Source organism: Papilio xuthus, unplaced genomic scaffold (genome assembly GCF_000836235.2).
Source record: "Papilio xuthus unplaced genomic scaffold, Pxut_1.1 DF825928.1, whole genome shotgun sequence".
In the NCBI taxonomy this organism is placed as follows: domain Eukaryota; kingdom Metazoa; phylum Arthropoda; class Insecta; order Lepidoptera; family Papilionidae; genus Papilio; species Papilio xuthus.
This window is the reverse complement of record NW_013532721.1, coordinates 5,112,337-5,226,934: the sequence shown is the minus strand read 5'-3', so window position 1 is coordinate 5,226,934 and position 114,598 is coordinate 5,112,337. Positions and strand designations below refer to the sequence as shown.

The 114,598-nt window shown below is 35.4% G+C and overlaps 10 protein-coding genes and 1 long non-coding RNA gene across 13 annotated transcripts; 1 reads left to right on the top strand and 10 right to left on the bottom strand.

Moving 5' to 3' along the window:
• Positions 1-1,040: 1,040 nt before the first annotated feature.
• Positions 1,041-39,985, bottom strand: LOC106125076 (uncharacterized). Its single transcript, XM_013322158.1, has 19 exons — positions 39,965-39,985; positions 39,343-39,507; positions 35,799-35,879; positions 35,535-35,720; positions 34,693-34,821; positions 34,180-34,257; positions 32,623-32,691; positions 16,665-16,819; positions 12,875-12,993; positions 8,163-8,330; positions 7,519-7,617; positions 6,390-6,491; positions 5,731-5,835; positions 4,882-5,010; positions 4,291-4,368; positions 2,948-3,090; positions 2,250-2,480; positions 1,994-2,170; positions 1,041-1,878 (listed from the first exon to the last, which is right to left on the bottom strand). Exons 1-18 carry the CDS (start codon positions 39,983-39,985, stop codon positions 2,027-2,029), a joined length of 2,202 nt encoding a protein of 733 aa, XP_013177612.1. The 3' UTR covers positions 1,041-1,878; positions 1,994-2,026.
• Positions 29,172-31,053, bottom strand: LOC106125405 (myb-like protein W). The gene is made up of 2 exons (XM_013322592.1): positions 30,846-31,053; positions 29,172-30,367 (listed from the first exon to the last, which is right to left on the bottom strand). Exon 2 carries the CDS (start codon positions 30,321-30,323, stop codon positions 29,538-29,540), a length of 786 nt encoding a protein of 261 aa, XP_013178046.1. The 5' UTR covers positions 30,324-30,367; positions 30,846-31,053; the 3' UTR covers positions 29,172-29,537.
• A 1,261-nt stretch (positions 39,986-41,246) lies between the features above and the next one.
• LOC106125572 (uncharacterized) lies at positions 41,247-42,810 on the bottom strand. The gene is made up of 2 exons (XR_001228273.1): positions 42,563-42,810; positions 41,247-42,364 (listed from the first exon to the last, which is right to left on the bottom strand). It is a non-coding gene; the product is annotated as an uncharacterized LOC106125572 (long non-coding RNA).
• A 9,476-nt stretch (positions 42,811-52,286) lies between these two features.
• Positions 52,287-55,329, bottom strand: LOC106125527 (uncharacterized). Its single transcript, XM_013322764.1, has 6 exons — positions 54,820-55,329; positions 54,520-54,658; positions 54,270-54,364; positions 53,728-54,016; positions 53,549-53,640; positions 52,287-53,318 (listed from the first exon to the last, which is right to left on the bottom strand). Exons 1-6 carry the CDS (start codon positions 54,881-54,883, stop codon positions 53,131-53,133), a joined length of 867 nt encoding a protein of 288 aa, XP_013178218.1. The 5' UTR covers positions 54,884-55,329; the 3' UTR covers positions 52,287-53,130.
• An 87-nt stretch (positions 55,330-55,416) lies between these two features.
• Positions 55,417-63,099, bottom strand: LOC106125528 (uncharacterized). Of its 2 annotated transcripts, none has more exons than XM_013322765.1 (9): positions 63,003-63,099; positions 57,835-57,932; positions 57,541-57,605; positions 57,053-57,153; positions 56,798-56,877; positions 56,643-56,713; positions 56,358-56,541; positions 56,184-56,269; positions 55,417-56,039 (listed from the first exon to the last, which is right to left on the bottom strand). In XM_013322765.1, exons 1-9 carry the CDS (start codon positions 63,018-63,020, stop codon positions 55,885-55,887), a joined length of 858 nt encoding a protein of 285 aa, XP_013178219.1. In that variant the 5' UTR covers positions 63,021-63,099; the 3' UTR covers positions 55,417-55,884. The 2 variants fall into 2 exon arrangements, with proteins under 2 accessions (XP_013178219.1, XP_013178220.1); XM_013322766.1 differs by having other exon boundaries at positions 55,417-56,036.
• A 4,075-nt stretch (positions 63,100-67,174) lies between these two features.
• Positions 67,175-75,129, bottom strand: LOC106125429 (uncharacterized). 2 transcript variants are annotated; one of them, XM_013322628.1, is made up of 5 exons: positions 74,954-75,097; positions 71,015-71,064; positions 68,017-68,431; positions 67,678-67,798; positions 67,175-67,515 (listed from the first exon to the last, which is right to left on the bottom strand). In XM_013322628.1, exons 1-5 carry the CDS (start codon positions 75,017-75,019, stop codon positions 67,325-67,327), a joined length of 843 nt encoding a protein of 280 aa, XP_013178082.1. In that variant the 5' UTR covers positions 75,020-75,097; the 3' UTR covers positions 67,175-67,324. The 2 variants fall into 2 exon arrangements, with proteins under 2 accessions (XP_013178082.1, XP_013178081.1); XM_013322627.1 differs by lacking the exons at positions 67,175-67,515; positions 67,678-67,798; positions 68,017-68,431 and adding an exon at positions 69,252-70,589 and having other exon boundaries at positions 74,954-75,129.
• On the bottom strand, positions 68,816-69,137 carry LOC106125430 (uncharacterized). The gene has a single exon (XM_013322629.1). The coding sequence runs from the start codon at positions 69,114-69,116 to the stop codon at positions 68,877-68,879; it is 240 nt and encodes a 79-aa protein (XP_013178083.1). The 5' UTR covers positions 69,117-69,137; the 3' UTR covers positions 68,816-68,876.
• Positions 75,130-78,645: 3,516 nt separating the features above from the next.
• On the bottom strand, positions 78,646-79,957 carry LOC106125075 (uncharacterized). The gene is made up of 2 exons (XM_013322157.1): positions 79,918-79,957; positions 78,646-79,605 (listed from the first exon to the last, which is right to left on the bottom strand). The coding sequence occupies exon 2, from the start codon at positions 79,603-79,605 to the stop codon at positions 78,646-78,648; it is 960 nt and encodes a 319-aa protein (XP_013177611.1). The 5' UTR covers positions 79,918-79,957.
• A 1,089-nt stretch (positions 79,958-81,046) lies between these two features.
• On the bottom strand, positions 81,047-82,088 carry LOC106125238 (uncharacterized). Its single transcript, XM_013322347.1, has 2 exons — positions 81,991-82,088; positions 81,047-81,835 (listed from the first exon to the last, which is right to left on the bottom strand). Exon 2 carries the CDS (start codon positions 81,833-81,835, stop codon positions 81,266-81,268), a length of 570 nt encoding a protein of 189 aa, XP_013177801.1. The 5' UTR covers positions 81,991-82,088; the 3' UTR covers positions 81,047-81,265.
• A 1,767-nt stretch (positions 82,089-83,855) lies between these two features.
• Positions 83,856-86,016, top strand: LOC106125231 (cytochrome P450 4c21-like). The gene is made up of 8 exons (XM_013322341.1): positions 83,856-83,942; positions 84,164-84,349; positions 84,439-84,626; positions 84,761-84,815; positions 84,979-85,201; positions 85,280-85,428; positions 85,510-85,689; positions 85,778-86,016. Exons 2-8 carry the CDS (start codon positions 84,202-84,204, stop codon positions 85,951-85,953), a joined length of 1,119 nt encoding a protein of 372 aa, XP_013177795.1. The 5' UTR covers positions 83,856-83,942; positions 84,164-84,201; the 3' UTR covers positions 85,954-86,016.
• A 251-nt stretch (positions 86,017-86,267) lies between these two features.
• On the bottom strand, positions 86,268-89,444 carry LOC106125217 (cytochrome P450 4V2-like). The gene is made up of 10 exons (XM_013322325.1): positions 89,230-89,444; positions 88,923-89,012; positions 88,599-88,709; positions 88,341-88,526; positions 87,979-88,175; positions 87,859-87,910; positions 87,300-87,477; positions 87,060-87,211; positions 86,704-86,910; positions 86,268-86,553 (listed from the first exon to the last, which is right to left on the bottom strand). Exons 1-10 carry the CDS (start codon positions 89,390-89,392, stop codon positions 86,390-86,392), a joined length of 1,500 nt encoding a protein of 499 aa, XP_013177779.1. The 5' UTR covers positions 89,393-89,444; the 3' UTR covers positions 86,268-86,389.
• Positions 89,445-114,598: the final 25,154 nt, after the last annotated feature.

The following is a 114,598-nucleotide window of genomic DNA, read 5'->3' as shown; positions in this document are numbered from 1 at the left end:
GTCAAATATTTTATTTAATTACGTTCCTAACTATATTTTACTTTTAAAAACAAAACAATTTTTAAAAAAAGAATTTACAAAACTTTCAATGCTATAAAATAAAAATGAAACAATTTCCATTGTATCATAATTATCTTGTGCTCTTTCGAAAATCAAAATTCAAAATTCGAAAATAAATAAAAATATACATTTCATATAAAAGCATTATTAGACGCAGAGTGATTTTTACTTTCTATTCTATATATTCTAAACAGTTGTTAATTTCTAACCGTAGGTTTACATTGTTGAAACACCAGCAAAAACATGTCTTGACAAGAGGAATGATATTTGTTTTTGGTTCGAGTGTTTCAGCAGTGAAAATTCACGTTAAACATGTAATCATTTTTGTTACTTACAAGCAATGTGACTTATATTTTCGTCTATGTATATACTGATTTCATAATAATACATATGTTATATAACTTTAAAACTTCAAGGGGACGGTTTAAGCTTGTCAAATTAAAGGTAAAAAAATAAAAAATGATATAAAGGTTATGAATACATACTTATTTGGGATATAAAATATTACATATTAGTAAATAAGGAAAATAAAAAATCTATTATTATATTTTTAGTTTTATTAGGCTAATTGTAATATTAAGAAGCCTAATATTTAAATTTAAATAAAATGTTTCAATTGGATGGATTAAATTAGTTACTTCACTATTATAAACAACAATAATTGCAAATAAACAAATTAATTAAAATCGAACTAATTAATTAAATTAAATTTTAACTTATAGGAACGTATACAATTAAATTACGTTAGCAAATTAATTAATTGGAATGTATAAGTAACCTACAATATAGTGCTCTATACATTTATGATTTTTTTTATAACTATTATTATTATAATATTATTTAGTTTAGTCATTTGATATCATATAAGTCCTTTCAAAGATCTAGGAAATATTCTTAAAACATAAAGAAGTGTGGACGTTATATTATTTTTTGTAATATTAAAACTTAACAAATATATATTTTTAACAAAATGTGTTTTGGATGACGTGTGAAGTTAAAAAGGGAACAAAACATATGTGTTCTACTTATTACGTGTTTATAGCTTTGTGTTTAGTAAAAATAATTTTGGTTATCTTTGCAAGGTTTTGAAATGTAAATGATAGGCCTATGATTTTTTAGATAGTGACTTTAGGAAACATCCTGTGTGTGCAAATAGTTTGGTTAACTGCAATATTTTTTATATTACTCGTGTGCTCCATGAAATTATTATATTTAAAATGATATGTCACAATATAATTTCCTCATATTAATGCAATGCATAAAATTGTATGAAGAGAAAAAATCTCTAAAGTCAAAAAAAATCCATCTCAAACTGCTACATTTCTAAATAAGTTTTTGAATTTAAGTATGATACACATATCATAAAGTTTAAAAAAGGAAGTAAATTGAAAAGTACTTTTGGGTGGGTCCAAATTTAGTTCCTTGGGGAACACCGCATGTAACTTATTATTGGTAATTGTGAAGCATTTTCTAAAGAAAGAGTTGTTTTACGAAAAGCAATGGTCGATCACGTGACATGAGCGGACGGCGGTCATTGTAGTCGTAGTCTTCTGGAGCGACTCCGGCGCAGGGCAACATTCTCAAAGGCCTTGTAGAAGACGATGCACCGCATCTGCGGCATTGACTTCGTCTGACGTCTAATGGTCTTTGCCACCACCACACGCCTTCCATTTCGTCGTATACCTTATTAGATCTGCAACTATCGTAGGTGTCCCTCGACCAGAACGATGATTCGCTGTCACAAGGAGTTACTGGTGCGCTACGGGTTGGCTTCGGTTCGTAATTGGAGTTAATTTGTTCTGTGAATGATCCGCGTCGCTGAAATTGAAAAGTAGATTTTAATTAACATATTATGTTACATTACATTACAGCCTTATTAATATCTACGAACAATTATATAACTTTCTTCTGTGTTTACTGTTTTATTACTTACTTTGGTGAAGTTAAAATGAGGCAACTTAAAGCGTCACACTTCCTGTAGGAACTTGATGGGACACACGCCCTGGCGGTTGTCACCGGATCTGATCATGACCATGCCGTCCACTTCATCTCCCACTTGGATTACGATCTGATCGCGCAACAACATCAATCCATTGTCACCATCGGATACCTGAAATTAAAAATATTCCTGTTAAATTAATATGTTTATAATATATTGATAACAGCGTCTAAACTCTTATCATACTTACTTGAAGATTATGAGTAACTTGCAAGGGTCTCTCTCCAGCTTGAAGCTTAGTGCAGTATTTAGATGGGAAGTATCCGATCTTTCCCAAGCACTTGCCCTTCCACCAGTCAGGGTCTGATGTATCGATAACCGTCACTTTGTAGCCTGCTTTTAGGTCTAGTTCGTCGGCGTGTCGCGACTTGAAGTTATAGAGTATCACGTACAAATTCGTTGGTAAGAGCCGCTGATGCTTCTGTAATTACAAAATTGTTATATCAACAATCAATTTTACAGCTAACTTTAAATCTATAGATTACGTGAAATTTTAGGTTATAAAATCTCTAAAATTATCTAGGGGTTTCAAGCTGTGGTTCAATTTATATTATGCATAGCTCACCCAATACCAATTAGAAGTGCTCTTCTGTAACAATTATCAAATCATAGCATATATTATTGTCGGATGGACAACTACGTGAAAGTATTTTGTTCAGATTTATATTTTCATGACAAGACCGCAACATGTTTTACCTATACGATTCTTATTTAGTAGTTTAGTAATCAATTGTTGAAAAATCATTAAGTCATCATCAAATCATTATTATTGAAAAAGTTTAAATGTCTAAAACCCATTATCAGAATCGTTCGATGGTCGCTAAGCGTTGCTAAAGATCTAGTACGACGAAACTCATTAATGGAATGCTTAAATTTTAAAGTATTTACACTAGGTTGCTTGACTGGCGAGGGGCAGGGACTGGCGCTGTTCGAAGAGAGGCTCTTGTCGGGCTCGTCGGGCAACTCAACACTGCTCATGCGACCACCGCGTGCGCTCAGCAGCCGCCGGCTATGCACCGGGGATGACGGTGCTGTGGGCATTCAACAACTCTCCTACATATACTTTATTTTCAAGTGGTTTCATGAACTTACCTTTTAATACGTCATTGACGTATTTAATGTGTGCTATTTGTCTTGAAAGAATTACACTTTTTTATTTTTTTTTAGAAGTCAACTGCTTGATGTGTGCATACAATACCTATTGTTTCTGAATACTTAAGTATTTAGTCACGAGCTGCTTCATGGCTCGAAAAATAAGTTAAATGCTATTTAGAATGTTAACTAATAAATAGAAGCAGTTTAAACTGAGGTTGTTTTCCATGTAGTTTTATATATATATTTTTTACGTATTTCGTACGGCAAGAGTTTATTTGCAAGAACAGCGTGGTCAAGTTTTCATAGACTGTTTTTAAGATACATCTATTTTAGTAGTTATTTAATTTTGTCTCTGTGGCATCGTTTTCAAACACTGCATATTAAATATTGTTTTAGAGGGATACGTAGAATTAATAATTGTGGTCTTTTACGATAGTATACCTTTTTATCCAGTCTATGACGATTTTTCCGCAGTAGCAAAATACGGAGATTACTCACCAAGTATAGCATCAAATAATTTTGAAAGTTTTTTATTACTTGTGTCGTTTTGTTATTCCATTTAAGAAATTTTATCTTTGTACATACTGCGCATGTTTATAGTTACAAATTATAGCAAAGAATATCTGACATAGCATATTTGGTAACCTGTTTACAAGTTACGCTTAATAGAACACATGCAACATGCCCATAACTTAACCAGATTACGACTTATCTCTTAATAATAACGGCGACCAAACAATGTATATTAATATAGCGATAAAGCAGCAAATGGAGCAGCCTTCGCATATCGTGTGTTTAATCTAGTTACTGCCCAATAACTATAGCGGTTGGTTTAACTAAAGTTTGATAGCGTCCATCGTAAATTAGTTTGAAAACTGTTACAAACATTGTTTAGTCTTACCTGTAATAATATAAAAGGTGCATAGAGCAAAAAAAAAACTATGAAAAATGAGATTTCTTTAGAATAAATCTCTGCATATCTTAAAATTTTACACCGTAACAGACGTGGTTAGACTAACATTATCTTTACAACAATTTAATGTTGTTTCTTGTTTAAATTTATGTTATATTGGAATCTCTTGAAAGGCACCTTTTACATTATGACACATAAAAAAGAAAAAAAAAGAAAAACGTACATGATTGCGAATAGTTATATATGGTGCGATAATTTATTCTATTTGAACCGTATCTGTTAAGATTCGCTCTTCCGTTACCTAGAAAATAATAAAATTAAGAAAATAACATGCAAAAATCATAATAAATTATTAAAAAAAATGTGATTACGAACATAGGAACACCAACAACAATAGGTTTAGGTGCGCCAAGGATACATACTGAAGACGAGGAGATTGTGAAACATTAAGTTTTATCACATTTAGAAGACGAAATAAGCACCACTTGATTGAACACAATAGCTATACACAGAGAAGCTAAGCTTTAGGTAGTAGAGGTGAGAGGAACACGTGGTCACAACATCGCATTGTTGACAACAATCTATTAACGAATTCAAACGACCTTTAAAAATTAAATCAAAAGGCAAACGTCTTTCAAAATAAAAGCAACAGTAGTTAATGTTAAGTAAATTAATCGCGGATTAATAAAATCAGTTAATTTTTAGTATCTTAATTTGCCGCCATTTTGTATAATGTGCGCCATTTTGCGCGACATTAGCGTCATGTTATGTTTAAGGTCGTGTGAACTCTTTGATGAAATGTTACTGATCGTACAGAGCACTCGGCTGCCCTGCGCGGGCTGGTCTCGCGCCGGCCGCCGCCTGAGCTCGCCGCATTCTGGTGAATCCAGTGACAGACTCTTCATCCTAAGGTTCAACTTTTGACGTCTCGGCGAATGAGGAGCTACAACATTCACGATGCATTACGAAACTTACCAAACTTCAAACTATTCGACACTCAATTTCCAAGAGTGTAATGAAAATGATATCTGCGGTGATAATATTTATGATTTTAATACATGTTATATAATTTATAATATGACACTATGAAATTTAAATTAATTTATTCTTACATGACTTGAAAGTGTAATGTTTATTAATTAAATTTATCTTTAAAATAAAGTGACGAGTGTCTAAAATATATAATATTGTATGTAAAATAATATAAAATGATGTCACGAATATTTAATTGGTAATGTTAAGAACCTGAGGTACAGTATAGTCAAAACACAATAAACAATTTGGGACAAAACGTATTCGTATCATCAATTCAATTTAATATGAATAAAATAATGAACATCAAAAAGTGTGCATAAGCTTTGCAAACCAAAATGCTGTATATAAATCACAATAATGAGTTAAAAAAAGAATTGCATATTCCGCATATCAGAAACAGGTTTCAATCAAAACAAACTACGCAAATATTCTACAAGATTCAACAATGAAACTGTTACTACTGAGTATTGAGTCACGCTGGTACGTGATCGGGCAGGGTTGTGGCGGAATGTGACTGTGAATGATGTATTTGTACAAAATGATCTCGCTTATGCAACGATTATTACGATCAAATTAGGTAAAACAGTCTACGGGGAAATCGATAAATTTGCCGATATCTTTTGTGTACCGGGTAAGGGACTGGTGCGGTCCGTCTGCCTCAACATTTGGGCACTCTTCGAATTCCTCATTGAACCTGTGTGGACAAAGTAAACGGGCACGGATCGATCAGTATTTCAATACTTTTAACTTTAATTGTACATTTATGTTCAAAACCTATTTATCTTATATGATTTATGGTAAAAATTAAGTAAAACATATTTGTTGCTCAGTGAATCATTAGTTCCTTCGTTAACTGAGGGCATTATGAATGTTTTGAGTTATTCTGTTACTGGGATCAGAAAAGAAAGACGCGCTGTTAGTACCAGGAGTTAATAAATGCAAGAGATGTACATTGCAAATAAGTAATCGCCAAAGACAAACGCATGCGATCCACAGCACGCCTCACCAAGCCATGCAACCACTTACCAAACGCCCAAAGGAAACAGGCGCATAAAATTATAATGCATTGTGCATACGGCGGGGGATTGAGAAAAAATCTATTTTGTTCTGATTTTTATTGTAACAGTAACAATTTACATATCACAGAACGCGGGGCGTTTCGGGGTATTTATCATTGAAATAACTAAGAAGCGGCAGTTGCCTCTGAGTCAGTGCTCTGTCACGTTGACCGGACTATGTTAATGCTCTCGCTTTTCTGGGGTAGCTACTAAAATCATTTTTTCTTGCGAACGCTGGCCGTCGGCTTGAGAATCGAGGGCGGCGGATCGCCGTTCTCTTTAACGAAACAAAGGGGCTGCCCGAAAGGTCGCGTAGTTGTCTCCTCCGATTCTGCAAAGATAGCCCCCAAGAAAAGAAATAAATAAATAAAAAATAATTACACCAAAATAAAAAAATAAATAAAACAAACACATAAATAAAATAACGAAAAGTAGTGGAGAGGGATCGACAATGCACAATGTCTCGCCGCGACTGATCATGAAAGCCCAGAGGCAGGACAGGGTCAAGCAACTATAGTGCGGTTACCTAAATGTCGAGCTATATCTATGTTCGCTCCTATAAACTAACATGTCTATCGCGTACAGAGAAAGAAATAAAATTAAACCAAACTGAACACACAACGAAAAAGTATCACTGGAGCCATCAAGACAGGGACAAACAAAGCTGAGTTGGCAGTTGTGAGACAGAGAGCGATGCGCTACAGTCGTGGGCGCGTACTTTCCGGCAGAGAAACGGATCGGTGCTGCGGCGAGCCGCGACGCGACCTCGAGCCCCACATGGACAAACTCTTGACGCCGGCGAAGAGCCGCCGCCGCACGCCGCCGTCGGGCCGCGGCGCCGACGCCCCTACGACAAGCACCGCTCAGTACCGCCCCGCGCGCCCCGCCCCGCTCGCCCCGCGCCCGCGACCCCGTCTCAAGTGCGTGCAAAACTCGACACTACTGGAAACTCGTGAGGTGAGAAGCTGCCGGCCGCGCGGGTCGCAGCGAGCCCGCGCCGCACCTGAGGTGGAGGTGGCGGGCTGTGGTGCCACGGCCAGGCCGGTAGCGGGCCGCGCCGGCGAGCGCGCTCCGCCCGGCTCCGCAGGCGCAGACACGCGCACGACCGGGCCGCCAGAACCCACCGCCCCAGCCGCCCCGCCCGGCTTCGCTATTTCGTTGGCGCGCTTCAGAACTTGGTAGGTCTGATCCACTTCCTCCTCTGAGCATCGAGCGAAATGTTAGTCGAGTCGCGACGGGTGGGCGAACGTGTATATTAGTGGGTGGGGTAACTGTTCGCCGGATGCGAATTCTAATGTTAGTTCCACGGATGCTGGACTAATGTGCAGGGTATCACGCCTCACAGACTGATACTGTACCCTCGTCGTAGTAGCTATCGAAATCGTCATCGAACTCGACCGATCCCTTGAAACAAATCTTGGTTAGTCTGTGTCCGGGCAGCCGGCCGTCCTCCGCCCCTGAATAACGTCAACATAACTTCCGACGTGTAATTTTAATGTATGTGTCGATGTTTGTTCATGTTTCGTACTTCGAGTGGTGAGAGCTGTAGCACTAAGCAGTGTGTAGTCGTTCAGAATGTTCTCTTATGTAAGATACAAATGATGATGATCATGGAATACATTTATTATCAGAATATTGAATGTATATTTTACGTGTAAATTAAAATCATGTTATGTTATTCTTGAACCGCACTACACATTGAGACAACAATGAAAGTGTTTTGTGGATTATTTAAAAGGGTCATATCATTTATCAATGTAGTGTACATTCTGAAATTTTAGAAGAATTATTATACACATCCCTATTACATACATTTATATCAAAGTTTAAATTACGATATGTTACCTTAACGTTCTTGATCTAATATACGGCTACTAGTTTTTAAAAATAAGTTACATACTGTAGATTTCAAAATATTATTCGAATTAATTAAAATACATGGTATAAATATTGAAAGTGTAACACGAGTACAAATGTAGATCTCATATATATGGACACTTACTTTCTTCATCGTATACTGTGTCTTGTACTCTGTGCGACTCTATCTCTGAGGTGCTCTTCTGTCTACGCAGGAGCCTGGACTTGGTCTGGCATTTGCCGACCTGCGGCATGCAGTCAGTGTGCACGTTCATCTTGCATATGCGGCAACGAAGACCTTGACGAGTATGACCTGGAACAACAATAAACGTTTTAAGATCAATGTACGCTAACGAAGTTCAACTTCAGACGTCTATGAGCAGCGATTCGCTATTTAATGTTTTAGTGGCTCCCTTGTTTAGCAACTTTAATACCAATCTTTGTTCTCTTTTTATTCATTATCTTTTTCACATTGTAATTTATGGTCCAATCATTTTATAACTATTCGGATCTTCCAAAATCTTGAAAGGTAAAAACATTAGGATATGTTTAATCTTAAAATACAAACTATATAAATTAAAAGTAAATAGATATTATATTTATCCTAGAAAATTACAACATCTAAAAACTTAGACAACATTTTTATCAATAATGTACTATATTAAATTTCATCCGACGACGCTAAGCACGCATAGCATTTTATAAAGGCGTGTCGCTTTTGTCTACTCGTACTGCAGTTAATTTTTAGCCGCAGTGTAAGTTTAATGCGCAAAATACAACAAACAAATTGCATTAACTTACGTAAATCGAAAATCTAATAATTAAGACATATTTAAACATAGCAAATAAAAAAAAAATGCAAAATGAACACAAACTGACTTTAGCCGTTGTCCACAAACTATTAGAAATGTATTTTTTACTTGGAATCATGCTAATCTTGTTTGTTTGAAGGTATCTCCGGAATGGACGAACGGATTTTAATGAAATTTGGCACACATGTAGAACATAGTCTGGAAGAACACATAAGCTACTTATTATGTTTATTTTAATTCCGCGCGGACGGAGTCACGGGTGATAGCTAATTGATAGTAAAAATCTGTATAGAAAAAACACAAATTCACTTATTTTTTGTTTGATCAAGTTATCTACATTTTGTTCTTGTATTTTTCTTCAGTCCTAGTTTAACTTGAATATTCTTCGAACTCGGATTTATAGAAAATAGAAAAATAATATAAAGTCAATCTTGTTTACTTGGATTGGAATTGAAAACAAAATAGACTAAAGTTAATTTACGACGGAGCCTCGAGGGCGAGATCTAATTACCCGTACTTTTTCTCTTACTTTGAATTTTATTCCGTTTTGTTAAATTTTCATTTCATAAATTTAACCTTACGATGATGAACTGTAGTATGCAAAATACTAGCCGTAGCCCACAACTCCGTCCGTACAGAATAAAAAAACAGAATTAGTAGCCTATGTGTTCCAGGCTATGCTCTACATCTATGCAGAATTTCGTCGAGTTCCGTTCAGCCGTTCTGGAGATACCTTCAAACAAACATCTATCCATCCATTCGTTCATCCATCTAAACATGCGCATTTATTAGTAGGTTATGTATTCCAGACTATGCTTTACATCTTTGCCAAATTTTATCTAGATACCTTCAGCCATTCGGATTTACCTTCAAATAAACATCCATCCATCCATCCATCCATTCATCTAAACATTTGCATTTATAATATTAGTAAGATTGAAACTCATAGAAATTTTTAGAAGCAAAATCTCGCAACTAAAAGTCAACAGGCTTAAAATTTAATGAGTCTACGTCTTAACTTTGTAGCATGTATCAATTCTTTAAGTGGAAATACCTTTTACAGAAAATTTGTTATTAGTCTGAAGAAGAGCTCTTATATTAAAATTCATTTTATATTTTTGATGCATATTTCATTACAATATCATATGTGAGATACAATGATAACGCCCTAACGCTTTCGTAACATAACTAGCTTTGTGTTTGCTACAAAATTTTTATAAATTAAAATTGTCTATGTTTGCGATTAGTTAGTAAGGAAAGTATGGGAAGTGGAAGTGGACTTTCCGGATGAGGGGATGCATGGAAAGGGAAAATATTTTCTTTCTGTGCATCCTCTCCTCCGTCGATTAAAGGTATATATATATAGGAACGCATATGCAATTGCGTATGTCTATGGGCAACGGTCACTTCGCTATTTCAGATTCAGGTGGCCGCTCGCTCGTTTGCCACCTTATAATATAAAAAAAAAATAGTTAAAGTATATTTTAAGACTATATGTTTAAATTAAAAATATTTATTACGGTTTTAATAAACTCTGTTTTTGTTGTTACGATTTTGTTTTTAATTTATTTTTAACAAATCATTCAAATTGGTTTTTAATTCGACAACTTCAACGTTAATTTTAAAAGGTCACAAAAACGGATTTACATAAAGTTGTACGTTAAATTTTCTCTAAATTACCAAGTCTTTTACGTTATCTCTGACTGATATTTAATATTGATAACGAAAGTTAATTAATTGTATATTTTATATTTATGAAAATTCCGAGAACATTACAGGATTATGTGTGCCACATTGGCAATTAGTCAAGATTGTGATCGATGCCCTCCACTTTTTCTAAGCGACGTGCTACAAAATCGTTAGCAAAGTTTCCACTGGTCGACCTACATTGTCAGTGACCCGAGTGTTCGGAAAGTTAGCCCGCTGATGAAAATTACATTTTAACAAATGAATTATTTTAAACCCTTCAATGTAATATTTCAACGTTCTTTTGTTGTTCTTAATTCTAATAAAATTTTATTTGAGATAGACGAGTAATTACTTAAGGTTTCTTATAACAGAGATACTGTGAAATAGCATTTCATGTTCAGTAATTTTCTTTCCATATACAGAATTCAACCATGATGATATGAAGTCAACCAACCCGCACTTGGCCAGCGTGGTTGACTATGGCCTAATCACCCTTAACTTAGGGTAGGCTCCGAGCCCCTCGGTGGGGACGTATAGTGAGCTGATGATGATACAAAATTATTTTTAAATCATAGAGAAATTCAAATCTTGCCAACTATATATTAATAGTACCGTGGAACTTTAAGTATTTTTTTAAATTAATATATTCATACATCTATTAGCTGTAAAATATTTTTGTAATTCTTCTTTTTACAATGAAATCTGAAAAAAAAGATTTCACTAAAAAGTTATTACGAATAAGACATTTTATGGTTGAAAGGTTTAATATTTACGCCAAATTTTATATGAATTAGATTAGATTATATTAGATTAGTCACATCTCTTATTATATTACTATCTATCATATAATACTATCATAAACTTTGAACTAAGATCATTATGGTTTTGAACATTTAAAAAAGTTTAGTAAATTAAAAACAATTCTTTAAAAAACCGTGATCTTTTATAGATAGTAATTATACAAAACGGTAAAATACAATTAACAAAGGACTTTATAAAGTTTTTAATTCGTAGTTATAATTTAGGTTGAAATTTTTGAATTCGAAAACTTTCGCTCTTTGCAAATTGAGGCGTTGTTAACAAAAGTTCTGACGAATCACATCGATTTTGAAAGTTTTAGTCAAGACACTAACAGAATTTTCGCTGGTTTAAAGGTTGGGTTTTAACAAAATCGTGCCAGCCAGCGATTACGGCTTCCTTATTATCTTTTATTACAGTAAATATATTTACTTCTACGAGTTAAAAAAGTGATTCAATAACGAGTCTAATGACCCTGAATACGACATAGAATTTGTATTTGGAACAACAAATTACGATGTTCTTTTTGTTTCAATTAACGTTAATGATTTCGTTGGTCATTAAAGAGCAATTAATGTATATTTAAACACATGTCACGTAATTAAGTATTACTTATTAATTCAGAAAATTAAGATATTTATTTCTTTTTTTTAAATGATACAAATGTAGCGTAATTGGAATTTTAAGCTTTATTTGAAACAAAAACGCGGATTTTTAAAATATCTACGCGTCATTAGTCATATGCTACGCGCTACGGTACTTAATTTACCGTGGGTTTCTGAGACCGAAATCCTTGTTTAAAACATATTGTTATCTCTGTTTTGTCAATGATAATGACAGGGATGACGATATGTTTTATACAGGCATTTTGGGTCTCAGAAACCAACGGTTAATTCTGAAAGTTATCTATTCAAGTGAATAGGAATGTAATATTTAATAACATAATATATATTTTTATTTGCTTATTCTGCTAATAAATCCTATCAAATAAGCTTAGAGAAAGCTTAAGCCAAAGCGTGGAGAACGTACAATCACCTAATCTTTATTCTTGCCCTTTGACGAGTGTTAATACCATCGGCAATCAGACGATAATACCAACCCACGCAAAACTAACTATAACGTATTTCAAACATACGTTTACTACATTCAGAGTCTTACGGATACTTAAGCGATCCCTTATTATAGATTCCATTTTAAATCTAACCTAAATGTGTCCTATGGTGACCATTTAACGACTCTACAGTGGCCGTGTTGTAAAGAAAAACCAATCCTTTAATATAGTCCATCTAAAAGCGTCAATCGTTTCTAACGTCGTATATGCGTTGAAATGATAAAGGTCAGTAACAATGATTTATATTACACTAAAAACTATTCAATTCCCTTTAAACAACAACACCAAAACATAACTATCTTCAGGGTCCTTTAAAAACCATACTTATCTCTATCTCAAAGTATGACAACGTCTTGGATACTTCCCTTGCGTTGCGGATGACTGTAGACGGCGTAGATCATATAGTTTGCCACCTTGTTTTTTATAAAATAAACATCGATAACCTACCTCGTAAGACTTGTGAGCAAACGTCGCATGGTGTGATCTTCTTGTATGTATACTCTTGGAAGTTGTGTGCTTCTGAGTCGGCACCGGAACGCATCGCGTCACGAGCAGCTCCATTCCTCCTAAAATTGTAAAACTCCATCAATATTTATAACATTTCTTAATTGATTTGTACACAATAGTTAAGTTAGATTATGCGATGATTGGTAACTTGATAAATTGCCTTTTAATCTATTATACTTTCAGAGGTTAAAACAAACTTTTGTACCGTGGATGTTCACTGTCGAGACACGTATAGAAAAGTATATTGTTTTCCTTTTCCTTCCCTTTGATAAATTTGAGACAGCAATATGTTTTTCTACTGGAGTTACAACAGTGACGACCAACAATTACAATCAAGTGTGTTTACACGGGAATGCAAGCAGTTAAGTCTCAGTATTGTTAGTATATTGGTAATTTATCAAGTTGGTATTTTCCACAGTCACAATAATGTTTAAATACTAATATTCATACGTCACAAATATTGATCGATGACGTCACAAGGTCAAGAGTACGGTGTAAGGTGAACGGCGTTCACCGATGCCTGGCACCAGTAGAAATGACCCCGACATTGGTAATTGCATAGCTGCAAACTATCCAGCTACTTATATTGCTAAATAAAACTAATATACCAACTAAATCTAGCTCGATATAACTTAAAAAGTGCTTGAATACAAAATAAAAAAGCTATTTACTAATTTATTATTTTATTAAAATAATTTAGGATCTACTAGTGATGAGACGAGCTGGAGTTTAAATAATACGTATACAAAATTATTGAAACAAGGCGATAAACCTACGGGGTTGTGTTACCTCATTGCCATGACTGTAGACACCGCGTGGTACATTTGATTTTTTCTTTATTGATGCAAAAAGAGAGAAACATCGTAATGAAAATGATGATTGTGATTGTACAATTAAAACAAGTGCCAAAGCATTTTTTTACAGATTTAAATAATTTCACAGCTTTTAGAATATATTTAAACATTATCCACGTGTTTCGATTCCAGAAACATTCACGTAAAACATAATTAACTACTCATTTCAGACAATCAGAGGTGACATATTGTTATGTTTTCGGAATGGAAACACGCTTTAACAATAACATAGACTAAGTCAATATTGTGTGTTAAATTAGGACTGTCGTAATTAAATGTAATGTGTCCTAGACATGAATACTATTTTATTTAAAAACTAGCTGTCACCCGCGACTCCGTCCGCGAGAAATTTATAAAAAATTGTGTGTGTCCTTCCAGACTATGTTCTACATCTATACCAAATTTCAGCACGATCCATGCAGGCGTTCTGGAGATACCTTCAAACAAACATCCATCCATCCATTCATCCAAACATTCGCATTTTTAATATTAGTAAGAAGTAAGATATAAAATTTTAACAAAGCGATTGTTATCCAATTCAGCACTCGATATATTTTGAGTAATGAAGATAAATACTTAATTTTAAACACATTATAATAAAAGTGTTAACAAATTCATAACGTAATAATTTAGGAACAAACAATGTTAATGCAATTATAAATAACAGACTACAAGGAACATGAGCATAAATAAATATATATTTGTTTATCAACGAACTAAACATTTGCTTGCTAATTATCTTGTTGGCATACAAATAAAGGTTTGTATAAAGCGTCGCTATTTCGTCGACACCTGAATATTCTAACAGAACTTTCCTGTCTTAATAAACCTCTGGATAAAGGAAACACCGAAGTTGATTTGCATGTCCTTTAATGAAGTATTCTAAAAGTTTAATTACAATTAATACGACATATATAATACAACGACTTAGTATTAATAATGATAAGAACGATGTTATCCATTAATTAGTATTATGTTTGGTAAGAGCCTTTGGGAAACCATATCAATAAATAGCGGATTGATGTCTCTAATCTCGTTTGTACTTGAGAATGCCATGTAGACTAGACGTTAAAGTTTTTATTTGTTACATCTTGGGTTCGATTACGATGAATATAAAGTTGTCTGATGTAACAAATTTTAGGATTCGATAATTTTGTCGGGACCTTAAATAGAAATTAAAAAGAAAAAAACAAGATCATATTTGCACATATTAAATTAAATTAAAATGGCGTGAGTTTTAATGGAATATTTATTTTAAAATGTGTTTTTATTTGGATTAAAAAATATGAATACTTTATACGAGGCGTTCGTATCGTGATTGCAAATCATTAGGGGCTATCGTATATTAAAATGAATCTGGTTCAATCAGGGCCAACACGACTAGCCCTGTCGGAAATGTTTGCCAACACGTTCTCTCGTTAATCGCTCGTATAATTTTAGGAAGCAAAATGGTTTCATCAAAATCAAATATTTGTTTGATATTTATTTAAAAACCATTCAATTATGAATCTTCAAAGCGGTTAATATTTTTTTTTTCAGTTGTTGTCAACTAATAAAATGCCAATTTTAAAATTAAAACTACAAAACGGAATTTAAAAAAAATCATGCATTTATGAAATAAATATTTATTCATCTTGGTATAAATTTATACCAAAATTATTTTTATTTATTTATATAATTTTATGGCAGAAATGGATATAAAATAAATCATGTTTGGACTATTTTTTTTTTCTATCATATAGATAAACATGCGATAAAGTTCATCACGTGTTATGAATATGCTTTGAGAATGAACGTTAGAAGGCAACGTGTTTATTCTATTTTTAATTGAAAATGCTTTCCTCTGTTTGAAGAGCTTGTTAAATATCTGATTGAAATAAGCTATTACAACTGTGCCATATCAATAAACAAAATAAAAGTGTATTATGCCTAACGCGAATATTTATTTTTACTCAAAACAAGACATTGGTTTTTTTCAGGTAATTAATAGGTTATTTCCTCAAATAAAATCAGTAATCGTAAGTTACAAATTCTGAAACACATATAGTCGAAACGTTTACTTATATGTATTTATATTTAACAGAGGCTTTGCTTTAAAAAAAAAGGGAAAATTTTGGCGACCATTCATATCGGGGACAAGGGGACTCGTAACTATAAAAGGGAGAGTCCCGTTCAAAGAGAGACGTCTGGTCAAGTTAATTATGTCCGACATTTACATTGAACCATTCCATACAATAGTAATTTATTTTGATAGTCAACTTTTAATTTACAATATTGTTTAAATTGTGGACAAAGAAGAACGCAGCAAGTTTTTTTTTTATAGGAGAAGGGGTAAACGAGCAACGATTGTAGCGGTTTCCAATATACCACCGCCGCACAAACATCCGCATCCGTAGCAATCAGAATAACGGATGCGCCAATCCATATAAGGATATAATCATAAGCAATGGATGAGAAATAAATTAGATACCATTTTATAGTTTGAAGGCGACTTTGGCGATCTCTTGTGTCGGAGGCCAAGACCCACTTTGGGTCGATGCGCCAGAGGAGTAACTTATAATTTTAAAATAATAATTTTATTTTATCTTTGACAACTAAATGCTTATTTCCCTTTACTTCAGGCATAGACATTTTAGGCATTTTTTTAAATATGCATAATTAAAAAAGCGTCGTTACAGGCCGTCAAGCTTTTTATGCGGAGGTGAACAGCTATTCCGTGTCTAAATTAAGTCATGTATCTGTATTTATAAGTAAACTAAATTAATAAACATTTATAACATAATTTAATTATTATCGTAATTAAAAATATTTAATTGTATAATACAATAATTATTGTGGTTAATATATGTTAAATAAGTGTAGTCTGTATAACTTACTTGTCTTGCGGGCCGGGATGAGGCGGCGGCGCGCTGGGCGGCTTCAGGCTGCGGAACGCTTTCAGCCATTTGTTCTTCATGCTGCCCGCTGACGAAGTAGACAGTTTGCGGTCCACCGCAGAGCTACTATCAGCTTTCGCAGCGAAGAGCTCCCTCTGTGAACAAACAGAATTTTACTAGAGACCGCATAGTAGTAGAGCGTGTAGTATTCAGTCATTTATCTGTGTAAAATTTAGGGAGCTGGATTTGACTAATTTTTTCTTTCATTGTTGGTATTTAGGTTTTATTTTTCATTGATTGTCAGAAGTTTATAAATAGTTTTAGGAATTATGGTGTGTTTAAACTCTGTTATCATTTCTTATGCGTGTTATTTGTCTCATGAATAATAATGAATTCGAAGTAAGAATTATATGAAATAAACATTGTTTATATCGCGTGTTTATTAAGCGTTTGTTTGAATATTAATGAGCATCGATATTCTAAGAGTGAATTATTAACACATCGCCACCTTATTATCATGTTCCTACCGACCGTATTAAATTCACTGATTCGTAAAAGCAGATGTTCCTTAAAATATGATAAAAGATAAACATAAAATTACATGCAGAGAACCTGCGAATAACCTGTTTCATATCTTGCGGCAAAGATAACCAACCACAAATTTGTTTATTTAAACACAATTAAGAAAGCAACACAAGCTTCATTATTCCAAGGAATAATGAAGGTTATTAAGACAAATTCACCTTTATTCAGCTACTAACAATAACAAGTTTAAGTTATTTGAAGAAATCGAACTTGTATAATAGTAGAGCCAATAACAATAGCTAACTTAATCTGATTGTGTCTATCGATATAACAACGAACAACTATAAATTGTAGTGCCTTTACAATCTCTTATTTGAACACTAGCTGTTGTATGCGACTCCGTTCGCGCGCTATTAAAAGACTTAGTATTGTGTATGTTTTACAGCTATGCCAAATTGCAACGAGATCCATTTTCAGGAAACCTTCAAGCATCCATGCATCCGTCCAAACATTCGCATTTATGTTAGTACGATTATAATATTAGTAAGATAAATTAATTAAATTTCAAATACAATAATAATCATGGATTTATATTTTAAAACACTTTGCGCGATGATTAATTTTGCAACATCAAATATGTCGTATCTCTTGATGCTGAATTTCAATGCAAAATACAAAGTGCTGTGTGATGAACGACGACAACTACTCAACTCGTCACATCTCAAGAAAATAGGTTCGGAAAGGAAACAAGAAAGCCCTAGAGCGACAAAACGTGATGTTAAATAATTGAACAAAATCGATCTAAAAAGTATTAAGATTATTTGTACCTTATTTTCGCAATAGCATTTTTTAAATAAGCTTCACAATAAAAAATATAATACAATTTCACGAATTAATTTATAAGTAATTAAGTAATTAGAATTTGCAGGAATAAACTGATTTGACTAATAAAGTACTATGTTTCACAGAATGCACCTACGCTACACAATAAACAGTTTTAAGTCAAACTAGAAGATCTAGTAAAAACAGTAATAGTAATAAACAGTTTTCAAGGTGATGAGCAAAACATTTTTCTTTGTCTAGAGGTCAGCAAAAAACCGAACCGCACAAGACCGCGAAGGACTAGAAATGGCCCGCAAAAAGAAATCAGTTATGAAGTCCTTTTGTAAAGAATTGTTACATGAACATAGTACAATTTAATTAAAAGCTAAGTTTACGTTACGATGAAATTCAAACAATTTGAACTTCAATGTATTCGCTTTAAATGGCTTTGCAACCAAAGAATAAATTCTATTCTGTTTTAGATTATTTTCTATGTAAATTAATGTAGTTTTGGTCTTAAGTTTAAAATATAAAAGAAATAGAACTGAAAATCTTTAAGTATATTGTTATCGAAAACATTGAACCAACGTCTTGCCCGATTCCTTTTGGATATGTCTATTATGCAAAGTTCGTAATTTCCATGCTTTTTATATCTCAAGGGTTTTCAATTTTTTACACAAAGGATTTCATTTTGCAAAGAATGCTAGTTGTTAAAGACATTATCTTAACCAGAAATCTTTTTTAATTCACCAACACTATATTATATTTCATCAGCTTTCACATAAACGTAAAAAAACATCGTTTTTTTATGAGCGTTACAGAAATCTCATGGTTTATTTTGTTTTTATTTTATTGTAATTTTTAATCTTTTTTAAACATTTATTTAGTTATAACAGGGCCTTTGTCACAATACGACAATACGGCACCATAATTTTACTAATTGAAATACACCTAATCAACTATATTATTTCTTACATATATGTCAGTTAAACACGATACTGGCCTGTCATTAATTGTGATTGTTTTTTGACTTTATATATAGACCTTAAATAAGTGTTAATTAATGTCGTTAACATAATTTTTTATAACCCGACCTGTGAAGCTTTGTGTCGTGTGTTGGCAATAGTAATCTAGAACATCCAGCGTATACGTATTCGTGTGCATTTGGCATTTCGATTGTCTCATTAGTGTAATTGGAACAGACTACTTCTACGTATCCTCTCGAATGAAGTTCCCCAGTACATTCAATTATACGTTTAGAATGATAATGATTTCAAATTACGAACTGTTGTTTTTCAGAATGTTGTTGCAGTTGACGTCAATTGGACAATGTGTTAAGTTGGTATGCAAGAGAAATTGAAATAATTACTTTAAAATCTTACTAATATTATAAATGCGAATGTTTAGATGGATGGACGTTTGTTTGAAGGTATCTCCGGAACTGCTCAACGGATCTCGCTGAAATTTGGTAGACAACTTATTAAGTTTTTTTTTAATCCCGAGCGAACGGAGTCGCGGACAACAGCTAATCTTAGAATAAAAATGAAGGAAAAATAATACAAAATGATTAATATCTCTGATATAAACTAGAAGACCAAATGTGATTTATATTATATTTTTATCTTATTATGTAAACAAAGTGAAAATATATACTCTTTACCTTGAAAGGTAACGCGAAGCTAAATATGAATAAATCAAGCTTCGTTATATAAGAAAATAAACTTCAAGGCGATACTGAAATCGTAGGAAAGCAAATGGTGTCAGTCATGTAAGTGCCACTTTTCATATTTTACTCTTTATACTGGATAATGCCTGGAAATTGAATCTGAAGACAATAATAGTAGTTGAGTAATGGTGTTAAGAAGTGAAGAGCTTTTAGCGCGGAAGGAAAGAGGCTTTGCATAATCTGATATTAAATTATGTTACTCTGACTTTGTCCCTTACATACTCTTTAAGCAGAGACAAGAATTAAAATTGTGACAAATTGTAATTTAATAGTGATTTTTCGTTTTTTCTGTAATATGTTGGACGTAAACGATAAAACAAATTATTTTATATTATTTAGTTTATATAAAACTAGTTGTCGCCCGCGACTCCGTCCGCGCGAAATTATAAAAAACATAATTAGTAGCTACAACTATGCCAAATTTCAGAGATATCCGTTCCTGAGATATCTTCAAACATCCATCCATCCATATAAACATTCGCATTAATAATATTAGTAAGATTATTATATCACTGACACTCTATATAAAATCTATCGACATCTCTTTCTTTCATTTTCGACAACTGATAATATGTTTTAAACGACGATTTTGGTATTAGGAACCCACGGTTACTTTATAAATACTTGGTATTTTTTTTGATTTAACTTTTCTTTTTAATTATAATGTGGCGAAGGAATAAAGATTAGGTTAGGTTGATTTGATCTAATGTATACTCGTGTAATTACTTTCACGACTAAAATTGTAGACGAAGACAAATTTTAAATTGCACTTTATATCGACTTCAAAACACCTTCAATAAAGCCTTGTTACATCACGAATCAAGATGTTTTTTGTTTTGTCGCGAACAGCGACACAAAGAATGCTAATTGGATTGGTTATTAATCTCGGTGGAAACTTCCACGTCGTCTCAAACTGAAGTGGCGCAGAAGGGTCTCTAGTTTCAAGATATATTGTTAAGTGCCTTATACTAATGAACATTGTTTCTACGATAATACTAATGACATGTTCAAAGTCTATGGTAAACTTTGTGAGGTATAAGATCTAGTCTCTTTGATATATGGCCTTGTAGAATATTGTCTATGTCCAAGTAGTACTTCACTGTAGATGCACTATATCCATACATTTTGTTATACAATGAATTATTTATTAATGAAGTTGCAGGAGACTATTATAATATTATTAAACTAGCGGTCTCCCGTGACTTCGTACGTGTTGAATTAAAAAAAAACGAGTTATCAAAATCAATATATTTTATGTCATCCGGGGATAGTGTACCTCTCTATTATAACAGCGAAGGACGTTTTCAAATCGGTTTGGGAACCTATGAATGAAAAAAAAAAATCAAATCTTTCCACTTTATAATAACTTTTTACTTATTTGTACATTTATGGACTGATACTTAAATTTTAATAATTTAATCATTTGTGTAACACAAAAATGTATATCACATGGCAGACAAGAAATATTACTTCTAGCAAAGTGCAATAATTCTGTTCAAAGGGCAGTGAATGTTGATGTAATAAAATTAATGAACGTAGTATATTTATATAACCATAAAAATGTTAATGAACTAGATTTAAGAAAATACCTAATAGAATGCTTAATTTAATGCTAGCAAAAAGGACGATTGCGTGACCCTGTACTTCCTTTGCAAGTTTTAGGGCAGGCTACAATTTCATTTTGACCACGATTAATCAGAGCCTTATCGGCGAATTTAAACTCTGACCAACTAAAATGACCTAGTTAGAGATAGGCAAACAATAATGGTTTTCTATTTGATATTTAAAAGAATGCTTTTAAGACTCGGGATTACTTTAAATATACATAAAGATAGACGCCTAGTTTCATGTCAAGCACAAATAAATGCGGGGTTATAAAGCTTCTTATCAAAAGTGAATGGGTGGCGGTGAAACGTTATCTGCGATAACATTTCTTTTATTCGCTCAGTTATACGCTACCGTTCTTTACTTTGTTGTCCCCTTTGAGATTTCACCTTTATAAATTAAGTCTGGACTTAATTAAAAATAAAAGAAAAATGTAAAATAAAAATTAACGTTCATCTCAATTATAGGTCTGGTTTTAAGACACTATAAAATTTAAGATTCATTCGAAACAATTTTATATTCAAGTACGTCGTCTCGTTCGATGTTTCGTCTTCTTTTAAGACCAAAGAAATGAAACTGTATAATTCCTTTGTTGTCTGTTTACTTTGTGGGTGGAAACCCTGAAGGAGAATACGTTTGAGACGTGTAGACGCGGCAAGGTAGTTTACTTTGTGGCAGATTGCTTGCTACCTAATGTGATAAGTCAGGTCGACTCGACGAAGTCAATCGATTTTATTTTTACGACGCTTCTTTCTAATCTTTTGCTATTTTAGTGTATTTTGTATCAAAGGTCAACAACATCTATGAATATGATTTATAACCAATATGTAGTTTTCCCTAGACATATAAACTAAGAGTGTTATTTGCGATTCACTTGAGAATTTTCGCAAACTAAGGTCGCGTCTGTAGATTTACTTCAAATTTCCAACTCATGTTCACTGAGTAGGTAGACAAATAGATTCTCAAAGCTCGTTATATGAAGTACTAAGATGCTACAAGTTCGTTGCTGTTTGTTGCAAATAAAAGGGAGGAATCGAAATAATAGAACAATAATAATCAGAGTTTGCTAAGTTAATGATCATCACAATCATGCATTTGGTAGACAGAGAATTTCGTCAATTTAGTCAAAAAGGATACTACTAAAAGATAACAAGACAATGGTTACAGATATTTTTACATATATTAAAGATTGTAAGACAAAAATTATGTCCACTTTGTAGTTTTAGATGTGTTTTCTTCTAAATAATTAACCCGCAATAACAACACATATTTACTTATGTTTAATACAATAGTGAAAAAAGCCTTGTCCTTGTATTAGATTAATCCCTTGAGAAAAGAAAACAAATATAATTTGAAGCTTAAATAAATAAATTTCATCACAGTCGAGATGAAATTGCGTAGAATTTTTCTTAGTTTTCCAGATAATACGGATGATAAACAATTTTCCCGAGCAAGGAGGCAATTTGCAAGAAATACTAGTTCCTTTAGAAAGTACGAACACGTGTAATCAGTTCAAGGTTTCCTTGTTGCCAATGTGATTTTTCTTACACTGGAAACTGTAGAGGCAAAGAGATCTTACTAATATAAATACGAAAGTTTAGATAAATGGATGTTTGTTACAAGGTATATAGCTAGAACGGCTGAACGGATCTCCTTGAAATTTAGTATAGATGTAGATAGTCTGGAAGAACACATAGGCTACCAATTTTTTTTTTTAAATTCTGTGATACATAAAAATGTATTTAATAACAAAACAATTGATTTTTATATAACAATACTTTTACTTGTTGCTAACTTTTCATAGTAAAACTATAAAAAATATGCAATATTAATTAAACGTGTCTAGTATCTTCAAGGGTTGAGACCTTGTCGTTATCTAACCTTCGCACAGTTAACTAACTTCACTCAATGTTAATGAATACATGTCAGTTAAGACGTACGGTGTAATGGATGGGTAGAAAATATACGACCATCAGATTCAAAGTTCTTAGGTCATAGATAAGTTTATAAGCCTTAGTTGGTATATGGTAATACTTCGTGAGTTCGGCAGTTTGGCAGGAAAATGCCAAACTAATAAACACCAACAAACGCGCAGTCAGCTTAAGTCGCAAGCTAATTAAGAAGGTTAAACAGACATTTGGTTAAAATTACGAGTTACGAAATTGTACTACAGTAACGCTGAAAGCTAAACGTTTGTTACAGTTTCAAATTACACAATAAAATTTATTTTGAATGCTACCAATTACAGCCAAACGTTATGAGTCCAATAGACAAAAGAAAAACGTCGTATAGATGCAATTATTAGGAACGCGGCTTCCCATTTATGTTTCGGTTTACGACACATCCTTATTTCGTCTGTAGTACGATTAAAATCTTTAGGAAGACGATGAAGCCGTAAAAGTCTGTCGTGTTTAAGAGCGCCTATCTTCAGCAGTACCGTATCAGTGCAAGACAAGTATTGCCCTTGACTTTTAAAACCAACTTATTAGCTGAATATAGGAATAAATCGTTGGCATATTTACGAAGAAGCCATAGAGGAGCATATAGTGTTTAACTTGTTGCTATACTGAAAAAAATAGGGTTAGAAATGTGCACGCCAGGTGAGTCAATGGCACTAAAGAACAAGAACAATATTTATTATTTAAAAACCTTGAAATCATTAATTTAAATTAAATATGGATTTTTCAGTTACATAAATTAAAAAGTACATAGTAAAAAGACAAACGTCTTGGATAAATCATGCTATTATTTTAACGCCACTTCACCTTTCTCTCGTCCGTGACGAGTAACGCTGTTTCTACGACTGTATGTTACTATATCTTAAGGGTATCTGTCTAAAAATGTAATTATTTGAAAGAGTTACATCTCACAATAGCATAATTAGCAAAGAAAAAAATAAAACATTTTACGATTAAAAAAATCCTATGCTCCACCGTTCACCAAAGCACTCAAGATCAGACGAATGGAAATTTAATTTGACAAATCTAGTAAAACGAATTTGTATTCTTTGTAAGATGTTTGTTGACGAAATTTAGCTAATTTATATTCCTCGAATAAGTTAGAAGATTGCGTCAAAGAAATAATTATGCTTGCGAATGTTGTTGAATAAAGTGATTTTGTATACCCTAAAGAAATCAGAATGTACTTAACACGAAAAGATAACATTTAAGCTTTATGTTTTCTTTTTATTTTACATAGCTACTAGCGTACCCGACAGACGTTGTCCTGTCTACACGTCTTTAATTTGAATAAACTAATATGAAGTTAATATTTGATGAAAATTGCGAATCTAAGCCATTCCCAGATCCCCTTGAACACACACAAAAAATTTCATCAAAATCGGTCCAGTCGTTGGAGAGAAGTTCAGTGACATACACACTCACAGAAGAATCATATATATAAAGATTAGAATAGCAAGCGTTGGCCTTTGAAGAAACTATGGCAAATCGTCGTCTATTAGTTTACCTTGTCTAAATTTGTAGGTATGTTATGCTCTATAACATATTAGGAGTCAGATGGAAATTAAGAATTAGTATAAATATTTGTAGGAAATTGTTACATACTACTTTTAGTTTTTTAGTATCTTATTAATATTATAAATGCGAAAGTGTAGATGGTGGGATGTTTGTTACAACGTATTTTCAGTACGACCGAACTGATCACGTTGAAAAAGTGCGGAGTAAAATTTGGCTATGAAATATAATATACAAATATAAATTCATTAGTTAAAACAATGGAGACGGAATTGAAAATACGAAGTCAGACAACCGCTACGTTATCGGTGTTTTAATTAAATATTGTTTAGTTATAAAAATATAAAAATTCGGACATTTGCGCCTAGTAAATAGTAGTAAAAGCAAGCAATTTCGTTACGAATAGTTGTTGAAAAAGCAGTCGTGGAATTTTTTTTCTTAAACTCAACATGCCATATAAAGCTAAAGAATACGAAATATGAGTATTTTCTTGTAAAATTAAATCGCATGATAAAATCTTTCTTATATTTATAATTGTAGAAAATCGATTCTACAAAGAAGTTGACCGTAAAGAACTTTTGACTTGGTCCTATTGTCAAGGTGACTGAGAAAGCCGCGGCAAAACTTTGGGAAAATATTTAAAAATTGGTTCTCGGCTTGCCTAGTGGAGACCAAAAGAAATTCAAGTAATTAGGATTCAAAAAATTAAAATAACTTTAGTATAAACACAAATATGTACAATAATGAGCACCTTAGCTCATTTTAATTATTGTGGCAACTAGTAATAAGGTATAAGAACTTACATCATTGAAATAGGCTTGTTCCAATCTCTGTCGATTTTTATTTTTACTGTACTCGGGCAGGCTAGACTGGCGTCGCATCCGCATCCTCTGTTCCCTTTCCATCGTCATGAGATCGGACTTTTGGGACAGCACCAGATAATGCAATCGATGTACTAAATCCATTATGTTTTTTTTAATATGCTTATTCAATTAATTATAAACATTAAAGGGATAAATGATTATAAATATTTTTATAGAAAATTAATAAAAATTTAATAGAGATAAAACTCTGTAAAAGTTAAAAACTAAAAAGTAACCATAATTCAACAGTCACATGTTGTAATTAAGTTAACAAAGGAGTATGCTGATAGATAGATTCACGTGATAGAGCGAAGCTTTTATAGCGCGGCACGCGTCCATCTGAAACGACGGGCGTGATACGACTGCCGTTAACGGCACTGCAAGTTAGCGACGCGAGCCGCCGGATGTAGCGTAGCGGATTTCTGGCGTCGCCCGGCAACCGTTTTCTAACAACACCTAATTTTTTGATTGAAAGACCTATATGCTTTAGGTATCTTACAATTCTCTCCACAAATGAAAGAGTCTTTATTGGAAACGACCACACTAACTCACGGTCGATTTTATAATGACAATAGAATTAAGGATTTACTAATTATCAATATTATATTTGTTTGTTAACTATTAGGGTTGGGTGATAAATGTTGACAAAACGATGAGTTATATAATAATATTCTTTTGTTCTCTAATCGGAGACAAACAAGTAGGTTGGAGTTAATTGGTTTGACCTTAATCTGTTTGATATAATTAAGCAGCCACTAATGTATTTAGTCTATCATCAACCAATAATACCCCACCAACATACAATTGGAAGACTGATTTCACTTATCTTGTAGTTCAATTCAATAGTGTAAATGAAGTACATAAATTATTAAAAGCTAAGGTGGAACACGAAAATACAGTGCAATTTTCGTACTGGCACAAAATCTATCGTAAATTCCAAAGTCAACAGAACGAATGGCCTCCTTTGACACATTCAAATGGAGTCAGCTGGTAAATAGATAGCTCCGCAGAGGGAACTAAAACGGTATACGCATTCTGCATTTAAAATTGGGATGGATGGTGGGGATATAATGTACAATTATTTAGAGCTAGTAAACTAATATACATATTCAACTTCAGATGGAGCATAACTTTCACTGCTGGGAGGATAAATTAAAAAAAAACCTACACAAACTGTCACCCCACACGTAGACCTCTACGCGACAAATAGGCATTGTAATGTAAACAAAAGATATATAAGTATGCAAAAGATAGTTTGATTTTCATTTCATTTAATTCAGTACTGTTAAGTCACATTCATTGTTCCTTTTTTGATTTATTTTCATGAATATAATATATTTAGAAAACATTGAATGTCACTTTCCCATTTAAATTAAAATTAATAATCTATGACTGCATAAAACGCTTTATTATAGAATATACTCAAAAAAGAATAATTTAGCACTATAAAGAGTTATGACGAATACGATTTTGAAGTTTACTCCCTACATCCACTGCATGTATTTTGTGCCGATGTAATGTCACTCAGGGGAAGAAGAGGAACCGAATGCAACGACATTCATCAAAATCGGTTTAGTCGTTTAGGCTCTAGCTGTAATCTGTCACAATGTAATTTACATACATACAAACCCATATAGTACAAAAAACAAACTTACATACGCGCGAAAAACATTAACATATTGTCAGTCGGGTAAAAAAATACAACGATATAATCACGGATAAACTTTATAGAGGAAACATATTATGTTTGACCAAAAATGTCAATCTACTAATAATGCTTATAACAGCCTAAAAGATAGTACGATTTTGTAGGACAATGTTACCCATGAGTAGGTATACGTATACTTTTAAGTAATCACACAAAACAGCAATAGTAATATTTTAGTAGTATTAAGAAGTTTATCCACTGCTGAAATATATGAAAAAATATAGACGTCACTTTCATTGTCCTTGAAAAAACTAAAGCAAAAAAAAAGAAAAAAGAATCACACGAAAAAACCAAATTAACTCTCAATAGAATAATAAACATATTTCAAAACAAATACAAATATTTGTATCATAAATATACATAATTTTCTAGTGTATTCTACTATGATTATTCGTATAGGGGCATAGCAACAGTCCGAAAGCCGAACATGTTGGCGTGTGGTAAACAAATTAATTCAATTAGACTAATTAAGAACTAATATACTAAAAGGTACATTTTTTTCTAACTGTGGATCCAAAACAAAAATACTAGTATAAAAACAATTTGTCATCCTTTTATTTAAAGAGGATGGTTGACTATATTTATTTAAAGCGCCAATATCTAATGAATGATTTTAATGCGTGGTTGCGGCATCAAATGGCGGGCATCCGACTATTGTCGTATTCGATTCGAACCCTATAAACATGAGCTTAGTTGAAATGGTAAAAGAAATATTGTAGCGACAAAAATCCCTGGTTTGGCTATGGAATAAGTTCAGTTGAAACTCAAGGTCAACTCCACTGAACTTCCAATGACATATAAAATGTTATGCTATCATTTCATATTAACAACAAAGATAGAAAGGAGGAAATGGAGTATTGAGTCAAAATGAAAATCATTAGTTTTAAATTTGTGCATAATAAAATATAGGATAAGATAAGGCAAAGCCAAGCAGTACAAGCGAACACTTGTAACAAGTTTTGGAAAACAAAACAAAAGGAACAAAAAAAAATTTAATAAATAAGTAACTGCCAAGTGTAATTGTGTTAAATAAAAAAAATATATTCAAGTCATCTTATAATAACAACAACGGAACCTTCTTTAATATTTATTCAAAATTCAACAATCGTTATTTATGCGTACAAGTTTTAATTCATTTAATCAACCATTAAATGGAATATACATGATTAATTCCATAGATTAACAACATGTAGCCACTTCATCCGGAGCACTCAAGTTAAAAAAGGTCTCCGGAGGACCTTTGTTACAAAATTATGTCAAAAATCAACTTGTATAAAACATTCCAATCTAAAAGTTACATATCTATGATAACTTTATTTTCTAGCATGTTCTATCTTATTTTAATATAACCATTGTTTCAATTGCTAAAATACTTTTAACTAAACATTTCGTTGTTTTTGTATAAAAGCATTAAAACAATGTAAACTCAAAAACTTATTCTTTCGCACAATGCCATCACAGAATAGTGAAAAGACTTAACTCTATGTATATTGGTAAACTTTAATAAAATATTTGTTTTTAAATTACTTATAAACATTTTTTTTTAATGGACTTAACATTAGTTATATTTATCTCAAATTTACATAATGAGACCAAATTAGTTATATAAAAATATAAATACATTGTAAAGTATTAAAATATATATTTTTATAATATCAATATTATATTTACATACTCATAGTATAACCCTTAAACAATTGTGCATTTTCCTTTTAACAAGTCATATAAAGCTGCTTGTTTGCCCCCTTCTGTTATAAAAAAAAATATAGAAGATTCAGAAGATCAAGATTTTATAAAAAAAAAATCTTGACATATCTTCAATCATCAGGGCTCATATTTTTTAAAGAACATTAGAATAGAAAATATTAAGTAAATGGTAACAACAAAGATATGTACTTTAGTTATTTAATGGTAAATATTGTGTTTGTATTATTAAATATGTACTAACAATATTAAGGTAGAATTTCATTGCTGTCACACTTGTATTCATATTCACTATTTTAGAATGAAAGAATATGAGCTGATACAAGTTTCACAGCAGTGTAATCCAAGAACATGTCAATTAATTTTAAAGTTTGTACATAAATGTTGGAAGGCAGTTGTAACAAGTGAAAACATAAACTAATAAACCTAAGTAAAAAAAACCTATTATCATGGTTCACTAACTTTTGATTTTCCATTTAATTTTCCTAACTGTCCCAACATTAGGACAGTGTTTATTAGGTTCTCGGAATATATCCGCTGGTTTGTTTCCATTCTCCTTAATTTCTGAACGATATATTTGGAGAAATATTCAAGCTCATTTTCATTACCCTGACTCTTTGTTTCATTGTTATTAAGGTTTCTTTTATGTCTGTTACTTCTAGGACTTACTTGGGGTGACAAAATTTTATTATCATTAAGTTTATTTGAATCATTATTACTTGCATTATTTGTGTTAGTGTGGTTCAAATCATCATGTAAGGCATTAGCTTCCTCTTCATTTAATTGTAATGTTAAATCATCTGGCACGGTAACCATTGGATCATGGTTGTCCGAGAAGAGAGGCGAAGGAAGGAATGATACTTGCTTTCGAACCTTAACTTCTATAGATTTTGGTTTAGTTAACAAAGAGCTTTTATATGTTTCATCCGTTTGTTTTAGATTAGATTCAGTTCTCTTGGTTTCAGAATGTTTTAGTCGATTAGTTAGTTTTTTGCTCCAAAAATTTACTTTAATTTTTGGTTTTGCTTTTGACTTCTTCTCTTGTTTCATTTTTGTTGAAACTTTAGGCAATTTATAACGGACTGTGTCATCATCATTAGCCATACTTTCTTTCTTCGTTTTTATCTTGGCAGGAGATTTATTAGCATTGTTGACGTATTTTTTATTAATTTTATATCGTACAAGGTCATCTTCGGAATGATTACTGTTTCTTTTTATCGTTATTGGTTTCATAATAACCAAAGTGGACTCGTAAAATTAAACAAATTGTATTTCGCCTGAAAAAACAATAAATCAAAATTAGCTGTATTAGTCTAAATACACGGTAAAATAGTTAAAGTTAATACAAATTTTGTACTAAAATAATGGAAAGTTACGATACGTCATAAAATTTCCCGCGCAAATGTTAAATGAATCGTTTGGACAAGTAAACAGGACTTTTGTACTAAACAAACAATTTGAAGGCGCTACTAAGATTTACAAAATTGAATTTGACTTAGAAAATTATTAATTGGATATATATAAAGTTTAATAGATATGCATTTTGAGGTTATAATCATATTATTTCAAAACGCAGCAAGATAATAATGACGTATTCGTTCAAGAGTTTAGTTTGAATATTATAAGTAATTTTTATAGCCTTAAAACTTTACGATCAATCATTGATATCATTGTGTAATTTATCAAAACAGCGTTAGTTATTTACGGTACATTACATTATATAATCATAAAAAGTATAAACACACACAATCTTACCTTGGAAATTGTTGGTACGGATTTCTTTAATTTTCGCTTTGGTGTTTTATTAATCTATCCGTTTTCAAACTTTTACGATCACAACAACACAACATGCACATCCCACTATAGAAAAGCCTAATCACAGATACAGAATAATAAGAATAACCTAAACTGAATTGCCTATGGGCCAACTTCACTTCAGACTTCTTGTCATTTTGTGACGTAAATTAGTTCGGAATTAACACGTTATGGCGTACAAGTCGCAGCGCGATGACGCGGCGCGGGAAAATTGTTGAGCACGGGTTCGCGTCTACAGCTCGCTTCATTTAGCTTCTAGAGTCTAATTTTAAAGAATTTGCTACGGTCGTAGATAATTTTTGCATTATTTGGAAACCTATATAAAAATAGGTGTTAAGTAAAGTAGTAAAAGTATTTTAGAATAAGTTTTATCTAAATATTAACTTGAATTAAAATGCTATGAAAATGAAATGAACATAAGCACTTTACATTTAAAATTCAATTTCATGTTTTTACGATTTACAATTTAATGATACCATATTACAAAAATGCTGAAATTTTTGTTTTATTAGAAAACTGTAAACTTAAGGTCGCAAATCATATATGTATTTGTTTGCATATCATTATATGTTGTTTTTCGAACAAATTTAAATGTTTAATTATATGCTGGAAAATGAAATAAATATTATCTAATTTACTATATATTTTGTTAAATTAATTTTTTCACAAGAAAGAATCAGTTATTTTTAGTACGATTATTTTTACTATGAAAAACTAATACTATAACTAAACCAAAACACACAATGGGCATCTTTCGATATACACTCATCTAAATACACTATATTTTTACCAAATAAATGTTAATTATTTGTACAAATAATACGTAAACAAAAATAACACTTACCATATGATTTTTCATAGAAATCCACCCCATCTTTGCACGGTATTTTATTTTTCTTTTATTATCCGTTTTTGCGAACTAATTATAACTGTTACTGGACGGAAAATAATAGTCTTTTTTGCGAATATATAAATATAATCGAATAGGTTACGTAGTGTGAATTTTTAGGTTATGTTAGTCCGCGAGATCTCTTCTCAGACTGAACGAACTGTAGGAGGCTGTGCGCATTGCGACACAGTACAAAATATCCTTAGCTTAATGTCAATACTGTTGTTCTTTGTTCAAATGAAAAAGAAAAAAAAACAATACAAAAATTGCACCCATCTCCATGGTGATCGTAATTAACTTCGACTGTATGAATAACATTATAATATAAATAATATATAGTAATTTGTGGGAGTAAATATAAGTTATATTTTTCTTAATAATAAACAATAATTTAATGAACATTTATCTACAATGTGGATAAAGTGTATTATTCAGAGCGCATGCGTTATTACCAACATGTTTATTCCTTAATATTACCATTGTCTGGTCACAGCGGTAATAAAAAAAAGAATAATTTTCAACGTTATGGTTAGATTCTTCATTACCCATTTGTTGGGCAAGGAAATTATTTTCTTGTATGACAACTGTGCACGTTAGTGCATTTTTTTTCTAATTATTCGGTATACTTTACTATTTAATGCCAGTATACGCGTAACTTATAAACTGCCAAAGAAAACATTAGTCGTAACAGTTCTACTTGCATATACAAATTAAAACTGACATGTTTCATCTAGTTTGAAAGATACAAGTGAAAATTACTTACAATTTAACATAAGATTTCCATTTAATAGTGGTTTAATAGTTCAATTTTTAAGTAAATACACTTACCTGAGCTCTGACTGCCGCCAAATGTAGCTGAGTTGCTCTGTAGTCGTATTTCTTCAGCGAAATATCCTCCTAAAATATTAAATTTTATAAGTATCTTACTAATTTGGGAAATGCCTAAGTTTGGAAGTTTGTTAGAAGGTATCTCTAGACAGCTCAACAGATTTTGCTGAAATTTGAATTGAGAACATAGTCTGAAGAACACGTACACTATTAATTTAGTTTTTTTTTTTAAATTAAGTTTTTTTATGACTTCGCGGGGACGAAGTCGTAGGATACAGCAAGTATAATACTATATAGTATAATATACTGTTGCTTACAGTTTATTTTACAAAAATGAGCATGTGCCTACTTTGCACAATTATTAAAGTTTTACAAAATAGTTATTCATAATTTAAAGAAGAATTTTTTAATCGTGTTATTATTTTTTTAATAATTGCAGTTTCTTTTTAACATTTATCAATGGTAACTCTATCTAGCGAAATACATGGACTGGTCTTCGTTACGAAATTTCTTGTCAGCGAAATATTTTTGCTACAGCACAATAGATGTCGCTATTAATACTTAGGAATGTACATGTGAAATAAAAAAACAATATTAGGTAATTCAAAATTAAAATATCGTCATCATCATCTCACACATATCATCTTACTAATATTATAAATATGAATGTATAGATGGACGGATATATTTCAAGGTATCTCCAGAACGGCTGCATGGATCCTGCTGAAATTTAGGTGTAAAAAATATTCTGGAAAACTAGTCGCGGGCGAGAGCTAGTCATCCATACAACACATACATAAGGTATGTAATTAATAATTTTGTTTTTATAAACAAAGAAATGTGTTCATAGATAATTAAAGTTAGTTTACATTTTAGTTATTGCTTATTTCAGTCTTATTAGAACAAGTGTAATACATTAAAATTCCTAACTACTCTGTCATTTTAGGTTAGGTCGGTTTATCAATATCGCTAAAAAAAAACAAATTATATTTTGTCACGCAATATGTCATGGCAACAGAATTTGTTCGTGTCTGGCATATCCATAACGTACATTGATGTCTCACAATTTGCATTCAATCTTTTTATTTTAATACTAAAGAAGTGAACAGGAAATAATTTTCGTTGGGTTGGTATTGCTCTTTGATATCCATACCACCATCGAAAATTTTTATTGTGTATACAACCAACTAGCTGTTGCTCTCAATTCCGTATGCGCGGAATTAAAAAAAAATTTCAGTGGCCTATGTGTTCTTCCAGAATATGTTCTACATCTATGCCAAATTCGAGTGAGATCCATGCAACCATTCAGGAGATACCTTCTAACAAACATCCATCTAATATTCGCATTTATATTATTAAAAAGAAGTAAGGCAATCCAGACAAGAATTGTTCTTGGTTTCTAACTTTTTCCGTCGTTTAGTCAATGACCTATCCATTGAAAATGTTATATTAGAATTCAATTATCTTGTGCGTAGAATAGACTAACTAAATTATAATGTCAAAGTCCGCAATCCCCTTTACCTGTAGACCCTTTAAAGAGCTGTTTACATAATTTACCTGTATCTCGTTGACTTTGCTGTAGAGATTATTCTCCAGGTTACGGCTTTGTATGCGCGCGAGAGAATCCAGCCCGTCCTGATAGGATAAAGTGAAATTTTATTAAAACATTCTCTAAGATATCAAAATATTTTTAGTTTTTTTTTAGAAAACATTTTATATGTAACAACATTGCGATTTAAGATTTGAAATTTGTGTTGTGTTATATCGAGTATTAACTATTATACTTTTTTTTAAATAAGATGGAAAATCATAAGTTTAATAATAACAATAGTTGACTAAAAACTGATAATTCCTTGTGGTATTGTATTAGCTATAGTTTTGGCTATTGGCTTGGTCTTTGGGGGAATACTATCGCACTTGCGATACTTAAGAAGGGAATGGAACATATTAAAGGTTCTATTCTTTCATTCTCTCTTTTGACTTTAATAAACAGTGATATATACATATTTCAAATTTATAAATGGGTTCATACCCTAAATTTTAAGTTGTATTTTTGTATGAACTACTGACCTGTAACTGCTTAATCTGCATTTCCAAATCCTGCGCGTCTTTCCTCAACTGCTCGTAGTTAAGTCGCGCCTCCCGTATATCCATGCGGTCAAGCAACATTTCGCCTCGAAGTACTGGCGGCATAGTCTCCTAAACAACACATATTTTAGTAAAAGATTCATTAAAATCGGTTTGTAGGGTAGTTTAATTACTGGAATTTATGCCAAAAGATTAACTGACTTTGTGATCTCATTCGGTCTCAATTGGGAGGGATTTGCAAGGAGAGGGTTTTCTATCCGTTAGATAAGTTGATTCAACAAACATCTTTCACAAACCATTAAATCATACTAAAAGAAAGAATCTAGTTAAAATATCCCATAAACAGTTTTCCTTCATAGTGTATAATAAAAAACAAAATCACTTTCGAATAAGATGGACGACAGAGAAAATTTTACATTCGATTGACTTTTTCCATTTCGTTGATTTGACGGTTTGAAATCACCGAAGTTGTTTCTACACATTTATTTTGTAAACGAACATCAAATAGTTTTTCACGTTGTCCGAGCTTTGTACTTAAATTGTAAATATTCCGACCTCGCAATAACAAAGGCCGAATGAAATTCTACCTTTATTTGCCAATTACGTTTCTGTTTCCTTTTGAATATGAAAATATTTGTTACAAATGAATTTAGTTTGTTTAATGATTTAAAAAATCAGAGACCTTATAGCAGGAGAATTTGATTTGAAATAAGTAAATATAACATTTTATTTTTCTTACAAAGCATTTTTTTCAATGCTACTTGCTATCGAAAGTCGATGCTATTTTAACACAAGACACTTAGGCATAATATATTTGTGTTTACCGCGGGCACGTCGATGGGCGGGTCGTCAGGCTCCGGCGGGTAGGGCGGCAGGAAGGCGCGGAGGGGAGCACGGGCAGGCGGCTGAGCGGTGAGGAGGGCCCTTGCCAGGTGCGCCAGATCCGCGGTGCTCGACACAGCGCGGGACTGCGCGCATAGCGACTCGTAGCGACGCAACTGGTTTGTGCACTGCACACAAACAAAAGAAAAAAAGTTAAAACCAGCTAATTTAAACATTATAAATCTCTTTCTTTGTCTGCTACTTACTCTATCTGTGATAATTTCTCCGCCCTGATAAATAGCTTCACTAACAGCTGCTGTCACGTCGGTCAGTATCTCTTCAAGTTCCTGCAATAAAAATACATTTCAAGTGTCACACTAAAATTATGCAGTAAAGTATCTTATTATTCATAAAGCATCGTATCAGCTAACTAAGGGTGTGATAAAAAAATGCTAATGTAATTTCACGCTTTCTTGATCTATGGTCGTGGCTTGAAAAATTAGTCAAATTAGGGCCTGACACTTTCTTTTAAAGCGGTTTATGAGTATGTTTTATTTGCAAAAAGAGGTCAGATATAACTACCTACATAATAAAAGAAGATGATATGTTGTTTGAAGTAAACTTTATGTTTTTGAAAAACGAAGATGCATGGCTTTTTCTCGAAAATGAGAAAGGAACACCTTTTAACATTGTATGTTGAAAAACTATTATAAATATAAAACATCTCGAATTTATAGCTCGGAAAAAGTAAAATAATAATAATGTATAATAATTCAATGGTTTTTGCATTAGTATTATAACCGGAGAATGAATTACTGAGTGAATGAATGAATGGCTTCAACAATTTCCACAGTTTGTACAGTTAGTACAGTACACCTTTCATGGGTTTAATTAAAATGACTGAGGGCACGTATTGCGTATTGCATGAGTTGAATGAACAGAATACGTTACCGATAGATTAATTGTACAAACGGACGTATCAAATATACGATATAAATTGGAATAGCAAGAGGAATTGTATTTATACGGTTCAGTTTACATCAAAGTATCACTTATAGTAAGAGTTTTATCATTACGTTCTTCATTACTTCATACTTTCCTTGTCTTTATGAACTTTTAAGCCGAATGACTATGGTTAATTAAGGTAAAGGTCTTCCTGCCTCATTTACCGTTGCTTTTTCAGATCAAAATCTCTATATAAAACATCGTAATCACTGTCTTTAATCTTTGACAAAACCGAGATAACTATATATTTTAAACTGACTGAAAAACAAACGGTAAAAATCGGTCATTTTGTCAATTAGGTTATAGATTTCTTGTAATATATGTACATTGAATGACCGTATGCAACAGCAGTTAATTAAATTCATTTGCATAACACAATCCATATATAAGCTTCTACTTGTATAATACTAAAATAACAATGTCTAGATTAATACTGTTAAAAGTTTTACCCTTTGTTTACGTATTAGTGCAATGTCGGCATTGATTTCAGTTTGGAAATGAATTCAGTTTGCAGCTTTGTGTCGGGTCGACTGGCCGCAGCAAAGTTAGTGCAACGTCTGCGGCGGCCTGCTAACTCATTGAACTTTCCTAACTAAGATTGAACAACGACTGGCTTACATACTCCGTGCATATAAAGGAAATATCACAATGTTTTGTTGTTTCATCCTTATAAGGTTGTTAGGAAAAATTGGCAGAGAAAGAGTGGACGGTAAAATAAGACGGACATAGTGCACAGAGAACTGCAAATTTCTCCAACAAATTAAGTTGAAAGTCTCGTGAATTGCAAGAGTTAGTTATACGAAGATCAAAGGTTCGTGTTCGTAGCGAGAAAATCGATGGCCAGTTTATTTATAGGACGTCAAAAAATTTAATTCGATTAAAAAAGCTGTAGTACAAAAATATAACGTGATCTATTAATAGACAAAACTAACGTAGGTTATTATCATTATTTTTGCTTAATTTTTTAATTTCTACAATATAGCGATTTTTATATTACTTAATATTTAATTTAAAATGAAAGAACATATAACTTTTTGCATGATAAAGTCTTGAGAAAGAGTAGAGATATCGTTATGATTTTGAATTCTCTTTATACAAATAATATTCAGTTTTGATGAATTTTCGTCGATATAAATAAAATATTTTCCCAAAACAAGCCATCTTTCAACTGCAAATGTACCTGTTGAATTATACAGCTGTTTGTTAACGTGGTCGGTGAAAATAAAAGAGGAGTGGAGTTATAAATTTTCAAGCCATCCGTATTTACATAACAATAAGTGTTTTTGCACGTTAATAGTGTTGTCGTTACTTTGTTATGTTATTTTTAATCTGTGCAACTATGGATATAGAACACATCTACATAATAATCTAGTAAAAGAACTAAGTTAAAGGCGATATAAAAGGATAGAAAAGCTTCCTTTTTCATATGGAAGACCAGTTTAAAATGGTCTCCGCAGTATTAAATGTTTATAAGTTAACTAGTTGTCGCCTGGGTATCCGCCAGCTATGGATTATAAACTATATAAAATTTTATAAAAATCGCTCAAGATGTTTCAGAGGATTATGGTAACATGTGTGACATGATAATTTTATATATAAGACTAGCTGTCGCCCGCGATTCCGTCCGCGTGGAATGAAAAAAAACTTAATTAGTTCCCGGCAACTATACGAATATTTCTAACCTTTTAAACATTTCATAGACCTCCACGAACATTTCAAGACCAAGATAAGATAACTCCGTTTAGCAGTTCTCAAGTTTTAGCGGGACTAACGAACAGCAATTGATTTTTATATATATAGATTAACATCAAGTTAAATTAAGAGCAGAGACAGGAGAAGGATAACAATGATTAGGAAGGGTGAAAAGACATGGACTAGCAATTTGTACCTGCTAAGTATAAACGGTAAGCTAGTGTTCAAAGAGCATGCCATTCTGTTGGAATCCTACGTATCCTTTACAGTATGCATAACATCCTTGTTTACGCTCTTGTTCCTACATAGTATGTCACATTCGTAACTTTTATTATAATATAATATTATATATAATTTTATTATATTGTTTTTTAATACATAGATATACAATAGTAAGTTTATTACATAAAGTGTTTTACCAGTTGCAGAACGTATTAATCATTTCGATTTTGCTTCGGTATGCAACCCGGAATACTACGCTAGCCTATGATGCCCCATTTATTGATCCAGCACAATTTGTTCCAGCTTAGAATGGAATTTTAATGAACGTGAATATAATCAATTTTAATGGAAATTATTTTTAATTAAAAATTCTTAATAATTTCCAACTATAATTTTATGATTTAAAATTTAAGCCCTTTTGAATAAAAATAACGATTTATTACTGTATAACATAGTTATTCAAATTTTCGTGTGACATTACAATAAACTTATATAAAAACGGCTAAAACACTCACGTATATTCGCCCGGTGGCGGCACCGACTAGCTCCGAGTCCATCGGGGGCCCTTCATCAGGATGAGTGGGATTGGTATTAATTCGCGGACGCGGCCCGTCCTGGGACGGGCCACTCACGCTGATGAAACGCCACCGATGGCTTCGAAACTAGTCGGTGCCGCCACCGGACAAATATACCCGAGTGTTTTAGCCGTTTTTATATAAGTTTACAACATAGTGTTTACAAAATAGACAACGCTATGTAAAATCATACAAAGTTAACTAAAATCCGTTGCGTGCCGTTCGGTGCATTCGGCGTGGGGCAATGGCCGCGTAGCTTAAATTTAACCGAAGTGATTGCATACTCTAGGGCTAAGGTATATTATAGAGATATTACCTGTAGTATTGTAGGCAGAGTATGCTTGTGGTACTGATCTATCATGGCGTTGGTTGCTGTCAGCTGTTGCACGTAGTTATTATGCGAGTCGTAGTACGCTGCCAGCGCGGCCGTGTTCTGATTGTTGCAATAGTTGAGGAACGCAGCACGGTAATCTTGACGACTCTGAAATAGAAACATATTTACAAAGTTAACATAACTTTAGCTATAATTAGTCGTTTCTTTTTAAAAGAAGTAACCCTTATAACACTTTTTAGACGAATACGAATAAAATGACATTTCACTCGTTAACATAACTTTTTTGTAAATGTGGGTACTCTTGAAAATTATTAACCAGTTTGTTCCTAAGATGATACCATATCAAAAAATAAATGGTTAAAATGTATTTCTCTGCTTAAATGTTCCTAGTAACAAAAAATAAAATGAAGTGACGCAATATTAATTATAAGTCCCATTGTTGGGTCACAGCAAACATGTCAATATCGACCATCCAATATTGTCTATTGTTTCGCAAGCGATATCATATTTCATTGTGCCCTTATCGGAAATCTCAATGGTTTTTATACGGTAACTATCAATAAAGTTTTTCGGTAGATTGGTAGAGATTTTAGCTAGAATATACCGCGTTGTTTTTTCCTTTCATGTTCTGAGTATTGGATTTCCATAGTAATTAAGAAATAATATTAATGAAACTAAGCAATGATATACATAACAGTGGTAGAGCCCGCTTTAACATCTTCGCACGAATTGGCCCGGCTCGCCCGGTGAAATACCACGACCACACAGAAGACAGGCGTCAAGTGGAAGAAATTCCGCGTTTCGTCTGATGAGTGTGTGTCCCGGAGGCCTAATTTACTCCTATTTCCCTTCCTAACCTTTTTCTTACAAAGAAAGGATGGGAAGTGGAAGTGGACTTTCCGGATGAGAAGATGCATGAAAATGTTTTCTTTCTGTGCATCCTCTCATCCGTCGATTAAAGGTAGGCAACGCATATGCTATTGCGTATGTCTTTGGGCATCGGTCACTTCGCTGTTTCAGGTGGCTTTCGTTTGCCACCTTATGATATAAAACAAAAACTAAAATTTACATATATTTTATTGTGTAGGGTTGTATTGTATAAATTCAATATGAAATGCTCTATTTGTTAATATACGTTAATGACTGGATCGTAATATTACACTAAGACTCAGTTGTAGTATTTATGGGAGAAATAAATAAATTTACAAGGCTCCCTATTTTAATCCTGTTAACTAAATGGTAATCTTAACTAAGTGACCCTTGGATTCGGGTTTCAACAAATATTTGTTTAAGGCGGAAATCTTATGGGTCTGAATTTAGATATTTCAATAGTCAAATATCTTTGACCCATATCTTATCTTTAAGTTATATTCTTTGAATTTTCTCAGGATAGTTAATTTTATAAAATGGTTGAATATTATTATATGTCCAGTAAATGAAATAAAAATCTTTATGAGAAATGTAAATTATATTTTTTAAATGCCTATAATTTGCTTTATTAATCACTAGCTGTCGCCCGCGAATCCGTTCAAGCGGTATTGAAAAAAAACTTGATAAGTAGCCTAAGTATTCTTCAAGACTATGTTCTACATCTATGACAAATATCAGTAAGATTCGTTGAGCTGTTCCAGAGATACCTTCAAACAAACATCATCTATCCATCCAAACATTCGCATTTATAAAATTAGTAAAATAGCAAGAGTTTTATGATTAACCGTGATATCTTACTTTGAAAAAAAATTGAATTCGAAATTCAAATTCAGCAATGCGGTTGAAGCCTTTAACTTTCGACGACCCTCTCGTAAATGATCCCTTCACTTGACCCCGTTTTGATTTCATTATTAATATTTTTAGCAATTATAACAAAAATTTATTAAAAAAAAAGAAAGAATCACAATTAGGTTTACTATCTTTTTACAAAATAAAGTTTCAGCAATTTTACTAAATTACGAACAAACAATCAACCGTTAATTTACACAATTATTCGACACTACCCACGTTTACACTACGCACTTTGACACGACCTAACGCCTTCAAAGGCAACGAGCAAATGCCCCCTCTGTGAGGTTGGCTGCCTTTAAATAGGGTGTCAAGGCACCTCCATATTTTGTTATTTTATTTTTTTGTCTTAATTTATTTTATCCTTATACGGCCTCTCCTGACCGTGCACCGTCCCGGGGCACTGCTTCATCTTCGTCTCTGGAGTCATCGTGAGCCACGTTCACCTGGCCAACAGACGATGGTCCAGCTTCTGCATCGTTCCTTAATAAGTTTGTAAACAGCCGCCTTGTGTCTCCACTGTTTCAGACTCAGAGTCAGTATCTGTCAAATTCATAATTTGGTTAAAGTTTGATAAACAATAATACGTGTGCCTATCTTTCATCCTTCTCACAATCAAGGCCCCTTCACACTGTCTAACATAACCAGCTAGTTTCCTATCTAACTCATACACTTATAATTCACACATCGACATTCATAATCTCAGTCATACTAAACTATCTACATGGCGGGTGACTCCGCGACAGTCAACCACCACATAACACGACCCCTGCGTGTTTGTCACATGCACAGTAAAGCCCCTGTCTTTACGGTGCATCCGACCAGTCAAAGCCCACCCAGACCACGATAAAGCCCCTGTCTCTAAACGTGTCTGAGAGGACCCGACTAAAGCTTGACCACGTCAGAGCCTTTAATCTCTGAGCGTGTCTTAAAGTGCTAGAGCTCAGCCTGCACGTCATCCATAACTGCCAGATCACAATAGAACCCTTGCCTATATGTGTCTGCAGGAAAAGCTATTCATCCGGACCGCACCTGAGGCCAGCCAGATCCTACCAGATCACAATAGAACCCTTGTCTAAATGTGTCTGCAGAAAGAGTTCTTCATCCGGACCGCAACTGAGGCCAGCCAGATCCTACCAGATCACAATAGAACCCTTGTCTGAATGTGTCTGCAGGAAGAGTACTTCATCCGGACCGCAACTGAGGCCAGCCGGATCGACCATATCTGAACAAAATAAAAGGCATTAGATAGATTTCAAAACTCATTCTCAAAGAACGTTGCACAACTCTCAGGACACCACTATCCTTTCCACAACACCATGTATTGAGCCGCTTGTGTAGTCTTACCACAGGCTCCACTGAGTTCGTATAGATCGTTTTCAAGCACCTTTGTACGGGCCTCGCATACCCGAGTCTAGCTTACCAGTGGATTGGGAGTATTTGATAACAAACACTAAGTCATCAACTTGAAATACTCCCGAAGGGTACCGACGCTGGATGACACACACGTGCATCCTGCTCTTCTCGATTACTTCTTGGTAAAGTTCTGGTTCGAGTCCTGCAAATTTTTCTCCACCCTTCGCGGTTTGGTCGGTGCTCCTCAAGTGTCACATCGCGGATCAACGCACGGATAACAGGAGTGGTTGCTTCAATAAAAATCAACAAATTTAACGCAGACAATTTGTTGTAAAGTTGTATTTTACAAAGTGAATCAGACTAAATGCTGTTATTATAATAAATCTCAACATGAATCAAATTTAAAACTGTTCGTACATAACGCTCGACTTGACCATTTGCATGGTGCATTTCGGACGTTACGTAGTGAACTTCGCAACCCAACTCTTTTTGTAGCGGTGAAAGATTCAAACATTCTTACTCGGTCACAAACCTACATCTTTGGTACGCCAAACATTAGTATTGCGTAATCAAAGGTGCGTTTAAGCTCGACGGGATTATGTCGGTAAATAGGAAAAACAGAATTTAGTGGAGGAATGTACTAAAATCAACATAAACTTGGTAGTCATTTGACTTAGAGAAAGGACCGAGAACATCAAAATGAACCGTACTGAACAGAATATCGTTGTTTTTTTTTTGTGTTTCTTTGAAATATAGATAAGGCAATGGGAGGTTTTTTTTTTTTACGAAATGTTTTAGACTTGAAAACCAAAAATGTTTATGTACAAGATCGTAAGTTTTATCTGCTCCTATATGTTGGTGCTCATCATGGAAAATTTGCAATAAGCTCGAGCGATAACCTTTAGGGATGTAACACGACAGTCTAGATTCCTCTCCTACCAGGGAATACCGTTAAACAGGAGTTCGTTTTGACACACATAACGTGTAGGGTCCAATTGACCATCTAATCATTTTCGTAATAGGATTCGTGTTTCGGTGTTTGCGGCCTGGGCAATCTGTGCCCAGTTTAAAGATCTTTCGATGTTGTCCACCTGCGCCGCTCGTGGACAACGTCGCATAATCTTTCATATACTGATGGAAACAACCGGCAAAACCAAGGAGCTACCAGACTTATTTAGCATTGCATCTTGCCAGGGCTCGGCCTAACCTGACCATGGCATATCTGTCGTCTTAAAATTATATCGCGCACTTTTAACTTTTCTAAATGGGATAGTCGATAAGGATGATAGACCACCGGTATTGAACTGGATAACCTAATACTCATGTTTTACGCCTTAACCGTTGTGGACGCCGTACCGGTTATTAAAAATGATTGAAATTTTAGTGATAACGGACTTTAATAATTCTCACTCGGAACTCTGGAGAGGAGTGTTAACATTAATAGGTTCATCTATCTTCTGTACTACGTTGACGTGTAATTCGAATTCTAATACTGACTACCCATCCCTATTCAGTACATCGGTAAAAATAATAATCGATATCTTCATATAAATGGCGGGTACAACTACAAAATCTATTTCTGGTGCTATATGTGGAAATTCAATTTGGAAGTTCTTTACATAAGTTAATATTTCTCCGATTTGTACCCTGAGTTAATGATTTAGACTTGGTAAAACAAACGTCTTCTTTATGACCAACTTTTTTACAAAAGGTACACGTAATTCTAGAACCACTATCCCTAGTATTTGCATGTTGTTGAGCCGGAGTGCGACAATTAACTTCAGTATGTCCAGGCTTACCACAACCAAAACATTTCTGATCTGAACCAGAATTGCGCGACTTATTCTTATGTATGGTTGGTATGAATGGTTTATGATTATCAGATTTAACATTAAACTTAGGTTTAGTATAGTTGGCTAAGAACGAAACTACATTCTCGACCGTTAAATTAGAGTTTGAAGCTACTGCCTTGATTTGCGCATCAGTTATTCCACGGATTATAATTTGAATCATAAGTTCTTCACCGAGACCTTTAACTATACGAAGTCGTAAAAGTGACCGGCGAGCGTACTCGGCATAAGATTGAAATTTGTCCGAGGATGTGTTCATTACGTCGAAAAGAATATTAGCGTAGTCAATCTTATTTGGACAAAGAGACTTAAATTCTTTAGTAAAATTTGACCACGACCGGTCATTCGTCGTCCATTCGTTAAGCCAGGTCTTAGCGTCACCTTTAAGGCAAACCGCGACACGCGATAAACACTCTAAGTCAGTCCAGCCGTTAGATAATTTAGCTCGTTCTACCTCGCAACACCACACCTCAAAGTCATGTACAGAAGGATCGAAATTGGATACAAAGTAACCACGATTTGCACGATTAATACTGAGGATGGTGTCCGCTAGTGCTTGCGTGGCAGTCACAAATGGTTCACGATTACCTTGAGGTGTGTTGTCACGTTGAGATGGCAACGAGGACGTATCCGCCGTCTTTTGTTCGATATTACTAAGTCGAGTCATAATAGCGTTCAATGTTTCCTTCATCGAAGTTTCACGACTACGCGAACGACGACGTTCGTCTGGCCTAAACGGTTGCTCGCACTGGACACGATCATGACGTCGCGTTCGATCACTACCTAATCTTGAATAACGTTTTCGACTACATACCGATGATCGTTCACTGTCACTATCACTAGACGCAGACGTGTCCCTACTACGACCAGCACCACGACTTCTCTTACGAGACTTACTTGTTCGCAACGGTGGAGTACCACCTTCCGACCTACTACGCGATCTGAACCGGTTACGCATTCCGAGCAAATTTTTATTAAAACACAAAAGAGATTCAATTAACGGCTGTTTGTTTGTTCACCCTCCTAAAAAATAATTTAGAAAGCAGACAGTGAGCTGGGTGGCCAATCCCACTTCTGATTTTAGCAATTATAACAAAAATTTATTTAAAAAAAAGAAAGAATCACAATTAGGTTTACTATCTTTTTACAAAATAAAGTTTCAGCAATTTTACTAAATTACGAACAAACAATCAACCGTTAATTTACACAATTATTCGACACTACCCACGTTTACACTATGCACTTTGACACGACCTAACGCCTTCAAAGGCAACGAGCAAATGCCCCCTCTGGGAGGTTGGCTGCCTTTAAATAGGGTGTCAAGGCACCTCCATATTTTGTTATTTTATTTTTTTGTCTTAATTTATTTTATCCTTATAATATTATATTCAAACTTTCTTCGGTTTAATTCTGTCATAAGACCCAAATAAAAATTACTCGGGTCTTATGACGTTCTTATATTCATTTGGCATTGTAATTCAGACAGTAATTGAACTGTAGTCGAAGTCAGAACGTAACAGAAATGATAAGAGCAGCAGTTGCGACTCACACCGCTAATTACTTTTTTGTAAATCGGGTAACACTGAGCTCGCGAGCGAATGAGCCTCGGACTCGAATCAGTACGTTCTGCAGTTTGCTGTATCACACCAGTGAGACCGAAGGTGTTTCCCAAAGGCAAATTGTGACGTCAGCTGGCTACAACAAAGTGTAAAGAAAGGCATAAAATGTCCGATCAGTTTGTTTCTCTTGGAATATCGCAGACGTTAACTGAAAACATAAATAATTGGATTGCTTTTTTCAAACTGTTTGTAATAAATTAAGTCCTTCGCATAACAAACACTAGATAGTACCAACGAAAAATTATAAGGCAGGCTCTAAAATAAAATATATATGGCAGGCTCTAACAGTTGCAAAGATTCCTGCTCCCGGGAAAAACCGGTGTAAGTAGTAAACGTCTGCTGTCTGCTGATATGATCTGACACGGAAATAAGTAGCTTACTAACCAACATTACCTTACTTTGGTGGCTTTTATTTTAAATTGACCTCGATCCTAGAAATTGGGCCCCATTACAAAGCTAAAATTGGATTAAAAAAATCACACTATGTCACGTGGATACTTCGGGGTTGCTTGTTGTAGTCAATGGTGTTTTTTTTATATCATAAGGTGGCAAAGACAAACGAGCGAGCGGCCACCTGAAATCGCTGATATAACGAAGTGACCGTTGCCCATAGACATACGCAATTGCATATGCGTTGTCTACCTTTAATCGACAGAGAAGAGGACGCACAGAAAGAAAATATATTCTCTTTCCATGCATCCTCTCATCCGGAGAGTCCACTTCCACTTCCCATCCTTTCCTTATAAGAAAAAAGGTGGGAAGGGAAAGAGGACTAAATTAGGCCTCCGGGACGCACAATCATCAGACGAAACGCGAAATAGCTTCCACTTGACGCCTGTCTTCTGTGTGGTAGTGGTATTTCACCGGGCGAACCGGGCCAATTCGTGCGAAGATTTTAAAGCGGGCTCTACCACTGTTGTGTGACAGACAGCTGCTAATCATGATACTACCAATATTACAACTGTGGGTTGCATTAGATAAAATTGCCATTACGGCCCGCATCGATTTAATAACCGACTGCAAAATAGGAGGAGGTTATCCTACTTTTCTATCAGCCTTCAATAAATATGTACCTACTAAACTATTACTTACATTTACTCATGAGTGAAGAAATAAGCGAGGAAAATACCATTGCTTCATTTTAAAGAGGTTTAGCTCCAAGTGATAGTAATATATTAAATTTGTTTCCTGTACTTCTGCTATTTATATTTATTGTGAGTCTTGAAACATGTTAATTTTTGCAAGTTACTAAATCTATATATATTTTTATTTTGCGGTTTGGTAGCGCCATCTCGTACATGTTTAAGGCATTTTATAGCGAGCAATGATCCAATCACGAGGATGTTAGTGTTACAAAAATGAACTAGATGGCGTTGAATGATATTACTCTTAGGTTACGCAGGAGCCATGACTTACCTTCTACTTATATATTATAATATAATATTGGAATTTTGATTATTGATACAAAATTGTCATAATACGAGGAAATATTATTTCATTTGGTACGTTTACACGAGTTGTTGCTGCGCTTTCTTGCTAATTATTATTAGGATTATTTGTTGCTATTAAAATCTTCGTCCCGTTAATATATATATATTTTGGAATATAATGGATGTAGTATAATAATATTTAAAAATTACGAATAAACTTCTGTATACATTCATAGCGATCTCTTTATAGCTAAAAAAATATTCCTTTGACGTTGTAACTAAAATCAAAGGCAGCTAATCGCCACAATGTCATAAAACGAGTTAACATGTTGCCATCTATTTAAGTTACTTGGAGGCGCTTTAATATCTTCATTTTTCTAACAAATGCAGCTAAATCCCTAGCCAATTCAGTTGAATTCAATGAGTACTGGCATCAAAGACAGCTTCATGCCAACCATCGTATTGCGTGATGTGAGTTACTAACATAAAATCACATTTCATGCTCAATTAACTGCATGATGTACTCGTTACTTTTAATCTTGTTTCTTTTATTTATAGCGTGAGGCAGCAAAAGAACAAGCGGCCACCTGATTTCGCTAGAAAAGCGAATCGACCGATGACCGTAGTCAAGCTATAACAAATTGTCGTCGCGCTACCTACCTTAAATGGACAGAAGAGGAGATGGATAGAAAGAGGGCATTTCCCCTTCCCGTCCCGTTCTTCCTGGTCTTTTTAGGAAAGGGTGGGAAACGGGAACGGTGTAAAATTGCAAATACGATGCGATGATTGCTTCCACTGTACGCCTCTCTTCTGTGTGGTGGTAGTACTTCACCGGTAGTGTCGACATATTGTGCAACAGTTGTGAACTCGGCCTCTTGCACTGTTAAAGTGGATTTAAGTCTGTGTTTAACTATTTTTTCCAAATACTATATTGATAGCGCCTTTGAAAGCCCTATGTTTTGAAGTTCCGAACATTCCTATAGTTAAATTTCCAACTCTATACGAATTATTGTCAAATTTGTCCAAAGTTATAGTAAATAAGACAACTTTCAACTTATGGCTACTAGTTGTGAAAGCTCAAAAAAAGCACTCATGCATGAGGATACCATATTTGTATTGGAAATCTGTACATATTTTCTGTTTTACACCAGTTTGAGTATATTCTCATGTGAACCACTTTGCAGGGCTTAAAATATACTTGATGTTGTTTTATATTGGAAGTAAATAAAAGAGATTGCCGAACTAATACCTTTTTCCTCAATATCTTTCGCAAGATAACAAGTCATGTGAATTAATAAAGATAAAAATGTAATAAAAGTACAAAATAATAATTTATTAAATTAAACTCTATGGCAAGAATAAATAAATTATGGAAATACACTTGTGACAGTCATGGTGACTATCGTAAACTATATCACGAGATTGTGGTCAGCGACGGCCGGAAGCGGTTAGCGGCGAGCGTGGTCTGCGGGCTGGCCGTCGTCCACCAGCACGTCGATCTCCACCTCGTAGGTGCCCGGCTTAGTGACCGAGGGCCGCACCACGACTCCGGGCATTCGCGACTCTTGTGCCGAATCAATTTCGTTCTCCGACGAGTTGGGTATGGACGGTTCGAGCCCGCCGAGCTGCTCCGGGCCGTTCCTGACCGATAGTAGGCCTTGTACTCGCTGCACCAGGTACTCGATGACGGGGCCAAACCGCGACACTCCATCGGTGGTGAGGATGGTGCGCTCCGGACCACCCTCCTTGGGTTTGAGAACGAACATGTTGAAATTGAGTGTGCGCCGCACTGGGCGCGCCGCCGCCCGGCTGGCGCACGCCACGGCGAGCAAGAGCAGCAGGGCGCGGGGCGACATGATACGTGCTGCGCGGTGCCTGGCAGGCGGGCTAGGTGCGGAGCGGCAGCGTGCGGCCGGCGCGGCGGATGCGTCAACACTGCGCCCGCTGCGTTTTTGCTCCGCATCTAAGCCGAGATAACGGGTCTTCGGCAAAAAGATAGTAATTGCGTTGCGTTACGATGGCCGCCTGATAATTGCAGCGATCTCTCGACACCTTTCGTTTGGAAAGCACTTCCATCTCGATTGGTGTGAGTCATCTGCGCAGTGCACCGGTGTAGCTCGACCCTCGGCCGGCGGGGTCACGAGGCGGAAGTGGGCACACAGCGCGGGACCTAACGGTTCTGCTCTAACTGGTCTCTTTATCATTATTATTTTGTCAACAAGAGAAACGCCCGCCATTGCAGCGTTTGCTGCTCTGAACCTCTCTATGGGATAGCGATGGACTATTTGTTGATAGATGTTTAATTATATTTACAGCTATGAAAGAGCTAGTGCGGGTGTCCGGTATCAGCCGGCGCTGACAAGCGCGATCATAATCAAAATGAGGCCAGTGGGGTATGTTTATTTGTTATTAATTTATTTAGTATTAGTATTTTAAAGTAGGAATATTACGCTACAATGATGAAAAAATACAGCGAGTGGATGTACAGACGTGTAGAAAAACTCTATGCTCAGTAACACTATGAGTGTTGTTAATGTTATGCAGCTCATTATCGGCTAGTGGTCGATAATCGGAAGCTCTAAAAAAAGAAGACAATTATAGGCGTTGTTTCGAGGTCACCAGTCACCAGTCACCAGTCCCCAGTCTCTGGTCGCCGGTCGACCACCTTGCCAATTTCCTGGAACGAATCGCAACACTCATGTCCTGCTTTCTGAGTCTCGCTCGAGGAGGCTAATGGCCTCAGATTTTGCATACACATTAAATTAGAAAATTTTATTTAAGTTTAGAAATGCTGATATGTGGCTATGGATTACGATAATTATTTATATTTATAAACAGTAGAAGATAAAGTATGTACATTTGACGAGATTTGTGACCTCTCACAGATATGACTAGTTGCAGATCCCGCCTACCAAGAAAACATCGAATACTTATAAAATATAATTATCGATGCAAGAGCACTATGACTTTCTCCTATCATGTTTCACTACGGTTAGCGCAAGGGTCCGACGTTTAGTACTCTCTCCAGTCTTACTGTGATAATGATCATATATTACATACGATTTCCTTTACGTAGAAGTAACAGCTAATCTGTAACGACTTTTTTTTCTACCAACTCTCTTTCTTCAAAATAAATGATGTTTTCCTCCTCCTTCAGTTATTACTATTTATTGTAGCCGCTTGTTAATCTCCACCTTAATCAATAGCAATTACTCAGGATGTGTGTTATCTGGAACAGATCTTGTTCATTGAATATCACGTATTTCTACTTTCGCAGTAAGTCGTAAGTCTTCTAATTTGCAAATGATAACCTGGCAATTGCTAGCGACATTGTTAAGTTTGCGGTTGGTGATGTTACAGCGATGTCTATGTTGCACGATTAAAGTCTAAGGTTCCGGAGCTCGCGGGACATGTACAAGATTGTCGGGTCCGCGGGTACTTTATCGCGCACAGATCGCACAGGAAAGGAGCCCGTTAGCGACGGTCTATCAGATTCGATGGTAACGGTAAGGCATGCAGACCGGTGACTGCGCTCCGCAATGGACTACTTGTACTTGCAACATGATAATTACGTCTTTGATACTTTAAATGTTTACACTTGAGTGAAGAACGAGAAACTAAGCGATTTATAGATTGTTTTTGTTGATCAACATATTGTCGACTTCCGCTGCGTGGTCGCTCGGACGTTGCGGCGCGACGTCGACGCAAGGTGAAAGGTGGGGACTTCTCTCGGCAGAGCAGAGCAGGACAGGGCGGTGCGGGGCGGGCGGTGTTTATTGTGTATAATTGCATGTGCAGTTTTGACGAGGCTCGCGGTCAATCTGCCGATTGTAGAGTTCAATGGGACATAACTAAATTAACGGTACATAATAGGATGTACTGTATTTTATTTTATGCGCAAAAAATCGTCGAAAACGTTAATAACTGCGAAATATTTGTTGTTGAACCCAAGTGTAGTTGGGGGTCTGGATGTCTACGCCCGTTTGTGGCATAAGGCTAGATTAAGAATTATAAAACACTTTGTAAAACTTTATTTCATACGATAAGTAAACGTTCATAAGGAAATTTTGATAGCCATAAACAGTTAGGTATATTGTTCAAACATCAATTATTATTGTTTAGTATTGCGGTAGTAGGAAATTACCCCGTCCGTAAGTAATTAATTTACTAAATGTAACAAAATCAGCTGTTTACAGCTCGTTGCGGAAATTTCTTCCTTCATACTTCTCGGGTCCAGAAATACTAGGAAATAATGTATACCCGTTTTCCTTAAGCACTATTGCATAAGCGAACCGACGTAAAAACAGGACAGTGCCGTTTGCAAAGCAGCGCAGGGGGTGCGGGGCAGGGAGTGAGGTGCGGGGCGCGGCGAACTGAGCGCGGATGTAGTCTCGTGCTTAGCGTCTCTATTCCTATGCGGCGATATTTTTTGCTAACAAGGATTACAGTTAGCGCCTGCTGATATCGTATTCCGCTTTATGTTAGACATTTGTACGTCCATCACGTAACAAGGTCCCGCTCTTCAAAGTAGGTAATGTAAAAAACGGTTCAATCTTCTATAATGTAAATCACCTGAGCCACGTGAAAAAACTGGCTTTGTGTCAGAAGCCAAGGTGAAGTAGTTTAAGCCCATAAGGTATTAAGTACTATTTTGTCATACTATAATATAATTTTTATAAAGACATATGTATAGGCAGCGGAACCGCTGTGATTGCATCGCTCGTTGTTTATACAGCTTGCAGATATAATAGGAACACGGCGAGTTGTATAAATATATCTGATGCTTTTACTTACAAATCAAGTTATGTTTGGTCAAAAGTAACAAAATATCTGCATCTATAAAAGGAAATAAAAACATAGAGCATATTTTGATTTTTTTTTATTAACATCCATCATCCAGGTCATGATCTAATTACATACATGGCACCAACATTATTGTATTCTATTTGACTTCACTTTTATACAGGACATAAAATGCATAAGTCACGTCTCTGGGCAGCAGACACGTCAAGCCGAAAGTCTTTTCACATCCACCGGCCCTGAGCTGCAAACACACAGGCATCGCAGTGGTCACGGCAGTCATATGTCATCTGTCATTTGTCAGGGGTCATCTGTCATCTGTCACCTGTCAGTTGTCACCGCGGTAGATTCGACAAATGTAACCAGAATTTAACTGTTGTTTTATGGCAAAGTCAGTGGAAACAGCAAACACAACACGAAAGTATCTAATCATTTTAATCATGTAAATTAATCTATCACGGCTTTCGTTGTCCGCACACTACTGGTAAGGTATTGCTAGACAATGCGATAAATTTAAATATTGCGATAGATTAGATCTTGCAACCGGCCGTAGTCAGACATTGTCCTAACAATTTCCTAAATTAGAGAGTAAAATTGGCGATTAAAGTTTGTAAGAGTAATCTTAAAAGGCAATTTGGAATTATAAAAATTAATATTTAACCAAGTTATTCGATAATACTAGGTGGTAATGGGGCATCAGTGTTGCGTGTTTCCCGTTAAGTCGATCGGCCCGCCGATAAATTGTTCATATTGGTATTTCTTCTCAGTATACTTGACCACACTATCTTATAAGACTATCTCATTATATTACAAGAGAATGTAAGAAATGATCCTAGGCGGTGGTTGCGCAACGTTTCCAAGTCAGTTATGTTGTAGTTGAGAGCAGCTAAGAGGGCGAGGAGGGCGAGGAGGGCGAGGAGGGCGAGGCGGGCGCCACTACCCAGAGTAGAGATGTGCGAGGCTGGCGGCGGGCTGCAGGTGCGCGGTGTGGTGGCGGGTGCAGGGCGCGGGGTCTTGTCGCCGTCGTGCCGGTCGGGCCGCCCGCTCGCCGCTCTTGGCCACGCGCCGCCGCTTGCCCCCTCCGAGGTCGTTCTCATCGCCTTTACGCTGGGCTCGTTGCTGCTCTTAAGAAGGTATTGAAAAAAGTTGCTTAAAGAGTCATTAAAGTGTCAATATTTTTATACTAGTCTGTAATATGTGTAGTGTAGCGAAAGCGTTGCGCAATCAATATTCAGGCATCACCATCAAAACGGTCAAATAACTTGTCAAAATATTTTTATTCAAGCCAGTAGCCGGTTGCAAGTTAATAATAATACATTTTCAGGCAGTTATTCTTCACTATCCGGCAATTTACCTCTGATCCGATCGATCATGTGTCGCAGCTGTTGGCGCAGCACCTCCCTCTGGGCCTCTAGGTCCTCGCCCGACAGCAACCTCGCTGCCTCTCTGCAAACCAAATCATTCATCACACGAAACGTAGAAATATATTAACATCATGGTCGTATTTAAAGACAAGCATTATAATAGTGTTACCCCGAGTTGTCGGTGACGGTGTGCGCGGTGGTAGAATCAGCGCTGGAGTCGTCCTCGGTACTTTCGGCGGTCTCCTCGCTCTCGGTCTGGTCCGTATGTGCCTCCTGCTCGTCGGGGTGCAGTGGCCTGCCCGGTTTCACTGCAGTCAACGCAGTCATCGACGGGGCTGTGGTCGCCGGCCCCACTGGGTGCATCAGCTGCACCGGCTGCACCAACTGCACCGGCTGCACCGGCTGCACCAGTTGCACCGGCTGCACCAGCTGCACCGTCTGCATCGACTGCATTGCATCTGCTCGTCGAATTACATTTTTGGATTTTTTTGTACTTGATGTACTTTTATCTTATTTATTTTGTAGGTTTAATTGATATTATTTGTAATATAAGTGGAAAGCTATTGAACCAAATAAATGTATTTCAAAACTTAAGTAGCATTAAGCATGGCTCATTCTATATATTAGGATGTTTTAAATGAAAGCGGTATTCGAGGCAGGCCATGTGTAACAATGGACAGTCATTGACTGCCTGGACGGAGTCGCGCTTACGTTCGCTGGAGTTGCGCGGGGCGGTGCCGGAGTTGGTCCGCGGCTGCGTCAATAGGTACAGCTGCACCGCGTCCCCGCCGCCGCGACTGCCCTCCCTGCTCACAACGCAAGGCACATGTTTGCTTACAACTAAACGAATTATATAAAAAGCTAATTGAAATTTGACTGTTACATGAAATAGCCATTGCGGGCAATATTTAAATGCAGATAAAGTTAAGTTAATCTTGTATAAGATTGCGAGGGCACGTACGCTATGTTTTTGCTGCCGTCATATCGCAGGACTGAGGTCGCGTTGATGGTCTTGGTCTCTTCGATACTAGTATCTCTGGTCTCCTCGCTGTCGGCGACCGGCTTGGGATGCTTGTGCCGCAGCTTCGTTGGTGTGACGTCTGAAACGTAAGTATTTACTTTTTAGAAGATATAAACATCATATGACGATTTCAAAGTAGAAATAGATCGTATATGATAATATTGGCCATTATAACAATTTACATTGCAATATAATTAATGTTTTATTTATTGTGTCTATATAAGAGTAATGCAAATGTACCTTCATGCAGGAGGGCCTCGTCGGAGGAGTGGTGCTGCTCGTGCGCTCTGGGAAAGTCACACATTAGTACTGTACAGACAGATATTTGCTTGCTTTTTATTTTCTATCAGGCGCTTAAATAAGTCAGGACTATATAACACCTCGAATGAAATATTGTATTAAAATTGCACCTTACCTTTCATGCAAAATGTTTACGGAAACGAAATTAACCACAATTAAGATTTTCATAATGTATGTTTGTATCGCTTCTGTTATATTTGCGTGTTGTCGCGTGATGGCACTGCGGGAGAGGGCGCCACAATCTATTTATGTTTGTTTTTTTGATAATATGTAAATAGTTGTCAAAACAATATTTTTGACTGTAATTTATGTAGGTAGTGTAAGTCTATGTTAACATATAATATTATGAAAGTTTAAAAATCACTGTAATAAAGGATCGTAATCTAAGTAAGTTATAAGGATTTGTGTAGTATTTCTAATACAGTGCGTGGGAGCCATTGTGAGGGAAAGTGACAGCGCTACCGGTGGTGACATTGTGTGCACAGTGCGGGGAGGGCGGGGGATACAGGAGGTGTTAAATTTCAACAAAACAAAATACACCATCAAATCGATATTATTTAAATAGCTACAGTAACAAAGGTTACATACAGCACACAAACAATATTGCTGTTATAAAACAATTAGTCTACATTCTACATCGTGGAATATATCAATCCCTGTCTAATTATTGCACCATTCTGTGACACCCTGTATAATCGTTTATTTTTAAACCTATAGAAATGTAATTATTTTACAAAGTATAATAATATTTTACTATTTTTACAAATAACATGATTTACATGAGTTGGTAAACTATTGCGATTAAACCCAAAACGTTTCAAAACATACAGAGGTTATTTATACTACGGATTTTTATTTACAACACTAGTAGCCTTTTAAGGAATATTTGCGCCAATATCTTAGTTATAAATGGTTGTTAAGAAAGATCGAGAATCAGAAGAAAATAATTTAGGTTTGAAATAGATAATGACGAAGGCCATATGAAGCAGTAGATCAATGGAGAAGCTACATGCTGGCGTCTTCTGCTCTGAGGCGGGCGTCCTCGAGGCTCTCCCTCGTCTCCTCGCTGCCCGATTGGCCCGTCTCATGCCCTGCCTCATGATCCGCCTTGTGTCCTCCCTTGTGCCCAACTCGCCTCGCCTCCGACCCTGTCACTGCTTCTGGAAGTTAATCAAATCATTTTATTGTAGATTATCCGTTGCCTACATAATATGTCAAAACACTATAGCTGAATCCCACAATAATTGCAATCATTTTAAAAAAAAAATTATATACTCGTAGTATAGTTAGTGTGGCGATGGTACCTTTGTCCGGAGCGTTGTTTACAGGCGGCTGCGCTCCGGCTGGCGAACGCGCCTGCTCGGCTAGGCCCTGCGCGCTGGCTGCGCCCCTGCCGACCACACCACACATTTATTTTGTTTGAAGCCATGCTTGTTAGAAAAGCACACAGCTTTAAATTACTATCTACAATAGTTTACCTGTAGTTTTTAGAGTTGTAGAGAAAGTTGACTGCGTTGTATCCGAGTGGCGTGCCGAGCAACATGGGGGGCTCAGGCTGTGCAGCGGGCGCGACGGGTGCAACGGGTGCGGGGGGCGCGGCGCGCAGCTGCAGGGGGGACACCACCTGCATCGAGGGATCCACCAGCAGCGTGTTCTGGTAGCCTGTGACGTCACAGTGCGGACCCGTTCATTAAGCGTTACTCTTTACATTTTTATTCTCTAGAAAATAACATGATTGACATTGTGTAATGTAGAGTACGTACCTCCAGCGTAGTGCCCCTGCGGCGCGGCGGCCACGATGTACACGGGCTGATATCCTCCAATAGTACCCGGCCTGACAACAGATCAAAACATAAGTATATAATGGGTTCCGTGTACCGCAGCCTGTATGTATGTATGGCGAAGTGGCAGTGCTCACCTGTAGCCCGGGACCGGCATGTGCACTATGAAGACCCGCTGTCCCGGGACCAGGCCGGGGATGTTGCCCGCTACGGGAGGCTGCCGGTCAAGACATTCACGTGCTATTCAGTATTAGTCATAGTATTATGTCTGTGAATCATCCTTATTCATTGATTAAATAAATAAAATTTTATATACAAAGGTATTGTTTAACTAAATATGGTAATAAAATTAAAATATGTATATTGACGTGACGTGATGAGTGCGTTTGTACCTGGGGCGGCTGCAGGGGCTGCTGAGGGGGTTGCACGCCGGGCACCAACTCCACCTCGCTATCAGGCTCCAAGGTCTCTAGCCGCGCCGCCCGCGATGGCACTGGGTCAACCAAACAGTTGTAATACTCATTTTTCTAACCATATACCATAGGAATGAAAGCATGGGGTCAAAGTCTAGTCGCTGGTGGGCGATCAGCCGTTTAGTGTGTTGAGCTCAAAAAAGGTAAAATACAACATGTTTTGTTACAAACTACGACGTGTCATGTAGAAAATCTTAAACATCTAAATGATGTCTCAGAATAAGCAGTGCTAACAAAAAGTTTCCTCAGCACTGAAAATAATATTAATCTTCAGAGTTTTAATTTTTTTATAATATGTCCTTTTCCCTAGTGTCCTCGGAATAGGGATTAAAATTTCAACATAATCTGTCAAGCGGTTCAGTAAGAGAAAAGCACAAACCAGATATAATCGTAAAAATAATATTTACCGTTTTTCTGTTGTGCCAACGTGTAATAATTTACCATTTCTGGACTGTCCATGTAATAATCTAATCTGAAATAGAAAATGAATTAGATCAATAAAATCGAATCGCACTTGACATCATATTATTATATTTCAAGTATGAAACCTCTGGATATTTTTCGATCAAAATTCATTACTCAATGGATAGCTTAGGTGTGAGAATTTAGAAGAAGCGAGAAAGTATTCCTTTACTGTCACCGCCACGGCCACTGTCCGCCAATTCTCTGTGTCGCAGAGGGGACGTCGTCTGGATACTCACGGACTAATGTGGCGGCGATGTGTAGCGGAAAAGAAGTGTGGCGAGGAGGGGGGCGCTGCTTGTGCAGCCACGCACAGCGCCGCCGTCGCCAGCTGTAGCTGCAATAACAATACAATAGGTGCGGGTGAACACTACATATTAGGTGTCGCTATCCGTAAGAATAACCGGTACTGTTCATTACATGCTGTCGCCTGAATTGTATGGAACTCGATGGTTTTTACCAGTCCTAACCAAAGGAGATTTTAAAACCAAAAGAGAATTAGGAACTATACCGCTACAAAGCCTCACTTAGTTACATTTTTGATATGAACGAATTAATGTCCATGTATATTTCTATACTTCTTGCCAGGTATTTTTTACAGGAGAAGGGGACAAAGAGCCACGTTGTCTTTTGTCACATTTTAGGCGATCCTAAAATTATTTTAATCTGACGCCCATGTATATCCGCAACGTCAGAGGAACCGCAGATGCGTTGCCGGCCTTTAGGGTAGGAGTACGCTATTTGTAAGTGCAGCGTTGCATATCCCATTCCCTCCCCATCTTTATTATTTTATCTTTATTATTAATTTCTTATCTATTTTATTTTTTAGAATATGTAAACTCCTAATAGAACTCACAGCGTCAGTGACGACCAAAATTTTAGATCTTGATAACTTTAGCGAGATACTCGGCTACTCGGCGTTACAGTCCGTTATGCAATGACACTTCGGAAAGTCAACTGATGTGTCGTAATAAAATGAAACGTGTTATATTTTCCTCGGCGCATGCTGAAGGATGACAGCTGCTCGGCGCTGGCCGGCGCTGGCCGTCGCGGCGTACGTGCTGAATTACAATGAACCATAGAAGACTGCGCTCCCTAAACTTGTTATAGCAACATCGAAGCACTAGCTAATAATTAGCGTTTTAATTTACAAGATAATAAAACATTCTTTGACCTTTATAAATAAATTATCTAATAGACGTTGAGTGAATAATCAGTTGGGAATATGTTGTATCGATATGTCCATGTGATTGAAACGAATGCGGAATAAAATGCCATTACTTACATTGTTCGCGAGCTGCGAGACGGTCGTCAGTTTAATCTGCAGCTATACTACTCTATACTAATATTATGAAGTGGAAAGGCTTCTATTTTTGGATGTAATTAATATACTGAAAAACTAATGGATCGATTTCTTTGCTATTAGAATGTAACCTTATTATCACTGAGCACCATAAGCTATATTTATTATAACAAAAGTAATTTAAACATGCATAAACAGTAAATTTCTGCGCACCGCCTAGAGTTACAAAAAAATTGTGGATGAGAGAATTGTAGGTCTCTTACATCTAAGTTATTTGAAAAGATAAAGTAAACATAAATTTTACATTGCCTTTTTTATATACACGGAATATTTGCAGATAAAGTCCCTTAAAATAACAACCATTAGGTGCAAGTTTCCCGCGTTCGCGTTCGCGTTCGCGTTAACAAAGCAATAGTTATCAAGCATCGAGCAGACGAAGGTAAGTATTATGTCAACAAAATAGTTGTAGTGCGGCGGCTGCCAGCATTCTCGCGAATAAATTACAATAAATGAATGTTAAATGTGTTTGTTTGTGTGTTTACATCATCTGCGCTTGTCATCAGATGCTCGTGCGCGATACATCGCACTCCACACGTCTTGTGGCAGGAACAGCAATTATTTTGCCTACTATTAATGTTTATTTATAACGAGTACTATTCAAGCTCAACATGTAAATAATGTAGACTGCTACCAGAGTGAAATATAAAACCTTTTTATTAATAAAAGTCCTAAGTTAAAAAGCATTTAAGGTAACCACAGATCATAAATATAAACATTAAAGAGGCAGTGCAGACGAACAAGGAGAGCTTTGTTTTAATGCGTAATGTTAAAGTGAGAAGTCATTAAATTGGGTTCTTCTAATATCCACCGTAAAAATTTACGTATGTGTTACAATATCGTTCAATGACTTAAGATGTCAGTCAGCCCCAGGTGTGGGTCAGTGGTGGGCAGGTCCTCGACGTGTCGGCCGCCCGCGCAACGTGTCTCAGATAGTCACTCGCCACTCGCCACTCGCCACTCGCAACTCGTCACCTTACACTTTCAGATCACGTTCACTAAAGGTTTTATCTTGCGCACCATCAAGGGCTTTTTGTCTTTTTCGTTGATTTTAATCCGTTATCATATTATTGCATCATGTTAAAAAAATTATCGCATTTTATCACGTTAACAGCGAGGTCAAAATGTGCTTATAATGTTTGTGCGCAAAAAGACAAAAGTATTGTAACACAGCCGTGAATGCGGCTTTAAGATAATTTACACACTTAGCTATTCTGAAACTACAGAAACTCGCTCTGAATAATATACGCTGATTCGATTGACTACAATACATATGATATAGTAGGGGTTATTGCAACCTCTTCATTTTTCTAGGAATCTCCGTAGGCAATTAATTGTGTAAGAAGACAGACACAGTGTCTGAGGTGCGCAGCGCTATAGCGTAGGTGCGTGAGGAGCAAACTGTGAGATGCGAGTCCAGCGCACCTCATGCTCACTGCGCGCAATTCTGTCGGCGTCGGAAGGAAACAGTGGCCATTAGTATGTGCTGCGTGCACCCGCGCGGGCCTTCACCTACTTGCGCTCCCACACGCACCCACGTCCAAAGTCTCTGGGGATTTATGACGACCCTCCCAAAGTGCCAAATACATTGCTAGAGGATCGAATAGCCTAGTGGACCGGATAGGGAAGAAAAGGATTAAGTGTTCCTCCTGATGTTACGTACAAATTGCAAACAATCGACATCCGCAACGTTTACAAGAGTTACGGGTGCGTAATGCGTACAATCGCGTATGGGACAATCGCGTCCTCGGGCATCACGCGACATGGATAGATGTACTTCCAAACACTATTTTATTTGTTCACTTTGTACTATTTATAAAGTAAGTTTTGATTAAGATATGATTTCAAATTCGGGTATGAAAAATGTTTTAGTTTTTTTTTTTCAAAAAAGAAAATGTAAGTGAATAGTAACGGTTCCCTTCATATATCACGATATCCTCACCCGCAAGGTCGTTCACCCGGTCAAGTCCTGGTAGCTTAATGTGTTACTGTCCGTACTACCGAAATGTAGCAACATCGTGAGATACTGGAGCCAGCCTGCGCGGTTCATTGGCCACTTTGTTTGTATGTAAATGGCCAAAATGTATTTCTGAGTAACGCAGATTCTACTGAGGAAAACATAAAGACGGATTGTAGATTATTTGGAAGTCAAAAAACCGTTTTATGTAGTATGACGTGTTTTAATTTTAACTGATATATCTCGTTGGATACTTCAGCGTTTCCGAGTTTAACTAGATGATATCAAATGTTGTTCTATGTCATTGAAACTCGGAGATCGGCACTACATTTACTAACTACAACGGCCTCTGAGTTTTTATTACTATACGTCGCGATAAAGCACAATTTCAATCGAGATGTAACTTTGCTCATTGATTTTGTATAATTACGCAAATTTTGAGTGTACAGCGGAGCGCTTAACATATCTCAAATTTAAATGAAAACACTTATTAAGTACGTTAGAGTGGTTTTGAAAAATTGCGTTAAAACATATTACATGACAAAGTGAACTCAAACCAATGAGAATATTGAGTGGAGATATGTAACGTAATACCATTTCTTAAATATAGATGTTTAAATGTTAAAAAATGGCGTAACGATGTAACTGCTAATAGTGGTACAGCGCGCTTCCCATTGCGTGAAATGGCGCAAGCGACGCGGCAGTACTTCCCGTAATTGTGGAGCTTGCCAGCAGCGGGACAAGCCTCGCCGGCTCTACTGCGCTACTTCTGCTTGTACCATCGTATTGCTCAACGCTAATGATGCCATTCTACCAAGAATTCATTTTAAGAATTTTCCCAAATACATGAGACACAAAGATATCTACTCATAGTAGGTGAAAGAGTTTATTAACGAGTACTTTGGTTTGAGGTTTATGCTCAAGCTGAAAAAATTTGAAGAAAATGTTGATTATTCATTGTCTTACGATGATTATTCATTGTATAACAAGTCAAATTGAATTTTTGTGTAATTACATCGTTTGTGAGAGATTCAAGTCTCGTGATGACGTCACAACAAAATACCAAATTCCTTTGATTGAACAATATAATGAGTTATTCGCGTATAAAGAATTGATAAACGCGTAATAAGTCGTCACCTAGATTATATTTACAATGTTAATGCTGTGTAGGCAGACTTACAGAGAAGGGTTACGAAAATTGAAATACAGACAAATAAAACTTTTAGATTGGAAAAAATCAAAAGGGCGATGTTAATTTTAATGTACAATATTTTTAAAAAGCTTCGAATGAGATCATTCCTTGTTTAATATTTTACTTGCATATATTATGATTGTCATTAACATTAACAAGGGCAGAAGTCGGATTGTATATTTTAAATATTAGTAATAATTAAATAAACACGTATATCGCTAACCAGATGTTATGCTACAACATGCAATAAATATTTTGTAAACCATAGTAACTAACAATAAGTGGTTAAAGTAAACATAGCTAAAATATTTACAAAAACTTGTGTTATTTATATACTGGTGTTGTTAATTCGTCATTTCCTCGGATTTTTTTTCAGGAAAATAATTTACTATACATTGATTTTTCAGGAAAATAATTTACTATACATTGATTTTTCAGGAAAATAATTTACTATACATTGATTTGTAAAATTATTTCCAAGTCGGACATTCCTTCATCAATTTAACTATTGGTAGACATATACTCGATTTTCAGTAAAATTTAATTATCCTAACACTTACCATCACAGTAAAAATAAATCAAATCTTCAGTAAAAATAAATAAGTAATTATGGAAACGATATCAAAGTGCAAGTAACATATTCAATTATTAACCTCTATTAATAAGGAATTTTTCTGGCGACCTAACAATAATGTATCAAAATTATTATATAAAAATGTGTTCAGTGGTTCAATTCAAATATAAACAGTTATTTTAATTTTTTATTAAAATAATATTTTATACATATTATATAAATTTTAAATCTTTTTTTAAATTTTAAAACTTTCATTGTAATATTTTTTTTTCGTAGAAAACAAAAAATATATTTTTGCGAATAAAAAATAGATTAGGTACTCACAATAGCGGTGAGCGACATGTCGGACGTCAGGTAACGAGGTAACAAGCACTACAATACAGCACGAGGGACAGCGCGGACAGTGGAGCCGGCCCGCCGCCACCTGCCGGCTTTATACCGCGTCGCGGCGGGTTGCGCACGCGCACCGCACGCCGCCCTCCGTCTGCACCTCAACGCTCAGTATAGCGCAAATTTAGGTATACCTGTGATAAAACAATCAAATTTCCTTATTGAAGTAAGTAGGAATACTTAGCAGTACTATGAAGGACTAAGCTTACTGTCCGACAGTGGCGTTATGCCCCGGCCTACAAGCAACAATGGGTGACAATTCATAGCAATGATACCCTTCAGACGATTTCTCAAACGTTATTATCTTACTAATATTATAAATGCGAAGGTTTAGACGTATGAATGGACCTTTGTCAGAAAGTATAGAGAGAACGGCTAAAGGGATCACGCTGAAATTTGGCAAAGAATATAGTCTGAAAAAACAAATAGGTTTCTACCTAACATTTTATTATTTCACACTGATAGAGTCGCGGATAAACGCTAGTATTGCATATGAACAAACAAATTACGATCAGTATCTTTATATCGCAAACATTTATGTTTCAAAAGCCCAAAGGTATTTCAATGGAATATATTATTTTATATTGAGTTCTCAACTAATGGCTAATTGAAGCACTATTTCCTTTCTCCCTTTTTCCGTATTACAATGACATGGCAGTGTGGTCAAAATGTGTAATGTGGTTTTGCTGGTGAACAATAGTTGAGATACATAAATTCACAAAAACATGAATAAACACTCTCATTAGAATGAAGTAGACGTTATGACGCATAAGAGCACAGGAACAAACGCACAAAATCTCCTCATCATTATATATATACAATACGTTTTTATGTTTGTCAGTTAAGCTTTTGTCCCAAATACAAATTACGATGAATCTTAGGTAGTAGTAAAACTTATTGATACTCTGAGAACTTGCTCACATTTTGTTAGTCAGTTAATAACAAATTAGACAATAACTGAGCATTAGTTCCTTAGGATCATTTGGCGCGTCGCCAGCCTACAGCCACCAGTCTACAGCCGCCGCCCACCACCGCGCACTCTCCGGGCCGTCAACGCGGTGTTGTCCTGGTGATGCCGATGTAGTGATTTATTGTTACTTTGTTCACAACACCTGACTCAACTTGGGGAAATGCTGTTTTCCAATATCCGCCTAGGAGCTCCGTTAGCTAAGGAAAAATATTAAAGTGGCATTGTTTTGGACGCCACCGCAAGACAAAACAATTTCTCAATGATTGTTATATCCTTTCATATGTACAGAGTTCTACAGCATCTTGTAGATTTGATACTTTAATAAAAACGTAACATATAATATTATGTTAGTTTATCATAATCGTAAAACAAAATAGGAGTGACAAAAATATTTATAATTAAGTACCGGTTCCCACGTAATATAGAATCTTGCAAAGAAAAACTTATTGAGAAAGTTTGTTATTACAGCGCGCAGTTCACAAGGGAGCATTATTAGCATTCCGAGCGGAAAGCTGCACACTTAATGGAGATCAAAAGATTTATTCTACGTTAAAGATAGGGATTTCATGTTACTTGATGAACGTATAGAATTGCTATAAAATTTTGTATGTAACTACATATACCTACATATTTAGAAATCAATTTCCTATCTCTGAGGTAGAATTTATAGAAGCACAAATTTAAAATGAAAATAAATTCTTTATTGCAATACACTATTTTACAAACGTCACTTTGTTTACGTTTTCTCGATGAGAATTGAAAATAATGGCGAGACAAGAGAATTTGTTATTGTTAATTTTTTCAATGGTTAATTTACGTGTAATATTTTCTCGTAAACGACGGTCCTCTGTGTTGACAAACAGAGGAAGTGAAGAGTCTCCAAAGGAGTATTTCTCAGTAGCGGCCGGCGAATGTTTGCCGAATGTTGGCAAATGTTCCCTTGAACCAGAGTCGCCGTTGCGCCTGCGCAAGGTAAAGTTCCGATCACCTTGAGAGGACGTCCGCTGATAGCGTTTTATGACGTTGTTAACTTTTATCCTTAATACTCCAAGAATAAGAAATTAATGTCAGTAAAGTCATTTGTTGGTACGACCAATGCATGATCAGAAGCGAAACAGAATGCCTGTCAAGTTACTTTATTGTGGTAACAGTTTTTTACCTGGTCCGATTACAAACCAGCGAATTTCATTATCTATAGGTGACATAATAGAACACGTGGACGGTGTAAACGCGTATTAATCCTGTGAAACGTGTCAATTAAGAGGCGCGACACGTGGCGGATTATTTACCATTTTGTTTGAAATATGTTATATTAACGCAAAAGTTGAGTCATAGGCAATTAAGTTAAAATGTAACATTACGCGTGTTGTTTATAACAAACATATTGACACGCGTATAACTGGGGCACACCCACTGCAGCTGCGCACTTACATACATCTCAAAGGATCTCTTACTCTGAGGTAACACAGGAACCATTTTGCATCATCTAGAATCTAGATAAATAAATATACGCTGAATAAAAACACCAAGCTGTCAGTATTTCTATTCTAGAAAATTTGAGAATCAGCTAATTAACCTTGACAATAATAAAACTTACGATTTACGTACGAATATAAGTATGTTTGTCACTGCCAATTACATAAAAAGTCATAACGTCAGAGATAAAGCTACTAATGACATTTCCAAAATGTATACTTAAAACTTTAAGCCTTCAAACAAAACCAATGAAAACATCATAGAGCGGCAACTACATGTGATATAACGAGTGGTCGCATGCCAGTTTCACAGGAGAATATACAAATATAGATAAATTTGTAGTAAAAGGAAGACTTGATGAATATGCAAGTGGGATTTTTTCTGCAACATGTCCGCGAGCCGACGACGCTGATTCACAGCCGAATAATTCTGTCCACTTCACCTTTGTTCAAAGTAAAAGCGTTGCTTAGAACAACGCAGTCTTTAGCAATGTGACGCTATTTTCCTGGCGGTTTTTTATGATGTTCTCTTTATATTTATTGCTTGTACACTCTGTAAATTGACTCGAGCTTATGTCAATGACTTTTTTTTATGATTCAAGTTGAGGTGAAGTATAATTTAAATACGATTTGGATACATTTCTTAAACATTTCTGATAATTCAAATTATTTTTAAGGGCAGGTGAAGACAAGGTATGGAAATGTCCGCTTTTTCTTCGATCCGACTTAAAAGCATTTGTTAACTTCAGTGCCAGTTAATTCCATATATATTTATTAGTTCGCATCCCCACTACCGCTACCATCAGCGCCAAAATGGCGAAAATAAAAGAGGCATAAAATACTACGGCTTATAGCCTGTCTATTTATAGAAGTCAATTAGTAAAAATAACTCATCAAAATAATGAGACAGATAAGGTAGAGTATTGTTCAAAATTAACAAGTACATTTTGTGATGCCGACTTTCAATAAGCCTATTTTGCTGATATATTATTTAAAATACATCGTTTTATTAAATTAAACAACGATCACTAGATTACATTTAGGATGAATCAATATCTACTGAGTTTAAATACCACTACTACTACTACTGCATGTGGATATCGCGTAAGCGCAGGCTGGGGGTTCGAGATAACATCTTTCCGGTAACAGGTGACAGGTGACAGGCTACGTGCGGTGACGTGTTGATGTGATGTACCGTTAGGGCGCGAACAACTGATGACTCATAGACTCTTCTGCTACGGGGAATAAACAATTTGGTACATGTTCAGATATACTTAATACACGAGAAATAAACAGTTAATTCTCTGACGTAATCTTTTGTGTACAATTCCTATGTAGATATTAATTTATAACAGGCGCTTAATAACAGGAAATATAAAAGAGTTTTTTTTAAATCACAGGCGTTCCGAGTAATTGTTGTAAAATTTTGTTTCAAAAGCATTGTTTTAAAATGAGATGCTGATAAGTTTGGTTATGTAGTTTCGACCATTTTCGACCAAATAATATTTCAACTTCAGAAGTGCATGTAATTTCCGGACACATTACATTAGACGGTTCCAATGACATGCCAAAATAATAAGAAAACAATTGTTAAAAATATAAAATAATTTACTTAATTTTATTTAATAAATAAAAATCGACAATAATTTAAAACCAATGAGTGGAGAAGATCACCTATATTTTTTTTATAACTTAACGAAAGAACATTGAGAAATGTAAGGAAAGTAATATCAAGGACTTGGAATTAATGGAATATCGTTATTTACAATTTACTGAAGACACATTTAACATTTGTAAGACATGAGTGAGGCTTAGTGCTTCTTGTTGCGCGGCTGCAGGCTGCGGCGTAATTGGTTGATTTGGAAGTCGATGCCAAGTAGGGCGGGGTTGATGCCGGCGATGGCTGTGCCGACGGGACGCGCCAGGGCCACGCCGCTCGTCGCCACCGCCGTCCCCACCGGCCGCGCCGCCGCCAGGCCTGTCTCGCCGATCACCGCCAGACCTTCAATAAATAATAATAATGTAAGATTAAATGTTTACATGTACCTTATTGTCTTACTTTTACTATTTGGAGCTTTTTTAGCTTCTATAGTGAGATGCATAGGTCTACATAGAGAATTATGAAGGTAGGGTCATTTAATACTTTTGTTTTACATGTACTAACCGACGGGCTTGGCCTCAGCGATGCGCGCGTCTCCAAGCGCCGCGTCTTCGTCCTCGTCGTCGTCGTCGTCGTCGTGCTCGGGCGCGTCGATGCCGATGCCGTCGTCGCCCTCCTCTCCCACCTGGAACCCACAAGGAAAATCTCATTTATACATCTTTTCAAAAGCTATTTTATTTATGAATAGAAAATTTGTATACAAATACGCTAGTAGTACTAAGCCTTAGTGTTAAATAATAGTCAAAGTTTCTTACAACCCAAGAGTATACCTGATAATAATTTTGCTTCATTCTAATTTACATTTAATCGATTTGTAAATGAATGTAAGTAATCGTTACTTACATCATCATCGTCATCGTCGTCTCCGTAGCGGCGCAGCAGCGTCATGTTGGCGTTGAAAAGTGCGTCGATGTTCTCCCCGATCTCGTCAATCAGTTTGACCGTGTTGGAGGCGGTGTCGCTGAGCGAGGTGAGCTGAGTCCTGAAGCGGGCTCTGTTGTTGTTGTTCAAAGCGCCGGTTCTCCTGCCCAGCGTGAGCAGTTTGAGCGCGGTGCCGGCGAGCGTGCGCAGGCTGAGCAGGTTGGTGGCCAGCACCCGCGTCAGCAGGCTATCGTCGTTGTTCTTCACTATGTTCTCGCTGCTAATGCTCTCTTCTGCTACTATCTTTTCGCTTACGACGAATCCTTTTGTGTCTTTCTGTACTTCTAAGTATTGACCTTTAGCGCCTCCGTAAAATGGAAGATATTGTGTAGACGCCCTATAAAATATTACCTTTATTTATTTATATAAACCTTTCGAACGAACTGTAATATGGCGCGCACTTTTTATTTCTTCTACTACATGTTATTATCAATGTTGTGAATTTGAAATGGAATCTTATTTAAAGTAGGATACTTTTATTTACAGTTTGATATTGTTAAATCTTTATATTTTAAAAACGTATTTTTTTCATTCTATTTAAATAACTAATACTAAAAGATTTTTTACATTTTAAAACGAAAACGGCAGAAAACACAAAAGTACTAAAGAAAGAAACCAACTTCTTAGTGGTAGAAATAAAACAATTGCTTTCATTTGGGTTTATATTTTTAAGTTTATTGTTATTAGTCGATTTTATAAATTCGAAAAATAGCTTCAAGTACGTGGTCGAAGATATTTTTGGAAATAAATTATTCAAATATAATTTGAATAAGTCCATTATTTTAGTCGGTTTTGAAGTCATAGAGGTAGAGGTCTGACTGAGCATGCGCGATGCCGCCCGGCCCCGCCACCGCCGTCGCCTCGGGGTCGTAGGCCACTGCCACCTGTTTGTTTCTTCCCACTATCACCTGCGATATCGGATTAGCAATCGCAATTCCATATGGTCCAGTTAGCGCGTGCGCTCTCGGGTTTAAATGTATGACTATCGTAGAATTATCAGAAAATCCTTCCTTAAAATCCATTCCGTTGTAATAATATTCGGCTGGATTGTTGGTATCCAAGTTTCTTCTAATATTTTTTATACGTTCTTGTGGGACGTTGTCGTATCTAGTGAGCGGGTAAAACAAGTAAATGTTAGTTCATTTATGATAGCATGAATTAACAAAGACTAAAATCATCTCTCCTCATACGGATGATAATAAATAACAGGACCGGTAGCCACAAGTCTTCCTTCTGACAATGGGTTAAATGATCTCGGCATCGATCCATCTAGGGATTGTTGATGAAGGCGTGATACGAGTGATGTTAGGTCGGTGTACGGTGATAAAGCGATGACGCGTGCAGCGGGCCCAGCGACGGCGAGGCCCCCGGGCTGCGTGTAGGCCAGTCCGCCCGGGCCGACGATGGCGGTGCCGCCTCGCCCTGCCGTTGCCACGCCACCCGGCCCGGCAATGGCTACACCGCCCCTTCTCACTTTCATTTTGTTAATAAAGAAACCTGGGCTAGGAGCAACAGGTTTTTTGTTACCGAACCAAGTAAAATCGCTGAAGGGAAAGCGCAAGTCTCCATCGTTTTGAACCACTTCCTTCTCCTGCTCCACTTGCGGCTTCTTTGTTTTGGTTCGTGTTAGGAGCGGCTTTATAGAAACTTTTTTCGATTTCTTTCCATTGTCTGCATTTTGTACGGGACTCGGCGTGGGAATATTTCGTTTTTTAAGAGAACGAGTTACCCTTGCATGACGTTTTATGTTTGATACAAGTGGAGGATCATCATTTGATCTGTTTTCAAGATTGTCGCCAAAAATGTCACTTTCGATGTAATTTGTTTCGTGTGACTTCTGTCGTCGACTACAGACGTCGGCGCTTTGTCCGATTTCAAAAAAATTGTTCCATCCTCCGCCGTGCAAAAATCCAAGGAGAGGATCTTTAACTAATATTGGAAAAAATGAGGCGAGCGGCCATTGAAATTGAAATGGGAATGATGGTGATTCTTGTCTTGTTTGATAAATGTTCGGTCGCAATGAGTTCACTGCACTCTTTGTATTAATTAAATCAGTCGTAGCGGGGACAACCATAACAGGCATACTAGTGATGTAAGGTAAAGGCATCGCGGGCAAGATATCATTATTGATGGAATTTGAATCAAATCGTAATGCTTTTGATCTTTCAAGACTTTGGCTTATATCGTCAACATTATCTATGTACTTGTCAAGTTGATGTTGTTGCGAGAACGGGCGAGCCTTGATGGATGCCACGATTTGTTGTATTTTATCAAATGTTCCTTCATCAATGATGTATTCAGCTCCAGTTTGTGCTCGTCTGCTCGAGACTACATTTTGCTTACCCGGTTCGCTCAGACCTTGATTGATAGTTTCGATTTGCTTAAGAATTTTATTAGTATCAGAATTCGTGGTATTTTCGGAGTGCGACAAAGATATTTCGTTATTATCTTCAGATTTGTTTGTCGTTTCTTCCCTTGTGGTCTGCGCTGAAGGTCTGAAATATACATACGTATATTTTTATAGGAATTCTTGACCGCAGTCGATGACCAAGCCCAAGCGGATTAATATTGCGTGCACTGTACAGTGTAGCGGTGCTATTGTATAATATTTATAATGAATGAGCATACCTGAACCAGCGAGGCGCGTACTTTTATAACGTAGAAGTGTCCCGTAGATTTGTACACTACAATGTTAGTTTGTGCGAATGCATTGCGTCGCGCGGTGAGTGCTAATGAGGCGGTGGTGAGTGTTAAGTAACAGATAAAAGTGGACTCGTTTTAGTGGCTTTGTTCTACAATGTCCTATTATACTGATTAACTTTACAATACTATAAATAAATTTTTAATTATTATTGTAGTAATATATCCGACATCCAAAAGACGTCTTTTAGCAACAGAATCAAAAACAAAAGCAACTTACACGCTCGCCGGCATGGTGGCGACCTCTAGCGCCGCGCACGTCAACATCAACTGAAACGTTAAAAATATATATTAAAGATACATATTTAATGAATTCAAGTCGCTCATTTCGATAATATTTATAATATTTCTGTTATGCGGTGTTTTTGTAAACTTTAATAAAAAAGTTGGGTCAAAAATATATACTGAAATATTTACCATTTTTCTAGTTTGTAGTATAAATATGTGTGACCATATCTAAGATAAATGTTTGTCAATCAAACAAGTGCGACTTGAATGACCGTGTCAGTTGTTTTGGCTTTCGATGGCCCAGATAGTGCGCGTCTGAGTACAAGTGCGGTGCTTGTCGGATAGTTGAAACACCACTTATGTTCAAATGCGTTTAGATGTTCATCTGACTAACAACAGCATTTCTAGTCATGATTTAGCGAGAGGTGACGCCAATGTTAACCATAAACACCTGCTGTTTAGGTCTAGTTTCGTTTTGTATCGATTTACGCGCGATACAGCGCTGAATGTGAACTTGGCCTTAATCTTGAACTTGTTACATTTTAGTACATGTTTTATTAAATGACATTTACTTGGCCATTTTTGTTCGAAGAATGTAGACTACGCTTACATGTGTACTATGAACGGACAAGTTATTAAATTTTTGTCTTTAATAAGGCGTTGATTGATTGTTATTCTCTAAATATAAAATAGGTAATGAGTTTACACTCGATACTGAACTTTCTTAGCGGAGCTGTTAACTTTCTTCTAGACTCTGTGGCTTTTACTTGCTCGAGATATTCAATAAATAGCTGAGCTTGGCTCCGGGTCGCGAGGAAGCTAATAAATAATAATTCAACCGACTTTCCATCACGAACCTAATGATGTTTTTGAGTAATAATGACTCACATACGAACTGATACAACTTGTAGAAGTTGGCAATGGGAACGGATATCGGTCTAATGAGCAAAGAACATCTTAAAATATGTCGTTGTTTTTTGGTTTAATCAACAAAGTCGCTAATCGGGCAATGATATCGCTTCAATGTTCAATTTTTATTGTATTGGAAAGTTTGCGATGAAGTTCAGATAAGAAATATGTTTATTTTTGATCGGACAGAGAAGTAATTGGTGAAAGCAATGAGGCCGTCGGAGACCGCACAGAAAACACTAGCTTGCTGAGACGCGGTGTGCTTATTGATTATAATACTATATATATATATATATATATATATATATATATATATAGTATTATAATATATATATATATAGCATCTGGCTGTGATATAACGTCATAAATTCTCACAAAATTTTCTATTCTATATTCTATTCTATTGTTATTTAATGATTACTAATTAGAAGTGGCTTGTAATATAGTATTTTACTCGTATATATGTATAATGTACGAAGGCAATGCATTAAACTAAAGTCTACCCACTTTGTTTTTATCAATGTCATTAAATTAATAGGTCTTCTACACAGTAAAAACAAACGGAAAGTTTTATTAAAGAGAAAGTTTCAATTCGTTGTTTTTATATTATTTGTTACGCAATTTAAATGTGAAGGCAAAATAATATCGAATTACGAGAATTACGTTACATATGTTAATAATATATTTAAATGGATTATGTTATAATGAAACACCTACACCAAATTCAGAAACGTCACTTTAACTAGAAAGCCCAGTCCCAATGTTGTCCGCTTCTTGGCTTGTATTTATTTCTTCTCATGAATTAAACAACAGAATGAGTCAGACAGCAAAATTATAAGGCTCAGTACAGCAGGGTTTGTAAATAATATGCAGCCTAAGGTACCGGACGTGATCTCGTTTGCAGGAATAGAGAGGATGCGGTAAATCTGTTGTTGGGAAAGTGTGTATTACTTAGTCAGTAATCAGTTACTAGTTCACAATTGCCAAGCTGCTGTGAGAGCTCAGCACGGACACAGGACACAGGACAATGCAATGAATGGGATTGAATTACTTTAAATACAAAGTGAAAATATTCAATGTTATCTGTTACATAAAGTTTTAAGTTACATGATGTTATGTGAGATTCTATTTTATTTTAATTTAAAACTAAATTGGGAAGAAAACTGGGAGTTTTGTAACTTTAACATATAATAATATAATTGAATTAATAAAAATTATTATTCTTTAATTTCATTTTAGAAAATGTACAAAAAGTTTATTGATTATAATTTTGTCTCGAACTGTAAAAGACTACTAATTAAATAAATTCAATATTCTAATAAAAAAAATCTAAAATTTTAGGTAAACTTAAAGAGGAAGACATTATGGCGGTGGTATCCTGCGGTATGTATGATAAATAATATCGTCAATCAAACGAAGCCGAAGAATAATTTAGACGCGTCAATCTTTAAATCAAATAATAAAAGCTAATGAATATTTATAAAACGACTGTATCTAAGAGACAGCGGATACTCACATTGATGAGGATAAATCTGTTAGAAAAACAAAGTAGAGTGACTAAATGATATCGATATAAAGGCATGTTTTGTTGACGAAATTCGCGGAGGATCAGGATCAATGACCTGAGTATTAATCACAATGACTTTCTTAACTTTGTGCCGTGTGACTTTGTCTCGACTGACCGTACGTCTCCACATTATTTATGTTTTAATTTAATCACAGATTTTTCAACAAAATGATTTTGATGCACGGAGGAGGCGGAGTGCAAGTCCCACACAACATTAATAGTCTCTTTGCTTATCGTAACAATACATTATTCTCAGTACTTGTGTAGTATTGCTGATATTATACATCGGCTCATTTGTTATCGACGATAAAGTATTCTTTGCATATTATTTTCAATATGTTTATATTAATACTGGCTAGAAGTTTTTTTTTAGAGAATGTTGTGATTTTCTTTTATTAAATATTCGACATTTAGGAGTAATCCATGGAAGGGAGATATCGAATAAAAAAGTCCTTTAATGAAGTCATAATCGGTCAGTTAAAAATCCGAGCGCGTCCTGCGTCAAGGCCGCGATCAGTTTGTCCTGCCGCACACGGAATTATATATGTTAATATTTAGTTAATGGAATTCTATTAGTTACACTGATTTTGAACGTTTGGATATTAATTAGATCTATTTTAGTTAATGATATAATAGATCCTGTTACATTCCAATATGTTATATCAAATTGTTTCCTAACTCATCTTATTACGTATTCTCTTCACATTATAATGTAATGTTATACATAAATAAAACGTAAATAATTTAAAAGACTTGGATAGTGAACATGATTCTGAAATTAACACGCAGTGATATCTTTGTAGAGTTGAGGCATCAACTCAACTAGCTTGTTTATATGTACTTTATATAAAACGGGACAAGCGAAATAAAACAACTTACTGAGTCCATAACAGAATTTGTGAATAATAATAAAATGCAGAATTTAGGTTTGCGTGACTAACGCATGTGCATTTTATCAGTTTTTGGCAAGACGCAGGCTACGTGAGGCGAACTTAAACGCACATTACTTGCCTAAGTTACAAGCGACCCGCGTCTTATAATTTTGTTTCCCCTAAATCTATTGATAGAGTTAGTTTATTTTAATTTTACACTAAAGTGGTAAGGTCCTTGCGGATCAAAATAATTAACTAGTAATAAAGTGATCCGTTCTTAAAAAAAAAATTGACTCGAGCAGAAAATCGCTCGCACAACCCATATCCTTGCATACGTTGTATAGAATCGCACCTAACAACTGGCAAACCTAGTTGCAGTGATAGTTGCGCTATTGTTTGTTTCCGGTAGGTGCGATACAAAATTATTGTTAAAAATTACAACTAAAACATATACAAAATCAAAAACATTGGATGTAGTGTTAAAAGGTTGAAATAAATAAATATAAAAAGAGAAGCGCTTGAGCCGGTCCCGCCGCATACCTGTGAGCTACGCCTAGTGCACAAAGTATCAAGACTCGCTTACCGTAATCACCAGTTTTTGTGACATCTCGCCTTTGCCTCGATTTATTTCATAAAAAAACAATAACATAAGTTGTGTTACAAACGCGCGCACTGGCCCGTGGTCGAGGCGTGTTTGACGCTCGCCGCGGACTCACAAGCTTTTTGCTCAATCTTATTTCGCGCACCTACTACGTGTTCCTCTCGCCTCGCAGCGAGGAACGAACGAGGCGCGACAAATGACCACAAGACTCACAGATAACGGGAAGTAAAGACGTTTTATTATTGAAACGAAAACTGTCCTAATTTTAAAAAGTAATTATTTCCTTCGAGCTAAAGCTCGGAAAGTTAAAAATAATTAAAATATTTAAAGATTAATTGATTAAAAAGAAAAACAAAAAATGGTATTCTCGAAGCATAGATCAAATATCATTCAAACATTCTAATAATTAACTTGCAAGTTTTTGTGCCGCTTCATTATCGTAATCGTTCAATAATTCAACTGTAAAGGCGAATGTATTACAATAATCGGTCACAATCACCTAGTCTAGTAACCTTTAGCTGAGACGCGAGATTTAAGGTCCGATTATTGTTTTTGTCACGAGTCTAGCAATTTGTTTAGTCTCGGTATCTCACAGAACTATTTTATTTTTAGAGCGGGATTTTTGCATTGCTTCTAGTGGTTTAGTAAGAAATCGATTTTTTTACAATGTGCTATCGACTTGTGGTGTTAATTTAAATGTAAATATTTGTACAAATATCTCGAGGGCGAATTAGAATCGAGTTCGCGTGGTAAGGAACTAAGGATGGGAAATGTGAAAGTCTAAGTGACTTTTTTAATTTTTCTTTTTCGAAAAAGGTCATTACTTTTATTGTTTTTTTTTAATAGAGAAAATAAATCTCATAACATTTGAAAGTAAAGTGTAAGTAATATTTTACATATTAAATTATATTTTATTCATGTAACAAAATAAATGTTTATTGTATTTTTCTAAGCGAGTTCTAAATTAATGAACAAAATTACTGTATGTATTGAGCATTGTGAGATAAATGGATAACAAAATAGTTGATATATTTTATCGACATAACTCGACAACAATTCCTCGCCGCACTAGCTGAGACGAACTTGAACTTGACCGCTGACTTTTTGAAAAATTACGACAAGTTTTGATATCTGACCAAGTTTTTGTAAGCTTCCTTTTTTAATTCAATATTTTTAATTAGTTTACGTCAACAGCTTATATGTCTACAGTTAAAACAATTCAAATATTAAATAATTATTTTATTTTTATAAATAATTCGGCCAGATATGATGGATACGGCTGTAACGATTTTCTTTGTTGTTACGATATAAGATACGATTAAAATATTTTTAGTTACTTTATTACATTACTTTCTGATTTATGTAAGATTCCGCGTGTTACTGTAGTTATATTGCATTAAATCTTTTAACATTTAGTGTAACATCATGTTCTACAAAGTTCTATTAATGATTAAGTGATGTGTCAAAATGATTTGAGACGCACCATCAATCCAGTTCCGTCGACCTGTGCGGTGGACTGCCGAAACATTTGCAGATAAACATGCCATCTCTATTATTCTCTTTATAAAATAGAGACAACAATATGTGTTTATACAGGTGCGTTGACAGTGGTCACCGCGGTCACGGTAACAGTGATAGAGCTAAATAATCGGAGCGTTGATCCCTGACTTGTCTAATTCCGGTTTATTAAGCCAATAAATTTGTTATGGCCTCAATATAATTAGTTTTAAATAAATTAACAGACATATAATGAACAAAAAACTCTGATTTTTCTTAGTTCTTTGTCCAGAGTGAAATTAAATATACGTAACTGTAAATAAACTTACATTCACGTATTCATTTTTAACTAGTTAATACGTCAATAGATCACGGAACTAAAATTTAAAATATTATACATTATTTTATTATTTTAATAATTCGTTTAATGTCACTTATCGTAAGCAGATCTGTTTATTTAAAAAGTGGTTTACAGTTACATATATACTTAGCAAATCTCATTTAAGGCTTTATTATAAAATAAATGTTTCAAAATAGGGGTAACGTGGGCTGAGGATTTAGACTCAGTAACGGTATCTTAACGACAACTATTCTTTTTAGGGATAAATGTTCTAAAAACCGTTTATCAACTATTCAATTTAGAGTTAATACGTACGTCATGTTGCACGCCCAAACTACATCAAATTAGGAATAAAATATTAAATTATACAAGCTTCTCAAACGATGTTGAGGTCAATGACGCAACGAACACATGACGATCAAAATTTATCATATAGGCGTTAAGTTACGTTATTAAATGTTAAGTGATAACTAAAGTGTTAACTTTAATTAAAAGCACAAAAAGCAATACTTGCGGAGATGTTAAGTACCTCAGACTATAATTATACACTACACGTTATCCTGCATTTTGTCCAACGACAAAATGATAAAAATAAAATTTATTATGTTTGGTGATTTAATGATGCTGGACTCAAACAATAATTTAAAGTAATGAACTAAAAGGTGTAACGAGTGACGAGAATGTTAAGACTACCTTGACATTTGTAGAGCAATAGAACTTGATATCATTTATAAGTATTTATAAGTACCGAAATCCGATCCTTGATATTTGTAGAATGGTAATTTCGTTCAGATCAAAGTAGCCATGTTGATTGACACGCACTTTGAGATATAGATGTAACGTATTATAAAATTACATTAATATGGTTTGTTGTTAAAAAATGAAAATCTAGAAATAATCCACATTCCAAAAGTATAAAACCGGGTTTCTTGTCTTCTAGGTCCGCCTACGACATTTTTTGCTTGAGGACTAATCTGTTAGATAAATTAATTAAAATTTGCAAATATCTTGACCTTTTTCTAGACCAATACAATATTATGTATACTTTCACATATTTATTTATTTATAAGTGTGACATTTGATAATTCACTTGATTCATGTTTACTGTAAAAGGGAATAAGCATTATTCATTGTTAATTATGAATAAGTCCTCACTCGTTTTAACAAAATCTCTATCAGAATCATATCATACTAATCTACTATAAATGCTGAAGTTTGGATGGATGTTTGTTACTACGTATCTTCTAAACGGCTTAACAGATTTCAATTTAATTTGACACATATGTAGAACATAGTCTGGAAGAATATGTAGACTACTAAGATCTTATTCGCACTCAATAACCCGGACGATGTCGCGGGCAAAAGCTATGTTCAATAAACTGAAAGAATTACCGACGTCACTCTAATAAATTTAAACGGGTTTTAATAAATCATTACGTTTAATATTAAGATTTTCCGTTGACATTTTGTTGGGCCCATTACAAGCATAAATTAATTTATTATTGAAGTTTAAGGTTGTGAATAAAATACGGTTACTTATAATAGCTTGCTTTATAAAATCATTGTATGACGTAACTCACACATCTATCTTGTCATGCACTAAACCCCCCCTCACATTAAAATTGTGTCACTTAACTTAATCTAATTATTCATTAAAAAATAGTTATCGCTGGGAAATGTTGACCATGTACCAGAGATCTAAACAAGTCATCTTTCAGTCTTTCACATAATTAATATTATATTTTAATACTTATCTCAATAGAAATGTATAATAATTTACATCAAATCAAAGTGTATACGTTAAATTAGTTTATATGTTATAACTAAACTATGTAAATTAAAGTGTTACTACAATTTGTAGGATATTATCGTCGTCGTCTCCTTCGTCCCGCCCGCTGCGCTCGGTCTCCGTTGCTGCGTGTGCCTCGTGCGTTGCGTGTGCTGCGAACGTCTCGCACGTCATGTCATCGTTCACTTTCTCCTTCGCATTATCTGAGAGTACGTTGACGCCTTGCTTCACTGCGCTGTTCAGGTGTCTCAATGCTTCCACATCTATCGTACCATTAGGACGTTCTAATTTTATCTCTTGATTGATATTAAATATGTTTCGCGCAGAATCCAGATCTTGTTTCCTTTTGGGATTATTCCTCTTTTCCAATCTTATCTCGCTGTCTCTGTGGCTGACTGTGCCGCGGAAATTCACAATTACGGTTGGTTTGATTACTGTTTGATATTCTCTGTTTCCGATTTGACTTGCATCTTCCATTTTATTTATTACAGGTCTGTAGCTATCCTCTATCAAGCTGCTCGCCACCTCTGTCATATCTTCATCATTTTCATTTTGTTTTACAAAATTCACTTTACTATTTGGTTTTGGTTCCTTTTTTGGTTTGTTTGTCGTGGGTTTGGGTTCCGATCTTTCTGACGGTGTGTTCACGTAGATAACTATGTCTTCTTTTTTGTTTTCTACTTTAATTTCGCTTCCATTTGGCTGGATACTTTTGGGGAATCTGTATTTCAGCGTAGGCATTTCGATACGATCATTTCGTCGCGGTATAAAATCTGCATCGCTTGGAAGTTCTGGTGGTTCGTTGTCAAAGCCGTACCTGTCATAATTTTGAAACAGGTTGTTGTCATCGCTGTGATTGATTTCTTCAGGCAGCTGTGATCGTATTCGTAAGGATTCGATGACGTCCCTGAAAAGAGATCGCTTTTCGTGGGTCGCTTCCGGCCGATCTCTGGCCGGCTGCGCGGTGCACAGTATGATCATGTAGGTGACACAAATGAAGCACTGCATCTGGAATAAAATAATTTTAAACACAATCATCGATCGGCGACATTTATAAAAGCTTTATTGCAGGAGAAAAAAGAAGAAAAGTTACTCAAACAAACACCACACAAAGTGTAGCTTAAATCATTAATTTATTGTTAATGTAATAAACACGCTGGTAATAATTGACTTGTTAATAAAAGAAGACACACGATTAGCACAGCAATCGAAATTGGGGAATGATTGGAAACTGTTGTTAAGATTATGACACTTGTTGAGTAATATACAACTAATTTGAAAAAATTATAGTTGAAAAATAAAACTTGTATGATTTGTTACCTTGTAATGGAGTGTAAGTGCGCGAGTGACCGGGTCCCGTGACGGCTGGCGACTGTGCCGCGATGCCAGCGTCCGCTACGGAAGGGTTGACTGAACCCACCTGAACTGCTCCAGGGGTGCCCAAGGAACCGGAACATTTATGTTTCTCAGGTGCTTATTACAGTTTATAGTAAGATATTTCGAATAACTTAAGAAAATTCCCGAGTGTCATTTAACAACTTACAGTATATCAAATCTACTTACTGTCTTAAATCTTCATAAACAATAACCGAATCATTAATTTGGCTCTACTTTCCAGTCTTTTGTTCTACAGACAATATTAGTTGGAGTGTAAGTTGAGTTGGAGTATACTTTAGAACATTAGTTGGATCAAGATATTTCTATCACTCCTTAAATTTAATATTTACTTCAGCTCACTTTGGGTCTTGCTTAAAGCAAAAGTTAAGGACGGTTTGATGACGGCTTAAATTTCTTATTTTTATTTATATCCTATTATACTATTTTCATGTTCCAGAAAGAGGTTTTCTCATAATTGTTGGCAACCCTTGTTCTAGTTGAAATAGTAACCTGTCTTCTTCGGGAACTAAGAGTATCCGGAACTCATTCTGATTTGCACATTTAATGGTAACTTGATACGCAATTATGATTCTTCTGCTACTGGACAGTAGAGTGATATTTGCAGCATTTTATTTGGCTAGTTTTTCTTATAACATGCGTTTGTATAAGGTGCTTCAATCGAATGAATATTATTGCTTTTGTATAATGATGTTTTGAAAATGTTACAAGGTATTTGAACCTAAGCTAGGTTATTCATTTTCTGTTTTCATGATGCAAGACGCACCAATAATATTTGTGTATTGAGTCCCTCAAAAAATAACTATTTACGATTTACGATGTATAAACTAAGATAAATTAAAAGGATTACTAAGAACTTAACTATCTTGATGGCGACATGGCTGTCTTTTAACTCTTATTTCCAGACACCGACAGACACCCAGGCTGTTTGCATCTTCACAGTTATTGAACAAACTTAGGGGATGGGGGGTGGAGGGATCTCTCCTGTTAGGAAAAATAATAAAAACAACAATCTTTTAAAATTTTATTTATACCATAATATTTAATTGTCGTTGTATTTATTAAATAACTATGAAATGTTTTCGAACATACTATTCTCGTGTTATTTATTTAAAAAAATCAAGTAATTTAACGCTTTTGAAACATTAATTATTGCATCGTTTTTAATAACACAATACAACATTAAAATTATTTAAAAATTTGCCACAAGGGAGCACGTCTTTGTTTGTTTCAGACTTTCGTTTTCGTTTTTTTTTAGGATTATGCCGAAATATCAGTCATTTGTGTTTTCAGGTTTCCTCTTGTCCTTCTTTTTTTGAGCTAGTTTTATATCACTTTCTTTGTTCCATATGGAGCCGCGGAAGTTGACAATGACTGTTGGGTTGATGATGGTCAGGCGGTCGGTGTCCCCAATCTGACTCATGTCCTCCATTTCATTTAGAATCGGTCTAAAAAGGTGATCAGTTTCTTTTGCTCCAGTTATCATGTACTTGATGTATTCTTTATTTATTCCGGAGAAAATTGTGTCATTCGAGGAAGAACCCGTTGGTATCATTGTCGTTGCGTCAGGTTCCTCTTGAGACTTCATTACTTTTTCATCAATCACCTTGGTTTTGTCAACACTCTCTCTATTAATTTCACTTTCGTTTGTTTGCGTGCGGTTTGTATGTGAATTTGCAAGTTCTGATATTTCAATTTTAAATTTGTCGTTAGAAAGTTCACTTCTTGTATTGTTATTAAATGATATCGTTGCGTTATTTTCAAATGGTAATATTTCAGGGTCCTTGTAAGGAAGAGCCTTGCAGGATATTACCAAATATATTACGCAGATGAAGCACTGCATCTGTAAAGGAAAAAAAATAAAGTACATAACTTTTTATGGATTTGAATATATAAAGTTTGTGTTGTTTCAGAAGAAAATATTAAAAGAAAAAGTAAATAGAACAGTGTTTTAATTCAACAAATAAAACTAATTTGTTAGATTGCATAAAAACTTACATTGTTTGTATGATTGACGAGTGGTTTGATGCGGCGGCGAGTGGCGAGTGTCGAGTGTCGAGTGGCGAGCGCGGCGCGGCGGGAGCAGCTGGGAACTACACGGGGATCGGGAAGTGCTCCAGGGTTGACTGAACTGACATGAACATGTTCAGGGGTGAACCAACCGTTCAGGTAAATTATAAAATATTTAAATATATTGTTGTAGTTGTAGTAAAAAATCTATGAGCAAAATTTTCTATCCCGCCTCCGTGAAAGTTTAAATATCAGATTCTATATATGTAAAAGGTTTGTGGAGGCAAGGATAACACGGAAATAACATTATTGTGCATCTAATGTAATGAAACACAAACAAACATTGATAATTGAATGACAGTTTAGAAGGTTTTTTTTTGTGACTGATTGCCACTGTTTGCATTGAGGCGGCATTTACAGCTTCACCGGGCTTGAGGTGGCCGAGCGCAGACGGCACTTAGCCTAAACCTCGTTTAAGAGTAATTAAGCTCGAGGGCTCCCTCAGAAACCTCGGCTCGGGCCGTTACTTCGTTATTATTTCCGGATTGGGAGGCTGCCGAGCTCTTAGGTCGCTTCGGTGGACGCTCCATGAGTTTAGAAGGACATTATTTGTATAGTAAGAGAGTGATGCACATCCCTGTTCACAGCTCAGCGGTGAGTTTCCTCGATCTGAGAACTAGTACAATTTGGTGTAAGATACATTGCAAACATATTTACATTTAACACACGAGGATGCTCAGTTACATATTCATTTAATCATATAAGTCTATTAAAAACTTTTTATTTTTTTTAAAGATATTTTATTTCAGAGTGAAAAAACATAAGAACTCATATTTACATATATACAAGTACGAGAGCATTTTAGACAGAGATATAAATGAATTTAAACTATTATTTATAATGATTTAGCCCATCACGGTGTGACCTGTTGCCACTCAAGTTATAAAGAATTTATAAAACATTGTGATTAATTTTTAACATTTTAATTATTCAGTCTTGTATCAACCATAAAACTGCTAAGGTTAAAGCGGTGAAGACGCAAAACATTCATTTTTTTAACTGTGCGGGTTAGCGGGGTAGCGGGGGGGGGGGTTGAGGTGGACATATAGCAAGGGATTACAATAGTACTATAAAGTCGCAAATCTACTACGATAGATATTATTCTATCATTGTTATCAGAAGCTAGTGAATATATAGTTTTAAATATTAGAGGAGTTCCAATTGCAAGGAATCATAATGTTTACATTATTAGTGTTGATAGCTGTAATACTATGGTTAGTGTTTGAGCAGTGCAGGATATGGAGCGTGGAGCGGCGCAGCGGACAGCCGGCCAGCCGGCACCGCGCGCTACCGCTACTAGGGCACGCCCATCTACTGCTCGGCTCCGACGCCGGTGAGGGCTACCTATAGATTTTTATTATTTTTGGACTGCCCTATTCCATTGCGAAAAGATCGCGCCATGCAGCGGTTGTATCAGTGTGTGTATATGAGCAAGGTGATATAGCTGTCCCCTTGCTCATACATTCCTGTGTACTTCCTGCGAACGAGGGCGGCATCGCAACCGTAATTCGTACGCATGTGAAAAAAAGATGTAAAGCTGTTGCTGCTGATATAATGTTAGTTTTAAAAATTTGTTCCAGATCGCATGAAAATACTTGAAGCCGTAGGTAGGGAAGCGATCGAGAAAGGAGGTGTTGTCGCCACGTGGCTCGGCCGCTCGTTCTACACAAGTTAGTTCAGCAAATAGGCACAATATTTTATGTCTATTTTTGGAATTCGTAAAGAAAATCATTGAAACATTCAAATGCACCGAGCATTACGTTGTGCAGTGACATCGGATGCAGCGGTGGCAGAACTGGTACTGCGTCGGTGCTTGGCTAAGACGGCGGTGTCCGACATCCTACGTCATCTCTGCGGGAACGGTACGGTCAGTGCGCCTGGTGAGTTGCCATTCCCACGCCGCTACACTTTCTTTACAAAGAATTGTTTTAATAAAGATTACGTTTATTGGATGAGCCGCATGTCTCAGTTGTGTTTGCAGTATAAGTGGATGAAATAAAGTCTACTATGAGTTTCTCACGATAGCATGCAAGAATTCCGTTGTTTTGGCTGTGCCTTAAAATCTCCAACAACACTTGTTGATTGCTGATTTTTACCTCAGTTAACATTTGGCGGTTGCGGCGTAAGTTGATTACTCCGATGTTTTCAACGAGACATCTCCGCAACTCTTTCGCCACATTCGCCAGGAAGAGCGCTGAGATGTCAGAGCGGATGCGGCCGGCGGCGGGCAACGGTGTCATCTCTATTGCCAAATATCTGTCCACCTACACTTTAGAGTCTGTCTGTGGTTTGTACATTTAATTATTTATATAATAAACTATAGAAAGACGTTTCATTTAACCAGTGGTTGATATAAATCATTGGTTTTTGGTATAGAGTCGATTTTGGGTGAAAGCAATGAGAAGAAGCGCGACGAGTTCCTGTGCGCTTTCGAAGAGTACTGCCGCATCGCCGTCCTGCGTATGAGCAACCCGCTGCTGGCCGTGGAGGCGGTGTTCAAGCTGCACCCCGCATTCACCACCTACTACAGGAGTATTAGAATCATGTGGGATTTTATTGATGAGGTAACGGTTTTATCAGACGTTTCTAGCAGGATATTTGGTCTTCGAGACCTGCGTTTCTGAATAAAATCGATACAATTATTTTTATATTATTTAAGAGAATAATAGTATAAGATTCTCGAGTATTTTTGTTACAGATCATCAATACCAAGAAAGTATTGGGAAAAAATAAAAATGTGAGCGCAAGTGAGGGTGAGTTGTATTATATTAGTCCATCATTAATGAAGACTCCTCTTAAGTGACAATAAAATCACTTAATCTCGCAGTCCTTATCATCGGATTAGATTTAGGTAGCAAATAAAATGTTGCAATATAAAACTCTTACAGTGTATGTATTTGTTTAAAATATTTACAGACATAAACCAGCCAAAGTCATTTATGGAGTTGCTGATGTGTGCGTCCGGTGCGAGGGGTGCGGGGGCTTCGGGATGTGCGGCGCGAGTTCCTTCGACCACGGAGCTGCGCGAGGAGATGTTGGTATTGGCCTTGGCGGGCGGCGACACCAGCACCGTGGCCGCCTCCTTCGCCTGCTGCCTGCTGGCCCAGCAGCCGCATGTGCAGGAAAGATTGTACAACGAGTGAGTGCTGATAACTTCAGTAAGAAACCAACGTACGTAATTTATTTTTTTGAGACAAAGGGCTTCCAATGTTAACAGGTTGTTGGAAGTGCTCGGAGAGAGGAGAGCTATTGAGATAGAAGACCTGACAAAGTTAAAGTACATGGAGGCTGTTATTAATGAATCTTTGAGACTGTATCCACCGGTTCCGAGTATTCTAAGAAAAGTACTGAAAGATATTACACTACGTAAGTATATAGTAAAATAAATGTCCGTCAGCTTTCATTAAAACCTTCCAATTTGAAAATTATTTATTTCTTGTTGATTAGCATCCGGTGTAAAACTGTTGGAAGGCACCGGAGTGTGTATAAACGTGTGGTGCCTGCACCGCAACCCTCTCTATTGGGGCCCAGACGCAGACATCTTCAACCCGGATCGATTCCTGGACAACGTAAAACATCATCCGCACGCTTTCATTCCATTTGGTTCCGGACCAAGAAATTGTATTGGTTAGTATGAAGTATTGTGTATCTACACAACACTAATATTTTGTAGGTTTTAACAATATATAATAGAATTGCAAATGATTGTCCACAGGCTACCGCTACGCAATGATGTCCATGAAGACCGTGGTGGCGACGTTGCTGAGGAGCTACAGGTTCCTGCCGCCGCCCACCTCCGGGGATACTAATGAAATATTCTCTCTCAAATTTGATATTATGTTAAGAGATTTGAAAGGATTTAAACTTCAATTAGAATCCAGACATGTTTAAAATATACACAATACTAAAATTTCTTATTTTAAGTAAGCAGCTTCCAAGAATTGGTTATTGTGACGGGAATTGTTATTTTTATTATGTAAAATGTATTTGGAAATGTATTCTTGTTCGTAATTTTTAACTTTTTAATTGTAATTTGTAATTGATTTAAATTCGTATCAGATTTCGTGTTGTCCTCATCCATCGGACTCAATGTGAATACATTTTGATCAGGTGTACATTATTAGGAATCACGTTTGGTATTATTATAATAAAAAACATTATATAAAAAAAATATTTTCATGTTTATTAAATTTATTTACTTGCACTATGTTTTATTCGTTATTTTTATATTTAGGATCTTGTATGTTATAGCTGCAGCAGGTAACGTGGCCCTAAAATTTAACGCGCGATAAAATGACGCATGAACAAAATAACAATATTGAGGTGTTTAGGAGCGAGGTTCCAAGCGGAGCATATAGTTGTCTACGTCGCGCATCATGATGTCGTACTTGACGCGCAGGGGGTGCGGGGGGCACGCGGCGGGCAGCAAGCGGTAGCGCCGCACGACGGCCGCCAGTGCCGTTTTCATAGACATCATACCGTATTGATATCCTATAAACAAAACAACCTTATTCACTTAGTTATAGGACCGCGGGCAACCTTGAGGGAATTTTAAACAAATTAACTTTCTTTTCTTTGTATAGTGTATATTATCATTGTATAGAGTCTTCATTAACTATTGTTTGGACATGTGTGATTGACCTATGCAATTCCTCGGTCCGTAGCTGAAGGGCATATAGGCGGCGTGTCGCTGCGGCGGCGAGTTTGAGTCGGGCGAGGCTGGGGTGGCGGGCAGGAAGCGGTCGGGCAGGAACAGCTCGGCGTCCTGGCCCCAGTACCGAGGGTTGCGGTGCATCGCCCAGATGTTGATCAGCGCGCCGGAACCCTCCACCAACGTTACGCCTGAAGCTGTACAGATTTGTTAGGCTTCAACGTTTTAATCATAAAGCAAGTAATGGAATACCTATATGGCATTTTAGAGACTAAGAATATTATCGATTTTTTTTGGTTTTATTAGTTCTGGTGCATTTGATACTCTTAATCGTTGATACTCTTACGCAAAACAATATCTTTGTCTAATTTCCTTGCTATGACAGCAGCGGGTGGGTACAGCCGCATAGACTCCTTGATGACGGCCTCCAGATACTTGAGCTTCGGCAGATCAGCCGCCTCGACAGGTCTCTGCGAGTCTTTGAACACTGCGTACAACCTATAAATATTAGATCAGTAGAATATTTAGTTACACTGCGCGTTTTAATTATTTACAATCAATTGTGGAAGAGTCAAATTAAACTTACTCGTCATAGACTTTGTCCTGCACGTGTGGGTAGTGAGAGAGCAGACAAGCGGTGAAGGAGGCGCCCACAGCGGACGTGTCGGAGCCCGCCAACACCAGCACCAGGCACTCTTCGCGCACCTCCAGTTCCGAGAGAGACGACGTCAGCAGCAGCTCCAGCAGCGACTTGTCTCTCTCATCTGTATGATGAATGATAGAGCAAGACATACAAATTGAAATGTAATAGTAAATATTGAAATCCCTTAACTGATGAACGGAAGGCAGTTGGAAAAGAAATTTAGGATTTTCTACTCATACTATATACGTCGTATATTTTAAATTGTATCACTAAACTAACTATGACGATCTGAAAAGCATAAATCAATAATCATCAATATTATATGACTGCACGACCAAGTTAACAACGTAATAAAATGATGCATTTAATAATAGTTAATGAATCTTTCTAACTTTACAATCTAAGTGGTTGATGTTTTGAACATCAGAGAATACTGAAATCTGATATACATGAAAATGTACTCCTAGTATTTGTTTAATTTTAGATGTAAGAATAAACTAACTTCCATTAGATAACTCCTCACATTTTCGTTCTTCACTTTTCATTTTAATAATCTGCAACAAGTAACATTTTTTAATATTAGTGCTTATTTGATTGAAGTATATTATATGTGTTTGTATACTTTATCAACGTAAGTCCTTATATAGTCCCTGTGTGCTCGCAGCGTGGCGTGCTGCGGCATCCAGCGGTAGAGGACGCGCGCCCACAGCCAGGGCTGGCACATGCGCGCCGCCGTCAGCCGGCAGTACTGCTCGAACGCCCACAGGAACGGACAGTGTGACAACCCTTGCGCATGCACTTCGATGCCTAGAGTCGTTTCTGATAGAAATCACCAAAGGAAAATAGTATGTGCAGGAGTAGAAATTCTTAAATTTGATATTCAATCGCTTATTACGTTTATCCTGGTTATTAATTAAAGAGTGCTTTAAAAAGTTCTAAAAAAACTCAACTTAAATTTTTTTATTATCAAATTGTAACACTTACCGCAAACAGAATCCATACTATAAGTTGTAAAATATTTCCATATCGAGAACGTATTCTTATCGGCGACCGAGGCTAAACAATCAGCCAATATCTCGCTCTGCCGCGAAAATACCTTTACAAAAGCTTGCAGATTCTTCATCGAGAAGTTTGGAGTTACCACTTTGCGACGAGGGCGCCAGATGTTAACTAAGATAAAAAATTGAATAGGACATCATACTCTTAGTAAGACATCAGGACTAGAGGCGTTACTAAAGTTACCAGGGGCGATGACGCTGCCATTGCCGAGGAGATGGCTGAACACTTGCATGAGGTAGCCCTTCTCCAGGCAAGACTTCATAATCACCTCAGCTATCACAGGATCCGAAATAACTGCAACAAAACGAGTAGTTACATGATTTAGAAGGGAGTGACGACTGAGATGACTGAAGGTAGATTGGAATGGAGAGAAAGCTCGTGCGCCGACCGACGCGACTGGAACACGGACAGGGAGAAGATGAATACGTGTAGTGACAGCATGAATATCATCACATTAAACTATTAAAAGTATGATGACAACAGCAAGTATAAATTAATAATTGATACCTGTATAGTAGTCATAACCTAACCACAAGCTTGTCATTCCGTTGTGTTTTGTAGCCTCGACGCCAAATTTTTTGAAAGCATTCATTCGAACTGTAATAAATATAGTGATTATGCTGGTATATCTATACACCTTCAGCTTATGGAGAGTGATATAAAAATTAAACAACACATTTTCACTAGCAAAACTTTTTACGATATTATTTAAGAATAAATATAGAAAGGTTAGTTAAGATTACACACTGCGCTGGGTCAAACTCTGAAACAAAATTGGTTGGACAAAACAATTGTACGCAATGATACATCTTACCTTCCCCGTTCCCTGCGAACAAGTATCCATGACCTATAAGCGGCAGTGCGGGATATCTGCTGCCTATTACTTTAGAATGATTTATAATTCGTCTCAATTGCCATCTCTTAAACAGCACCCAGATAAGCCAAAAGGAGATTATTAACAAGTACGGGGAAACCATTTTTCGGTAAAGTAAAGAAAACAATCAACGTTAATTGGAAATGCACGATAAATTCAAAATGCGCCAGATTTGTAACTAAGTAAACAGACTAAGCTTGTGGTTGTTTTAGTATCGATAAGATGATCACGTTTCGCAGTTAATTGTTATATCGTTAATTGCTTTCTTGTTTAAATGTGTATCCTGCAAAGAAAAAGTAACTCTTTAAAAAGGAAATAATTAAAAATACATTTGCCCGCTGAGAAACAACTTTCGTGTCGTTTAATTTTTTAATTGGCTTCGATAAAAATACAATATTTATCTGGATGTTTCATGAAACTTAAAACAGTGCCATCTAGCGACACTTTGAAAGTTTGTAGTGGAACCTATGTGAAAAAGGTTTGGAAGACACTTGTGTTTAGAAACCTTACACATAGATGGCGTGGTACAAAATAAATGAAGAATAAAAATTTAAAAAAGTAAAATTTTGCTCTACAGTTTTAGCGAAGTGTAGATAAATAGCTACAGCTATATTATTATTTAATACATCGCATAATTACGTAAATATTTGTCTCTGTAAATAAATTAATTTAATTTAAAAATAAACATTACAATGTCCAATCCCGTTTTGCCACGCAATAGGTATTTATTCAGTTATTATTCTCAAACGTAAAATAACCTGATATATGAATTCAAATGTAATGTAATATCTTTCCGAATAAAATATTTACAGATAAAGATGCGAATTCTTTAGTGGCTGCCAGTTCGCAGGTCGCATTATTTGTTAGAAAGTGCTAGAAGCAGAACGACGTACAGTGTAGGCGCGGGGAAATTTATCTGGCGCGACTCACCTTCCTGTGTCCTCGGGGAAATCACTAATAAACGAAAATACAGCGTAGCTGCGTGCTGTTAACATCACACAAGTGGTATAGTTTCATACATACACGTGTTTTCTTATATGAGAGTGAATCATATACAAACAACTGTTAGAAAAAGGACTGGAAGTTCATTAATTCACTTAATATATGTTTTCCTTTCTGAATATTTTATCAATAATCACTCATAGTGTCAAAGACAGATAAATCAACCAATTGTAGTGTAGTGCCCTACTTTTCAGTTATTAATCTGTTCTAAATTAATTTTGAGCTGTCATCATTCGCTATGTAGCTGATAAAATATGTTCTCGTAGAACATTGCGCTATGTTCGTACAATGAAACTACTAGTATAGTTAAAAATTAAAATGAATTCAGCAAATCGATTATTGTAATAGAAGAATTGAGATCATTGCTGGCATTTAATCTAAAACTTTAGATATAAAATGTAGAGCTGATATCATTTTACCAATTAAATGGATAAAAATTGCCAACGGGACAACAAACATTTTCATTTTAGGTCATAATAAATGACATCGCTCAAATTAATAAATAAAAAAACGAAGGTCAACTTGTCTTCATTTACACTCACTATGTATTTATATGATTTTGAAACACAAGATATAAAATAAATACTTATATTTGTATTACAAAATGTTTGTTGCGTATTTTTGTCCTCGTTACATAATTATTGTTGTAAATTAATTGAATCTGCGGCTCGAGGCGAAGTAATTTTCGTTCATAAAACTTTTTTCATCACAACACCTCCGCCTACCTCAGATCAGCTCAGCTCAGCCGGTGCCGGTCGGCGGGGAGGTGGTGGCGGTGGTGGTGGTGGAGGGGGAGGGGGGGTTTGACAATATAATACATGAAATACGCTTATTTTGGCGATAAACTTGAAGTTGTACTTAGTTGCAATTACATTATCATTTTCCTCGTCAGCTTTGATAGTAAACATTTCGTTCTTTTTTGAATACTTTAACTACACAAAAGACATTGTGATCCCAATCATTCTGTTAAGATAAGAATTTATTTTGGTGCAGACAAAGGAGCAGTGTAAGCCCACGGTTACTCCGGTCGATACTTTACTAACTCATTATAGTTATAGCATAACAATCTTAACTGTAATAATAATTAAAACAGCTGGAGGCAGACAAAGGCAGCTATTTATCTGACATACAAAGTGTTCACTTCGCAATTTATTGTGCTCCTGTAACACATTATTAGTACGCGTGGAAATATTAATACTGCTTCGATAGACAGTTTCATTATATTTGTGGGGAAAGTTATAGACAAACATATGAATAGACCTGAAAATATTGATCAAGCTACTTACCTACTGTTACATTTTATAGCGTAGTACCAATGTGTCTGCACAAACCTGCAATAAATAAGTTAAAAAAAAGATCACCTACTGATGTTTTGTTGAACGTCAAAATAACTTTGTCATGGTAGTAGTCGCACACACCTACAGAAATGTGGTTCTAATGCAATTCATTGTAATTTTTCTACATGGCAACGTACATGTGACCCTCCAACAAACCTCAGATTGCGTTTGTCTGTGCCAGCGCCGCCAGAGCCGCGCAGAGGTCCGGACCTCAAAAGATTGCAAATAAGATGATAATTTGAATTTTTACGACCCTCGGGATCCTTGATTGAGATTGTGATTGTCGATAATAAAATGTAAGATTTAAACCATACTTTTTTTAATTAATACGAATAAAAATTAAGTTTTCGTTGTGTATGTATGTACTGTGATACATTGTATCATTTCAAATGCTTTTTGAACGATTTTAAGATTTTATTACGTTGTTACTAAGTTATGTGAACAGCATGACTCGTGACAAGATACATAATTAATAATCAATGTTCAAACTATTCTTGTTTGTGTGATTTTTCTTCTTACATTTATAATTTTATAATTAAAAGTTTCATTTGTATATTATAATTATGTATTAATATAATGGAGACGATAAGGTTGGATAACAGTTGTTTTCGTTTCATCGCTTCCATGTCAAGAATTATTGAGCGCTGGCGTCGCACAGCCGCGCCTCGGTGAGATGCTCTTTCAAATTAAAAACATAAAATATTTTAATAAAATTATGAATTTTAATACGGAATAGATTACATTGCTTCGTTTTATTATATTTAATAATTCAAAGTAAAGCGGAGTTCAAACAAGGGAAATACTGTTAGTGTCGATAAAATTATTTTAATAATTAACCAGATCATTTTAAAATTGATTCTTTGGCAGTTCATTTTGAACATTCATAATCTACATGTGTAATGATAATATCATGAGTTTAATTATCTAGTTAGAGCTATATGTAACAGTTTAGTTTGTATGTAGAGATGTAATTAGTGGTGCGCTCATAACTATTGACATTGTCTGTCGGAGCGCCGCGCCGCAACGCCGCGACTCATTACTGTGCTGTTTTATTTAACTACGCCCAAAGATTGTGAAGATATCCGTTAAGATTTCACTGTCGATACATATGTACACAACATGTTGTTATGTTATTTCATTCAAAAAGAATATGACAGATGCTTCTCACGGCAAGGAAACAATATTGACACTAACTACTACAGGGTGGAAACTATTGTAAACTCGTGAGGTTTGGTTACGATGTTTTATATTTCATAGAAAGAATGAATTACATAACATACAGTAAAGATAGTCCATCAGCCGATGAAAATTGTCATACGTTACTTCATAAATAAATCAAATGTTTGCAGGACATGTTATTAATATTAAAAAGGTCCTGCCTCAAAGTGGGCCTCCGCGCGCACCGCACCCTCTACCGCAGACATCACGTATTCATTGACTGAAGCCAATCGATTACATTTAATACGACATATGAAAGTTTTTTTCATAGTTCAAAAATACGTTACAAACAGATTACATATTGAGTTTTAGATACAGATTCGCCGCAATACAGTACAGATGCAAGTTTACTTTTGTATTTAGTCACACGAAGAACCACTTTTAATTTCCATCAGCGCAATGAGTGCAACACTCACTAAAGAAGGCCCTTAGTTCATTATACTAAAAATGTATAATAGTTGTGACAAAGTTACATCAATGTTATGGACAGATAATATTACTGTAAGTAAGTATGTATATTGTAAGATGAGTTTCAATTCCATAAAGTATTCCGCGATCGGATTCAATGAATAACTGATGAGATGCCGCTAACGTCGCAGTCTCTCTCTCTCTCTCACCACTTTATTACTATCTGCACTCACTATAAATAAAACCTTTACCTATTTAAAAGTTAACACAATAATAAGTGTAACTACTGGCATTGGACGAGTTAAATAAATTACTAGGTTTTATTTGGTATCATCAGACCCGTGTTTGTCATCAAATCTTGAAAATTAAAGATCCACTTCTCGGCTATTGAGCTGAAATTTTGCATCCTGTGTAAATCGCATGACAATGCAATATTATGATGGTGCTGATCTGATGTTGAAGCTCGAAGATGGCCATAGGAACTTTCGCAATGAAACATCACAACCTCATCGATTTGGGCTCGTTTGAATCGTCTTAACGAGTAGCTTGTTTTTAAAAATATTTTTTGTTGTATTTGTTTAAAATAGCATCTTCTTTTTCGGATACTTCAAAAATGTTTCAATGAACAATTTGTGCGTTCGTAGGCAATTTAATGTTTTAAAAGAGCATTTTGGAAACTCATTGAGTATCTGTTGGATTTACATTATCGCCGCTGGTATCCAGCGCTTCTCGATGTCATGCTTTTACTAACTTTTAATATTCATCAGGTCGCGCACAGCTCCAGCTATAAACTTGACACATTTTATTTGTAGTCACATTATTTATCTTCATAGTCAAACATCTTAATTTTTGCTGAAAACATTTAATGCCTTAAGCCTTAATTTAAGTCCAAATAAATTGGTGTGGGAAATGAATAAGATTAATAATTAAATAGATAAACCAAGAAACTCTTTACATTTAGAACTCCTGAGGAATGTTTTGTCGATCAACATTTAAGCAACACGCGGTCATAAAAAATAATAAAACTGACATGAAAATACACACAAGCAAGCGACAGCTATATGTAATTAATATATATTCTATATGTCGCTACTTGTATGTCGTTATTAATTATTGAAGTTTATATGAGTTATGTGAGACGTGGCAAGTGATATCAAAGTGGTAGACAACTTTGTTCATTAGATAGTAATTCAACACGCCGCCAGTGCACACACACTGTACTAATCATCATATCAAGTAAGGGCACACACACTATTCCTAAACTGTGTTCCACGTATTATTCTAGTGCCTTAATACTTTTGAGTTCGTTTAATTATAAAATAATTAAACAAAAAAAAACTATTGTTAATGTATCGTAATTCGTTTCTGGTATGTTTTATTAGATGAATAATTCATCTTACGACTAGAAGTACAATGGCTATGTAACATATATCTAGATAATATCTTTATATGAAATATTAAAGGTATTCGGAGCGAGTGAGACATTAATCATGACAACTTTTCATCAAATGAGAACGTGACAAGAATCTGTAGGTAACAAGTATATGTTACAAGTGGTGTTACATCGCCGGAGCACTATTGCGTTAAACTTACACATCAATCTACATCTCATTATTTATTTTATTATTGTAGATGTAAATCTTTGTTTGCATCTCTGATGGTTGTTTTAAAGGATACAGAAACCTCGTGTATCTTAAAAGTCAAAGCTTTATATCAAAGTACAACAGTTAATTTTAACTGATTTAAGACAGCCGCTTACACCAATTGAAATTAACTGTTTGTAAAATGTGTATCGTAAGTATCTTAAGAGAAGTTAAAGATTTTTGAATTTGTAAATCTCGGAGTGATAGAAGATAATTTGCATGTCTGAAAAGTTTCTATAAGTTTTTTTAATGTCACAAAATTTATTCGTGATTTTATATCTTATTTAAAAGTTCAGATTTTTATAAACTCGATATCTTCTAGTTGACATTAATTTAAAAAAGGTTAGAAAAGAAAAGATAACTATCGACTCGTCCAAAAAGAAATGTAACACAGATACAATTTGTCTAACCGTGGATTTTTGCTTTATCAAAGATAATAACGGGGATGACGATATGTTTCAACCAAAGATTTTAGTCTGTGTACGTTCTGATCCACTGATGATAGCAACGAGTTTTTGATTATTTGATTTTCCAAATTGTATCTCATAATATCACGCTTTGTTTTACATGATATGTACGTACTGTTATTTTGTTTATGGTTAATGCACTCCTAGGCCCAGAGGTACAGGCTCAGCCTAGTTCGGGGTCTGCAAGATACTTCACTGTATATTATTCTAACGTGTTTTTGTGAAATAAATTTATTCTTATTCTTATTAATTCAACGTTTGAAAATATTCTGTATTGGGATAGCTTGCAGTATCAGAGTTGAAAGCAATACAGTTATCTATCACACGCTATGAATATCAAATGAGATTCTATATCTGGTATAGTCTTAACTCAAAATGTTATCATTCTTAAACAATTTTAAATATTAAATATTCAAGTACATTTGCAATAAGAATAACAACGTTTATGTAAACATATAAATAAGAATGTTATCTTTATGTTTGATTTAACATTGATTGTTGTGTAATTTAAGCGCTAAAGTTAAGTTAAAAATGTGGTTTTACCCTAAAACTTGATCTTCTCGATACATGAAATAAATTATCATTATGTAGATGTTTCAGCAGCCAGTACCTGACCGGTCATGTTCCTATTTCCCCGCCGGCGCTTATGTATGTATGTATGTACATAACTGTATGTGGAAATTGCTGGAGGCTGTAGGGCTGTCGGAATTACAAAGCACAACGTTGGATTAGGTATATAAGATGAAAATCAAAACATAAAATTAACATATGATTATTATTGTAATTACAAGGAAGGATAACGTTGAGGAAATTCTCTTTTTTTACTGAAACAACATTCTCTAATCTGTGGCTACAATTAGCGTATATTTAAACAATAAACACGTATGTCATGATATTCCAACTGAATGAATTGTTTGCCCACATAATTAAATTCACGCCCCATTAGCTAATAGATAACTTTTATCGGATTGTATTGAAGCAGGAATAATATTTTGTTACAATATAAACACATTAAGGGCGATTGCACGCGTTATTAACACTCCGCCTGTTCACACTAATTATAATATTGGAACTTCGAAAATTATTATACAACATTAACTACTGCAACAACGATTTGTTTATGAATATATTATTCAAACAAAACGGTTGTTTTTGACAACAAAAAACCTCGAATGATAATTGTTAATAAAACATTATTGTTTTTCTATGTCACGATTCGTCACAATCAATGTATGGAAGTCGGTATTCGTGGCGCAAATCCTTTCATAATTGGAGCTCGGAGTCAACTGGGACACACCTAATTGCCCTTTGTTGGTTCGTTTGATGACGTCACTGCGGCCTACTGGGATATTCGATAGCTAAGGCCCCACGTACACCAGAATTTCTATGCAGTAACTAGTCAAATTGCCTTGTTCGCATTTCAGATAGGTAGGTATTTGTTTAAACATAATATTAATTATGTCATATATTATTCTATCTAGCTTAAAAATAGCGCAGCGACCACTACCCTTAGACATTCGCAATTGCAGATGCTTTGTTTAAATATAATCGACGGAGGGGAGGACGCATAGATATTTCCCTTTCTTGCGCCTCCACCAAATCCACTTCCCATTCCCATCCTTTCCTTTCAAGAAGAGGGTACAATGGGCAAGAGGAGTAAAATTAGGCCTCCAGCACGGACACTCATTAGCTGAAACGCGAAATTGCTTCCAATTTACGCCTGTCTTCTGTATGGTCGTGGTATTTTACCGGTTGAGTCCATTTGTACAACAAATATTGTTGCTAGTGGCTAACACTTTTATTTTTTTCAATTTCTGTATTTAGTAATTCATATCCCGCGCAAACACATTGTGCGGCGTACACAAGACAAATAACAAAACACGTCCGTTATAGTTTGATGGCGAACTTCAACAATTTGTTGAAGTTTAAGCAACAACTAATTTCAAAGTTCCGCTGCAGGCAAACTGTTAATAAGTTTGATTTTTAACAACACGACACAACACGACCCAGCCTTCGCAATAAACGTCATACTTGGGAGCAATAACTTGAATTTTTAACAAAGTTCCCGATGCGGTTTAATCTTTACGGATGTTTGCTTAATACATAATGCACGATAAGGCTTGTTGAAGATTAACTTTATGATGCTAAAAATCGTCGTACTGAATATTCAATGGCAAGTTCTTTGTATACAAATTTTTGCCAGAATTTGTCGTAAAATAATTTGATAAGGGCAAGATTTTAAATAAGTAAAATTTTATAATTTTGTTGCATAAACTGTAAATCTCTACAAAATGAGCGCTTTTAAATCAACATTTTTGTATCATTAGTTTTTTTTATTTATTTTGGACACAATTTACTAGTAGTATTTCAGAATTATTCAGTTACAGCTCAGTAAAATAGTGCTAAATGTTGCAAGACAAATACTAGTGGCACTGATTCGGTAGAAAGGAACGTTACCAGCATTTGTGTATTTGTGGATGCAGTATCGTGTAATGAGTGCAAGCTCTCCAGAGAGGCTGCGGGGCAACGGTGACGTCGACGTCGACAAATTACCCAACGAAGGATAATTAAGCCGGAGGACACTTCCGCACAAATTGTCCACGTGATTCGTTGTCATATCGGCCAACCGACAGAAAATAATTCTATAGGCATTTACATTATTTGTTATTGTCAACGGAAATTAAAGTCGATAAGTTAATAAACAAATTATGTGAATAAAAATAGTGAATAAAAGGAAATTAAATAAAACTATGCATTACTTGAAATGCTATTGCTTTGTGAGATTTCAGGGTGTAAATATTATTCAAATGTAAACATTTCGATTAGCAACAAGTTTATTGTGTTTCAAGTACAATAGTTTATTAGTAGTGGATGTTGGTGTAGCTATAGATAACAGTAATTTGGGCGGAACATTGTCCGACACGGCTGCTCTGTGAGGGCATCGTTTGAACGGGCCCAGTAATCGCACTACTTTACGACTCTAATTATCCGTGATTTACGCCTCACTTCGCCGCCTCGTTCTCTACAACAACAATATTGTGCACCAACATTTTAGTAACAACATTATTTAAGTACGCGTTTATATTATGTTTTCCTTAAAAAAATTATGAAAACATAATTTAACATTAAATATATAATACATGTATCGGATATGTATGAATTTAGACAACAATTACATATTTATTGACTTAGATGTATTTATGACTTTCAATATTCGCTTAAGGACCATTGCAATTAATGTACTCTCAACTAAGGAATAATTAACTAATCAATGTAGACCAATATTAGGGTTAAGATATAAAATTTTACCCTCTAAAATATAACTCACCCACTAAGTTACTTTCCTCAATCTATATTGCACAGAATTCTAAGCAATTGCTTATTTATAACTTCATGTGGCCTAAAAATCAATTATTCTGTTGTCAGTGACAGAGGAGACAGAGGAGTCGTCTCAAATCTGTAAATGAGTGAGTCGAACCTAAAGAGCGTTTGGTATCGACATTTCGTCGAAATCTAATTTATTTTACTAATTTGCGGAATGTCTTCGTCGGAATCACTCACGTAATATTTGTGCTAAAGGTCTTCATTAATTTTTCTTTTTAATTTAAAATATGTTCATGGAGTGCGCAGAATTCAGATAAATAGAAATCAGATTCAGATGTGAAGATGATTAGAAATGTTTATTATTGAATTATAAAGGAATCTTGTGAACGTTTTTTACCTATTTTATTGTTGTATTTGATTTTCTATATTAATTTCGTTTTTAAGAACGATATTTACAACGCTGGCCTAGCGTCATGAAATTATCCTGTTACGACATGTTCCTTTATTGAAATAACAAATGTGCATCGTGGTATAGTTAAATACAGGTCGTTTGTCAGTGACCAAGAGTCAGGTGGACTGAGCTTACAATAAATCCTACGGGCGCAGCAGCTCGGTGCCGCAATGTATTTGTTGAGGACTCATAGCATCAACGGACAGGACAACATACGAGTTGCTTCTAATGGGAAAATCTTTCTAAAGTTTTAAACAAATCCACCATTCGAGCTGGCTTGATACTTGGGTTCTTAAATACTTTTAAGTACTTACGAAGAGATGTTTAAGATCTTGTTTCAGTTCTGATAACTGCCAAAAAGTCTTTCGTTTATTAAATGGGCTCGTAATTTAAGTACATACTGCGTGTCTCGATGTGTCAACTTGTCTTCGGCCGTCTAATTTACAGCAGTCGTCGTAATCTCCCTGGAGATTTGCTCATCGAAATTCGATGAATCGAGGTCATCTCACTAGACTTATGTAAGTAATTAAATTCTGCTAAATATACCAATTATCTTTGATCCTTTGAGTAGTTTATATCAAGGAATAAAAGAATAATTATCCTTCGTACAATGACTACTAATTAGTAGAAGGCATGAAAATATTAACGTAGGTAGAGTAGGAGGTCGGGTCGGACTTCTGTCGCTACGATATGTGAAGATATATTCATACAGATGTTGGTAGTCCTTAGAGAATTGTGGAGGAATGTAAATCAGGAACAATTAATACCGGAGCGGAGTACAATTAGCCGCATGGGCTGATTGCCGACCAGGGTGGGGCGGCGGTGCGGCGGTACGGCGGTGCTGCTGGCAACAACTCGGCCGGAGGGGATCTCAAGTTACATGCACTAAATGGTCATATTATAAATGCAACAAGTTTAATATGTAAAACTGTAACTAAATATAGTTTTTCAATTGAAATTATAAATTACAGTCCTAAGTATAGGTGCAATTCACGATATTCCAACGAAAAGCAATGCCAGTACACGAAATTAACTGAAAGTTTTCAAGTGGTCGAGTAAAACGGTAACCCTGGGCTGAACTTGCAGCTCTCAGTCGATTTGTTCGCGGCGTGTTCAGCCAATGCTGTTATTCAAACTGGCATCGCCTTCACATTCAAACTTACTTCATCAACTTTGCTCAGTCCAACTGGAAATCGCAAAGTTTCATAATTAAACTGTGTTTCGCCTACCATCGGATATTGTCTTTTGAGACAAACTTAATATCGGAATACTGAAGGAACTATGAATTTATTTTAAACGCAGGAAAGTGGAATTATCGCCATGATTTATGAGAATAGATGTAAGTAAAAGTTAGTAAGACGTTAAGTGGATAATGGATTCCTTTTCAAAATATTTATTATAAGATATTGTGCTAACAATATGTTCTACAATTCACAACAACTTTTATCATATTGCCATCTTAAATTGTGGGTGGTTTTGTATGCAGGCAGCAACAATGGCCTTAATACAAGTCCCGAAACACCGCGCCGGTTCCCCGGGAGCACGCAGCACGCAGCTCGCAGTGCCCGCTTACATCACCCAATAGACCAACAAACGTCAACTAAGTTAACTCAGTACCGACTTAACGTCAAACTATCAAACAGTAAGCACGATCGTATGATTTGTGGCCATTTCGTTGAAATTATTGATACAGTTCATTGAAACGAAATAGTTAAACGATAAATAAGTTAAAAGTACATATTTTCTGCTCTATAGTATATACTTAAGAGGTGGTTATTGCAGCTCCGTGTTAAATAATCTCATGCGAAGGGTAGAATGTCTCTCGTCTCCATTCGTCTTGTTATCGGCAGCCGCATGCAATCAACGTCTCTCCTCTAATTGAGCTCCTTTGAGGCAAATTGTTAGTGATTTATACAGAGCTGTAAACCCCTTGAGATGTTTTATCTGTTTCGGCCACCTTACAGATGTATGGGGAGATTACTATTGGAATAAATTACGGAGTGAAAGGTTTTTTAATGATTTTTATAAAATGAAATTGAGCAGAAATCACACGAAACAATGGTTAGAAACAAAATAAAAAAGTTTTAGGTAGGAGGTATTTACTCTTTAATACCAACATAAGAAAGATCCGTAAAATATTATAGATAGTTATCAACTTTAAGAATCCTGCTACAAAAAAAACATTAAATACTTAAACTGATAGATTTAATGTTAATTTGAGATGAACCGCACGTGATTGCTAACAAATTGATATCCATTGAAGATAAATGTGTGCCTCCTGATCCGTTCACAGCACTCGCTCCGGCTATAAACGAAATTAATTGCTACTTTGTTTGAAGCTATTGAAATAATTTATTACACAGTTAAGAAAAAACAATGTAATTCTTTGACAAGTTACTCAAATATAATCTCGCATAATTACTAAAACAAATTATTAAAGTGCCTCTTAAAATGTTGGAATGTTTTTTTCATTTTTTCATATAAAAATATCCATCAGCATGAGTGACGTATACAAGGAAATAGGAAAGTCTTTCGTCTGAAGAACTTAATCTAGCACGTAGCAGACGTCAACAACCCACCGCTCCGAGCCGTCCTCGCGCCGCGCCGCGTCCGTGTCACGAGCCGCGGACAACGGACTTACAATTTTACTCTATTATCCTTATAAATATATAAACTATGTGTGAGGACTTACGATCTTGATATTATATCTGTCATATTCTACTTCATGGGGAGCACGAAAGCTCAAAAACTGTTGATCTACTTTTCTTCATATAATATTATAAGTTAAAATATAGGTGTACAGATTCATTGGTTAATTCGTATTAATACGAATACAACGTTTATATTATTAAACTCATACTAACGCCTGGTAAGTAAGAAGTTGTGAGTCATATTCATCATAATGTTGTGGGTGTAAGGACGTAAAACAGAGTCGGCAGGCGATAGTCACGCGCCTCCAACAACGCTCAGATAAGCCAATGGCAGCATTATACTGACTACTGCCTCAAGCCATGTGTGTACCAGCATATGTATGTATGTAAGTATGCATCACGCCAGTTCATATCAATGACTTTCGTGTTTAAATCTTATTTAATTTTAATTCTCAAAACAGCGTGACTCAAAAGCAAGTGTCTCTTCATCAATGTAATTATGAGTTAACCCGAGTATCAAAGACATAATTTTTAAAATAAATGTTTATGCTTATGTATGTATTTTTATAACAAGTACAATACACTAAGTAACTTCTAGCCTTATAGAGAGATAAACACACTTATTTCAAGTTAAATATAACTGAAAGTAAGAAGTAAGAGTGAGAACAATATGGTATTGTGTAGATGTGTGAGAAGTGTCGTGTAACACGTAGTCACGTCTTGATATATGTGTGGGGGGATAAGGAGGAGGCAAATAACATATGTTATTGCAGAGAGAGGATAGCGACGTCCACGTCCCGCTCATGACCTTATGTGATATATTAACTTTATCTCATAGAGAGTGTTTACTTCATAAAACATACTATAGTTGGATTAGTGCGTGCTTTTGACTTAACTGAGCGATTATATCGTTCATAACCCAGACAACTCTTAGTAGTTTTGTATAGAATTCATATAATGTAAAGGTCTAGTAACATGGATATCATGTAAACAGTACTTAATTAAAGTTATCCTACCAATAGATTTTTAAAGTGGTAATACAGTGTTAAATCTTAATGGTGTACATACACATAATCTTACTAACGTGAATGTAGCAATAGTGAGCATTTTAGTTTTATTATTCTTTATAATTTCCTTCTGAGATAACAACAACGTTGTCTGGTTACGATCCTTGCCAGGCGTGTGGGAGCAGAGCAATAAGCACAGTCGCTACACAGTTGGTGTAAAACCACGTCGAGATGCCGCTAAATAGTTTGTAAAATTTCTGTGCGGACGTAGAGCGGCACTTTGTTTAATAGTGCTTGTAATTTGAGGAGGGTATTTGCTGGCGATGATTTCGAAAGCAATTTGCGGCAGCGCCGAGCACATCGCCGACACCTTTTATTTTCCACAAACTGACACGTTGGGAGAACACTGAGAAACTTTAAATATTTGTTAGTAACCTTGCGATAAAATAAAACAAAAGAACTAAGTATATTTTGACCCAGAAATGAAAAAAAAGCGTTTTCTTAATTAGTCAGTCTTCTCTGTTGCTCAGGGGATGTGAAAGGCGTTGTGTAAGGATTAAGAACAAAAGTTAATGTGTTGAAGACTAGGAATGGGCAAGTAAATGTTTAAGCTCTCAGCTCTGCTAGAAGTTAGTCCGGAGCCACACCGCCGCGCCGCGCCCCGCCGCGCCGACCGCCGAGGGCTGTAAAGTTGCCGATAGTGTGGTCGGTGCATTAACTTTTCAACGGCCGAGTAACGAGGTGGCTCTGCTCTGGGGACCACAGTGAGAACTGTTCTCTCATACTCACACTTTTAGTCGCAAACTTTTGTTGCTTTTTATTATTATCTAACTAAAAAAAATATGTTATTTTTGAATTATCCTCCAGGAGCGTTAAAGTTAAAAACTTTTTGTGATGAATTTTGAAACAAATGTATACGTATTTTCTGTATATGGGGAGAAGTGTAGTAGAATTCTTTTTTATGTGTTTGTCTAGGATTCATTCTACTACAGTACATGCTAGGTATACATGCCTGTCTGTCTTCAAATCCAGATTATTTATTATTAACCATCGTAAATAAAATTACTGTAAATTGTCCAGTTTCTTTATATTTCCAGTGGCAATGTCCCAGTCCGCACACCACACAACCGCATCGCGATGCTATCGGCTGCTCCACACGACGGACGCGCTGGCTCACACACGCACATATAAATCACTCTATGCACAATCATATAGCTGTTCAAGATAAATTAACATAAATTCATTTTCTATGAGATCTTGACATTTACTAACATCTTTCCTGCTCTTAAATATTCACGTTACGTTCTATTTTGATAAAGTATCATGTTCGGGTAACGTAGAAAGCGATTTATTATACACAAATTCTAGCAGGGGCTTACATACAGGATGTAATATTATCACTGGGTACGATATGAAAAGGTTTAATTAACCCAGTAAACAGATTAACAATATTCTTAATTTATTTTCGATAAAATAAAAATATTTGATACGTACCAAAGGTATAATTCTACTTTACGTCTTGCCTCACTGAGTCCTTTAGTGATCAATTAAGGTCACTGAGGCGTTTAGAATACAGTCTTGAATAATAATTATTTTAGTTTTCATGTCATCAATAAACGTAAGCAATGTGGTTTATTTGCAGTGTCCATATCTGATGTATTCATAGGCAAGGCATAGAGCAGACAATGTAACAGGCGCTGTGCAGTATGACAGCCGCCATTGACGGGGCGGAAGTCGGCAAGATACCTCACGGCTACATGCTGTACATTTCCAGTTGCTGTCGGGCCATGAAACCAGCGTTCATTCAACGATTACTTATAGAAATAATTACTAACTTGAATAAAATTTTCTTGGTCATATTCAATCATAATTTATTCTCATAAATTTAATAGCAAAAAGCGCAAATATATTTAGGTAATCAATAAGATATAATAACTTTTTTAATTATTCTTGTATCAATGTATAAACTGGTAGGTACAAATGTATACTTTAACAGAATGTGATTTCTATTCTTTTTAATTACGTCTTTTCTAAGTTTCCATGCTGTCAACTGATAGAACTTAGTTGTATAGCCCTTGTGATATGGAAATAACAACTTATTATCCAAATTAAACGAAGGCATTAATCTTACTTCGCTAACTTGGTGGCCATACGTAACTACTAGTTCAACATCCGGCCGGAAGCGCGGCGCATCCTCTCGCCGCTGCAATGACCGTTTAATGCTTATTTTATTTGTTATATTCCTATCTATTGGACAATAAATTGATTTATTTATTTGCGTTATTTGTAAAATTACTTACGAAAATGTATTTAGGCAAAGAATTGAACTTTGATGCTATAAGATATATTGATTGATACATTTCTTTATTGGAAACGAATATTCAGATGAGCTCGTACATTTATAGAACATTTAATGATAAAGATTTTTATATAAAATTATTTGAAAGAGCTTTTAAAATAACAATCGTTATTCAATAATACTTTTTACTAAAGTTTACACATGAGAATGGATTGTAAGTTTATTTAAATACTTAGTATTTACAATTCAACGAGCTTGTTACAGTTGTTCTAATATTTCACGCCAATTTAAACAATCTAATTAATTCACATCGCGCACGGTTGATATGAAACTTTGTGTAATTTAAAATTAAACACGCTTTAACTACGAGGGCATATGAGCGAATTATTCTATATAAAGTTTATTTATTTTATTTATATAAAGGCACCTTGTAACTTAATAAATTAATTGTGAAAATCGAATTGTTCGGGGCCTTTAAACGATTTGATTTGTAGCTACACATTAGTTGGTGGATAACTTAAAAAAATTGTAAAAGATCGCTTTAAACTTTAAAAGGCAACATTTTTTCTCTTTTTATCTATATATTTTCCTGTATCCTATTATAATTTAAAAAGTTAGTATGTAAGCTCTCTACTTTGAAAGTCAGTTAGTTGCGCTACGCAAATAGCTGCTTGCGTTCCACTACTGTCGTAGAGCCTGGCGCTTGACTACGTACAACATCATATCATATTTTAAACTCGTGTTAATGAGAATTGTACTCGTATTATATTTCCTTTAGTGAAAAAGTTTCGTTATGTTTTAATTTAATGTTTTTTTTTGTTTAAGTGCAAAAAAAGGTTTTTAAAGTTGTCGCGATATGAGACTCGTTGTATCACAATCTCGGCTCGCAGCGAGATGATCACGTAACCGGAGGATGCTGTGGACTATATCTCGGATTAATCTTTACAAAATTTTCCATTCAAGTCACGTCGTCTCCGCTACATAAATAAAACTTTCTGACAAAAGCTACTATTTACTCACCACTTAATGTGAAATATTTGTATTACATTTAGATTTACTTTAATATATTTTTAACCTTATTTACATAGAGTTATTACTGCTTGATAATTGTATTATAAAAACATTGAAATATAAACATAATCGTAACAATATTCAATGTGATAAAAGCTTACAATAATATTCACATGTTATTAAATAAATTAAAATAAAAACTTTTATTTCGGACATGTTACATCCGTATTGTGTTAGTACAAAAATAGATCCTACGACTCTGTTTGTAAAATAAAATAGTTAACATAATTAATAATGTAATCGTATGAAAAGTTATTATTTCGGCCATAGATTTGTAATAGACGTAAATATATGTCGTGTATTTAACAAGTGTATTCGATATGCAAGCAATGACCAATTCTCTTGTTTATTTAAACGATAAGTTTAGCTTCACTTTAAGTTATTTAATAAACAGGAAAAATGTATATAGTAAGTGAATATAAAATGCGCGTTCTCAACTTACGGTGTCGGCTCGCAGGTCGCAGCTCGCGAGTTCGTGTCGTGTCGTGTCGTGTCGTGTCGTGTCGTGTCCCAGGAACTACATTAAGTCGTGTCGCGTCCATTTTTCTTATTGTTCCAAGTTACGGCGCTCGCTGAAGTGTTACGAAGAGTAATGAATTTCGCTCCGTTTACAAACTTACTCGGTGTTTATTTTCTACATAACTCAGTGTGAGGTACGACATCTCCAGCTCGCGTCACGTACATACATACATACATACACTTCCTTGTGCATCTCATCTATTTATCTACGTACTATTAGAGTAGAAAAACGCTTGGAAAAATATCCGAATGAAATGTTATAGGGATGTTGTTAACATGTCGATATTAAAGAAGACATTGACTTAGAGTGAACTGAAATAATCAAAATTACTCTTATAATTGATACCGAAGTCGATATTTAATTTTATAGGATAACAGTTTTTTAAACTGAAAACATTTATCTATGGTGAATTTCAGGCAATTGTTGTATGCAAGTCGTTTGCGGATATGTTTTTATCGGCGCAATGTCAAGATTTATTATTTAAACGTGATCCGCGGCGCAGCTCGCCCCTAGCGCTGCATTATTCAACGCAACGATAAACATCGACACTGTTTCTATTTATTGAAAAGTTTTACATTTTAAACCAGATAAAACTTTGTTTTTAACGCAACGTTTAGCAGATGAAAATGTACAAAACACTGCACAGATTATCACTGATTCGGGATTCTTCACGTTACTAAATAAATGATGAAGCATTTCAAACATGTATATAACAATTAATATAACAAGTTATAATTTTGCACAAGTTGAATTGTTAATTACATATTGTAATGATAAACATTGAGGCCAAAGTGTCAACATAATGGCGAAAGTGATAAAAATTCATTACTCCTTATTGACAATGTTGAGGAGGACCGGATCACGAAGGCTGTATATACAGTCTCCGCACGGCGGCGGGGGAAGGGAGTGGTCACAATATCAGTGTTCAGAAAGGCTACACACAAAGGGATGCTGTTACTATTGCCAGTAACGGACTTGTCGAGGGTCACAATGGAGTGAATTTATTCAAAAGGGTGCCCTTTTATAAATGTATGACCAGTTCATAAGATTTTAATTAATGTTGTTTAGTTTTTAGTTATATATATATTGAAGTAGGAATTGTAAAACACAGTGAGATAATGAAATGATTCATGTTGTTTATGTAAATAACGCGAGCGTCAGTTGAAATGAGACGTGGCTCGTATCCAGTGTCAATAGATGGCGCGCTAGCTAATTGCAGCTGCAGCCAGACGGCGGACAAACAAACAAGCTCACAATTAGCTAATTGCACATTTAGAATAAACACAAATATATACACACAGACAGAATTGTGTGAATTCTTTTAATATTGAATTTTTTTAAAATATATTATACAACTACAGTAGTAGAATCCGATTTTAAAATCGATTAATCGTTTACCTCAATCTATAGAAAAACGTTTATTTCAATCCAATATTAATTTTATGATATTGATAAAATAGTGTTGAAGAATTTTAGTTGAAAACAACAACATAATTATTATAAATACTGAGTAACTTCATTTATACTAAAAATAAATATGTTAACATTCAACGAACAAGTGTTGAACAAGATGGTAACAGTAAGGAGGAGTACATTAAAAAGTTTGAAAGTGGGATCTGAAGTTGTTTGGTATCGTCTCAGTCACTTTGTAAACACTGCACTCGGCTTAATTCCACTTTGTAAAGTCAAGTTCAGTCTTAACTGCCTCATTAACGGAGATCCTTTGACTTCAATTGCGCTAACGAGCTGTTAACGCTATTACAGTCAAATTAAAACTATTACTGTTAACCTTTTAAATATGTTTTAATCGTATATTTATTGTTGTTTGCATTAATATTATAGTACATAACATTACGTATATAATCAATATAGACCTCGTATGAAAGTTTTATACATATTTTTATCGTGTTACCTAAAGCAGTATAATCGTAAAGATTTGAATTAGATATTAATTGTTTTTCGTTATTTATATTGTTGATTTAAATATATTTACATTTTACTTTTTTAGAATGGTATAACTATTTGTCGTGTATTATTTTTTTAATTCCAACATTCGTCGTTGGTCACGTGCATGTGAGACTTTTCAACTGTTAGAGATTTCCCTCCGGACACGATCTGGGTGGATCGCGTCAGCCTGCCAAAAAACCCGTAAAATATTTTGGGTGATTAAAATTTCTAATATTTCATTGGTGCGTTTTCTAATACTTGTATGGATGTATTTACAGACAAGTATAGTTTGTAAAAAAAACATAAAATATAATAAAGAACAGATAAGTATGTGGGCGTGAAATTAGCAATGAGCGGCGTTAATAATATAAGCTATTTAGTCAACTTTAATAGGATAAAAAACTCAAAATTACATTTTTTTATGAGAAAAAAATTCATAATAGTTGAAATGACTAACCTCTGTCATGAACAGTTTTCCTTAACTAATTTGAGTGTGACTATGCCATTAAGGTTATGTCGTGAGACCTAATTTATTTTACTTTTAGGTTTCTTTGTTATCTTGCACCGGGAACAGTACTTTATTTGTACTTTATTCCTGTGGATTTAGGATTCAAAATGCATTGTCACGATTCACAATAGCCGCGTCTGTAGCTTACGACTTGGTTGTATCTAAACCATTAGAGTCAGTTCTCGTTTCGCTAAAAGCATACAATAGTGTTTGAAAATAATACGTTCGCAGTTTAAAGTTAGTTTCAGTACATCAAATATGTTACACCAATGTTTGCTACCATCCTTATGACCAGTCTCCACTGTCGTAAGTCCTGTTATATGTTGCCATCCTAGTCATTCTCTTCGAAAAAAAAAGAGACACACAATAAAAAATACGACAGTTGAAATGTAAATGTTCAACACACACACACACACACACACACATTAGACTTTTTGTACAACAAAGATTACAGTTTTAATGTTCAACTTTATTAACATCAATGAATCAGCACGATGATAATTTTAAAACGAATTTAAGTTTAATTACAAATGATTCGAAACGACTTTAAACTGTATTACTGTAATTGGCTGACGTGATCGTGCATTAAATCGACTTTTACATCGACCTCCCTCCCAATGATGTTTGCCAATTTCAATATAAATGTGTTCCTATGTAATAGTACAATTATTAAGACAACAACATAAATATAAAGTAAATGAAAATATGACAATTCATGAAGTATATTCTTTTATGTTATTCTAAAAACGAGCGGAATTTGCAAGTAGAGGTAATATAATGTTATTCGTTGTTTATTGTTTGCTCTACGTGCTCGTATCAACTTCAACCGGCATTTGACAATTCGAGTCGAGATTAGCTTAAATCCTTTTTATATTTTCCGATAGGCATATCTCATCTTTGCTAACGACTAAATAAATAAATGTATTCAATATTTTAGTGTACAAATCAGTTTATATAAAATGCTTATGCATGATTTAAAAATTTTATTTTATATATACATTTATTATATAAATAGCAATTGTTACAGTCTGTCGTTTTAAGATTGTCAATTGTCTAGAGGATAATTTTTGTCTGTGTAAGACTGAACTGTTAGAAGTTAACTAAGCTTTACTTTACTTGCCACAGATAAATACAATTCGCAGATCACTGAATTCGTCTTTAATGTTAAATGAAAGTTAATTTTCTCATCTCGCTCAAGAACAAATTTTGCAGCAAATTGTGAAACAGCTCGAGGGTAATATTTGGGCTTAAGTGGGACTTAATTTAGTTAAAATACATCCCGTTTTCGCTGACAACTTAGAAGTATAAGTAGACTTTGTAGAAATTATGTAAACGTGCCCGCCCTACAATAGTACTGCAAAATATTATAAAGGAGCCAACGAACGAAGTGTTTTCCTTGTATATTTATGAATTCTAAAGCTTAAATAAATGTACCACTTTAAATATAATATTATAAATAAAGCAATTTGGATTGTCGCTGCCATTTATTTACCAAACATGATTTCTTTGCTGGATTATGTTTGTTTAATTTTATTGATGATTAGAGAGCCTTGGATTTAAAGAAGATGGTGCACTTCATTCATGGACACCCCAATTAAACATAGATTTACTTTAAAGCTTTGTCACTCACTCGTGGAGTAGACACTTGGGTCAAAATGCTGACCAGCATTGTACTGAATATTGAGTGTAAAGTGCGGCACAAAATTATTTCCACGAGATTTCAATGAGGCGCAACATCTGCCGCTGACATTGTAATAAAGGTGACAATGACAACACAAAACGCACGGACATTTCGCTCGCGGCACTGTGGCGGCACGGCGGCGGCATGAGTCACAAAGCTTTGTTTACATCAAATTATTAAAAGGCATTTTAAAAAATAGATTAATATACAAAATAAATTTAGGCCATCTCAATAGATCATAGGAGTATATTCAGTGGTTTTTTTATAGTTTAAGAGATAGTATATTACTAGTAAAAGGTTGAGAATAAATTAATTTCACAATAAGCAAAATGTATTTTGTGTGGGCCAACAGCAGCCGATCATGTCCAGAGAAAATTAATGTTATGTCTATAGGAGAGCTGTGAGCTCAGCAAATTAATTCTAAATCCGTATTAAACGAGCTCTTACCGCCTCATTCTCGAATAATACGAATTTAATTAAATTTATATCTGGTCATTGAACTTGGCACAAATTATTTTTTGACTCGATATTTGAAATTATTTACAAAAACTTTTTACACATCGAAAGAATTAAATACGATCAAAAGCTTTACTATCTGTCTATTCACTTGGTAAGGGGCGAGAGTTCTGACATTTGAGATGTGGTAGTATTATAAATATGTTAGACACGGCACAATAAAATGTAATTTGTAATCCGGAGAGGTAAAAAATAGTCGGACAATTAAATACACGGGTTTGTGCTTGATGAGTGTTGGTGTTAAAATAAATGGTCCGGCAATCGGATGTAACGAGGGCCGAGGGATTTATTTCGTGATTCAGAGCGAGCTAATGAATTAAATACTTGCGATTGAGGCAAGCGCGTGCGTGCCTCTAATGTGCCTGTAATGCCTCACCTGCCCTAATGACACTATTTTAAATATATATTCTGTGGTGTCACTCTGTGGTGGAAAATAAATACTGCGGTCGTGCGCAAAATATTATTCTTCCTTATCACTTCAGAACATGTAAAAATGTTTGCGTGTTTGTTGTATTCACTAATATTATAAAGAGGTTACTTTTATTTGCTTATTAGCATTGAATCGGCGCAGAAATTACTAAACCTATTTGTAAAAGTATTTCCCCGGGTGACGTAGGGTTATATTTATTACTTTTTTTTTATACCGCGCGAGCGAAGTTGCGGATAACTGTTAGTTTGATATGGAATTCACGATGGTTTGCAAAGCCACTTATTAAGAATAAAAACATGAAGTACGTAAGTTACACAGATAATAGTAGTGCATTTATATTTGCAGACACTAGGGAGTGGCGACTAGGAGTAGAAAGGGCATTATGCGCGGACACGCCGCCGCGCCGCGCCGCCCTAATGAACTTCCCTGAGCGAGCGAGCGCCGCGCATCGCATAGCAACACTGCCTTTTGTAATACTTAATGCTAGTAAACATTACGAGCTGTTTAAGTATTGATTAATTTGTACTTTGATACATTAGTATGAGTTGTTACAGATCGTGCGAGTAAATTATTGATAGCAGAAATTAAATCTGACTATAAACGAGGACAGAAATAGTAAACAATACGTGATGTAATTTAAAGTAGTGCATTGTATGTATGTGTGTTAGACGGCGCAGCGTGTGTATATGCATTGGTGTGTGCGCGTCGTTGGGGGAGTCGATGGCTATGGCGAGATAGCGTGGATTCATTATCCGGCGTGCATTATGCGCCGGCACTTTGTTAGCAGATGAAGTGCACCCGCCACTGCCGCCATTGCTCTCTCTGTGGGAATCTAGGTCTCTGGAACACGATCCTAAACGCCTTTTAGTTTTTTGCAACCTAAGTAACACTCAAACAGACATGTCGCTTGGGTTTTAACAACTTATATGTCACAACATACACATACAATGTCCTGTATTGTATTTATATGTAGGTATACTAAAGTAACAAATAATGTACAAGCATAATTTAAGAATCTCATATTTTTTTTTTGTAATATTTTTTAATATTAACTGAAATGAATAATTGTATTGTGGATTAAAATCTAATTAAGAATACTAGTGAGTTAGCGCTGGCGTACTTCTGATCCCTGAAGATTCCGTTTATTAATTGGTTAACATCTAAATTAGAAGATAATCCTTTTTCATTTGGCCTTAATACCCAAGAACGAATCCGCTGTAAGAAAGGCCTGCTCTGTTTTAGCCTAAAAGCTATAGAATTACGTAAGGTTTTTGTAAGGAAATTAAGGTGAGATTACGTTCCGACGCATTTAATATTAACTAAATTTGCAGCAACAGCCAAACCTTGCCTTTGACATTGTTGAACTAAATACAAATTCTATAATATTTTTACTCTGCGTTCAGATTTCACCTATTTGGCCTAGGCGTTTTGTAAACTGTCTCCAATTAGTGCACTAAGCTAAATATTTTTTTGACATTTAATCCTATTTATTGAATTTTGTGATAGTTTATCATTAATAAAATTAATTTCGACCTTTTATGCACTGTCAAAAATGCCAAGTAATATTATGAAAGACTCCTTCAGTTTTTTATATAGTTCGATTATTAATTGCCGAAGTTAATAATTGATTGGCGACATACATAAACTTTGTTCTAAGCTATTTTGTAGGAGACAAGGTGGGATTCATTAAAAGTTTTTTGTCGAGTATCTTACTAACTCGGTGAAAATATCGGAGAGAGCTCCAAGTAAAAAGTTTTGGTATACTCGTATCACATGTTTATTACTGAATTTAATGTTTTGGAGTAAAAAGGAGGTTTTATATTGTTAAAAATCAAAACAAGTGTAACCCTATAAATCACATTGAAGGTTAAAATATTATTTCTATATAGCAGTGGGTCCGTATTCAACAGTTGGGGAACATTAGCGTCCCCCGCGTCCCCCGCGTCCCGCTCCCCGCTCCCCTCACCCGCTTGAAGTAAATCTTCGTACACATATCCCATCCCGTCTTACAAGTCAGGTATATAAGCAAAATAATCTCTGAGTAGGATCACGTTTGATCCCACCGTATAAAGGAGATTCATTATTATTTCACATCGTGTACTTTGGCTCCGCTCGATGGCTCCTAAGTAATTCTTGTTTATGTCGACTTAACTATTATTTCTCCTTAAATGGGATCGAGAGTCGACTCTGCGCCTGACTACATTTTATAAAAGGCTTTTAACTGAACGCTACTTACTCAGATTATTTATACATTGGAAACATATTTATTTTTAATTTTTAAGAAACATCTTTTTTTAGAAACATTCTTGGGAAAATTGTGGCAACTCAAAAATAATTATAAATATATGTGACTACATTCAGACCTTTAATTGTGTGCAGTTCACAAGATTGTGTAGCAAATTTTATATAATAGATATAATTTCTTTCTTTGATTCAGGAATCTGGCTTCATTGCACTCAACGAAAATGTGACTACAAAATTAAAAGATCGATTATAAAGGCTATACCAGCGTATGAAAGCACAGGGGCATTTGTTTTGTGGGCCTTGTATGATTTGAGTAAGCCGACAGAGCATCACCGACAACACTAGTCGGTGCGGTGGTACACATTAGTTCGCACGAGCTCAAAACATGCTCACAAATTGGTTTGATGCAAAACCCTGTGTAAATTGGTGGAGGCGCGGACGGATTTGGAACATTAATTTGTGGCGAATCGAGTGGAAAATGGAAATTCTGTGCACCCTCCAGCATCTGCGCGTACATTTAAGCTTGAAAATTTTAAACTAGATTCTTGTTTAAAATACATACTTCTAAAAAGAACTCAATTTAAG

What these genes read in the sequence shown, in the direction of transcription:
- LOC106125238 (XM_013322347.1), bottom strand. Translation starts at nt 81,835, where the DNA reads ATGCAGTGCTTCATCTGCGTAATATATTTGGTAATATCCTGCAAGGCT.
- LOC106125217 (XM_013322325.1), bottom strand. Translation starts at nt 89,392, where the DNA reads ATGGTTTCCCCGTACTTGTTAATAATCTCCTTTTGGCTTATCTGGGTG. An exon ending in AGGTTATGACTACTATACAG is followed by an intron (nt 88,710 to 88,922) that starts GTATCAATTATT and finishes GTTTTGTTGCAG; the next exon opens with TTATTTCGGATCCTGTGATA. An exon ending in TGAGGAGTTATCTAATGGAA is followed by an intron (nt 87,478 to 87,858) that starts GTTAGTTTATTC and finishes TTCATCATACAG; the next exon opens with ATGAGAGAGACAAGTCGCTG.
- LOC106125430 (XM_013322629.1), bottom strand. Translation starts at nt 69,116, where the DNA reads ATGGATTTTAAGGAAGGATTTTCTGATAATTCTACGATAGTCATACAT.
- LOC106125231 (XM_013322341.1), top strand. Translation starts at nt 84,202, where the DNA reads ATGTTTTCAACGAGACATCTCCGCAACTCTTTCGCCACATTCGCCAGG. An exon ending in TGTGGGATTTTATTGATGAG is followed by an intron (nt 84,627 to 84,760) that starts GTAACGGTTTTA and finishes TTTTTGTTACAG; the next exon opens with ATCATCAATACCAAGAAAGT. An exon ending in AAATGTGAGCGCAAGTGAGG is followed by an intron (nt 84,816 to 84,978) that starts GTGAGTTGTATT and finishes AAATATTTACAG; the next exon opens with ACATAAACCAGCCAAAGTCA.
- LOC106125076 (XM_013322158.1), bottom strand. Translation starts at nt 39,985, where the DNA reads ATGAAAGGAAAAAACAACGCG. An exon ending in TGGCGGCAGTCAGAGCTCAG is followed by an intron (nt 16,820 to 32,622) that starts GTAAGTGTATTT and finishes GTTTGTTCACAG; the next exon opens with AGGGAGCTCTTCGCTGCGAA. An exon ending in CGCCAGTCAAGCAACCTAGT is followed by an intron (nt 2,481 to 2,947) that starts GTAAATACTTTA and finishes TTGTAATTACAG; the next exon opens with AAGCATCAGCGGCTCTTACC.
- LOC106125405 (XM_013322592.1), bottom strand. Translation starts at nt 30,323, where the DNA reads ATGAAACCAATAACGATAAAAAGAAACAGTAATCATTCCGAAGATGAC.
- LOC106125075 (XM_013322157.1), bottom strand. Translation starts at nt 79,605, where the DNA reads ATGCAGTGCTTCATTTGTGTCACCTACATGATCATACTGTGCACCGCG.
- LOC106125429 (XM_013322627.1), bottom strand. Translation starts at nt 75,019, where the DNA reads ATGTTATTGTTTTTTTATGAAATAAATCGAGGCAAAGGCGAGATGTCA. An exon ending in CACAAAAACTGGTGATTACG is followed by an intron (nt 71,065 to 74,953) that starts GTAAGCGAGTCT and finishes TTAACGTTTCAG; the next exon opens with TTGATGTTGACGTGCGCGGC. An exon ending in GCCACCATGCCGGCGAGCGT is followed by an intron (nt 70,590 to 71,014) that starts GTAAGTTGCTTT and finishes TGTATATTTCAG; the next exon opens with ACCTTCAGCGCAGACCACAA.
- LOC106125527 (XM_013322764.1), bottom strand. Translation starts at nt 54,883, where the DNA reads ATGTGTGACTTTCCCAGAGCGCACGAGCAGCACCACTCCTCCGACGAG. An exon ending in CCCGCGCAACTCCAGCGAAC is followed by an intron (nt 54,017 to 54,269) that starts GTAAGCGCGACT and finishes TTCGACGAGCAG; the next exon opens with ATGCAATGCAGTCGATGCAG. An exon ending in CATGATCGATCGGATCAGAG is followed by an intron (nt 53,319 to 53,548) that starts GTAAATTGCCGG and finishes TACCTTCTTAAG; the next exon opens with AGCAGCAACGAGCCCAGCGT.
- LOC106125528 (XM_013322765.1), bottom strand. An exon ending in CATCGCCGCCACATTAGTCC is followed by an intron (nt 57,606 to 57,834) that starts GTGAGTATCCAG and finishes TTTCTATTTCAG; the next exon opens with ATTAGATTATTACATGGACA. An exon ending in TACAACTCTAAAAACTACAG is followed by an intron (nt 56,270 to 56,357) that starts GTAAACTATTGT and finishes TGTGGTCGGCAG; the next exon opens with GGGCGCAGCCAGCGCGCAGG.